This window comes from Delphinapterus leucas, chromosome 6 (genome assembly GCF_059928025.1).
Source record: "Delphinapterus leucas isolate spDelLeu-1000000601 "Yukka" chromosome 6, BTC_Dleu_Yukka2, whole genome shotgun sequence".
Classification (NCBI taxonomy): Eukaryota; Metazoa; Chordata; class Mammalia; order Artiodactyla; family Monodontidae; genus Delphinapterus; species Delphinapterus leucas.
This window is the reverse complement of record NC_143134.1, coordinates 123,326,103-123,460,878: the sequence shown is the minus strand read 5'-3', so window position 1 is coordinate 123,460,878 and position 134,776 is coordinate 123,326,103. Positions and strand designations below refer to the sequence as shown.

At 55.8% G+C, this 134,776-nt stretch overlaps 2 protein-coding genes and 1 long non-coding RNA gene across 10 annotated transcripts; all 3 read left to right on the top strand.

The window, feature by feature from the left end:
* The first annotated feature begins 31,109 nt into the window (after positions 1-31,109).
* UBAC1 (UBA domain containing 1) lies at positions 31,110-54,192 on the top strand. Of its 4 annotated transcripts, XM_089914003.1 has the most exons (11): positions 31,115-31,374; positions 35,484-35,604; positions 36,418-36,491; positions 40,069-40,176; positions 41,137-41,239; positions 41,516-41,624; positions 42,296-42,515; positions 45,435-45,521; positions 46,242-46,380; positions 50,082-50,193; positions 50,678-54,187. In XM_089914003.1, exons 1-11 carry the CDS (start codon positions 31,237-31,239, stop codon positions 50,832-50,834), a joined length of 1,368 nt encoding a protein of 455 aa, XP_089770129.1. In that variant the 5' UTR covers positions 31,115-31,236; the 3' UTR covers positions 50,835-54,187. The 4 variants fall into 4 exon arrangements, with proteins under 4 accessions (XP_089770130.1, XP_089770131.1, XP_089770129.1 ...); XM_089914004.1 differs by lacking the exon at positions 45,435-45,521 and having other exon boundaries at positions 31,110-31,374; positions 50,678-54,192; XM_022578237.2 differs by lacking the exon at positions 50,678-54,187 and having other exon boundaries at positions 31,120-31,374; positions 50,082-50,653.
* LOC149749070 (uncharacterized) lies at positions 36,498-39,982 on the top strand. Its single transcript, XR_016393684.1, has 2 exons — positions 36,498-37,906; positions 38,023-39,982. It is a non-coding gene; the product is annotated as an uncharacterized LOC149749070 (long non-coding RNA).
* An 18,340-nt stretch (positions 54,193-72,532) lies between the features above and the next one.
* Positions 72,533-129,638, top strand: CAMSAP1 (calmodulin regulated spectrin associated protein 1). Of its 5 annotated transcripts, none has more exons than XM_022578172.3 (18): positions 72,637-72,731; positions 72,894-73,053; positions 91,955-92,217; positions 93,036-93,197; positions 102,547-102,627; positions 105,814-105,955; positions 114,232-114,371; positions 114,459-114,555; positions 116,064-116,220; positions 116,678-116,769; positions 117,362-117,446; positions 118,072-120,451; positions 121,354-121,490; positions 121,611-121,819; positions 122,109-122,211; positions 123,649-123,764; positions 124,216-124,334; positions 127,709-129,638. In XM_022578172.3, the coding sequence occupies exons 2-18, from the start codon at positions 72,894-72,896 to the stop codon at positions 128,009-128,011; spliced, it is 4,746 nt and encodes a 1,581-aa protein (XP_022433880.1). In that variant the 5' UTR covers positions 72,637-72,731; the 3' UTR covers positions 128,012-129,638. The 5 variants fall into 5 exon arrangements, with proteins under 5 accessions (XP_089770126.1, XP_022433880.1, XP_030617420.1 ...); XM_030761560.2 differs by having other exon boundaries at positions 123,646-123,764; XM_089914001.1 differs by lacking the exon at positions 102,547-102,627 and having other exon boundaries at positions 123,646-123,764.
* Positions 129,639-134,776: the final 5,138 nt, after the last annotated feature.

The window sequence follows — 134,776 nt, the reverse complement described above, 5'->3', positions numbered from 1 at the left end:
TCCAGTGGGTTATCTTTATGGAATTATCTTGCTGCAAGTAGAAAAAGCCCTATGGCCCATTAACCAACTGAAAACTCAGAGAAAACCTCTGTTTGCCTCTGCCAGCAGTAAACCCTAAACACAGAACTGAGAGCTCAGAGCCATCCTGAGCTTTAACTACTGTTTCCAAATGCTGCTGTATAAATTTGCCGTTACGTCATCCAGCCAGCTCCGGGCGTGTCACCCGCCGGTGGCCGGAGACCATGGGGGGCTCGGTACAAGGTGTTTCTAACCTGGCAAGGGTTTGTGGGTTCTGTTTGTTTGTTGTTTTGTTTATTTGAGAAAAACGGAAAGGAAAATGATGCATCTAACGCATTCAGATTGGACAACCTGCTTGAATTCTGATCAATGCTTCATTGTTAGCGTTTTGCACGTGATTGTAATTTTTATGTCAAAAGAAGCCAAAACTTGCAATACTATTTTTAGCAAAAAAAAAATAAAAGAACTAAATATAAAACGTATAAATATTTTTGACTTGAACATTTGGATGGCACTGGGTGCAAATAGACCATTCAGCCTTTGGACGGAATGTTTGGGAAAAAAGAGACTTTTGAAAAGGAGACGGTTGCTGTAAAGAGTCCATGGAGGGGTTATGTAGTACTGTAACTCACGACTGTTAAAAATAAATCAATAAATCGTCCTGTGCTGTATAAAGGAGGCCTGTTTCACAGTAACACTGAGTTCCATTTCAGCCGCAGAAGAGGCTGGCTTTTTTTGTTTGTTTGTTTTACTTTCTTTTTTCTTTTTTTTTTTTTTTTTTGTTTTTTGAAGAAGAAGGAGGAAACCTCTGTTTGCTCCTCCGGCGCCTCCCTCTCTTCCGTGCTGCTAATTGGCAGAGTCCAGACTGTTGCTTTTTCGCCACGGCTGACACCGTATCGTAACTCAGAAGACAACGTCCGCCAGCGACCAGGAAAGCGAGGGCTTGCAGTGTGCTCAGAGCCGGTTCAGGAGGCGAAATCCGTTACAAACAAACAAAAGGATGTGATCGTTCATTGTAAAGCGCTTTGTAAAATTCACATTTACAGAATAATAAAGTCAGTTCAAACCCAGGTTGCCTGCACTTTGCTCGCCCAGTGGTGTTGGGGGGCGACATTGAGAAGCCAGGGAGGGGGTGGGCTGTTGGAAGCAGGGTGGTCAACCATCCCAGGACACCCTCAAGACCCGGGAGCCCTGGGCGGGGGAAGGGCCATCCCCAGGCTCGCTGCCCACCGTCCACACCTGCCCCACTTACCTCCCCCTCCTCCCAGTATCTTACAAGGGAAGGGGGCTGGTGGGTAGGATGTCCTTCAGGTCCAGTGCCTGGGGGAGGGCCCTGAGCTCCGGGTGAACTGGCGAGGCTCTCCTTTTCTTTTTCTTGTCCGCAAACTGGGGCATCCACCTCACCTGGCTCACCTGCCTGCCACTCCAGGTGTGCGGCTGCCTCCCTCCCCTTCCCTGCCCTGCTCCTAGGCTAGGCCTGCCCCCAGGTGGATGGAGGGGGAATTGCAATGGGCGGAGCAGGTCACCTGGCTCGACTGGGGGCCCCCGGGGCCAGGCCAGGCTACTCCATCCCCTGACCGTCCCTGGAACCGTCCCTCCAGGCCAGCCCAGGGCTGGGGTTCTCTGATTCAGGCCTGGCAGCTCTGTCCCCCCTGCGCTCCTCTGCTGTACCCATAGGACCTTTCTGGGCTCCTCTGGGCCCTGGTGAGCGAGGCCTTGCGTCAGTGTGCCCCACAGACACGGGTCAGGTCTGGGGCCCTCACGCGCGATTCCGACGCTCGGACACCTGGGTGGTGGGCTCCTCATCTGATCTGTGCTGCGAGGTCTTGTCCAGAAGGCTCACCTCTGACCTGCTTCTAGAAGCGTCTCCGGCCTCTGCCGCTTTCTCAGGCTTTGTAGCAGGTGCTGTGCCCAAGCTAGGGGTGGATTTATTTGCTCACTTGTTTACCTTGCCTCCCCCAGGGGCAGGGGTCTGTAGGTCTGCTTCGTGTGACTTTCCCAGAAGGGGGTCCCCTGGAGCCACGGCCAGCGTGGAGCAGACACAGAGTCTAAAACGGGTGGGCGTGGTTTCCCGATGGGCCCCTGCAGCAGTGGGTCTGCTGGTTTGGGGTCGCCCTGATCCGCCCCCTCCTGCAGGGGCCACATCACACACAGGGGCAAGCTTGGGGAGAGCCAGGCACGCCCGCCGACCCCAGGGCCCAGCCCCGATGGCCGAGCACTTCAGGTCCTGTGTTCAGAGCTGTGCCCTGCTGCCCGGAGCCCAGCTCACCCGCCAGCTGGGCCTGTACAAGCCCCTTCCCCTTCCTGCCCGGGACCTCAGAGCTGCTGAATCAGTGGGTTCTGGGTCTCCCACCTGGGCTGGTGGAGACACCCAACCTCGGGGCCACAGGCTGCACCCCTGGAAGGTCCCCAAACGCCATCATAAGCCTCCAAATGCCCCCATTCAGGCGGGCCCCGAGCCCCCGGCGGCGGGAAGAGCTGGGGCCCGGGGTGGGGGTGGGGAGGTGGGTATCTTGAGGAAGGACTCCGCTCTGAACCCAGGGGTCCTGCCGGGTTCTTCTGGCTCCAGCCGCCCAGCCCAGCCCAGCTGCTTTCCCCATGCGAGCCTCCCGGTGTCCTAGGAGGAGGGGATTCGGGCACCTGCCAGCCTGGCTCTGTCCCCTCCAGCCTCCGTCCTTCAGCCAGCCTCCCTGCCCTTGTAGCCTCCACAGAAACTGGCTGAGGCATCAGAACCTTTGCATCCCACCTCTTTGTCCTGCTCTGGGAGGGGGTGCGGAGTCAGCAGGACCCGGAGGCTCTGCCGGGAGCCCTTTGTCCTCAGGAACAAAGGGTCAGAGCCCGGTGGGGGTGGGGTCCTGAGCCCGCAGGGCAGAAGGGATGGTGCCTGCCTCTCTGTGCTGCCCCGGGGCACCCAGCTCTTCTGAGGTACACTTCTCTGAGCCTCAGTTTCCCTGAGGCTCAGTTTCCCTTTCGGCCACCTGGGGCCCCCCACACACAGGTCAGGGCACATGGGAGGTAGGAGATAAGCAGAAGGTGGATTCGGTGACATTGTGTCAACAGGACTCCTGCTGTGACAGAGTGGGGGTTTCAGACCACGAGGCCATCTCCCCCCTTGGACCGGCTGCTTGGGCTTCCCTGGGGTGTCTGTGGCCAGTGGCCAGGCCTGGAGCTGGGAGGGGGCCTGAGGAGTCTGTCCTGGGGTGGTGCTGGGGGTCTCGTCCGGACCCAAAGCCGCCCCCCACCCACCCCCCGCCTTTTGGAAGCGGGCCTCGCTGAGCCGAGAAGCAGTGGAGGGGAAGCTGGTCCCAGCCTCCTGGGACCGTAATTTACTAACAGCTCCAGACAGACAAGTGGGGCTGGGAGATGGATGGCGCATTGTCTCGCGGGGAGGGCCGCGGAGGCCCCAGTTTCCAGGAAAGGCAGCCTGATTCTCCAGGGAGGGCGGTCAGAGGTAGGGAACGGAGAGGCCTTGACCAGGCGGGGGCAGAGCCCACCTGCCCTGGGCTCCGGGCCTCAGTTTCCCCTCCTGCCTGAGGGCGGGGCTGGCCCAGGTATGTGGCTCTGTCTGGGTTCCATCAGGTAAGGACAGGGTGGCCCGGCAAGGAGCCAGCCAGGTTTGCCCCGTGGACTCTCCGCGGTTGGACCGGTTCCAGGTAGCACAGGGCCCCTTGCGCAGGGCGGCTAGGGCGCCACGCCAGCAGGCAGCTCTCCTGGCCCAGGAAGTTCCAGGGTGCCCCGCACCTGTACCCCAGACAGGCCCCGGCTGCTGGTTAAGCCACCTCATCTCTGGCCCTCACTCCACTCAGGCCCTTGGCCTCCCTTCTCCTGGAGCAGGGGCAGGGGCAGGGGCAGATGCGGAGGTCACGGCGCCCAGCTTGGGGGCTGCACTCGGGAAGTGGGGGAGGGGAAGTCACTCCTAACGGCAGGTGTTCAAAGCTGGCCTCCTGGCAGGATTCCCTAGGCAGCCCCCCGGGGACAGCCCCTGAGGCAGGAGTGGGGAACTTGACCTCCAGAGGACCTGTGGTCTGGGTCTCCTTCCTCAGCTGTCTCCGCCCAGCATGCCTCAGGCCTCACAGGGTTGGATGGAGCTTAACCCCGGCTGACCTCTGCCCGCCCACTGCCCATGCAGGGCCTCATTGGAGTCCCACCACAATCCTGTGAAGTGATCCAACCATAGCCCCATTTTTCAGACAGGGAAACTGAGGCTCAGAGAAGTTTATGAAGTCACCTGGACATAGCTGGAAGGGGGAAAAGCCAGCATTTGAACCAGGCCCCTGCCTGGACTGACCTCACTGGGCTGACCCCTGGCTGAGGGGAGGGAGCTTCCCCAGGCTGGCAGGTTGGATGGGCTCAGCCGGGACCAGCAGAGGGTGGTCCGGCTCCTCCACCACCAGGTGCCACCTGTCCATCCGCCGCTCCAGTCAGACTGTGGCGTGCATGGCCTGAGCCTCGTCCCCACCGCAAGGGGGGTCCACTCGGGACACCTGTGGGGGGTGAGGGCCCAGAGCTGAAGCCCCCGCCCTGGGCGCCCGCCCACCTGGGGCTGGTGGAGCAGGGGACGGGCAGGGTCCCCAGCAGTGGTCCCAGACTTTTGCTGCGGGCCACACATCCTTGCCCGCTCCTCTAGGCTGGGCTCCCGGGAGCCCCCGGGGCGGGCGGGGAGGGGCACACCTCTCACCAACACCGGGGCTCGACGGGGGGGGGGGGGGGTTTCAACTTTCGCCATATCAGTTAGGCTGCAAACCACACTCTGCTCGCTCTAAAAATCTCGGGGTGTCGGCCCCGTTCACGTCTGCTGGCCACCGACCGACCCCCGACTTTGGTGAGGTGTCTCCCACCCCTCTGCCAATTTTCTGAAGGGGGGTTACCTTGTCCTTGTGCATCCGAGGAGCCCTCGTGTAAAGGCCTACTGGCCTGCCCCCAGCTGGCTGTGTTCTCTTGGGGGTGGGGGGTGGGTGATGGCCAAACAGAGGCTCTGAACTTTTATATCCACTTGCCTTGCGGTCCTCCCCCACCCAGGACGGCAGAAACGTGCCAGGCGGCTTCCTCCCAGACTCAGATTCCGGCCATCCCAGTCTGCTGAGCTGGGGGCCCTTCAGGTGGGAGGGAGGACCCGGCCTGCCAAGGCCCATCCTCCGGGGAAGGGTCTCCCCACTGGGCTGCCGACTACGGCAGCAGGATTTACTGCAGGGCCGGGGCCCCACCGCCTTACTTACGTGGCTGCACTGGAGCTGGTTCCGTAGACCTGGAGCTGCCTGCCGGAGGCGGGTGGAGGGCTGGCTGGTCCCGGGGAGGGGCTGCCCCAGACCCATCTTAGTGTCACCACAGGCTGATCCACCAGTGGGGGCTTTGCAGGGACCTCGGGAGGCATGAGCCGTCTCCTCCTGCAGGACAGGCCCGACGAGACCACAGGGTCAGGGCCAAGGGCCAGGGAGGGCGTCTGGACCTTGACTCAGAGGGACGTGGTGCCCCTCTGCCCCAGGGTGTGGGGCAGCTCCGTCTCAGCTGGGACCCTGCACAGACGCCTGCACCCATTCTGCTTTCAGTTTCTGGGATCAGAGCTGAAGTCCCGGAAGGGAGGCTGGGGCCTCAGCCGAGGGTCAGCAGGGATGCTTTGAGGGCAACACTGCATCTGTTACAGAGCTCTGACCCTGAGCAATCCCTCTGGTGGGGGCCCTGAGGACTGCCACTCAGCCCCCAGGGCCCCCATCAGTTCCAGGAGGTCCCCAAATCCATGTCACCCCGCTCCTGACAAGGAAACCATCACCTATGCTCACACTCCCCGTTATACCTAGCAGACGAGCCTGAGGCCTGCAGAGGGGCGTGGCCATAGCACACAGCTGGCCAGCTGTGTGGGAAGGAGGCCCATGCCCTTGACCCCTGCCCCGCCCCATGGAAGCCCACAGAGCCCCTGCCGACCATACCAGGCATCCAACCCCGAGGTCTGATAACGGGGGGGCGAGCGAAGGGGCTGCCTCAGGGCACCTATGCCACAAGGCACCCCATCCCTGACGAGGGACACACGGGCCTTGGACTGGCCCACCCCAGCTGGGGAGAGATGAAGCCCCCTGAGGAGCGGGGTGAGGGAGAAGCATGGAGAGGTCGGGGCTGGTAAGGGCCCCTCTGGGCTCAGGGACTGGCTGCGGGGCTCCCGGGAGCTACAGCGGGCCGTGGAGCTCGGTGCTGGGCTCTGTCTCCACCCGGGCCCTGGGCACTCACTCGAGTCAGGACCTCCACCTGCCCCTCCTGCAGACCCAGAGGCAGTCTGAGCTGGAGCTGACTCCGCGCCCGGCTCTGCGGCCTCCCCAGTGCTGGGCCCCAGATGTTCCTCCAAGACCGAGTGGCAGAGCCCCTCTGGAGGGGAAGGGAGTCACGAGCAGTGGGCAGAGCAGAGGGGAGGCTGGCCTCGGCAAGGCGGCCTGGCTGAGGGGCGGGGAAAGTGGATCACTCGGACCCCACCCGGATAGGCCGGGGCGTTGCTGCAGACCCACTCGGAGTGGGAACAGAGAAGTGATTAGGCCTAAAAGCTCGGGCCATTTAGCTTTTATACGATTGGCATCGAGGCCCGCGGTGCCCTCTGCTTTTTGCTATTTGATTATACATCGGTGCTCAAAATACTGTTCCTGGAATGGAAATCAATTTGATTAGAGAGCAGTCAATTACCGTGAGGACGAGGCTGCCATCCAGCTCTGCAAAACATGGGAAACTCTCTGAGGAAATGCCCACGGGGCAGGGGGGGCTCCAGGAGGGAGGGGGCGGGGTGGGGGCAGGGCTGGCCTCCTCGGGGGCACCCCAGCCCCGCCCACACCCCAGGCTGGGAGGGGTGGAGGGGTCCCGAGCTCACTCCCTGCTTGGCCGCGGTAAGCGCTCGGGTTTCTCCTCCATAAAATGGGATCGTGCTGATGCTGCCCCTCAGGGTTCGGGGCCGCAAAGGGCCGCGCTCACAGGGTGCACATTGGTGCCTGGTGCACGGTGTATGTGCAGTGAATGCTGGCCCGGGGGTTCTGTGAGGGCAAAGCAGAAATTCGGCTCCCAGCACACACACACACTCAGAGCCCTGGGGGATTTCAGCTGGTGATTCTGTACCAAGAATCCAGGGAAAGCCAGCCTCCCACAGAGGCTGGGTCTGGGCTATTCTGGGGTCCAGGCCCTCTCGGGCCTGTGTCTGGCCTCCACTTACTCCTGCATCAGAGATGAGCTGTGCCTGTGACAAGGGGTGGCCCGGCAGGGGGTGGCCCGGAGCTTCCCGGGTAGGCCTGGCAAGGTGTGGGCCCCCCCAGGACCTGCCCAGGCCTCCACCAGACCTTGCAGTGCCTCTGTGCTGATCTCCGGGTGCCTGATGGAGGGGACAGAATGGGGACAGGAGACTTGCTCCGTCCATCCCCCCGGCCGGATGTCCTCGTGCAGTGAACACCCTGATGTTCGGCCCTGCGCTCAGGAGCCAGACGGGCCTGTGACAGGCTCCCAGCTCCATCCTCTGGCTGGGGACTTTCTAAGTCACTTGTGTGAGGTTTTGTGAAATAGAACAGTTTCTATCTTGCTGCGGTGTCATGGAAATGAGAAATCACCCCTCCACTCAGTATTTATAGAGCATCTACTCGGTGCACCAAACTCACTGGCTGGTGCGTGGCAGTTGCCCTCAGACAGGAGCTCCAGTGTTCACGGTTTCGCTGGCCAAGGGGGACGCAGGGTCCACTGGGGGCACCAGCCCGGCACGTTCAAGAACAGGAGGCTATAGCGCTCTGCAGGCGCACAGGGACTGTGGCCCCCGCGTCAGGGCTCCGTGCGGAGGGCCTTCCACGTGGCGGACATCACCCCCTCCTCACTCTTCCTCACACGCCCGAGAGAGAGAGAGAGGTGATGGTTTCCGTTTAACAGATGGGAAAATTCAAGGCTGCCAGAGCCTGGCTCCAGTCTCATGGCTGGTGACACTGAAGTGGTGCAGCCAAAGCGGAAAACAGCCTGGCAGTTCCTCAAAACGCCAAACATAGAATCACAGTGGGACCCAGGAATTCCACTCCAAGGCTGACACCCCGAAGACTTGAAGACATGTTTAAACAAAATCTCACACCGTTGTTCACTGCAGCGTGTTCACAGTAACCAGAAGTAGAAACAAGCCACCTGTCCGTCAACAGATGAAGGATAAACAAAATGTGGTTCCTCCACACAATGGAATATTATTCAACCATAAAAAAGAACGAAGGGCTGATTCACGCTACCCCGTGGATGAACCTTGAACACGTGATGTTGAGTCAAGGAAACCGGACACAATTGTATGATTCCATTTGTGTGAAATGTCCAGGAGAGGCAAAGCAGATCCGTGGTCGCCAGGGGCCAAGGGAGGGAGGGAAGGACGCGAGTGACTACTTGATGGGTACAGGGTCTCATTCTGGGGGGAAAAGTTCTGAAACTGGATAGTGGTGTTGATTGCACAACATCATAGGGAATGTACTTAATGCCACTGAATTGTTCAGGTTACTATGGTTAAAAATGGTAAATTTTATGTTTTGTGTATTTTATTTAACACAATTAAAAAAAAAAATCCTCACGGCCAGTGAGTGACGGAGCTGAGATGGGAAGCTGAGTCAGGCTGGCCCGGGCATCACCCTCCACCCAACACTCCCCAGAACAGGGGCCCATCTCGCAGGTGGGGTGCCTCACGAGTGCAGGTGGGGGTCCTGTCGACCCCAGGGGACACTGTGACCAGGGGGACAGTGGGTTACTTTGCTTCCCAGGTGGGCAGCCCAGTGGAGGTGGGATGTGCTTCTACACTAATTGAGCTTGTGTCTGATGAGAAGTCAGCTCTGCCGGAGCTTTGGGGTCAAAACAAAGGGCTGGAGGTGACTGGCCCACGCAGGGGACACTGTTATCACGGGAGGAGCCAGGAAGGGGAAGTGTGCTGCAGTCCGGGGCTGGCCCAGGGCGCTCTGATCCCAGGAGGGGCTACCTGACCCCCTTCCAGACCAGGAGTGACCGGGACGCAGTGGGGGGGCTTCCAGGGCAACTTCTAGAAACCTGAGGGGCAGGCCAGGCCACCAAAGTGGAGGCAAGGCGGCCAGGTAGCAGGGGAAGGGGAGGAGGGACTGCAGAGTCCGCAGTGGGTCCACCCCCAAGCCCACGTCCACCCGTGAACCTCAGCCCCCCAGACTGCGAGAGGAAGCTGCTCCCACCCCCCCAAGCCCCTCAGCCCCCCGGGACGTGAGCGTCTTGTCCCCTTTACGGAGGGGTCTAAGCCACATGGATGTTTGGAGGAGAAGCCAAGACCCGACCCAGGGCTCTGAGTCCAGCACCCACGGACACCCATAAGTCCCAGAGACACCCTGGCACCTGTGAGGGAGGGGCAGAGGGTCCGTGGGCGACCTGGACAGTGGCCAGTGGGTCGGGAAAGGCTTCCTGCTGGCAGTGCCCCAGAGCGGCTCCGAAGGAGGTGAGGGCAAAGGCACGGCCTGAACAAAGATGGGGCCCAGATCCAGCCGCTCTGGGTCGGTGGCCGAGGGAGCCTCAGCCCTGGAGAGACGGGACGCGCCTGTGGCCTTGAGTGCTGGGCCTGCGACATCCGTCTCTCCCGTCAGACTCCTCAGCTGGCTCTGGGGCCGTGCCACCCGCGGGCCAGCCTGGGCGGGAGGAGGGGCCACCCCCAGGAGGGGCAGCTGTGCTGTCAACCCCAGCACCGTGGTGCACGTTGCTGTTCTGAGTCACGTGCTCCCTGCGTTTGTACTGAGAATGGAGCAGACACTTTAAATTAAGGATTCCAGAAGCACATTAAATTTAGATTTAATAAGACCGTTATTGTTTGGAAATTAAAGACCCATTGATTATTCTCAGAGTATTGAGGTGCGTCCGTACCACGTCCAATCACCACTTTAATTGCAGGGGCGCTCAGGAGGGCGTGTAGGGGCCGGGGGCGGCTTTCCCATCCTCGGTTTCCGAAGCCCTGTCCCCCGTCCTCACTCCAGAGCTGAGCACAGCTCCCGTGCTTGAGCCCCACGTGCGGCAGTTACCACCCTTGGGCGGGCCTGGCGGACGCCGTGGAATCCTCCAGAAGCAGCTCTCACTTAGTTCGTTTTCCAGGAAAGGAGACCGAGGCTCAGAGAGGGAAAGGGACTCGGTTCAGGCCCCTCTGCGTGGCTGGCTGGCTGCGGGGGGGCGGGGGGTGCAGGGGGCGGGGAGGGACACGCAGTGGCCAGGAGGAGATGGGCCTGGGAGGGGACCTGTGGGAGGTTGGCTAGGTGGACACGGAGCCTGGTGAGCAAAGCTTTGCTGAGCACGGGCCACTGGGGGCGAGCAGGACACCCCCAGCACCTACCTCCCCCGGCTCTCCCTCCCACTCCCACCCCATGGGAGAGGCAGGGGCAATTCCGGGAGTACTCTCCCACCTCAGCCCCCAGAGCCCCCCACTGCCCCTCACACCAGGGGCTGGAAGCCGCTAAGTGCCTGATGAACTCTTGTGGCCGCAATAAATCTGGTCACTTCGTCCCTCCTGAGACAGAGGGGAGGGCGCTCCGGGCTCCACACTGGAGGAAACTAGCTCTCTGACCTCCACCAGGCTAACGCCCCGCACTGCGCTTCCTGTAACTGGCAGCCACGCTGTTAATAATCTCTAATAATCTATCAGTTGGCCCTAAAAGCGAACATTTATCACCTGCTTCAGGAGGACAGGAGCGGCCTCTGTGGGTGGCCCGGAGGGGAGGCTGGGGACGTGGGACCTACCTGAGGCCTGCAGCGGGTCCGCCAGTGCTGGGCGCCGGACACCTGGAGCGGGGCTTCCAGGGACAGAGTTAGGTCCAGCGTTTCCTCTGTGAAAGGGGCTGATTGGCTCAACGCTGGCCTCTCGCCCTTGGTCCCTCCAAGAAAGGACCGTGGGGTGAAGGAACCGGAGAGCCAGGAGGGAGGCAGCTGCCCTTGGTGTCTACCAAGCAGGACCCCTGAGCAGGGGCAAGCTGTGGGCTGGGGGTCTGCCCTGCAGCAAGGTGGGCGCCCCGAGCGTCTGTCTGCCCTGGCTAGGGTGGCCAGATTTATCAAGTGAAAATACATAACACCTTGTTAAAACTAAATTTCACACTCACAGGAAATAATTGTTTTAGTATAAGTATGTCCTATGCAGTTTTGGGATGTACCTATACTTTATACTTTAAAAAATCATTGCTTATTTGAAATTCGGATTTAACTGGGTCTTCTGTATTTTATCTGGCTCCTCCTGGGCAGGAACGCCCGTCTGTGCTGCTAACCCTTCACTCCCTGTGGTCTGGCCTCCCAGCCTCCCCTTCTGTCTTTCTCTCCCTCCTCCTCTGCTCCACACTCCACCCCCCACCCCACATTGGAGTCCCACACCCTCTGGGCTCCCCAGGGAGCTTCAGGGGTCCCCCATCCCCCCAACATTGCCAAGGAGGTTAGTGCTCAGACGGGATCCCAGGCAGTTTGAGGGCAGCAGAGCCACTCCACACCTGGACACACACACACACACACACACACACGCACACAGGGGCTGGAACGCTCAGGGAGACTGAGGCCCCCAGGCGCCCCCCTGCGCAGGGTGGGGGGTCAACGGGCACCCACCGTGCAGTGCCATGGGGGCCTTGGTGGAGAGTGGTGAAGGCTGATCCTGGGACCCAGAAGGCCTGCTCTAATTCCTTCCCAGGACAGGGTGGTCAGCCCACCCCCGCCAGGGAGTCCACCTGGGGGAACCCCGTCACAGGGCTCCAAGGCCCCCAGATCTCTCCCAGGTTCCCACGGTGATGCCCGGCCCCACAGCCCAGGCTGGCCCCGCCCTCTGTCTCTGCCTGCTGGGGATCTGCTGTGGGCACTGCTCCCTTCTTCTGTTTAACCAGCGAGGTTTCAGCTGGGAAACTGTCGTCCGCAGTCTGCAAACAACCCTTCCCGCTCCTCCGTGCCGCCTGCCAAGCGCCACCAGCCGCCAGCTTGGCTCACAGCCGGCTCACGCAAGCTGCCCGGCCTGGCACCGGGCTCCCGCCGGGCTCCCCGGGGAGCTGGCTGGGGCGGGCTGTCCCCACAGCACTCGGGGCCCTGCAGCCTCGTGACGGAGCTCCAGCCCCCCCGTGTCCCCCCAAGGGCCTCTGCCGTCCTTAAGGCCCCACAGGCCCAGGAGGAATCTGGGACCACCCCCTTCGCCGGGAGACACCGTAGGGGGAATTCCAGAGCTCTGGGGAGACGGTAAATCTGGGAAGCGCTGAGGGGCAGGTGTCACCGAGCTTTGGGGACAGGCTGCCTCTTGAGGTCAGCCCTGCGCCAGGGCCCCGGGCCCTCCGGCAGCCCTGGTCTGCTCTCGGGTCCCCTCCAGTGGTCCCTGGTGGCCGATCAGGGTCACAAGCACCTGGGGTTCTCTGGGGTGTCCCTTTCCCTGTGCAGACACTGATACCAAGACTCACTTTGGCCGGAGGAAGGGGTGCAGTCCCGGGACCCTTCTCATCGGGAGCTCAGGCCGACCACTCCTGTGCTGAAGGGGCTTTCCCCATCCTTTTGGGAAAGGTGCAGCCTCCACGCCCCAGTTGGACCCAGGCACTTGCTGGCAGAGCAGCCTCTGGGGGCCCAGAGCCCGGGCCCCACTGGCTCCCCTGGTGCCCAGACCACACCTGGTCCTGCAGACCCCGTCTCCTCAGACCCTCTGCTGGCAGGAGCTTTGGGGACCCACTGGAGCCCCCCCAGCCTCCGAGCTGCTCCCAGGCCCCCAGGAGCCCCGCGGCAGCTCTCAGGCTCAGTCTTCAGAAATGAGTTGCACAATTTAAAATTAATAACCGTGCTGTCTCGTGGCCTCATAATTAAGTGTCTGTTCATCCCGATTATTGTCAGAGAGCGATTTGTTGCTCTCCGGGTAATAAAAATCAACCTGCTTTAGGCAGGAGCCTGGGGCAGCTGGTACCCTCGCCCCCAGCTGCAGCCAGGAGCCCAGAGGAGGGGCCGGTGCCCACCTCTCTGGCCGGGGGACCCTCGGCCTTGGCTCCGAGGTGACATTTGGGGGCTGACAGGCAGAGCGAGGGGCAGGGGCTGGGGAACTGCAGGGTCTCAGGGTTCAACGAGAGAGTGTGGGTGGCTCCAGGTGTGCCCCCGACTGTGCACATGCGTGGGAACAGGTCATATTAGGACGGAAAGTGCAGGGGACTTCCCAGCACTCCAGTGGTTAGGACTGCACGCTTCCACTGCAGGGGGCACGGGTTCAATCCCTGGTCGGGGAGCTAAGATCCTACATGCCGCGCGGCACAAAAAATAATTTAAAAAGTTAAAAAAAAAAAAAGACAGAAGAGTGGCTTTTGGGGCTGGGGGAGGTGCTGCAGGGGAGGTGCAGATGGGGGTCCTGGGCCTGTTAGTCTTGGCTCTTCCATCAGGAGCCCCACTTGGGCCTCAGTTTCTCCACCATCAGAAATGGGGTGACGATCACCCTATCCCGTCTCCTGGGTGGGAGGGACGGAGGGGGTTCTGCCCAATGGCGGGAGGAGCCAGTGATGTGCCCCGCCGCCGCACAGTGGACCTTGTAGCACTTCCAGCCACTGGCCAGGCACTCGGGGCCAGGGCCACCTTGCCTGGTCCTGCAGTCCCTCCCTGAGTGTGTCTGGGCGCCCGCCTCCTGGGGCCCCTGGTTTGTGAGCCAGGTCACTGGGGAGCCACCCCGCAGGGTCCACTGAGGCCCACGCCTCCTGTGTGTCCATCACAGGACGATTGCAGAGCCCCCCGGCTCCCAGCCAGGAGAGGATGTGCCCGTTAGTTTTTGCAGGTGTCGGACAGTGAGGCCCAGAGGAGCTGGACGTGGCGCTCAGGTCCTGGGGGAGACAGGCGGACCCTGCCTGGGCGCCAAAGCCATAGGACGCGGCTGCTGGTCCCGTGACCCAGGGGTCATGCCTCAACATCCTCACGGACTCCACGGGGCCCTGGAAAGGAGGAGGGTCCCTGGGGGCTGACATTAGTCAGTCTGCCCCCGATGCTCTCGCCCGGGCCGAGGCCGGCAGGGGTCTGAGCCCACGGCCCGTCCCATACCCGCAGATCCAGACCCAGACCCAGGGCTTGGCTGTTTTCCTTTGAGCATTTAAAAAATTAGGCCAAAACGCACGTACAGAGATTTTTGCGAAGGAGGGGAAAGTGTGAAATAATGAGCTAGCAAAAGAAATTTGGTCCAACATCATCTTCTAACGAGAATTGACTTTAAAGCGATGGTTATTAGCCATATCTCCTTTCAGGAGCAGTTAAAGATGCCTCGGAAGGTGAGGCAATTAATTTTTAAGTTTATGCTGAACATTATAGCACAGCGAGCCATTAACGAGGTGGAGGCATTAACCTCCCTGTACTTGGCAAAGAGCCGCGGACACTCTCCAGACGGGCCCAGCACCGGACTCCACCCGGCGCCTGGCCTGGCCGGCGGGTCCCCGAGCCCCGGGAGGCAGAGGACGGGGTTGGGTGGGCTGCCCAGACCTTCCTGTCACTGCGTGTCCGGCAGCTCGATAGACACAGGCGAGGGTCCAGTGGGATGCAGGGCTCAGTCTGGGGAGGGGTCAGAGGTCAGGTCGGAGGTCAGAGGCGGGCTGGCGGGCCCCTGCCAGGGTCCTGTCGCTGACCTGTTGCCCGGAGCCGCAGTGCCCTGGCCCGCTGGGACACCGCCCGGCTCCAGGCCCCGGGACCCACACAGCTAGCGTCCTGGCGCGGGAGGGAGGGGGGAGCCTCCTCCCATCTTGGAATGCCTCCTCCCATCGCCCCGCCTTCCCCGTGCTGTGCTGGGCTCAAGGTCACGCGGCAGGGCCAGCACTCCTGCCTATCTCTGGGCCTTGGTCCCCCCCCACCTGGGGGTCCTCTCCCACCTTTACCTGCTGCTGTCATCGGCCGAGGCAGGGACGCTACTCCCACTACAGCTCAGGGGGCCCCGGGGGCCAAGGTGGGGGCCGCATGGGACCTTCCCTAGCCTCGCTGCCCCTCAGGTACACCCGATGCTCCCTCCGCAGGCTCTGTGCCCGGCTTTCCCTCGGAGGGGCCGGGGTGCCGGGAAAAGGGGTGTGAGTGAGCGTCTCGTGGCCGCATGGGTGATGGTGTCTCAGAGCCTCTGGTGCCTGAGCAGCTGACGGCCTCGACTTGAGATCAGACACAGTTTAACCACGAGGGCAGCCTGGGTATCGTGGTCTGGGCTGGGGGACAGGCCTGCTCCTGCCCGGGTTTACTTGGCCTTTGGACAAGTTGTCTGGGCCTAGGTGGGAGGGACGCCCACCACCCGAGGTGTGCACTGCAATCACCCTCACGCGGTTCTTATCTGGCATCGTCGGGTTAGAGGCGCCAGCATTAGGGGTTAGTGCGTTTCCTGAAACTTGGCCCCTTTAAATACTAGACCCTGTGAAACTGTTTTTGTTGGAAGCCCTTCTAAAAGCCGCCTCCTGGTGCCCTGCCTGCGCAGGAGGGCCCACTGAGCACCATGGACAGGTCACCATGGGGCAGGCCCAAGTTCCAGCCCCTCGGTCCCTCCGTCTGTGTCCTGCAGCCCCCTCTGTTCCTCAGCCATGGGTGGGCGCCCAAGCCAGAGACCCAACTCAGCCTGAGAAAGCCTCTCGGGTGTGGGCCGGCCCCTCGCCTCACATCTCTGGCACTTCCCGTCCGGAGCCCTGAGGCAAGCTCCCCCGTCCAGGCCCTGCTTCCCGAAGCAGCACCCAGGCCCCTCCTCCCCACTAGGGTGGCTTCGGGTGAGGCTGTGCACACCCAGGACCTGCTTCGGCCCCTCCTCCCTCCCAGGGCAGGTGGTACGAGTGGAGAGGGGCTCCCGGGGGCCCCCAGGATTTGCCATGGGCTTCTCCCAACGAGACTCAGATGGATCTGAGGTGAGCCTGCAAAGTCTCATGCCTATAACTTTAAATTAAAAAAGCCATGTGCTGTTTATGTGTTCTCCCAGCAGCTCAGCGAGGCGGCCGCATAAAGATCATATTATAGTAGAAGCCATTAGGCACCGAGTTGACTATATATACTTTTCTAAATGGTTCGGCAAACAGCAGCCTACTTATGGGCAGGGAAGGAGAACTGGTTCATTTGGGGAAACAAATGATCCTTGATTTGATTTTAAATGCAATGACAGCCAAATTTATTTCTTATGTAATCACTTCCCCTGTGCCGTTGAGAGCAGGGTGATATTAAACTCTACAACGCGGAGCAGACTCTAGAATCGGCCGAAAGAGGCAGGCGAATACGGTATATGGTTATAGGGCAGAGGGAGGCTGTGCAGCGGAGCGTATGACCAGAACGGGTGTTTTTGTCATGTATACAGTAGCTTATATCATCAACTCTCCCTGCTTCCAAGTTTGCAGTAACAAGAATATAGGCAATGTGATTCTCTTTGCATTACAGATAAACCATCTTGATTCTTTATTAAATATTTTTATTAATCTGAAGGACTGCAAAGCATTCTTGCCGATAAATCAGGCATGGAGCAGTCCTCTCCCCTCTGCTGGCTCTGAGACGCAGCCTCGTTTAAGAGCCCGCAACCCCAAGGAAGCAGGTTTCCATATTCATGGCCCAGTGGCCCCCCTGTCCCCGTTTATGGCCATGTGCACCCGGCAGAAGTGCCGCTAACAGGGTATTTGTCCTTCAATATCCAGTCAGTTTGGGTAATCGATCCACAGTCCTCAGTTTTGTGCCTATTTAACTGGGAATTACTACTCCGGTGTCACTTGCAGGCGTCAGCCGGGGCAGGAGGGCCCTTTCGGCCCATGCTGAGGGCTGACAGGAAGCTGCGGCGCGGGGGGGTGGGGGTGGGGTGGGTCTCGGGGGCTCCGGGAGAGGCGTCGGCCTGGGCAGCTCCCAGCAGGTGTTTGGGGCCCAAGAGACCACGGAGGCCACCTGGGTGTGAGGTGGAAGACAGGCCAAGGGTCAGCTGCAGCGGGGGACCCTGGTCCCAGGGCTGGGGACAGCCAGGGTGGGGCCCCTCCACCTCCGGCCCAATCCCCCTTCCTGGTTGGCCTGTCCTCCCACCGTGGTGAGGGGCCTGGGTGAGAGTGGACTGGCTGGGGTCACCCGCACAGGCAATTTCTCGCTGGAAAGTTTTATTCCAGCCTCTGCTGTGGACCCAGCCGGAGCCGGGAGGGTCACCTTGCTGGGAAGCTGTAGGAGGCGGTGGTCCCTCGGCCCCGACCCGCGTGTCCTCCGTCCACCCCCCAAGCCTTGCTCGCTCCCCGGGGGATGGTCAGCTGTGCTTCTGGCGGCTCAGGCTTTGACAAGAGCACAAGGGTAGGGACCCTTCCTAGGGGGCCTGCGGGCTGTCTGCTCTTGGATGGGGTGCAGATCTTGGTCTGTCCCAGCTCAGGGTGGCGTCTGTGAGGGGTGGTGGCTGGGCCAGGGCCTGAGGGGACTCCAAGGGTCTCCCAGACTGGAAGGGGTTCAAATGGCTCTGGGGACGTCGTGAGGTGGCTGCTCAACGGCCCGGGCGGACATGCCAAGTGGACTCGTGCCGAGACCGCAATGCCGCCTGCCGCTTGCGGGCCATGACGGAGCCGTAGCCGTTCTCCCCAACGCCTGGGCCCTTCCTGTCCAGCCACCGCACCCTCACCTCCCAGCCCACCCCAAGTATGAGGAGGCCTGGCGGCCCTCGCCTGCGGGTCCCCTGGCTGGCTGCAGCTGGGGGCCCTCCAGTGTCCGGCCCCTGAATCCTCCCTACAGAGGTCAGGCCGACTGACCCCACATTCAGGGCCTGAGTAAGGCTTGGGTCAGGTCCCAATTCTGCCAGCCAGGGTCTGGTGACCTCAGACGAGCGCACACCACAGCCTCCACACCCACCTTCTGTCCTGGCAGTGCTGCTGCGGGTCATGGTGAGTACAGGTAGGGTGAGCCTCTGGGAGGCAGCCCTGTCCCCTAAGCCCTGGAAGGACAAGCCAGGTCCACCTCGGCCAGGTGATGCTGGAGGAGCAATCTGGGGAGGCGTCATGGAGGAGGTGCTGTGGAGAAGGCCCTGTGCCCAGCACGAGCCAGGGCCGGGGAAGGAACAAGCCTGCAGGGGGGATGCAAGGACTGGGGTGGTTGGGAGCAAGATGGAGAGGAGCCCTGGGAGGGGCAGATGGAAGAGGCCTCGGCACGCGGGGTTGTGCTGGGCCCGCAGCTGCCTGAGGGGCCCCGTGCGGGAGGAACAACCCCGCAGCGCTTACCAAGCACAGCCTGGGGATGGTTACATGCGGGTGCCCAGCACTGGACATTCAAAATGACCAGTGTCCCCGCGAGAACCTGAGACGTGCAGAAGGGGGCAGAGCCAGCACCAAACCGGGGTCAGCCCTGAGACCCGAGCTGGCCAGACCCAGAGGAAGGAGGGTTGACCTGGAACCACCGCCCAGTGCAGCCCAGGCGGGTCGGTGGGCTCCTGGCACCCCGCTGTCCAGGGCAGGTGGGACCCACCTCCATCACCTCCTTGGCTTACAGGCAGGCCGGGCGTCCTCGGGGCCTGCGCGGTGGACAGTGTGTGTCTGGAGGTGGGCAGTGCCCGAGAACTTGGCAGCTGCTGCAGCAAGGGCCCTCCCGGGGGGTGCGGAGAGGGAGGGCAGGCGGACTGCCTGGCCGGGCACCAAGGGAACGCCGTGTTCCCAGCGCCTCCTCAGCGGGGACCCTTCTAAATGCAGCGCGTGTGGTCCGCAGTGGCCGGACTCCAGTGATGCCGGGGCGGGGGAGGGGACGGAGAATGGGGTTGGCTGTGGGCTCGTCCCGAGGGGCAGGGGTGCCCCTCATGGCAGAATCATCTGACTGAGGTGGGGCCTCTCAGAAACCCGCCCCTCCCTGAAAATTCTGGTGTTGCTGGAGGAACCGGGGGCGAGTAGGGGTGGGAGGTTAGCCAGTTCATCTTAAGGAGCCCGCCTCTCTGTGCTTCAGTTTCCCCTCCTCTCAGTGGCCTGGCCCCCGAGGCAGGAGTGGTGCCGCGTGAGTGGCAGGGATTTGCGGGTGCAGCTGCACGTGTGGGACCGAGGTCACGAGGTCACGGCACTCTGCCCGCCCTGCCCCCAGTTTCCAGCTCACTGCCCACCCGGACAGACGTGGCAGGGGGGCGCCCTGGTCTTGAACAGACTTGCTCCACTCTCGCACCCCACGTCACAGGGGGCTCCCGCATGCAGGGACGGCCTCACTTCAAGCCCCACCCAGCCTGAGTGCCGGCTCACCCCAAAGGCTCTGGTGCGGGACAAGGGCTGGTGGCCTGGGCCTTCGCTCAGTTTTGATTTCACGTTGTGAGACGTTCTGCCCTTTACAAGGCGTACCCGCATCCTTCTCCTGGGATCCGCCCCCACCCACAGCCTGCCGGGGAGGCGGGGCCAGGCTCATCTCTAGTTAAAAGGTGGGGAGACAAAAGTCTGGGCGGAGAGAAGCATCTGGGGCTTGGCCCCTGCAGCCTCCGGTCCAGGCGCCTCTGTCAGAGGTGAGCCCTCTGTAGAGGGCAGACCCCTGGAGGGCCACCCTGAGTGTGCGTTGGCCCCGGGGGGTGGGGAGAGGGGACAACCAGCACGAGGACTGTGCTCAAGTCCCTTACCTGGTGACCGAGAGCCCCTGGGGACGCCCAGCTTGGCCTGAGGCCGCCTGTGTGTCAGCCGAGGTGGCAGAGGCAGAATGCTGGCTCTTCTTGGTCACCCTCAGCGTGTCCTCGGGCCAGACCTTCAAGCCTGAGTTTCTCCCAAGGGGTGCGTGGCGATGACGCTGCAGAGCCGGGCTGGGGTCTCTGAGGTCTCAGCCGCGGAGGCGGGGGGCGACGCCGGGCACCTCTCGGGCAGGCGAGCCCCTGTGGGGAGACGCCTCTGGAAGAGGTCGTTCATTCCCAGAAAGAAATTAATTTTGTTTCGTTCAAATCATGCCTGCCGGCGGTGTATCTGCATGGTGCCTCTCAGGGGCTCTCAACGGCTCTGGTTTGTGGGATGTTACAATAGGGGTTTGGAAACTTTCCAGACACTCTAAGGCACCATGGGGGCTAGGGGCTGCTCCGGGGGGTCCCCGGAGCCTGAGAGCTGGGGCCTGACCACTACCACCCGCCCTGACAGCCCTGGATGACGGTGCAGGAGTCTCCTCAGTGGCCCCCATCCCCAGGCCCAGCCCCCCTCAGCGACACCTGTGCTGAGCTGATGACAGCTGTGTGTGGAAGCAGGTCAGCCAAGGCTCTCCTGGGGGATCAGAGGGTCCGGGACAGCCCCCTCCGCCTGCATCTCGGGCTTGCCCCCCTCCCCCAAGGGTAGGGTGCCTTCCTGGGAAATGACAGATCCTGTGGTGGTCAGTGAGGGCGCAGACAAACAATTCCACATTAGAAGGGAGGGAATCCTGACGCCGTAGAGCATGGATGGACCTGGAGGATGTCGTGCTGAGTGAAGTGGGCCCAACACACCAGGACAGGTCCTGTAGGATCCGCTCACAGGAAGCCCTAGAGGAGTCACATCCACAGAGACAGAAAGTAGATGGCGGGGCCGGGGCTGGGGTCGGGCGGTGATGGGGAGTGAGTGTCTAGTGGGGACAGAGTGAGTTTTGGAAGATGAGAAAGTTCCGGAGACGGATGTGGTGATGACTGCACAACAGTGAGAAATGTGCTTAATGCAAGAGAACTGGACCCTTAAAAATGGTTAAAATGGTAAATCTTGATATGTGTATTTTACCACAATTTTTAAATATATATTTAAAAAATTCCCAGGGGAAAGAAAAGGACCCACGTTGGTGGAGTATGGTAAAGGACACAGGAGCCCTGAAAGCCACACCCTGCCCCCCGGGGCCAAAGCTGGGACAGTAAAGCGAAAAGTAATGCAGTGTGTACTCCAAAGTGCAAAACCGGCATCCGCATGAGCACACGGCCATAGAGAAATGGCTGAATAGACACAGAAAGGGGAGACCAGGGGCAGCCCTCCGTGCAGAGCCCCAGGTAATACGTGCAGACACGCTGGGGGGCAGGATACCCCCCCAGGAGTGGGCTGTGCGCAGACTCCTTCCAGAGGATAAAACATGCAGGGGGAGGGAAGGAGCGACGTACGGGGAGAAACCTGACTACAGCTCAGCCGGTGACCAGGGTCACCTCGGCAGTGACAGGGCATGGTGATGGCCTGCACCCCTGGTTCCATGGCGTGAGAAGGGCACCTCACCTCCGAGGTCTCCCCAGTCACCACCACCCCAGTCCGGTCAAAACATCAGACAAAGCCTGACGGAGAGACAATCTACGGGATCTCTGTCCAGTCCTCCGCGAGTCAAGGTTATCAAACGCCGGTGAAGCCTGAGAAACTGTCACAGCCCAGAGGAGCCCCAGGAGACATGAGGACCGACTGCCACGTGGGTCCTGGGACAGGAAAGGGACTTAGGGGAAAACTGAGGAAACCTGATAGAGGATGGACTTCAGTTCATTTAAAAAAATGTATTCCTGGGGAGTGCCAGAGAGCTCTCGGGTAAGATGTGACCTTGGGCGAGTTGTGGCCTCAAAGGCTGGACGCCTGGACCAGGGCCTGAGCAGGTCCCTCCAGCCCCAGACCCCAGGACACTGCGCAGGTGGGGGGCAGGGCAGCCTCCCCACCCACCATCCTCCCCGTGGCCCGTGGCCGTCACGCACGCCTCCATCTGCGTGTCTGAGGCTCTGTGGCGTGCAGGACCGTGAACGAGTGGGTGGCGTCCATCACGGTGGAGGGCAACCTCGTTTAGGACACGTGGCGTTTTCGGGTCTTCAGGGAGAAGAGTCAGGCAGACGGAGGGCTGAGTGGGCTGGCGCTCAGAAGGGCGTCCGGAGAGAGAGTGACCGGAATAACCACATTTTAACCCATCAACCTGTGGACAGTTTTGTTATGAAAAACACCAGAAAGCCATTAATATAAATCATGAAATATTCAGCAAGGAAGTCGCTTAAATGTCTCGTGTTCCCAGAAACGGTGCCGGATGCTTCCTGCATCAGGGGCGCCCAAGCATCAGCTCTTCTGTGTGTCTTCGGAGGCTATTATCTCAGGACTGGGAAGTGTTAGATCATCGCCTAGTGTGGGGTGGACGCCGGGAGAGGGAAATGAGGCGCTCCCGGGGCAGCGGCCACGGCCCCCTCCATGTAGCCGCGTGCTCTCTGGCTCCCGGGCCTCCCACCAGCCGCCCCCGTGATCCGGGCTCACATGGAGGGACCAACCCCTGGGCCCCCGTGTCTGTCTTCAGAGGACACGGGTGGCTGGTAGAGCCTTGAGCACTGCTGGTCCTGATGGCCTGGCCACCCCACGCCTTCCTGGCTCCCGGCCACCTGTGCGAGCCGCCCAGTACTAACGCCGACAGCAGAGAAGCCCCCACGCTCTCACACTTGCACTTTGCTGGGCTTCTTACAGGCGACAACCTCTCGTGTCACCCTGGCCGCCCTCTCAGACCCCGTAGCTGCTGAGCATCGAGGTGAGGATTTGGATCCAGGTCTTTCTGGCTCCAAAACTGTGCTCTCAGCCATCTTCCTGCCTGCGTCTGAGCAGTTCCTGCTGCAAAAACACAAGACGAAGCAAAACAGAAAACACCAGGTGGGGGAGAAGATGAGGATGTGCCCGTTGGGATGGCTTCTGTCAAACAGACAGAAAACAGATGTGGAGAAGCTGGCAACCTCGTGCGCTGCCGCTGGGAATGGAAAAGGGTGCAGCCGCTGTGGCAAACAGTATGGAAGGTCCTCAAAAAATTGCACAAAGGGGGCTTCCCTGGTGGCGCAGTGGTTGAGAGCCCGCCTGCCGATGCAGGGGACGCGGGTTCGTGCCCCGGCCCGGGAAGATCCCACATGTCGCCGAGCGGCTGGGCCCGTGAGCCACGGCCGCTGAGCCTGCGCATCCAGAGCCTGTGCTCCACAACGGGAGAGGCCGCAACAGTGAGAGGCCCGCGTACCGAGGAAAAAAAAAAAAAAATCTCACAAAGAGTTACCATATGACCCAGCAATCCCACCTCTGGGTAGGTACCCAAGAGACTTGAAAGCAGGGCTTGGAGAGATATTTGTACACTGATGTCCAGAGCAGCGTTATTCACCATAGCCAAAAGTGGAAACACCCAAGTGTCCACTGGAGGAGGAATAGATAAGCAAAATATGGTCCATCCGTACAAAGGAAATTATTCAACCTTGAAAAGGAAGGAAAGCCTAACACAGGCTACAACATGGATGAACCTTGAGGACGTTATGCTCAGTGAAATGAGCTCAACACAGAAGGACGAATACTGTGTGATTCCACTCATGTGAGGGCCCTAAAGGAGTCAAACCCATAGAGACAGAACGTAGATGATGGGGCCCAGGGGCCGGGTGAGGGGAGGGAGGGTGAGTGTTTAATGAAGACACAGTGTCAGTCTGGGGAGACGAGGAAGTCCTGGAGGTGGACGGTGAGCGAACTTAATGCCACTTAACTGTGCGCTAGAAAATGGTTACGACGGTAAATTTTACGTTATGTGTATTTTACCACAATTTAAAAAATAAATGAGAAGAAGATAAAGATGGTGAAGAGTGTGGCTGAAGAGGCTGCGCGTGTCCAAGGAGTGGCGGTGAGACAGGCAGCCTGTGGTCTAAGGGACAACGGCGGCCAGGAGGGCGGCCGGCGCCATGGGAGTGTTTCAGCACCTCGGAGAGAGACCCCGCACCTGGACTGCCAGGAGGGAACCTCTGGACTGGGTCCAGGAGCAGAAGGTGCTGGGCCCTTTCTGAGGGCAGCCTGCTCCTTGCTCTGGTGGAAACAGGCAGATAGGCAGATGCTTCATGAGACGCCTCTGGCTCCACAGGGCTCCCCTGGGAAGGGGTGGGGAGGTGTCTCTTCCTGAGGCTGCGCTCGGGAGGGCGGCTCCAACTCCTCGTGGGGAAAGGGGTGCTGTAGAAGCCCTCAGGGGGCCGGGTTCCATCGCTCAGCGCCAACCGCAGTGACCTTGGGAAGCCTCCCGCCCCCCTCTGCCCCTCCTGACTGACTCCACCCTCGGCCACTGGGGCTTCTTGGAACCAGGGGGTCCGCCCGTGACGAGGGCAGGACAGGGGGGAGGGGAGGTCTGGTCTCTTTTCTTGTGTGCGCCTGGCCAGAGACCTCCTTACACCAACATTCTCACCAGGGATGGTGTGGCCCCCAGGCCCCCTGGGAGCTCACTGCTCTTGTCACAAGGGGACGAGGGGTATGCTACTGACCACATGTGTGAGCCAGCTCTGCCCCCTGAAGGACAGCCCCTCCCCTACAGGGCTGATGGTGCCCGTGTGAAAATTCAGCTGCAAGTCTCACAAATGCCGTTTCAGCAAAGAGCACCCAGCCTTCCGGAAACTGAGCCTCGGGGGCGGGGCGTTGGCGGACTCAGCCACTCAGATCCTCTGTGACGAGATTCCCAGGGACAGTTAAAGACGTCCGGTTACAGTAAAACCCCTCCGGTCCTGATTCAATGGTTTTCACGGGGGCGTCATTGATGCCATATGTGTGCACAGCTGTCCACCCATCGGCTTGTGCTTGCCCACAGCGGACTGTGCTTCGTACAGGGAGGGTGAGGGCACCACCGTCTGAGCCCCTTAGAAGTGTCCAACCCACAGGGTGTTGACCTTATGCGTTAGCCCCGCCCCCGGGCCTGCGTGGCAACACCTTGGTGGCCGGCAGAAGGCACCATGGGTCCCTGGAGGTCAAATCCCACTTCTTTACCCGTTGTCTGTATCACTGTTCTGCATAACGATTGCGACACAATTCTCCATGAGGCCGGCGTTCTGTTAGTGGAGCACACTTTGTAAACCACAGTATTTACCTCTGTCAGGGTGAACCCTCCGATATGAGTTCATTCATTCATTCATTCATTCATTCTTTCATTCAAAACAAACAAACAGAAACTTGGCGAGCACCTACTCTCACAGGAGTACTGATTTAGGGGCTGGGGTCCAGGAAGCAAGATGACCTGTCCTCAGGGGACAGGGGCAGAAGTAAATGTGGGGACACAGGAGACCTGAGCTCTGATCCTAGAGGACATGAGCTGGGGGGACACCCACAGGGCCTGAACCCCAGCCTGGTGGGGGGCCAGCCAGGATGCTGGAGTTGAGTCTTGGGGGCCGGAGAAGCTGGGGAGGGGTCTCTGCGGGGCAGAGGGTGAGAAAGCCCAGGGTGGTGAGGAGATGGGCCTGGGGTGCCGGGCTGGACCTCTTTGGTGGTCAGCCTGGAGGAGGCACCCCTCAATCGGCAGGGTCGGCTGTGGTGGGGGCCTCTGGGGGTCCGTCTGGTGACAGGCCGGGGGCAGGGAGGCTGGCGATGGAGAGGAGCCGGCTCTGAAGAGAGCCTACCCGCCGGCTGTCACCCCATCTCTGAAGAGGCGCTCCTTCTACAGAAAAATTAGGGAAGGGAGTCAGGACATCTGATCTTCCACTTAAACATGTGCTTGGTGAATTGCTACGGTTTATTGGGCGCTTGGAATGGCCTATAATTGCATCAAGCGACAGAAATCGCACTGGGAGGACGCTCCCGGGGAAGCTGCTGGGCGGCACTGCCCCCCGTTCATCTCTGGGGTGTCACTGTCTCTGCTATGTGCAGAGAAGATCCAGACTTCAGACCAGCCCTCCCTGGTCACCGTCTCTCCAGACCTGAGGAGGTAGAGAGGGGCAGGAGAACACAGGCTCTGCCATTAGCCTGGGGCCAAATCCCAGCTCAAGACTCCCATTTCACAGATGAGGAAATTGAGGCCCAGAGAGGTGAAGTAACTCGCCTAAGACCGCACAGCATCAGGATTTGAACTGGCATGTATCTGACTCCGACTCCACAGCTAAGCTTCCCACCCTCTTACCTGGCTCACAGACGGTGACGCACCTGCGGCCCAGCACACGGAGTGGCCGCAGAGACATGGAGCAGAAGGGTGGGCCTGCTTAGAAACTGTGAAGTGCCAAGCAGAGGAGCGGAGGTGCAGCCCATTAACATCATTCAGCGACGGTCCCCTGGGCTGACTGCACATCTGGAGCCACTGGCAGGAAGGCCTGACGCCCCCCTCCCTACCCCTACGGGGCAGGGACCGGCCCCCGGCAACTGTCTGGCTAACCAGAACTGTCACCACCATTTCATTATTTTAGGGCCCAGAAAATTACTATTCATGACAGTAAACTTAAAGATGAAATAATAAGTCTGTCCTTTCAGAAAGCAAATTGCGACGCCAGCATATTCATGAGCTGTGACATCATGGGAGATGGCAGCAGCCGGGGTGATCATTTGGCTAAGTCAGCAGCTGAGGAATTTAGGGAAATGCACTTGCCACTCTGAGGAAATGGGTGATGAATGCTTTCCTGTCTGCGGGGACCCTTAACAGGCGTTTTTTTTCTTTTTTTCGCGGTACGCGGGCCTCTCACTGTTGTGGCCTCTCCCGTTGCGGAGCACAGGCTCCGGACGCGCAGGCTCAGCGGCCATGGCTCAGGGGCCCAGCCGCTCCGCGGCACGTGGGATCTTCCCGGACCGGGGCACGAACCCGTGTCCCCTGCATCGGCAGACGGACTCCCAACCACTGCGCCACCAGGGAAGCCCCACAGGCGCATTTTCAATGTACTAATTAATTAACCTTGGGACCACTCACATTTCCCAGGAGGCTGAGGCCTCCGCGCCTGGAGGGCGGGTGCAGCCAGACAGAACCGACCTCCAGGTGGAGCCAAAGCTGGTGAGGCCGGTGGGCAGCTCTAGGCTAGGGACCTGCCCCCCACTAGTAAATGCCCACAACTTCTCAGTTGGGGGTTGAGTCCCCCCCAAACTCACATCCACCTGGAAGCTCAGAATGACTTTATCTGGAAATCAGGTCTTTGCAGACGTAACCAGTCAAGGATCATCCTGGATTTAGGGTGGATCCTCAGTCCGGGGTTTAGGACTCGTGTCCTCTGAGAAGAGGAGAGACGCAGAGACACAAAGACAAGAGGGAGATTTGGAACGAGGGGCCCCCCGTGCAGGCAGGGGCAGCAACTGGAGGGAGGTGCCTCCCAGCCAAGGAACCACGAGGATTTCTGGCGAGGCCAGAAGCTGGAGAGAGGCCTGGAACGTCCTCCCAAATGGCCTCGGAGGGAACCAGCCCTGCTGGCACCTGGAGCTCGCACTTGTGGCTTCCGGAGCTGGGAGCCGGTAAATTCCTGAATTCCTGTTGTTGTTTGAGACTCCCCTGCCCCCCGACTTGTTAAGGTAGCCCTCTGACCCACCTGCATCCGGTTGGGAGGTGCTGGAGGTGGCCTTTGCAGCTGGTCACTGCAGGGCCCCTCCTCTCTCTGGGCCTGGGGTCTCCTGCTGCAGGGGGCTGGGCCAGAGCTGTGCTTTTCAAACTGGGTTCCCCGTGCACCCACAGGGGCAGTGGGGGCTGTTTCTTCTTGTAGGAGCACCTCAGTTTCCTCCCCCCACCCCTGCTTCCTCCCTTTTGCTGCCTGGAGAGCTTTTAGTCCTCCCTCACGGCCCCGTTCTATAACCCTCCCGGGGCTGGGGGAGAGGATGGTGACCAAGCGGCTGTGTCCTCAGAAGTCACTCCCCCGCCACAGGCTCTCTGCAGGGGCCTTGAGGGGGACCCCCAGGAACCGGCCGTCCACCTGCTCGCGGGACCACGGCTCACCACGCCCTCTAGTGGCCGCCTCGAGGTAGCGCCGGGCAGCCCAGGCGGCAGGTTTGGGCCTCACAAGGGTGGGCGGCCCTGGGGTGAGCAGAACGCCAGGGTGCACGCCCCTCTCGGCCAGACTTGGAGCCCTCTTTGCTGGGAGACCCTCCCCAGGCTTTGTGGCCCAGGCACGCCTGCTTGGTGTCCAGGGGCTGAGTCCAGGCAGGAGTTGGCAGGGGTAGGAAGACCAGGGAGGGACGCGGTCATCCGCTTGGCTGCCACCAGCCAGGGCAGCTCGGGCCACTCCCGGGGACTGTCAGTGCTGGGGCGGGACCCAGGGCCGGGCTGGGACAGCGGGCTGGGCCCTGCCAGCTCAAACCGGGCCCGGCAGCCAGGGCTGGCTCTGCCCCACTCAGGGAAAGCCTTGGCGCTCGCTGACTCCTGGCTGGGCCTGGGCCGGACACGCTCAGACCACTCGGCCTTTCTTGTTTCTGAGAGCGACAGTGATCTTGAGAACCTCCCAGAAGGGGCGAAGGTGTGGGCTCTCTCTCTCTCTCTCTGCCTTACTCCTGCTGCACCCCCAGTCCCTGAAGCGGCACCCAGCACATAGCAGGCGCTAAATAAACACACGCTGGGCAGCCAGGTGAGTGCGCCAGGTGGGGTCTTGGGAAGTAAGGCTGAGTTCAGGTGCACGAGGTGCTTCAGGGACCAGCACCTGTTGGATGGGGCGGGGAGGCTGCAGGGTTAGGCCAGCTCTGGGCCGGGTCCTCCCCTTCACGGAAAGTGTCTGGGTCTTTACACGCCACTTAGACCAGCCACCCAGGGGGCCGTGACCTCACAAGGCCCGGCGTCTGCTGACCACTCCCCGAAGCTGGGCAGCTGGGCCTTCCTTGAAGGGGGCCCTCTCCGTGTACACATGGAAGCCTGATCCTTATGTACTAGAGGAGATGGAGGCTCAGAAGGGGAGGAACCCACCGAGGATGTCCAGGGAGTCCTAGGACATCACCCATCACTGCTCCCAGTGGATGCGGTTGGGGAGTGTGCAGCCTGGGAGGGGAGCCCTGCCCCAGGCCCGCCGCTGCACCCCCAAGGGGAGAATCATCACTGACTGGCCTTTCCTCTGGGGAGGAGGTGCCACTGATGGGAGACCACTTATTTACATCCAGGCTCCTCAGAAATATTTTGTCAACACATCACTAAGGACGTCCAGCCTACAGGGATCTGCTCTGGCAACGGGGTCAGCCATTAGATGGGTGGGCAACTCACAGCATGCTAAGTGGTGCCCCAGAGGAGGTGCAACCGGGGCAGTCTTCCTGAGGGAGGAGGTCCTGCGTTCTAGGGAAAGGGCTGGGTTTGCACAGGCTGCAAGGTCAGGAATCGGTAAGTCGGTGGAGACTCATCGGAGGAAGGGTTCTGGGCACGCAAATCCCGGCCGATTCGGCTGATAAAGGCCCCGTGAGCTGCTGATGGATCCGGGCCGTTTATTACTGACATAGTGAAAGGAAGTGGGCTCCCCAGGCCTTCATCCCACACACGCAAAAAGATGACTTTGGAACAAAAGAGGCCACTGACGCCAACAAGAGCTGGGACACGCCACTGTCGAGGAGCCCGCATAGCCCCAGCAGTCGGAGCTATACCTGGCCCCCAAGACAGTCTCTCTGAGTCCATGGGTGGCATCGCCAGTTCTCCCACAGGCTTTCATTTTCTCCTGGAAATCCCCCCTTTGGACTCCATGGGGCCACAACCAGAGCTTTAAGTTGTCCTTATCCCTCAGTTTTCTCCGCAGGCTACTCTGTGTAAAGTGGAGGCGGGGCGGGGGGACCACAGTCTCAGCCACTGCCATCGAGCTGACAGCTGCCCTTGACTCCAGCCCTGCACACTCAGCGGCCCCTGGCCGCCTCCACCTGGAAGTCCCCCTGTGCACCCGGGTCAGCAGGTGCAAGGCTGCGCTCGACCCCCTTCTCAGCGGTGCCCCCTCCTCCGGGAGGTGGCACGGCTGCACCCTGTCACCCAAGCTGGAAGCATTCCTGTCGTTCTTCACCCTGTTCTTGTTTACAGCTGCCCCCGCCCCGTCAAGGCTCACCTCGCGTCCTCCTACCACTGTCTTCCCTGTGCCGTTCAGACCCCACCCCCACGCCGCATCACTCCTCTGCAAGCACGTGGGAGCTTCCTGACTGCCTCCTGCCTCCAGGCCCCCTCCTGTCCTCCTCCTACCCCACCTCGCTCGGTCACCACCATCCACACTGCAGCTCCCCACAGCCCCACGACCAAGGCCAGATGCTTCCGCAGAGCTTCTGCTGACCCGGCTCCACTTGCCCCCCCCACCCCGCCCCATCCTCCCCTTCCTCCCGTCTCCTCCCCTCAGCCCATTCCCTTCCGTTCCAGCACGCTCCGCGGGCTCTGCCCATCCTATTATTCTCCTCTCCTCCTCAGACCTCACACGCCATTGTGTCCCATAAGCTCCCCTGGTGCTACCCCACCAGGCCCTGCTTGCTCCCATGGTCTCCTGTCTTTTGAGACCGTGTCGGCACCACAGCCAGCACTTGTATCGGCTGCGTGAGAATGCCCATTCCCAGGCTATATCCTGGTCTCTAGCCTTAATCATGACTATGTTTTCGGTGAGCAGCAGAGGGTCTGGCTCTTGGAGGCTAAACTGGACAGAAGGAATTTGGACAGGGTCGCAATGGTCATAGGGGAAATGAGGTGTGACTAAAATGCTGAAGGCGTGAGATTCTGGGACCACCAGCCTCCGAGAACAGGAACTGTGCTGTATCCATCTCTGCTCAGCAAACGTTTTTGAATGAGTGAGATGGGATAGTGCAGGTCAGTCACCTGGTCTAGCTCTGGCCCAAACTGCAGCGTACATATTTGTCACCCCACAGAAATGAGTGTACTGAGTGCACAGGTCAGCTTCCTTCCATGTGGGTGCTCGCGAGCCCGTCTCAGTGTGCCTCTGCAGTTCTGCAGCCTGAGCGCTGGGCAGCACCCTGGAGTCCCTGATAGCGGGAATGGGGTGGGACGGGAGACCCCGCATTTCTAACAAGCTCCCAGGTGCTGCTGGTCTGGGGGCCACACTCAAGAGAGACTCTGCTTTAGGGCAATACAGTCCAAAAGAAACACAACAGCAGCCATAGACAATCTAAAATCTTCTGGTAGCCAGAGCTTTAAAAAGGGAAAAGAAACAGGTGAAATCGATTTCAATGTACTTTATTTAACCCTATACATCCTATTATTTCCACATGTAGCCAATAGATAAACATTGTTGAGGTATTTTTCATGTTCTTTTCCTCCCAACTGTTCAAGATCCGGTATGTATTTTACACTAAGATCCCATCTCAAAACGGACTCGCAAGCTCCCGGCTCCCGCGTGGCTGCCGGCCCGCACCGCAAATCGCTCGCAGGTGCGGGACGAAGGAAGCGTCCCGAGAACTACACCTCCCGGCACACTCCGGGCGCGTCCCGTGACGCACTTCCTGCGCGGCGGCGACGCCGAAGCGGCCGCCGGAAAACCACACTTCCCGGCGTGCTCTGGACGCACCCTGTGACGCACTTCCTGCGCGGCGGCGACAGCGCGCCCCCGGCGGCTAGGCGGCGGGGCGCAGCGACGGCTCGGGTCGCGGCGAGTGGCGGGCGGCCGGCCGACGGGAGCCGGGGCGGGGCGGCGGCGGCGGCCAGCGAGGGAGCGCGCGGGCGGCCTGGCCCCGCCCCCGGCCCGCCCCGGTGACCTTCAGGGTCCGGGCCGCGGGCGCAGGCCCCGGCGGCGGCGACGGCGGCGCGATGTTCGTGCAGGAGGAGAAGATCTTCGCGGGCAAGGTTCTGCGGCTGCACGTCTGCGCGTCCGACGGCGCCGAGTGGCTGGAGGAGGCGACCGAGGACACCTCGGTGGAGAAGCTCAAGGAGCGCTGCCTTAAGCACGTAAGGCCGGCCGCGGCTCCAGGCCTCCCCCTCCCTCCGCCCCTTTTCCCGGCCGCCCCCGACACCCTCTGCACGCGCCTCCGCGAGCCGGGTCTCAGGCTGGACGCTTTAGCCTCTCTCCTCTGGTTTAACTCCGACGACAGCCCGGGCGGCGGGGCGCGTCGGGAGCGCAGGCTGGGAGAGGCGAAGTCGCCGCCGGAGCGAGGCCTCTAGCGTTTCCAGCATCCGCGCTGGCTGCCGCGGTGCGGTTCCCGGAGCTGGGAATTAGTGCCCGAGGAAGTAGGGACCCACGGGAGAGGCGCCTTCTCCTGACCTGCGGAGCCGGCTGCTTGGAGCTGCTTCCCGGGGCTGGCATGGGGGCCGGGGCCTGGCCCTGGCCACTGGTGCCCCGTAGCTGGAGTCACTTAAAACAGTGAGGCCGCGGGACTCGTCCCTGCGCCCCTGCTTCCCGGCGGCCTTTACAGCGATTGCGTGGGTAGGTCCGGGAGAAGGGGCTTCTCGCCGAGAGGTCCACTTTCTAAAGTTTGTTCCCACGAGATATTCCTTGTCCAGTTCCTTAGGTTGCTAGTTTTTGGAACTAGTTCTTGGCTTCACCTCTGTAAGCTTCTCGACTCCGTATGGCAGGCCAAGACATCTATCTAACTGGCTGCCTAAGGAAACTCGATCCTTTGCACCGTCTAGTGTCTCCATGTCGGAATTTAGGACAAAGAGGCCACAGCCTCTTAGTGTACATTCCATGCGAGAAGTGATGTGTCTATTAGTGTGGTCTCCAAGAATAAACGTGCGGTTACTGCTCTAGTGACTGCCTATAAAATACTCTTGGGTCCCTCTTGGGAGTATGGTTCTGTGGAGGTGTTCTGTAACTGTCAGACGACAGGCCAGGGAGCGTTCTGGTTGGCAGTCCCCTTCTGGAACACGCTGGACGTGAATAACCGTCTCAGTCTCACATCATGGGGGAGGGGGATCCAGGCTCACACACTTGGCTGCTTTCTTCTTTCACTTCTGAGCCAGTCAGGTGATTTCACCATCTAGAAAACCACCACGACAGCAGTAAGCTGCAAGGCTGGGAGCCCCATGAGCACGCAGGTTCTTAGAGCCAGGCTCGTTGCTTGTCCAGTACATTTTTTAAAAACCCCCCTGAGACGCTGTGTCTCACCCACTCAGGACGGAAGCCCCTTGAGGGCTGGATTTGTATTCACACACCCAGGGCCAGACTCTTGGTGGGCCCATAACAAACGTGTGGATTAATACCAGCACATTGCTGAGATACTGCGGGTTCAGTTCCAGACCACCACAACAAAGCGACTAGCACAATAAAGCGAATTGCACGAATTTTTTGATTTCCCAGTGCATATAGAAGTTATGTTTACACTGTAGACCATTATGTGTGCAATAGCATTATGTCTGAAAAAGCAACGCACATACCTTAATTAAAAAATAATGCCTTGGGAAAAATGGCACCAGTAGACTTGTTCAACACAAGGTTGCCACAAACCTTTAGTTTGTAGAAAACACAGTGTCTGTGAAGCGAAGTAAAGCAAGGCACGATCAAACGAGGCATGCCTGTAAACGGAAGTAGATTGTCCGTCCAGAAGCGCGTGCCCGTGGCACGTCACTTGCCAAGTCAGGCCAGGAGAAGTGAGTGGGTACATCGGTGTGGCGCCGAGTTAAACTCACTGATGGTAAAGGGTTGGCCTCACTGTCCTGACGTTGATTTATGGAGGGGGACGAAGGGAGAGCTCCGATTCACGGACACTTGCCGAGGGGTTTCAGGAGCACACTCAGGGTTAATGAGACAGCCAGTCTCCACGTGGTGCTAATTATTATGTTCCCGATACTGGTTATTCCCGTTGCTGTTGGGATGTATCATTTGGGATGTTTTCTGGCATTACCCTGCTTTGACCTGAAATTTTATCCACTCTGCAATCTCTCCAGGTACAGAGACCCAAGCAGCAGGGGAGTTTCACAACCAAAGAGCCGACATAAATTATGGGACTCAGAGCCGAGCTGTCAGAAAGTACTCCCACCTCCGTGCCCATCCCATTCTGCGGGCAGCGTTCGCTGCCCCGTGAGCCAATCAGCAGGCTTCAGTTAGGAAAGAGAGTTCTCAAGTTGTGGACTTGAATGTCACCCTGGAAACCAGTCCCTGAGTGGTGTCGCTGCTTCGCTTCTGTCCCTCCTTCCCGGTTTTCCCTTGCTGCCTTGTTTTTTCTTTCCTCCTTCCCCTCTACCTTGAGAGGACACTGTGCGTTTCTTCCCCCGACAGTACTCCTGGGAGTTTTATTATTTTTTATACATTTTTATCATGTATATATTTTTAATTAATAAAGTTGCTTTATTATTGAAGGTTTATTATCATAACTCTTACAGAAATGGATTGTTATTGTAGCCTTTCCCTTCTTGGTATTATATAGATTGGGACCACCATGGTGGTCTCTAGCCCAAGCTTGGAGAAAGGGGCAAAGTAAACCATCTTGTGTAACAGGAGGTTCATGATTTTAAGAGAGTTACATCTGCGATGTGGTAGGTGTTTTTGGTATGGTAAACCTGCATGAAATGGCCAGTATGTAACCTGCTAGTACGGCTGTTAACATTTCTTAGATCCCATGAAGGTGTATCTTCAAATGACCCGTGACGTCGAGGGTAAGAGAAACTAGTCTCCGCTCTTCTGGGGAGGAAGCGCTTCACTGGGTGGGTGTCAGAGCCTCCCCCTCCAGCGATGGGCTCTGCTGGGGCTCCTTTGCTCTCAACAGCCCAGCTTGCTCCCTTGCTTCTGCTGAGAACAAAGAGTGAAGTAATCGTGCATAGTATGGGTGACTCACGCTTATGTTTTGTTCCTGGCGCCTGTCGACGCGCTGCAGACTACAGCTTTTTTCAGGAACCAGCACGAGGATTATTTTGGAAAACTGTGTTTCATAGACTGTATTATGAACTTGGCAAATCAGCTAGCCTGCAAATTTTAGAATTAGAAGCAGCACACCCAGTACTTCTGGGAGCAGAGCCATTGTGAGATTCCAGGGCGGGGGGTGTTCTCTGTCATAAATGGTCAGAGTGTGTCCTACTATTGGCTGGATTCCACTTTTGTCCCTAACCCCCCCCCCCTCCCCGGCCCCAGTTTTGTGTGCATCTGTGACTGCCCTGAAGCCCTTACGATCCGCTTTTCCCGTTTCCAGTGTTAGATTGCTGAAAACTCCAGTTGCTCTTAAAACGCCATTGTTGAGAGGTGAAGTACAGGCTTAGCTCCTCTCTTTGGGTGAGCAGTGACGTGTGCAGGGTACCTTTGGTGACAGAGAGAGGTGCTAAGGCAGCCCCGCTTAACTGAGGAAGGCTGTGAGGACCCTGGCACTGGGACCCTGGGGTGGGCATGTCCCCAGCGTCGCAGCAGCCTCCCTCCAGCATGGACTTCAGCATCACTCCCTCAATGTGTGTTCTGGGGTTTGTGGGCCGCTGATCAGTGGGACACAACCACGTACCAGGTGAGCCCCTTCGGGCTCCCAGGAGGGGCCCCGCCAGCCACATCTGTAGCTTGCTTTAGGGTCTCTGTGGCCGTCGCTTGGTGAGCTGGGGGCCGAGCCGAAGCTAGTCGTGCCTCCTCAGGGTTTTGTGGGTGTCTAAGTGTTCAGGCCCCTATTTCTTGCCCCCGTGGACCGGCCTCCTCTCTCTGCTGTGTGTCTCTCTCAGCTCCCTCTCGTTTACCTTGGAAGGAGGGAAACAAGTGCACAAATCATACTTAAATCTTTAGGTTCTTGGGAAACGACGGCGCTGCTATTTTCACTTTTAAATCACTCTCCAGATATTTCTAGACTAAGGAAGCAATTCGGGTAGCCACTAATGGCCAACAGGGCATTCTGTGTCAGAGCCGTGAGCCTGTTTGCGAGCACTTGGCGGGTCGGTGGCCGAGTGCTGGCCTCGGGGACCAGGTGCTGTGGCGTTTCCTTTGGCTTCCACCGTTGCCAGGGATTCTCTGGTTTCATCTCTGCTTTAATTTCTTAGCTAGTAAGAAAACCAGTAAATTCTTGGTGTGGCTTCGGGTGTCAGGTCCTGTGTTATTACTATCATGATTAATTGATCTGCTGTCTTGAAACAGTGTCTATGTTTTTTTCTTCCAGTGCGCTCATGGGAGCTTAGAAGACCCCAAGAGTGTGACCCATCACAAATTAATACACGCCGCTTCGGAGAGGGTGCTGAGTGACACCAAGACCCTCCTGGAGGAGAACGTCCAGGATGAAGGTAAGGGCGCCTCGCGGGCCGGGAGTGGGCAAGGGTGTGGCACCCTCAGCGAGGACGTCCCGAGTGGGGCTGAGCAGGGAGACGCGTCGGTGACACGGTTTCATTTTCTTTATTGAGACAAGCGTGCGCCCTGGAAGAAAACAGCAGACCCTGAGGCTGCACGAGCAGCGCGCGTCTGAGAAACCAAATTGAACTTTGTTATTAATTCTGTTGCCAAGCAAAACTAAGGTCCCCAGAGCTGCTGCAGGCTTTATTTTGGGGGCTGGAAAGTACAGCTGTGGCAGTCGTTTCAGACATCTAGGAAGATGCTCTAACGTACACACATCCATTTATTCACTCAGAGGTTTGTGTGTGGAGGCAAGCACGATTTTAATTGTGGGATTCCCTTAAGTAATCTGTTCTGGAAATACTGGAATATCGTTTGCAGACCTCCCTAGCGTCTGGTTGGCAAGCCCAGAGCCAGCTGGGCGCTGACCACATTGTGGACTGTGGCCTCACCACACCCCAGGTGCTTAGCTCTGAGGGTGAGACTAGATGCTCCGACCTCACAGACTTTCAAAACAGAAGAGCCCTTAAAACGAGAATGCCGGGCCCCTCTGGTGACCCTCAGCCAGGTTCTTGCCAGGCCTGAGCCTGTAGGTGAGCAGGGCCGGCGGACGTGGGAGCCGAAGGGAGGCTGCGGCTTGTGTGGACGCTCCGTGGAAGAGGGGCCCAGAGGGGACCCCTGCTTTTCGGTCCTTGGGTCACCTGGCACCCTTTATGCCACTTTTATGGATGTGAGATAATAACCAGCACGGCGCACTTTTTTCCCAGATGTCTTATTGCTGATCAAAAAGCGTGCTCCAGCCCCGCTCCCCAAGATGGCTGATGTCTCAGCAGAAGAAAAGGTGAGTTTCAGAGTTGGGAAGTGGATATCGATGTGAGGGGAGGTCTCCCACATTGAAGACGTGAAAAGAAACATCTGTACGCTGGTTGTCTGTGGACCCTGCCGGTCCCGTGGTCACAGGAGGCACGGTCATGGGGTTTTCTGTTGTGGCCGGTTGGCCAGTTGACTGACGCCTTTCCTGGTGGCTGGTCTGATGACCGGCTCTGCTTTGGGGGCTGCAGAGAGGAGATTGCGGCACGTTCTCGGGGTCGGGTTTAATCTTGAGCTCCCGTCCCTCCTCTCCTCAAGCAAGTCCTGACAGAAGAAAGTTAGGAAGTCGCTAAAGACCACCCACAAAGCAAGGAATACAGGTGCAGGGGCGGCAGTGAAGGCTCCTGGGAGCACCGGCCGTCGCGGAGTCAGTCCTTAGAGTTGCCATTCGGCTGAGTCTTCCCTCTGATGCAGGCGGCCTGGGGAGACTGTGCCGCTCGTTACCTGTGTAGTGGCCGCCCTGGAAGCTCGCTCCTCAGAAAGCCTGGTTTAGGAGGCTCATCTGTACGTGGAAGATTTACTCTGTCAACAGGCCTTTTTCTGCTCTGAGGCCAGATACCCGGGACAGAGCAGTGCCGTGCTGGGGGGCAGCCACATGAACGCCCATCTTTCCTTGGCTCCAGGGGTAGAGTTTCTTACTTACGCTTCAAAACGCCCAGGAGCATTCACCCCAGAGAAAGCAGGCCAGACTCTGGGCCGGGCCCCGGGCCTGGTGGCGGAACGAGCTATTTTGGGTCTCCTTTGGGACAGGCAGCCGGGAGGAGGCCCTTCTTATCTGCAGCCACACCTGCCTCGGCATGGCAGGCTGCGGGCACGGCTGCCCACTCCGTCGGGGCCTGCCCCTGAGTCAGCCCTGTTTCCCAGAACTGCTGGGTGGATCCAGTTCTCGGGTTACCATTTTGGTCGTTGGCAACAATGTGAACCTTGGTGACTGTGAACAGCGGGTTCCCATCACCCCCACGGCTCTGGGTAACTTGCAGGGCTGTGGCCCTCACCTTTTTTTCTGTGCGTATTTGTAAAATGTAATATTGTAAAATGTTAATGTCCGTTTTTGTGAATTATTAATTTTTAAAGTCAAAGTAGCACGTGTATTTAGAACGTCAAATAATACTACAGATGTTCTAATAAAAGTCAGTAGCCTCCTATCCGTCCTGAGTCACGCACTCGAAAGGCAACCACTTGTAATTCTTTTCCACTGTGATTCTCTTTCTGATTTCTAAACAACACGTCTTATTGTTATTTCTTGGATTATCAACTTTAGACACTGTTGGCTGCTTCTCGGTGGTCTGGGGAGCCCCTCCCCCAGCCTCCCCCCTAGCTCTTGCCACGAGTGTCAGATCATAACGTTGGTCAAAGATTCAGAGTCCCCGTTGTTGTTACTATTATGTAAGTGTTGCCTTCTGGAGTGAGCAGTTTGCTAAGGTTAGCTGTCCTTTCTTTACGTAGAATTTTGTTTTTCCTGGAGTCAGTAATTGCTTCCTTGTTTTGTTTGTTCTCTGTAGGCTTATCACTGGTATTTCAGATTCTGCACCAAAATTGATAAACCCCTCTGAAAACAGGGTCACAAGTGTGAGGCCATCTGCCGCTCCCACCTCCTGGAAGATGCCCCTCAGATCCTTCCGTCCGTCCACCCGCATGAGTTGTGCAGCCCGGGCTGGCCTGCCTTCCTCTGTGCGGGTCCTCCTGCATCCCCCGTGTCTGCGTGTTCCCTGACCGCAGGCCTGCCAGCTCGGAGCAGCCCCGGGTGGTGCACTGCTCACTGGGTCCATGGTGGGTGGGCTCAGCTGGGCCCTGAGCTTGGGAGTTGCTGTCAGGTCTGCTTCCCTCTCTGGAGGCTCTGTGGAGGCTCTGCTTCCAGCTCTTTCAGGGGTTTGGCGGAATCCAGTTCTTGTGGTTTGGAGGGCTGGGGCCCTGTTTTCCTGCTGGCTGTGAGCCGGCGCCACCCTCGGCTCCTGGAGGGTGTCTTCAGAGCCAGCCGTGGGAGGTCTCACGCGTTGGATCCCTCTTGCTTTGAAACTTGATGGCCAGAGTTAGCCCCGTCCTGATTCAGGGCTCGCCTGATTAGGTCAGGCCCACCGAGGGTCACGTCCTTCAGGTCGCCGTGCTGTGTGATGTGACCTAACTCCAGAGTGAAATCCACCCGCCACAGACCCAGGGTCGTGCGACCGTGATTGCCAGGGGCAGGGCTGTGGGGTGTCTTGGAGCCGTCTCCGCCTCGTGCCTGCCGTGGGGCTGAGCATCTTGCTCTTGACTTATTCTTGGTTCGCTGGGACCAGACCCCCTCCAGCCTCAAGGAAGGGCAGGAGGTCTGGAGACCCTGCGTCCAGCGTTCGGTGGCTGCTGAGCGAGCGCCAGCTGCGTGCGCGATGGAGGTCTTGGCCCTGTCTCCAGGGTGTCTGTGTGGCAGGCGGGAGCCGGTCAGCTCTACTCTTCTTTCCTCTGCATGGTCTGTTTCCTCCTCCCTGATTCCATCTGGAATTTCACGGCTCGCTTTGATGCACGTCTTTCCCCATTTGCTGTGCCTGGCACATGGAAGCTGGAGTTTCTGGAAGTTTTCTGGATTGTTTTGGTCGATTTCCCCCCCGCGTTTTGTCTTTCCTCTTTCTGGATCTCCTGTTGGCTGTCGGACCTGCTTTCTGAGAGATGTTTAAATTTCCCAGCTAGACGCCTGTTCTCAGGTTACCCGTCGCGGCGTCCTGTTGTGCTCCTGGCCCTCCGAGGGCCGTGTTACAGGGCTCTCTCTTTTCAAGCTCCTCTCCTTCCTTCACCCTCTCTTACTTTTCCTGCTTCTGTTTCGGTCTCTGTCGTTCACGTCGCAGCCTTTCCTCACGTCCCCGTCAGAGGCCCTGGGAGGCTGCTCTGTGCCTGGCGGGTCGTGGCCGCCCCTCCTGCCCAGCGTCCCGGGAGCCGAGCGGCGTGGGGCTAGGACAGCGCCCCTGCTCCTTGGCTCCTTGGCTTGGGCTTCTCGGCTCCAGCGGCTCGCTCCCCTCCCTGCCCCGCCCCCTCCGGCGTGGCCCTCGGGCCCCAGGCTTGGCCGGCTGTCCTCCCCGCACTCGGCCTCATCCTTCCAGCTGTCCTTCCAGCTGTTTGCCGTCCTCTGAGAATTCGGTGCTGTCTCTCCCAGTTATATTTCCTTTGTTCTTTTTGTTTCTGCCATCTCTGTTCCTTCGTCGTCGCATGCGGGGCTTCCAGAAGGAGCAAAGGTGAGTGCGTGTTTTCGGCCAGTCTGCGTGGTCCTCTGCAATCACCTGCCCGGCCGTCACTCCCATGTGATGGTCATTCTGTGGCCACAGGAGACACTGTCTGTCTTCCCTGTGTCCCGCACGGCCACGCTCCAGCGCCAGCAGGCCGCGATTGTGTCCCCTGTGTGTCCCTGAGGCCGTGCACAGAACTCTCCAGAAGCCTCCCTGCTCATCAAGGGGTATATGGCTCCAGCTCCCAAGGACACTCGTGTTTTCCCTGGTTAGAGCTCTTTACTCAGCAAACATGATCTGGTCTTTTGCTGCTCTTTACTCATTTCCGACTTTCCAATTACTTTTCTGTGTTAGAAAAAACAAGAGCAGAAAGCCCCGGATAGAGATGCTATCTTCCGAGCCACCGCCAACCTGCCCTCCTACGACATGGACCGGGCCGTGGTGCAGACCAACGTGAGAGACGTGAGTGCCCGCAGGGCCTGCGGCCACCGCCTGGGAGCCTTTGCCGCCGCGTGGGGCTGCGGGAGTTCCCGGAAGCCCCTGGGGAGCTGGGCGAAGGGGACACAGGAGCTCTGTGCACTGTTTTGGAGCTTCTTGTAAACAAGTTAATTCAAAATAAAAAGTTTGAAAAGACGTTGAAAGGCAGGACTGGAAGGATAGATACTATGGGAAAAATGTTAGTTTTGTCCTGAGTTTGGTAAAAAGCTTCCAGAGGGAAATCTGACTCTTGTTTATCTTGGGTCGGAAAGTTCTGCGTTAGCAAGGCTGGGTGTTTCCAGTGCTCCGGAGGGAGGGCCGGGCAGGAGCGGGGCGGCCGCCCCCGGGACCGAGGGCCAGTCGGACGTCTCTGCCTCACGCTGGTTCGCTTCAGGAACACGCCTCTCCGGGGTCTCTTCCAGAGAGCTCCTCGTTGATCAGGGCATTGGAACCCGGGCACACCTGTCTCTTCCCAGCCTGTGTGTGTGTGTGTCTCGCGATGGCCGACACTTACGGGGGTTGGGGGAGGGAGCTGGCGGGGGGCGGTTCTGACGCCAGTCCCAGCAGCCCCGCGTTTTGAGAAGATGAATCGGCCGCAGGTGAAAATTAGAGACCTGTGTCTGTGGAGCCCGTGGAATCAGTCACTTTTCTTCGGTGAAGCCAAAGGAGGGCTCTCAGCTCACCTAGTGACCAGTGGGCCAGACGCCTTCCTCGTGGGCTGGAGGGCTGAGTGACATCACCAGGTGTTGGTGTGTCTGTGTCACCGGCGGGAGGCCGTGTCACTGTACCAGCCGGAGCCTCTCCTTCGCGCCCTCCTGAGACACTCCACTCCTGTTGTCCTCAGTTATCTGGACATCGTGTGACTCACAGGTCTGGAATTTTAGGACAGGGCACGTCATCTCAGATCCAAGTAGCTGTGTTGGGCATCTTTTCCTCTCTCTGCAGTTCCAGACGGAGCTCCGGAAGATCTTGGTGTCTCTCATCGAGGTGGCACAGAAGTTGCTGGCGCTGAACCCGGACGCGGTGGAATTATTTAAGAAAGCAAACGGTAGGAGCGAGCCCCAGGGTGGACGCTCACCCTCGGCCGTTCCCTGCACCTGGAAAGGGCCAGTGGGTGGAGGCTTGGTGAAGCGCTCTCCCCGCCGTCCCGTGTTGACACAGGCGACAGCCGATGGTCCCCTTGCGGCTTTTCTGAGCTGTGAGAGACTTGCCGCAAACGCCTGGTGCTCAGACACTGTGGCGGTCCCCCAAGGGGCTCGGGCGAGCACCCCTCGCGCGGCCGGGCGCTGCCTGAGGCCCTCACAGTGCCGTGTCTTGCCCGCAGCCATGCTGGACGAGGACGAGGACGGCCGTGTGGACGAGGCGGCCCTGCGGCAGCTGACAGAGATGGGCTTTCCCGAGAGCAGAGCCGTGAAGGCCCTGCGGCTAAACCAGTACGTGCTCCCTCGCCACACACGGCAGGCTTGGTCTTGTGGGGTCCCCCGTGGGACCCAAACCCTTTGATTGAATTGTTTCCAGTACATGTGAGTGTTTAAAGAGGACCTGAAATGCATGTCCCGGAAGTAACGTGACTGGGCATCTCCAGGTGTTCCAGGGCGTTGGAAATCGACTCACGTACTGGGAACGCAATGTATGATGATGGTTCTGTGCATTTCACTGGGCTGTTGTTTTATGGGAACTCCCATCGAATCCTGCTCACAGCAGGGCCGTGGTCAACTGCAGAAGTTTATGTGGTGGTGTCCACAACAGTCCCCTGTAGTCCTGTTTCTAGTTACTTGCCCTTCGTTTATGTTCACATCTGAAATAAAGCATCTGTAACTGACGGGTGGTCAGTGGGCTGTGTTCTTCTTTGCTTTGGACCCAAACTCTCGGGTGTACCTCCCGGGTTTGGTTTCCTTTACTTTGCCCGTGGGTTTCCGTGTTCTGGCCGGGGCCTCAGGGCAGTTTGGGGCAGGGCCAGAGCTCCAGACATGCCAGATCCTCATTACAGGGGTCGGCAGCTCGTGGTAGGGAAGCCATGAAGTCCGAGAGGCTTTTCTTGGGGAAACAAAGGCCCTGGTTCCCTGGCCTGGGGGTGCTGCACAGAGCCCGTCTTACCTTGCAGCATGTCGGTGCCCCAGGCCATGGAGTGGCTAATCGAGCACGCGGAAGACCCCACCATAGACACGCCGCTTCCAGGCCCGGCCTTGCAGGGAGAGGCGGGCGCCGAGGCCGCCCCTGCCGCTGCCGCCGGGACCAGTGCGGAGGGTGAGGGGGACAGAGACGAGCTGACGGAGATCTTCAAGAAGATCCGGAGGAAAAGGGAGTTCCGCGCAGACGCCCGGGTACGTGTTGACGGGCCTGGGTCGGGCAGGTAGAGGTGCTGGTCAGGCTCCCGAGGCCGCGTCGTGCAGAGGAAGCTGCCGCCACGTTGGCGACCTCAGGCTGAGCCGCCGGCCCTGTAGGAAGCGAGGCGGGGGGAGGAGTCTGCAGACAGGCCTGGGGCCCCTTGAGTCCCCGGGTTCAGCTTGAAGTTTTCCTCACTGGCATCCAGGTGGCTGTGTTTTCCTCCGAACAGTTAGTCCACACACCTGGCATCTTGTGAAAAACTCGCGATTGGGTCCTGTCCGTATTATAAGTGTCCTCGTGCCGAGGGGTTGGTCCGGGGTGCTGCCCAGAGACTGGAGGGTCACCCGCCCACCTCGGGGACCGTCTTGTGAGCGGGGAGGCTGGTCAGGCTGCCGGCCACCAGGTAACCCGGCGTCTGTGGGGTTCAGGGTCCCAGGGTCCCGGTGCCTCTGGCTGTACGTGGCCAGCTGCCCTTATGTGCATCTGTACGGCCTCCTCTTCACCGTCACTTCGTGTTTGATGCTTTCGCGTCGCCCTGTTCTTTGTCACTGTCTCTTCTGTCATTAGGTGTAATTTTAATTGAACCTTCTTGGCTGTTTCTCATATTTCGAGGATGTTCTGTTTTTTTCAGATCATAGCTCTGTCTGCTCCAGGCGTTAGGGCTCCGATACTTCGTGTCCTCCTGATTCTGCCTGTGGCCTGGTTTTCTCAGGGTGTGATGCCTCATCGTGGGCTCACCTGTGGGCTTGTGTTTCCGTGGGACTCCCCAGTGGCCGGGCCGTGGGGTGCCCTCTGTGGTTGATTCAGAGTTTGCTTCTGCGGGGTTGAGCGGGACCCCGAGCCAGGGGCCAGCTTTCGTGCTAACCATCCGGCAGGGCTCCTGGGCCACGCGGAGTGTGACCCACGGCGCTGGGGTGTGGGTCTTCCCCTGCCCCTCTCTCTGGGGATGCAGACCCTGCTCAGGGTCCTGGTTTGAAGCTCCAGCCCCCTGCCTTGCATGGACCCGAGGTCGGTGTCCTGTGTGTGATGTTAGGCCCCAGCCCTGCACCGATGAGACCTGTGCCCACCATCCCCCCAGGGCACACCCTCTGGGAGGCTAGTTTCTTGTTCCTTTGTTTCTGGTTCTTCGGGATTTTCCCTTTTTGAGTTCTGCTATGTGTTCAGAAGTACCTGTGTGACTTTAGTCCCGAGTTTCCCGGTCCTGAAGGAAGTGTATCTCGTTGGCTTAGTCTTTTGGGGAACCCAGCCCAGGTCTGGCACTTGGGCCCCTGTTCGGGAAGGGCAGCCTCTCCGTGGATGGGTCCTTGTGCTGTCGGGCTCCACGCTTTCTCCCGTGGAGGTCCTGCGTGGGCCTCATCAGGGCTGCTGCCGGGTAGTTCACGGTCTTGGTCACCGACTTAAAGGCCTTTCCTCCTCCGGGTGTCGTTCTTGACCGTCTTAACATGCTCATTTTCCCAAAAGGGTGTCGAGGCTTGAGGGACTATAGGGCCTTTGATCCTGTACCAGTCAGGGGGATGGGCCGGTAAGGATCCAGACGTTAGTTTAGATCCTGGGGAGACTGGATCGGACAGCAGGGCTTGGACTTGAGACCCAAACAGACGTTTTGCTGCCTTGCACCCCCTGCTCCTAACAGCCCCCCCAGCACCCCCCCAGCTGTAGGCAGGACAGTGACCGTGCAGGGCCTGTGGGCGCAGGTTCCCTCTCCCAGTGCTGGGAAGACAGGCGGGCGGAGCATCTGGAATCACCCCCAGATGTCCTGGGGCATCATTTCCTGGGCTGAGACAGAAGTCTGGAGAGAGGATGGTTTTTATTGAAACCAGTGGCAAAGGCTGTCCTATCCTTGGGTTTCAGAGTAGATTCTGGGCGATTTTATGTGACCTTGATATCCAAATGCTACCGCGTGGTGGGCCCTGCGCCCAGCGATTGCTCACGGGGCCCTGGAGACAGGAAGTGGCCCCGGCAGGCAGAGGAAGTGGATCCTAAGCAGAAAGCACTGACTGTGAAGAGCTCACTGCACGCCGCTTGCTCCAGCTGAGCGCCCCTCCTGACCAGCCCGCTGCTGCTGCTTCTGCTGGGCTCTCTTTGAAACAGTGCAGACTGACTGCACAGTGCACGGGGTGGTGTCCACGAGGCCAGAGAGTGCCGGGGCCGCGCGAGCATCCACATGGTGGATGGGGCCGGCGGCGTGAGGCCAGCCGACATCCGTGCGACAGCTGGGGGAAGATGACGTCAGGACCTTAAAGGGCACGGTCCGACCTTCCGGGAATTAAGAGAATCCTTTGAAACTTTGATGGAGGCTTTACCTTTTTGGGCAGAGTTGAGCCTTTCAAAGGTTGTAGAATAAGTCAAGGATAAAGTGAAGGCATGTGTCGTTATGTGACTTTTGTCCGAAAGGTGTTCCCTCCAAAAGGCAGCATGTGTTGAACTTGCAGCTTAAATTTTGCTAAACACGTTCAGAATTAATTTTAGTTTCATTTTTTTTTTTTAAAGATAAAGTGTGTCACAAATCACTGACATTCTTGTCTCCGCTCAAATGGGCACTGCTGATGTGAGCTTTCTCTGACACGCTCGTCCTGGATGACGAGCCCTCTGGAATAGGGTGCGTGAGGTTGTGAGGACAGGTCTACCCAGACAGTCACGGGGACACACCTAGAAGGACCTGGGGTGGGAAGGCGAGCCTCTGGCCAAGAGCAGGTGCGCCTTCCACCTCCCGGCTCCGTCCCTCTGTCGTTCAGAAAACCAAGAAGTGTTTCAGCAGAGCTGTAGGGAAACAGCGTCTTGAGAGAGAAAACCCCACGGTGTTGCTTTAAGACATCCCCTGCCAAGGTGCTGCTCGTGAGACGTGGCTCAACCCCACAGCCTTGCTGCCGGGGCCCCCGTGAGCACGGCACTGAGGCCTGCGGCTTCTCCTCTAGGCCGTCGTTTCCCTGATGGAGATGGGATTCGATGAAAAGGAAGTGATAGACGCCCTCAGAGTGAGCAACAACCAGCAGAGCGCCGCCGTGAGTACAGGCCGCGCCCGGGGCTCCGCGTGTGTCCTGAGCGCTGTGTGTTGGGTCACCTTCCCGTGCAGTCCGTTACTTTGCTTTTGAAGTGAAACAATGGGTAGATGGTTCAAACAGTATGCAAGTTTTTAAATATTGAGAAAATTCTGGGCTTTGCCTTTCAGAAAAACGTACATGTCCTGTGGGTGACTGTGTTACACCCTGTGCACACGCGCCCGCAGCCGATGGAGAGCTGCCTGGGGAGGGGCTGGGGGCGACAACTTGGTGCACTTGAGGGAATAGAGCCAGTCTGGCCCACAGGAACCAGGGAGGCGAGGTGGGCCTGTGCTTTAGCCGTTCCTCACTCACTGATGAGCCGAGGGGTGCTCGCTCACGCCCAGGGCCGCTTCCCGCGACAGAGCCCAGGTGTGCGGTGCATGTCTTAACCTCTTCTCCCAACGCTCGGGCGGGTGAAGCTGGCGCCCGGTTCAGGGCCTGGAGAAGCTGCAGCCGTTACGTTGCGCTGCGGTGCCAGGATCTGCCAGCAAAGCCAGGCTGGTGCTTCCTGTGTGCGGCCCGTCCTGACGTGTGTAGCAGCTGAGTCTGGGCTGGGCTGGCTTTTCTGTCAAGGCCCCTGCCGGTCAGGGCAGCCCTGGGAGCTGACCAGGAGCCCTGGCTGCAGTGTTTGGGTTGATGGGGTCTGGAGGGCGCTAACAGCTGTTGCTCTTGTGTTCGCAGTGCGAGTGGCTGCTGGGAGACCGCAGGCCCTCTCCTGAGGAGCTGGACAAGGGCATCGACCCCGACAGCCCTCTGTTTCAGGCCATCCTGGATAACCCCGTGGTGCAGCTGGGCCTGACCAACCCTAAAACCTTACTAGGTGTGTGCCTTCTTTCTGCTTGTGCAGGGGCGGGACCTGCCTGCCACACAGATGTCGCCGGACGATACCACAGCCGCCACGCCCCAGCAGCTGCCCCTGCAGGGTCCCGGGCAGCTGCAGCCTGAGTCACTGTAGGGCCCGGAAATCAGGTCGTGCTCGTGGCGTGACAGCCTCTTGTGCGGTGACTCCATTCAAGGTGTGAAGAACCAGTTAAAGTGGGTTATCTAGTCTGGGAGAGTGTAGCCAGCACCCAGCAGCTTAGGGCCGTGTGTGAGGGGCTGCTGGTTGATTGTAGCTCTTACTCTTTGTAAGGGTTTCTTTGGCATTTGTTTTGACTGTGAGATATAATACACATTCAAAAGCGTACATAATTTTTGTAACTTTGAAGAGTAATAATAAAACTAATAACCGTGTTCCTGCCACTCAACTTTAGCCTAGGGTCCCTGGGGCGCCCCCCGCCCCCTGCTGCGGTGACCACGCGAGCGTTTGCCACTCCTTTGCTTCCTTGGCCGCGTTGCCGCGGGTGTCTGTGCGCTCAGACCATTCAGTTGCCGCCTTTTGTGTTCTGGGCCAGCTGCTGGGACCGACCTTCCGCAGGGCCGTAAAGTGCTTCATTGCGTGGGTGGCGTCAGTACCGTGGCTGACTGCGCTGCACTGCTGCCCGGCGGTGCCTGCGTGGCTTCCTGGCCGGCGGGCTGCTCTGCGCGCTGCCGTGGCCGCTCCCGTTGCAGGACGGTTTCCGCAGGCCTTGTGCCCCGGGCCGGGCTGGCGGGGCCCAGGCGTGTGTGTGTGTGTGTGTGTGTTGAGCCTGCTGTCCAGAAAGGGCACCCACCCCCTCCCCACCCCACCCCCGTCCCCGTCCACAGCAGCTCAGCCCTGCCGCCGGCCCTCCCAGAGCAGCCGCCCAGGAGGCACAGGTGCTTCTGCGTGCTTGGCTATTTCCCTGGTCTCTAAGGCCCAGCCCCTTCCAGAAGTTCCAGCCTCTTCTAGGGCCTCCGCTGGGAAAGGCCTTCTGCCTGACGTGCGGCTGCTTTCCCTGTTGGGTCGTCTTCTTATCACTCAGAAACTTCTTCATGCCTGCCACGCACTGATCCTTTAACAGACGTTTAGATCTCAAAGATCATTCGTCGGTTTCTGGCTTCTTTATTTATCACTTTGATGAACAGATATCCTGTATTTTAATGCAGCTGAACATGTCGGTTTCATTGATGATGTCAATGTTTAAAGAAAGCCCCCTGATCCCAAGGTCAGGAAGACCTTCACCTTTATCTTTTTCTAGTAGTTTTAAAGTTTCTTATTGAAGTCTGTGATCTACCTGGAGGTGTGTGTGGCATAAAGTAGGGAATTTTTCTCTTTGTACCCAAATTCTGTACTTCAGTGATGTGTCTTATCGTGAGTTTATTTTCGTTCTTGGTACCAGGCGCACGGCAGTCCTTTCCACACCGAGAGCGTATCTTCCCGCCCTCCGGCTCCTCGGCCACCTCGGGAGATTCACATATGCTGCCTGGGGTCTGTCCAAAGCCTTTTCTAAAGCGATTCTTTTAGTACCTGACCACTGAGTGTGTGATTTGCTGTAGGCTTTTTTTTTTAATTTCTGAAGATATAATTGGTCAGATTAAGGAAGTTCCCCTTTCCCTCCAGTTTAGACGCTAAGAGTTCTTAATCATGGAGAGGTGGTCAGTTTTCACTGGATGCTTTTTCTGTATCTATTGAGATGACCGTGTGGTTTTACATCTGCTAAATTGAGTGTTTCTCCCATTTCTAAAACAAACCACACGGAGTGAGTGCCACCCAGTCTGCAGGCTCTGAGTCGGTGACCTGGACAGGACACACACTGGCCCAGGGTCCTGCCCCCTCAGGCCCCAGGTCCCAGGCCTCCTGCAGCCGCCAAGTCCTGGCCTGGAGAGAATGACCTGCCTGTGAGGTCACCGGCCTGTGGGCACCCCTGCAGCTACACACTTCTCTCAAGACATTTCCGGTAGGATTTTTAATGACCTTTATCTCTTTAGATGAAGTACAATAGTCATTATAGAACATTTGGAGAAGCACAGAAAAGCGTGAAGAAGTGGAAGTCACCTCTCCCTCATCGGCGGGTTTCCTCCTGGTGGTCCCGCGGGCTCTGGAACAGATGCAGCCACGCTGCGGGGCAACTTTATTGTGCTTATTTTCTCATCCCATTTGATGCCTTTTCTCTTGGTGCACTTTTTACTCCTTTAAAAATGAGATTTTAGCGGTACAGGTGTTTCAGTCTATAGATCTGCCACGTTATTTAACAAATACTATTCCCCTGTTTCTGGTCGTTTAGATTGTTTCTCGTTTTGTTGCTTTTGAACCTACTCCACCTACTCTTTGGGTGCAGCTCCCGTTCCCTAAGGACAGGTAGCTCTAAGTCAGATGACCCGGTCAAAGAATACAGACGTTTAAGCTCTTGGTGACGTCTTGACAGCTGACGGGGCCTGTGTCTGGCTGAGGTGCCGCGCTCACCCCCACCCCTCGCACAGGGACCCAGAGGCTCCGTCTATTCCTTTGTTTTTCCTCCAGCCGTTGGTGTTCGTTCACTTGTCCCCTCTGCACCGTCCATCCGTCCTGTTTCAGCTGCCTTGTTGACCTTAGGGCTTTGTTTACGGCTCTTTATACATTAGGAGCATCCTTGGTCGCATGCCGCACTTTTCATTTTTAATGCACGAGACGTGCAGGAGAAAGTCCTTCCTCAGATACATCTTCATCTCTGGATTTTCATACTTAATGCTTTTTTCATCGTTTTGTGCAGCTCTCTCCTCCTTCTGGAATTACTTTTGCTAAACCCGCTATATTTCGTTCTCTCAGATGTCACGTCATCTTTCTGGATTCTCTTTCTGATATTTTTAACTGGTTTGCAGAGGATTTTAATCAGGAGGGCTTGGTGGTGGTGGGGGCGTCAGGTCGTAAACGTAATGAAATCAGACTTTCATGCTGAGCCCTGCGGTGAGGCCCTGTGGCCCTGAGCAGCTGTGAGCGCCTTGAATAAATGCTTCCCGTGAAGCCCATAAACTTGGGACCACTTTCACTGACATGGTTCGACGTGGGCCGACGTGACAAGGTCTGGCATAGAGCCGTGCTTCCCAGACGTGAGGGCGACCGTCCGCCCTGCGGTTGCTGGTGAGTCTCCACCAAGTCGGCCGGCGTGTGTCTGGGCTGTAGAGCTGTTTGCTGGGGGCACCTCTGTTTGTGGGCGGACATTTTATGGAAGTGTTTAGAAATTCAAAGTTTTCATTACAAAGAACTGCTCATTTTTAATGTGCTAGTTGTTGTTTTTAAGTCATTCCTTAACATTGAACATTCTGATTTTTCCAATCAAGTATTATTAAATTGGCAACAGTATCCTTATGTAAGTCTTTTCTGCATTTGACTGTTTTGTCAGGGTAGGACTGGAAGTGGAGTTACTGAGTCACAGGCTGTCACTATTTTAAGATTCCCGGTAGCTGGTGCCAAACTGCTTTCCAGAATCGCTGTGCCCGTGAGCGCGCGGGCACGCTGCCCTGCCCTGCCAGCAGCAGTGCCCTGTGTCACCTCTCTTGATCAGCAGACTAGACACTGTCGGATGGTGGCTAGAAGGGGTTTCTGGGCCCCTGGCTATAGAGGACGTCCCTTTTAGTTCCTGCAGCCCCATGTCTGGGTCTGTGGGGTGCGGTCCCTCAGGCAGCCCCGTCGTGTCCCCGCAGCATTTGAAGACATGCTGGAGAGCCCGCTGAACAGCACCCAGTGGATGAACGACCCCGAGACGGGCCCAGTCATGCTGCAGATCTCCCGCATCTTCCAGACCCTGAACCGCACGTAGGCCGCGTGCTCCAGCCGCCGGGCCCAGGAGGGCGGCCTCTTACTTCCCAGCCGAGGGCTGGGAAGAGCGGGCAGACCCCGGGGTGCCCCTGGGCTGGGGAGGGGAGAAGGGCGGGGCGGAGGGGGCCCCACCCTGGGCGTTGGGCACCCAGGCCACACTCGTGCTTGGATCTTCCTGCTGAAAAACTTCTGTGGCGGCAGCGCGCTCGGCCGTGCCTCTAACCTCTGACAGTGTTTACAGACAAGGTCGTCACCCCGGGAAGGGGTCACCTCCCTCCAGTGTCCCTCTGGGCTCTTGAAACGCTACTTGAATTGACCTGTAGGCGCTGCTTGTAGAGTCCACTTGTTATTTGAAAGATGGCATGTTTCAATCCAAAGTGTTAACGTCAAGGGTACTAACTTAAGTAGAAGAGCTCGCAGACGACTTTTCTTTAATAAATAAATTCCCCTTTTCCAATTTTCTGTCTCGGTCTTATTTCAGTGCCAGAGAGGAAGCTGCGTGCGTCCTGGTGACGTTCGCACTCGCGACACAGAGCACGCACACCTCCTCACCCGGGATGCTTGCTGCCGCCCCGCTGACGCTTTCTTGGCAGACTTGCATGTCTTACTTGGAGTCGAGGGACCGTGCCGTCACCTAGCCGGCCTGCGTTCCTGAGTCTCCGACGGTGGAAGCTGAGTGCCACAGGGACTTGCCCTGCCTGTCTCTGGCCGCCGTTTTTTTTAAACATTATCTGTGTTTTTAAATGAGAAACCAGCCGCGCCATCCGGGGGGCTGGCCTGGTGCGCGCCAGTGCGGACACGTGTGGGTGCGGATGGGCCTCAGACTCACCGAGGGCAGATTCTTTCCTGGCAGATGTTTCAGGGGGTCCCTTGGTTAGAGAAGATCAGTGCACAGGTCAGATCCCCCTTCTCAGACGCCCGTGCACTGGCCACTCATTTTGGTCAAAGAAATCCTGTCCCTTTGACTCCCCTGGACGGCCAGCCTCCTGCAGACACAGTTCCACATTGCTTCTTCCAGGTTGGAGGGAGGGGACCGTGGTAGCTAGGCGTCTCCCAGGCGGCTGGCAGCCCGCCTGGGCTCTTCCTTCTGTGACGTTTCCTTCCCCGTGTGGGGCCCCTCGCTGCGGCCGCCCTGGGCCCACCGCACCCGCCTGCAGGGGGACACCTGTGATGAGCCAGCCCCATGGCCCTGCGGTCCGATGCCCTTCACCATGGTTCCTGGAGGACCTTTTCTTCCTGTGCGCCTCACGCGGGTCTCAGGCGGCCCCTGGCGGTGTGGGAAAGATGCCCAAGGGGAGGCCTCTGCAACCGAGGCCTGCATGCAGTCCAGGGAGCCTGGGGTTGGAGGCTTGTGTCCTGGTTGGGGGATGGGGTACTGCCCACGGGTGGCCAGGGGCGGGCGGGAGCCTGGGGGCGTGGTGATGGTGGGGCAACCGGGCTTTGCAGCCCTTAGGACTCACACTCCCTTTATAACAAATACCCTTGAATGCCTCCTTTACTGTCTGTGGTGAAATTCCCAGAAACTATAACCTAATTACATGCCTAGTTTAAAAAGTCACTTTAATGCCATAACAGGAACCTGAGATCCTCAGGTACAGCTGTTGCAGAAGGAGAAGATGAAGTTGTCCATTCCTTATAGAGCAGTCCCTCTGCTCTTGGTGGTTAACACATTCAGGCCACGACAAACGTGGAATTCTGACTCAAATACTGGGGAGGATTTGCCACTGGTGACTGACTCAGGAGGGGCCTCGGGGCTTGACAAAGTCACCAACGCTGCAAAGTAAATTCTCCCCGTGATTTACACAGCAGTGGCATTCCTAGAAAATTCCTAGAATTAAAGAGTGTGTGTGACTGACGAGATGGTCACACGTTGAGGTGTGGGGAGGTCATTTTGGCTCATATGTGATTTGGCTTGAACTTACGGCCTCTCAAACACGCGCTTCTGCTTTAACCATTGAAGAAAAGGATGCATTTGACAATCAAAATGGAGTCACTGTGGTTCAGGCTTCGAGGATGGAGCTGGGGGCCGTTGTGGATGTGGTTTCAGACGGTTCCTGCTTCACTGAGAACTTGAGTTTTCTTTTTCTTTTCTAAAAAATATTTACTTATTCATTTGGCTGTGTTGGGTCTTGTTGCGGCACGCAGGATCTTCATTGTGGCGTGCAGGCTCAGTAGTTGCGGCACGTGGGCTTCTGTCTAGTTGTAGCGCACAGGCTCTAGAGCGCGTGGGCTCAGTAGTTGCAGTGTTGCAGGCTTAGTTGCCCTGCGGCATGTGGGATCTTAGTTCCCCAATCAGGGATGCTACCCGAGGCTCCTGCATTGGAAGGAGGATTCTCAACCACTGGACCACCAGGGAAGTCTCGAGAACTTGAATTTTCTTTCTTTCATTTTTTAAAAAAATATGTATGTATTTATTCATTTATTTGGTTGCACCAGGTCTTAGTTGCGGCAGGCAGGCTCCTTAGTCGCGGCATGCGAACTCTTAGTTGTGGCATGCATGTGGGATCTAGTTCCCTGACCAGGGATCGAACCTGGGCCCCCTGCATTGGGAGCGTGGAGTCTTAACCACTGTGCCACCAGGGAAGCCCCGAGAACTTGAATTTTCTGACCTGTATGAGACCCAAGGCCATCACCAGCTGTCCTCAAAACTGTTTGCTAGTCGCCGCCACCTGCACCCTCACGGTCTCAAGGTTTCCCCTGGTAACTGTGCATTCTGAAGCCCAGCCGACCCGAGCACCCTTCCTTCTTGCCCGCTCCAGTCCTAACTCTTGACAAACACCTGATGCGATTTTGCGGGGTTTCCCTTTACAGGCCTCCCCCCTCTTATAGTCCGGAGGACACAATTCGTGTGCTTCTTGAATCTGTCTCCCAGGCTATGGTCCTCAGTTCGACTTGAGTAAAACTCCTTTCCATTCCTGTTACAGATTGTCTATTGATTATTTCCGTCCACACAAACAATGCTGAGTTTGAAGCAGAATTAGTTTCTAGGCCCAGATGACGTCATGCGAGGCCTCAGCTGCGTGGTGCCCGGTGGCCCAAGGAAAAAGCCACGCAGGTCAAGGAAGCTGCTCAGGGTTTGGGACCCGAGGGCAGGGCCAGGTGTGTGGAGGATCCAGTGCTAGAAGAAACAGGAGCGGACGAGGGTAGTGGGTTCACCTTCAACGTCCTGCACACCTAACGCACCTCCCGAAGGGTCCCTTCCGTTCGCCCCCACGCTGCACAGCCTTGCCAGGCGGAGGTGGCTGTGACTGCTCTGTGGGGACGTCAGGTGGATGCTCCAGTTTTCCAGGTCATGAAGCTTGACACTTATTAGTGACACGCTCCCCTGAAGGTTCCTTAGAGCATCAGGCTTACATCAACCCGATGGGAGTGCTTTTACGGCCGTGTGGCCGACGTGGGGACCCAGTGTCGTTCCCAATCCAAACGTTGGGTGCTTGGTGTTAGGAGCAGGGAGAAGGCAAGGCGGCTCGTGGAGAACCTCCCCAGTGGTCAGCCTGCAGACGCCGTCCTGTGCAGCGCCGCTCAGAGCGCACAACCGCGGCCCCACCCGGCCTGAGGCCACCTGCCGCTCCAGGACCTGGGACCAGGGCACGGGGCCTGCCGCCCGCCCCCTCTCGGGCTGTGGGTGGGCCGAGGACTTTCTCTGTGGAGGGCTGAGTCAGGGAACCGTCCGGGCTCCGGACAGGTGAGTCCTTGGAGAGCGTTCCTGCGGGGACTGCTCCCCGTGCCCAGGCGCCGGCTGGCGCTGTCTGCTGCTGTCCCTGTGACCTGGATGCCCCGAGCTTGTTGAGCGGCTGAACACTCCCACCGTGCTTTGGTGACGTGGGAAGCTCAGCGCACTTGCTGGCCCTTCGTTGGAGAAAATGAGTTTGCCACTCCCAGTGGGCTCTTCCTCCGTAGGCCTGCGTTCTGCCGCGCCCCTCCTGGCCACGCCCATCAAGGCCTCGCCCCCTGCGGACCACACCCCAGGCCACACCCCTCCTCGCTCGCCAGGCTCCCCCCCCCCCCGCCCCCCAGGCCTGTCCTCGCGAGGTAGGTCCGGTTTTCACCTGCATGGTTTTAACGGGGCTGGGGAGTCGTGGGAGGAGCCGCAGCGGGGAATAAACGGCTTCTGCTCTGCAAGGGCTGTCCAGCGCCCTGTCGGTCCCCAGACTCAACCCTCCACAGAGAAAGTCCTCCTCCAACTCAGAGCCCGAGAGGGGGCAGGCGGCAGGCCCCGTGCCGCAGTTCTGCTCCTGCACGCGCCCCTCAGGGGCACTCGAGCCTGTCCTGTGGCATGTGGAGAGGTGGCCCGGCCCCTGCAGCACGGCTCGTGGCCACAGGAGTCTGAGGGCAGAAGGGGCCCGGCTCACCCTCAGCAAGTGCGTGGGGAGTGTTCACCAGGGCTGGCCTCTCGTGTCCCCATTCTAGGACTAGCGGGCCCTGGTGGCACTCAGGAAACGTTTGATGGGACATCTGGCCAGGCAGCCCGTGGAGGCCGTGCGTAGACTGGGGGAGCCCTGGAGTTGGCCTGTTGCCGGGCTGCAGTCCAGCCCGGTGGGTGTGGAGGCCGGTGGGCCTTAGGCCCCAGCTGTGGGCTCTGCTCCTGGACCCTGCGTCGTGCGCCGCCCTGTGCTGGCTGCTCCGTCTCCCCGCCACATCGCGCGGCCCCCTGACAAGCTGCGCATGCGTCAGTGTGTCTTCTCGGGCAGGGCCTGGACTGGGGGAAGGACTCGTAGCTTCGTGGCCCCAGCAGCCGGTGTCTGGGAGGTTGCAGGTTTGAAAGAAACCGTGTTTGCAAGCAGGACCCCCGCAGGTGATCCTGAGCGGTCCAGGCCTCCTCACTATTCAGAGGGTGCCTCCCAGGCTGTGGGGTGACCGGGATGCCCCACCCATCCCAGGCTTTCCTGGGATCGGGGGCTGGGTTCGGTGTGGCGGCCGCTTGCACCTGGGGGGAGGTAGGATGGCGCTGGGCTCAGCGCACCCACCGATGGCTCTCCCGCTGAGAACTGGAATCCAGCATCTTCCTGCTTCACCCAGGGACCCTGGGCAGCACAACCCAGGCCCCGTCGCCTGGCCGCATCCCGTCTCTCGCCACATGTAGGCAAGCAGGTGCTCCCGCAGGTGAGGGCGGGCGGAGAGGCGTCCGGCCCGGCTGCTGTACTGGGACCGCAGCTCTACCGGCTGGGTGACGTGGTGTCGCCTCTATGACCTCTGCTTCCTCACCCGCACTGCACAGTGACTGCCCTGTCCCACTGGCGAGTCCAGCCTGCGGCCGGTCTCAGAATCGAGAGCAGCGTGCTGGGCAGGAGCCTGTGTGCTCAGCCCCGCCCGCTGCCGGCTGCCGCGCCCCAGCCCGGGCACCCCCTTCCCGATGACGACGCTTGACAAAACCGACCTGTCCAGAGCATGGCTCTATGTCACCAGAAGCTTCTTTCTCTCTAGTCTGGCCGAAGTGAGCTCCGAAGTGGACTCGCCCAGGCCATGTGCACATATGTGTGTGTGTGCTGTCCAGGGGGAGCGTCAGGGCTGAGTGCCAGGCATGTTCCCAACCTGTGGGCTCCCCCACGCCCCACCCCAGCCCCGCGGTGATCCAGGGCCTCTGAGCAGCTCTGGACCCTAGGTGTGGGCGGTGCCAGCCCTGCTGAGGTCACACGTGCGACCAGGGGCCCTGGGCCGGGGATTTGGTGTCTCTGGGAAGGAAGCTGGGGGCTGAGACGGGGCAGGCCAAGTGGGCAGAGCCCCTGGTGAGTGGACAGGAAGCTGGGCATCGGATGCCCCCTAGACAGGCCAGGACAGAGCTGCTTTTCTCCGCTTGGTCTCCTTCCAGAGAAGAGCCCTGTGGGGTCTCTGTTTCAGGGTCTCAGAAAGCCCATGAGGCACTTCAGGGCGGGTCCCACTCCCTGGGCTGCCTCGGGGACGCTGGAGCCAGCAAGGGCAGGCTGGGCCAGGAAGAGTGGGGGTCCCGGCCAGCTCTGCTCCCAGGCTCTGAGGCCTGGAGTCAGCCCCTCCTCCCTTCAAACTGTGACTCCGACCCTCCGGATCCTGGGGGACCCATGGCCACAGATTTGTGGGACCGCCTCCTGTGGAGCAGGGTCTCTGACACCCACCTGAGGCTCATGTGTGAGGTGTGGGGTCAGCAAGGTGACCGCCGGCCCCCCAGGCCGGTCACAGGGGCCACCCTCTTGCCAGGACTTGCTCTTGTCCTGAGGGCCACGGAAGGAGCCCCACTGCCCCGCGGAAGGCAGGCCGTGAGAATGCCCAGGCCACACGCAGGGACCATGCGGGGCACTTGGGGGGCGGCCAGAGTCCCCCACCACGCTGGGCGTGATTCCGGCCCCAGCTTCTGCACCCCAGCTGCTCTTCCCGCCAGGACCCCGGCTCTGGAGCAGGGCCGGCCTGTCCTGACCCCTGGCGGCCAGCACGCTGAGAGGCTGAGAGCTGCACCCGGAGGCTGTTTGCGGGGCAGTCACTGCAGCCCAGCGCGCACTCGCCGGCCTTCAGGACGGAACTTTGGGCCTGGCCTTGAGGATGGCCTGCCATCTGCTGCCCCGGGAGCCCGGGATGGGGGCTGGGGACCTGGAGACGCCCGCACTGCTGGCTGCGCCCTGGGGGCAGGGCTGGGGTGAGCATGGGCCCCGCCGGCTTCCCTCCCACCCTCGCCCACCCGGACCCACAAGGCTGCCCAAGGAGAGGGGCCTGCGGTCCTTGCTTGTGAGAGCCCGTCCCGCCTCCTGTGGAGGAGAGAAGGAGGTGCCCTCCCTTCCGCCTCCAGCTCTGAGCCTTCTGAGCTGCTCCCAGCAGCACTCACACCCCGCGTGGTGACGCCACTGCATCTCGTTCTCCAGGTGGCAGCTCTTGCACCGAGGCTCCTCAGATTGGTCCAAGCATGGAAACGGCAGCTTTCAGAGAAGGCCGGGGCCCCGCGTTGTCGCTGGGGCTCCCCACGGGAGAGGCTGATTCTGCAAGCCACCCCCCAACCCGCGTGTCCCTCAGGCTGCTCTCTGCCCAGGCAGCCCTCCCGCCCTGCGGATGGGCTCAGAGGCCTAGCCAGCAGACACAGGGTGGCGTGGGTGCTCAGCCCCTGTTTACAGCCCAGAGAGGGGCAGCAGCCAGCCCGGACCAGCAGGTCTGGGCAGGGCCTGAGGGCTCCAGGGCAGGCGCAGTGAGACTGGGGACTGGACAGGTTGGAGGGCGGAGCAGAGACGCCTCAACACGTGAAATCGTAGGCTGGGACTCTCCGAAATCTTCAGCTTCTTCCAAAGAGCACAGAAACCTGTCAGAGGCTGTTACTTGGTGATGGGGGGCAAGGCACTGACCCCACAGTGCCCACTTGGGCTGGCGTCCTGCCCACATGTCTCTGCGTAGACCCAGCCCCTCAGGGATGCTCAGCCAAACCAAACCTGGGGCCCCCGGCTCTTGGCCCCATTCCGATGCCCAGTGATCCTGTCTCGAGACCCTCAGTCACATCTGCAAAGACGCTTTTTCCAAATGAGGTCACGAGCACATGTTCTGGGTAGACGTGAATGTCTGGGTCACGCAGCAACTTCTCTGCAGGGGACCCCTGTAACCACAGGGACAGGCGCTTCCGTCCACCCCCTTGCTGCGGGGTGAGGCTGGGGGCTCTGTCCTCCTGCCCTGGGCTGTTGAAAGCCAGGCTGGGCTTTCTCCCCCCAGGTGGGCCTTCCAGCCAAGAAGGTGGCGGGCTGGACGTGCCTGCAGAGGCCCCGGGGGCGGCTGTTCTCGGCAGCATCCTCTTCCTGGAGAGCGACCCCCTTCAGCCCCGAGACCCCAGGAAAGGGCCCTGGCACCCCAGCCCCGACCAGCAGCGCTGCCCGTCGTTGCTGACGGCAGACGCCCTCTCTCTGGGGTCCAGGCACCCTGCTTGCTCTATCTCTTCTCCTTCTGCACATCTTGCCACCGCCGAGTACAGGTGTAGGTGCCCAGCCAGCCTTCAGGAGAACAGCCCCCGGGGGATGCCTGACACACGGTCAACTCGCGTGTTTGATGCGAAACCCTTACCTCCTCCAGGAGGTATTCACGCGCTCATCGCGGCTCCCGGTGCCCCTGTGAGAGCCCCTCCCCCCTCCAGGCAGGGCCCCCACCCCCCAGCTGCATCCTGTCACGCGGGCGGGCGCAGCAAGGTGCGGGCTGCCTGCCCAGAATCCGAGAATCGGCTGCTCTCAGCGTGATTATTTCAAGATGTGTCTACAGGGCCTCCGCGCCGAGAGTTCACGCCCGTGGTCGCCGGGCTGGGATCTGCTCATCCTTTCTCCGCGCGCCTGGTGGGGGCAGCGCTGGAAGCCCAGCAGCTTCCGAACCCCGACCTATGGCTTCTGCGGGTTGTCAGGGATGCGGCGGCCTCTGGAAGTGACCCAAGGGGCAGCCTCTGTGCCGGCACTGTGTCTGGGGAGCGGGGGCCCTGTTCTGGGCGGCGATGTCCAGTGCCCGGGCTGCTGTGTTGACCCTGCCAGGCTGCAGGGGACGCCTCGAGTGTGACCCACTGGCCACCCTTGGGGCAGGGGAAACCGTGGTCCCGCAGCTCCCAAGGCCCACGGTTTCTCCGGACGGGCTGCAGGCGGATGGACCTTGGATGGCAGATGGAAGAAGCCAGGTACAAAGGGCCGCACAGCCTGTGAGTCCACTTACACGAAACGTCCAGAACAGGCAGATCCACAGCTGGCAAGTGGGTCAGTGGTTTTCGGGGGCTGGGGAGGGGGTGGGGGTGACCGCTGACGGGAGGGGTCTCCTTGGGGGGCGACGCAGATGTGCTGGCCCTAGAGAGAGATGGTGGCTGCCGGAGCCGTGAGTGGGATGCCGCTGAACCGCGCGCCTGAAAGCGGTTCATTTTATGTATGTGAATTTCATCCCCAAATTAAAAAAAAGACAAAAAAAAGCCTAGATTGCTTCCAACTTTCTTTCCAGTTACAACTTTGATGATTTTTAAGCCCATTCCACCTGTATTTTTTACCTCCTTTACTGACTAATCAGTGTCATCAAGCTAATAAATCCCATTTCTCAGGAAGTTCATGAACAAATGACAAAGGGGAAAAAGTCCAGAGCGGAGCCCAGGGAGGGGCTGTGGGTGCAGCGTCCGGGAGCGTCTCCTTGGGGACAGCCGGCAGCGGCCATGTCTGCAGCAGAGGCTCGGGGAGCAGTGAGGACGCCCAGGCGGTCAGGGCCGGGTGCTGCCCCTGAAAGGACGCGGGACAGGCTCACAGTGAGGAGGCCGGACCCCAAGCTGCCTCTTCCAACCGCGGTGGGAAACGGCAGAGCAGAAAGTCTGGAAAGAAGGCACCCGGCGCGCCGGAGTCTCCCGAGGGCGAGCCGTGGGCTACCCTCGCTCTTTCTTCGTATTTGTCTGTGGTTTTCCAATTTCCCCCCGGGCCCGTAATGCTGTTATAATCAGAATGGTTTATTAAACCCAATCTGCATGTTTCCTCCTAGAAGAATAGTTTCTAGCCGGTGATACGTTTCTAAGAGCGATGTTTTAATACCGTCAGGCAGGCGTGTCGTGGTTTTGTCTCTGCACGTTTAGACGTGGAAGTCACGAGGCTGAGGGGCGTTTGTCGTGGGTAGAATAAAGAGCCTGGGCCAGAAGGGGCTTCTGGGGTGTGGGAGCTCACCCCCGACCCCGGGGACCCCACCTCAGCTCCTGGGACCTGCCTCAGGGCTATGCGGGAATCAGCGTGCAGCATCTACGTGGAGGAGGGGGCTCGGGTGACCAGCCCTCTGTCCCCAGGGCACCTGCAGGATGTGACACCAGACCCAGGGTTCCTCAGCAAGCCAGGCCTTTGGGACCCACTTCCCCCAGTTGGCCTGGGGGTGGGGGTGGGGGCGCCTGCTGAGTGATAAATGTGTTCAATCTCTGACGACCTAATGCGGTTATTTAAAAAGCTCACCTCAGAGCAAAAACGCACCCGCCAAATACTGTTAGAACCTTATTATTAGAAAAAATGGTGACGTGTTGAAATTACCTTCTTGTGATGAGGTGGCCAAGCTTTGGCCTTCCTCTCTAAAGGGCCTGGTCCTTCCCGCTCGGCCATCCCGGAGTCATGGAGGAGGACAGCCACAGGGACACAGGCTGGACCAGGGTCCCCTGGGGCTCCGTCCTGACGGAGGCCGGCAGCGTCCTCACTGCCCACCCCCGTCCACGCCCGCAGGCATCCTGCAGGGCTCAGGTGGGGCACCCAGGGGCTCCAGGGCCGGACAGACAGGTGAACGGGCGCTTCCATCCGGGCTGCGCTGCGGAGCGGGACGTGGGCCCAGGACATGGATAGAGCTGCGGGGACAGGAGGCTGAGGGAAAGGGTATCTGCAGGAACTGGGTTGCTGGGGTCCGTGGACGAAGGAGGGAGGGAGGGGGTGGGGAACAGGGGCGTCCGGCAGACTGCAGGCCCTTTCACCTGGAGCTGGAAGGAGAGAGGGAGGACCGCCAACCTCACCAGCGCAAGGAGGGGCAGGGCCCAGTGGGGGAGCAAGTGTGTCCACCCGGAGCGGGCTGGACGAATCATCGCCCACCTACAGGGACCCTGTGTGGGCAGCCGGCTGTCTGTGGGCAAAGGGCCCAGGCCTGCCTCTGCCCCGCCCACCCTGGCGTTTATAAGCTCCCACTCCTGGCCCATCTGCGGGGGTGGGCCTGGGACCCAAGCGAGCCTTAAAAAGGAAGGAAATCCCAACACAGGCTGCAACGTGGGTGGACCTTGAGGACATTATGCTGAGTGAAGCCGGCCAGTCACAAAAGGACAAATCCTGAAGGATCCACGTATATGAGGTCCCTAGAGGAGTCACATCCATAGACACAGAAAGTAGATGGTGGGGTTCAGGGGCAGGGGGAGGGGAAAGGGAGTGAGTGTCTAGTGGGGACAGAGTTTGGGAAGATGAGAAAGTCCTGGAGACGGAGGTGCTGATGGTTGCACAGCAACCAGGCCCTGTGCTTGATGCCCCTGAGCTGTGCACTTAAACATGGTTACGATGGTGAATTTTATGTGATGTGCATTTTACCACCATAAAAGGGGGTGCTGCTGTCTGTACCCCGAAACCTCTTGAGGGAGGGGCGGAGGGGATCGGTGCCCTGTCCTCTTGGTGATGCTTGGCAGAGAGAAGGGGCAATGGCTGGGGAAGGGGACTCACGGGGTCGGTGCCCCCAGGGAAGCCTCAGTCACACGGCTGACGCCTGGGTGGGGGGAGGCCCACCTGCCGCTGGCCTGTCCCTCTTTCTGTGTCTGGCGCCCAGGACCCGGCACCCACAGCTGACGCCCCGCCCTCACTCCCCCAGGCGAGGCTGTCTGCCGAGTGGCCTGCCCTGTGCTGCGTCCGGCCTCCTGCCAGCTCCGTTTGGAGGTCCCAGGCTCGCCCCAGGGCAGGGGAAGGGCCCCTGAAGTGCGCCTCTCTCCCAGGTGTCTGAAAGATGCCGACGGTGACAGTGACACCGCCCTCCTCTCTTTGTCCCGGGGAGTGTGCGATGGCCTCAGACACTCCAGGCTTCTTCCTGGGGCAGCCGGGCTGGGAGGAGCCACCGCTCCAAAACCCCGGCCCCCTCAGTGCCCCCCGGACAGGGCGAGGCTCCTTCTCTGGCAGGTGTCTCCTCGCACCACACAGAGAGGGGACCACTGCCCTGCAGATGTCCCCGGAGGGAACCCATGTCTCTGGTTGGTGGAGGGCCCGCTGGGAGCTGCCCTGGCGAGGAGGTGTGTGCTACCCGCGCTGGGCAGAAGCCGGGTAGCCCCCAGCAGAGGCTGCGCCCCAGACTTTCTACCCTTTGCCCGGACCAGGAACTCGGGGCTGCCCGTTGCCGCCCTGCTCAGAGCCAGGTCTGCTTCCCGTGGCCTCCTCGATGCCACCTGCCATCCTCCCCCAGTGGCAGCAAGAGAGGGGGGCTTGGGGCCCAGTGGCTGTCAGACTGTCCCCTAGAGTGGCCCTCCTGCTTATCCTGTCGGGGACTGAGGGGCTAGTTTAGGTCCCACGTGGCCCCTAAGAAGAGGTGAGCGTCCGCTCCGGTCAGCAGGTACCGTCCCCGTGCACCTGGGGAACCATCCGTCTCAGGAGCGTCGTGCCTCCAAAGTTGAGGCGGTCCCACAGGACACGTGGCAGGCAGTTCTGCCCAAGTCTCTTGGTATCAAGAGGGTAGCTGAGTGTGACACACACACACACACACACACACACACCCCGCTTCGGGGGTCGTAGGGAGAGGGCGTGGTCAGAGGTGAGCATTGCAGGAAGTGCTGGCCCTGACTGTGGGCCTCAGGACCGGGGACCCCAGCGTCAGGCTTGGGGTGACAGAGACTTGATCCCCTCCGAGGCGTCCCTGCTGCCCCTTCCCGTCCCGCCACGAGGGCTGGGACACAGGGCCGGCGTGGAGGCTCCGCGGCCCACGATCTGCTGACCGGTGAGGAAGCAGCGTCCACTGGCCTCGTGGCCCAGTTGCCGGCAGCCCGGGGCTGGTGCGGGACGGGAAGGTCTCTGCAGCATGAGGACGTCACAGGCTGTGGGCGGCCCGTGGTGGCCTCAGAGGAGCTCGGGGCACCGTGTGGAGACTGCGCTGTGTCCTGGGCTCACCTGTCCCCGGGAGCCAGAGGCGGACAAGGAGAGAGCAGAGAGCAGAGTCGGGGTGGACGGGCTGATCCCGGGGGTGTCCTGGAGGACAAGCGAGCGGATGGCTTCTCCCGTGGGAGGAGGGGGGGCAACACGTTGCCGTGGTTTGTGGTCCTTCACAGCCCGGCCCTCCCGACAGACTCTCCCTGCCTCTCTCGCAAGGGGACAATTAAATTTTCATTAATTAATTTAATTACTTAAGTTTCAATTGAATTAGCGCTTCTCCCTGGGGGAGTGGTGATGAAACAAGTGTTGGGAGGCTGGGCGTCTCAGGCCGAGTGCTGGGGCGTGTGGGGTTTGCTGGATGACCGGGTCCGGGTTAGGACCGGTTGGCCCCTTTGCACCCATTTGGAGCCACATGTGTCATTGGAGTGTCCCCAGGATTCTCCCAGTGCTTGGTTAGGTGGGGAATCCTCGGGTCCGGCAACCACGGGGATGGGAGCCGCATTGCCGGGCCTCCCCACGCCGGGTCTGCGCCCACTCTCCTGCTGCCGTCGGGGGTCCCCCTGCATGCTGGTTTGTGCCCAGCTGCCCACTAGCCAAGGTGAGCAGGCCGTCCTGCCAGGCCTGCCCAGAGGTTCTCACAAGCGCTAGACGGAAGGTCCGGAAGTAAAGCACTGGGGCAGGTGGTCGTGGGGACCTCGGCCGTCGGCTGGGGCGAGAGGAATGCACGGAAGGGTGTCCAGGCAGGGAACAGCGTGCTCCAGGCCAGCAGAAGGGAGGACAGGACTGAGTCCCTGGGGTTGGGGGAGTGGGGAGTGGATACAGCTGGCTTGGCAGGGCCAGGCCTCGGGGGTCCTCCAGCCTGGGGGGTTCTCTTGGGAGTGGTGGAGCCCCTGAAGGCTTGGCCAGGGCTGGGGGCTGGTCTTGAAGCTGGGGCTGCATAGCTGGGCCCCGGTTTTGCTTTGTTCTTTTAGTTAATAGATTTTCATTTTTAGAGTAGTTTCGGGTTTACAGAACATTGAGGACAGAGGACACAGAGTCCTCCCCTCAACCAGTTTGCCCTCTTACTAACACCTGGCTGCCGCAGTGCGGTGCGTGTGTTCCAGTTGAACCCCTGCGACACACGATTATCAACTAAAGCCCACGGATTACGTTAGGGTTCACGCTCAGCGGTGCACGTCCTCTGGGTTTGGACACCTGTGTGATGGCGTGTACCCGCCATTATAATACCATACGGAACGCGTTCGTTGCTCTAAACATCCTCTGAGCTGCACCTGTTCATCCCCCGCCCCTCCCCGTCCCTGGCAACCACTGATGTTTTTACTGTCTCTGTAGTTCAGCCTTTTCCAGAATGTCATTTGGTTGGAAATCACACGGCGCGTAGCCTCTTCAGACTGGCTTCTTAGTAACCTGCATTTAAGGTTCCCGCGTGTCTTTTCATGGCTTGATGGCTCATTTCTTTTCAGTGCTGAATAATATTCCACCGTCTGGATGGCCCACCGTTTACCCATTCACCTACTGAAGGGCGTCTTGGTTGCTTCCAGGTCTTGTCCATTATGAATAAAACTGCCGTGAACATCCATGTGCGCGTTTTGCGTGGACAGAAGTCCTCAGCTCCTTCGGGAAAATAGCCCGGAGCGTGATTACTGGATCTGTCCCATTTTCATTAACCGGGGTGGGGATGGCGGGGGGTAGGGGGGTTTTTTGGGCGTTGATGGTGAGGCAGGGGCGGGCCGCCTCCAAGCTACCCTGCCCTCAGCGTCCTGGTTTGGGAGCTCCGGGGGGTCTCTGCCCCCCCAGGCTCTGGCCCCCTTCCCAGCTGATGCCCGGTCTCCTCTCCCTGGAGCACTGCTGGGGCCACATCCAGGCTCGGGACCCTGTCCTCACTGTATCCGTGTGATGCGGGGTGTGTGTCAGTTCTCATGGGGTCTCCTGAGATTCAGGGGAACCCAATCTCGTAGGGAGGACCCCGTCCTCTCCTCCCGACCTCTCCTGGCACCTCTGGCCCCTGGCCACCCAGGAAGCCGTGAACACTGTCCACACACACACCCGGCACCACCCGCAGAGCCCTCTGGTCCAGGGAGGAGGCGTTGGGGGGCTCAGGTCTCTCTGTCAGAGGGGCCCCGGTGCAGGTGGTGTCTCTCATATGGGCCAACAGGGGGTTCCCCCTGGGAGGCCCCTCTGTGTCCAGCTGAGGATGACCCAGATGCATCCTGCCTGCACCGGCCAGACCTCCTCGCACCTGTCACCACACCTCGGCATCGGAGTGGGAATGTGGTTTCGATATTTGATTACATCTGACATTCGTCCACAGATGGCCGGAGGGGCCGCTGATGGCCCTGGCTGCCCCTGCGACAGCGCCCGGCTCAGGGGGCAGCACTTCCTCAGGCCCGAGTGTCCCAGCCGGCTGTGAGGACCACCTGCAGCTGGACGTGTGACTTGGTGTTCAGTTTTCCTCCCTGTCAGTCAGCTCTCATTGCACCGAAATCACGTTTAGACGATAGGACCAGGCACACTGGCTGCCGCTGCCCCGGAGGGTTCTAGGCGGATGGGCTAGACGAGATGCCTGGTGAGACAGGATGTCCTCGACAGCAGCTCTGAAGTCCAAATTCTGCCACTTTGGAACCAGCAGCCTGAACACCAGCCTGGACCAGCCCTGCGCTCCATGGCCCAGTCCACTGCTGCCCTTCACACAGGGCTCCCCGGCCGCCCCGCAGACCATCTGGGCTCTAGGCGTCGTTAATTTTCTCATTTTTGTTTCATGTTTCAGGTTTGTGCCGAGAATATCAATGAAGGATATTTAAATTTAACAATGAAGGATATTTAAAATTCCGTTCCTTTTTTTCCCCTCTTATTGAAGTAAAACTTACACTCAGAAGTGGCACGTGCACCGTGCTGACGGATGGCACGCTGCTTTTGCCCAGATCGTTCAAGGGCTGGGCAGGCAGCAGGGCCAAGTGGGTCGGACCTGCCCCCAACTGCGAGCATGCCCCCCCGCCCCCCCCCAAGAAAAAGACAGTGAAGCAGCAACAATGAGAGAAGTTTGTGTCACCACGAAGAAAGTCCAAGTGCCCGGGAATGAACTTGGGGGTCCACCCTGGTTTTGGGGGTCAGGAAACAAGCAAAACTGCACCTTTTTTTTGGCTGCACTGCACGGCTTGTGGGACCTTAGTTCCCCGACCAGGGATCGAACCCATGCCCCTGCAATGGAAGCACTGAGCCTTAACCACTGGACCGCCAGGGAAGCCCCAACAAAACTGCACCTTTGACCTCAAGTATGTTAAAATGAAGACAGAACTCAGTTCTGTGATGGCATTTTTGCTTTTTAATTTTTTAACTGAAATACTAACCTCCACGCAGACAAGCTTCTAACCATACATCTGCAGCTTGGTGGCTACCCCAGAGTGAATGCAGCCGGGCGCCCGCCATCCAGGCCAAGGCACGGGACACAGGGGCCCCTGGAAGGCCCTCTAGCGCCCCCAGCCACCTCCCCTCCCCGACTGGCACCGGGGTCAGTTTTGCCTGTTTTCAAACAATTTTTCTACTGAGATCTAATTCCCACATCATAAAAGTCACTCTTTCAAAGTGTACAGTTCAGTGGTTTTTAGCTCATCACAGAGCTGTGTGACCATCACCGTTACCTATTTCCAGGATCAGCCTCAAAATAAACACCACTTGTTCACACTCGCTCCCCTCCCCCCAGCCCCTACCTTCTGCATTCTGTCTCCGTGTTTGCCTGATCCAGACGTTTCACATTAATGGAACTGTGCACTGGTGCTGATTTGAATCTCAGAGACAGAGTTTGGGGTGAAGTAGAAAAGAAGAGCTGTATTGCTTTGCCAGGCGAAGGGGGACACAGTCGGCTCATGCCTCTCAAAACTGTGTGTCCCAACCCGGGGGGGATTTGGTGAGGCGTTTTAGAGCAGTGGTTCAAGGGCGGGGTTGCGGAAGCATCGGGTGTGTGCAGGGCCTCAGGGGGTCTCCTAATGAGCTTCTGTGGGTCTCGAGGTTCTCAAACTGTGACCTTCTCTCTGGAATGAGGAATGCTTCCTCAACTAGTTAGCATCTTCCATTTGTTGGGGGTTTTAGTTCTGCAGAAGAGCTCAGAGATACTGTTATGTGTGTCCCTTGAGGTGGAACCAGGACCTGCCCCGAGGCTGCACTGTTGTTTCTTGACTGTTCCTCCCTTGTCTCTGCATCCCCTCCCTTCCCTGATTAGCAAGTGTTTGAATCTGCCCTTTGGAACTCAGGGAAGGTCGCGGAGGCTGAAGCCTATTCCCTACAAACAAGAAACAGGGGCCATAGAAAGGCTTCCATGCCCAGGAGCCCCACAGGGTCCTGCTCGGTTTCAGAATCACACACTCTGTGGCCTTTTTTGTCTGGCTTCTCTCACTCAGCATCATGTTTTTAAGGTTCATCCATGTTGTAGCGTCTGTCAGGGCTTCCTTTTATGGCTGAATAACATTCCATTGTGCAGATGCACCGCATTTTTTCTATCCACCCACCTGCTGAGGGGCATCTAAGCCATTTCTGCCTTTTGGCTACTGTGAACACAGCTACTCTGAGCAGGTGTGTGCACGGCGTGTGACACCCTGGGGCTCTGAGGCTGGGACGCCTCCCCAGGACCCCTGTCCCCCTCCGGCTGCAGGTGACCCACCGCTAAGCTTTTCTGTACCAGGCACCCGGTGGGTAATCTGGTGAAGCCCACGGACCCCTTCTCAGCTAACCCCTTCTAGCACATACCATGAGATGAAAATGGAAATCAACTGTCTTGAAACATTACTATTAAAATATTTTAAAAATTGTGGTAGTCATACACATGCTTCTTTACTGATGCCTTAAATGAGCAGCTCTAGCCTGGGTCTGACAGCTGTTGTCACTGGATTAGTGATGAGCAGGACGCTGGCCGGTGGCATCCATGGCTCTCTTCTCCATGTGTTGGCACTGATGTCCGGCCTTATTTGGGCAGGGCTGACCTGCCCATCCTTTGGGGACAGCACTGCCAGGCCACGGAAGCACTGTCTTCCCTGCAATGAGTGTGAACTCAGTAGATGGCTGTCAGAATCCTACACACTCCACACATCGCTTGATTTCAAGGAGACTTCTTGTCTGTGTACATTGTGGGAAAACCGAAATCCGTTAGATTTTATGGAATTGAAACTAAAGCCAGAAAGATGTCATTATTTTATTTCTGTAAAGAAGAGGCAGCTGCCAAGTCAATAAAAGGGTTAAATTTGCCTTTTCTTCAAACTGAGTTTTCAGGGACTCAGCATAACGTGGTCACTACCTTCACCTGGCCATCGCGTCTTAGGCCCTAGCTCTAGAATCAGGCTGCTGGTCCGCTTCCTACCCTGCACTCCACATTCCCTGAATATAGCTGACATTCCACTAAGTGTGTGCATGGGGGCAACTTGGAGGGCACCTGGGGAATCAGTGTAAATAAAGAAAAGTGAGGGGAGCTTGGGGCTTGTGAGGGCCTTGGGGGAAAAGTAGGCAAAAAAACAGAAATCAGAAGGTGTAACCCCCAAGGATGGTCATTTTTGTTTCTGTGGGGGTGGAAGGGCCTTTGGGTCAGCTGGAGTGGAGGAGGGAGGAGCCACAGAAGCAGAGTTTGGGAGAAGGTGGGTCAGGGCAGCCAGCCCGAGGGCCCTGGTGCTGGAGGGAGTTTCCATCTTTCTCTCTGGGGTGGATTCTGAGGGACCCAGGGGTGGCCCCATGCCCTCACGCTCTGAGCTGGTGGGTCAATGGTTAGAGCAGAAATAAGTGAAATTAGAGACTAGAAAACAATAGGAAAAAATCACCAAAGCTAGGAGTTGGTTTTTTGAAAATAAACAAAATTGACAAGACTTTTGCTAGACTAACCAAGAAAAAAAGAGGACTCAAATCAACAAAAGCGTAAGTGAAAGAAGAGGGCTTCCCTGGCGGCACAGTGGTTGAGAGTCCGCCTGCTGATGCAGGGGGCACGGGTTCGTGCCCCGGTCCGGGAAGATCCCACATGCCGCGGAGCAGCTGGGCCCATGATCCATGGCCGCTGAGCCTGCGCGTCCGGAGCCTGTGCTCCGCGGCGGGAGAGGCCACAACAGTGAGAGGCCCGCGTACCACAAAAAAAAAAAAAAAAAAGAAGAGACATTACAACAGATACCAGAGAAATACACCGCAATTATGCTCCAACAAACTGGATAGCCTAGAAGGAATAAATTCCTAGAAACATACAGCATACCAAGACTGAATCATGAAGAAACAGAAAATCGAAATAAACCAATAATGACTAGAGATTGAATAAGTCATCAAACATCTCCCAACAGAGAAAAGCCCAGGACCAGATGGTTTCATCAATGGATGCTACCAAACGTTTAAAGAAGAATCAATGCCAATCCTTTTCAAATTCCTCCAAAAATTTTTAGAGGGGTGAATACTCCTAAACTCATTTTACAAGGCCAGCATTACCTTGATAACAAAGCCAAATAAGGACATTACAAGAAAAGAAAACTACAGGCCAATATCCTTGAAGAGTATAGATGTAAAAAATCTCAACAAAAGACTGACAATAGCACATTAAAGGATCATACACCATCATCAAGTGGGATTCATCCCTGGGATACAAGGATGGTTCAATATACATAAATCAATAAATGTATGAATGGAATAAAAGATAAAACTTATATGAGTATCTCAATAGATGCAAAAAAAGCGCATTTGATGAAATTCAACAGACTTTCATGTTAAGATCTCCACAAATTGGGTATAGAAGGAATTTAAGTCAACATAATAAACGGCACATATGACAATCACAGCTAGCATCATACTCAGTGGTGAAAGGTTGAAAGCTTTCCTTTTAAGACCAGAAACAAGACAAAGTTACCCACTCTCACCAGTCCTATTCAGCCTAGTACTGGAAGTCCTAGCCAGAACCATTTGGCAAGAAATAGAAATAAAGGACATACAAATTGGAAAGGAAGAAGTAACATTGTCTGTTTCCAGATGACATGACCTTATATATAGAAAACCCCAACGATTCCACCAAAAAACTGTTGGAACTAACAAACAAATTCGGTAAAGTTGCAGGACACAAAATTAACATTCAAAAAGTAGTTGCATTTCTGTACACTAACAACAAACTATCCGAAAAAGAAAAGAGGAAATCGATCCCTTTTACAATAGCATCAAAAACAATAAAATACTTAGGAATAAATTTAAGGCAGTTAACAATCTGTACACTGAAAACTATAAGACACTGATGACAGAAACTGAAGACACAAATAAATGTAAAGACATCTTGTGTTCATGGATCAGAAGAATTCATACTGTTAAAATGTCCACCCAACTCAAAGCCATCTGTAGATTCAATGTGATCCCTATCAAAATTCCAATGACATTTTTCTCAGAAGGAGAAAAAAACAATCCTAAAATTCATATGGAACCATAAAAAATTCCCATACACAAAGGTAACTAGGTGAGGTGATGGATGTGTTAACTAAACTTATTGTGGTAATCATTTCACAGTACACACCTACACCTAGAGCAAATGATCACATTGCACACCTTAAACTTCCACAATATTATATGTCATTTATTTAATCTCAGTAAAGTTCCAAAAAATGATTTGCCAAACTTGAAAAAAAATTATATGCTATGACCAAGAGGATTTATCCCATGAATTCAAGGCTGGTTCAATATCTGAAAATCATTAATGTAATATACTACATTAATAGAATGAGTAAAAGTAGCACACATGATCATCTCAATAGTCACACACACGAGAAGCATTTGCTGAAATCCAACACCCTTTCATGATAAAAACACTCAACAAAATAGGAATAGATGGGAACGTCCTCAACCTGATAAATACAAACCCCCCAGAGTTAACATCATACATACTCCGTGGTGAAAGACTGGATGCTTTTCTAACAGCAGAAACAAGACAAAGATGTCTACTCTGCTACTTCTATTTAACGTTGTGGTGGAGGTTCTCCCAGGGAATTAGATGAGAAGAATAAAAGATTCAGCTGAAAAGGAAGAGGTACAACTATCTCTAGACACGATCTCATATGTAGATAATCCTGATTGATCCTCCCCCAAATTGTTACAACTAATAAGGTTGCGGGAAACAAAGTCAAGATCAATAAAAACCCCTGGAGTTGCCCTCCACCCCTTCTTTCTAGGAACTCCGTACCCCACCTGTCAGGGGATGGTCTTCCTTCCTCGTCCTTCCTACCACCTATTCTTCACCCAGGAAACAGAATGATCCCTCTAAAGGGTCAGTCACATCCTTCCTCCCCGTGTTCAGAGTTCCTCCGTGGCTTCCCATCTCACTCAGAGAACAGGTCAAGGGTCTTACTGTGCAGGATGCGCCACTGCCTCTCCGCCCCTGCGCCCCTTTCCTACCAGTGTCTCTGGATCCTAGGTTCCGGATTCAGTGCCTCCCTGCACTCTCGTCTCAGAGTCCCTGTGCCTGCTGTACCCCCTGCCCAGACCGCAGCTGCCCCGGGTACACGCTCCTGCTTGCCCCTCACTTCCTGCAGGTCTTTGCTCAAGTGCCCCCTTACGGTTTTCCTTGCCTGCCTGCCCCCCAGACCCGTTACCCTTTCACCACCTCATGTCCTACACACGCAGTCACATTCTCCGCTAGACCTCAGCTCCCTGGGGCGGGGGGGGGGGGTGGCGGTGGGGCGGGCCGGGATTTGTGTTTTGTTCTCTGCTGTGAGCCAGAGTGAGGCTCATGCCTGCACAGGAATAAGTGTTCGTGGATGACAGGCTGAGTCCTCGGAGCTTACGTCGCTTGATAACCTGATTTAGGATGCTGGGTGAAGTGGAAGTTGGTAGCACCTTAAAAACCGCTGGAGGCTGGGAGCAGCTGTGACCTTCACTCCCAGGGCCCCTTACTCATGGGAAACCATTTCTTCCTGCTGTCCTCCAGGCCTTGGGTCCCTGGACCCTGGCGTATGGCACAGGAGTGAGTCGCCCTGTCTTAGTTTGGCTGTGAGGTCTTCAGAAGCCTCACTTACACAGGAGGTTTCACGGTGTTATTATAATTATTAGCCCGATACAGTTCCCGTGGTGGTGACTTTGTCAGGACGAAGCCAGCCCCTTTTGGAGGATGTGCCAGAGGCCCGTCCCCATGGCTACTCTCAGGGGTGAGGACGCTGCAGTTTGTCTCGGGTGTCCAGACGCCCACCTTCCCTGGACCAGGCCCTGGAGACCATGGTTAGTGCCCACTCGGGGCGCGCCCGGGCACAGGTGATCCCGGCAGACTCTACACGCTGCAGGTGGAGGGGGTCTCCTTGGCCTCCAGTGCTGCGTGGGGAGGGGTATTCCGGAGGCGGCTCTCCGGGTGGGGTCCCCGGGCTCCCAGTCCCTATGGTAGGAGGCGCCCCAGGCTCTCTGGGTTACTTGTGTGTGTGGGTCTCTAGGCACCGAGGGCCGCTATGGGGTGAGGCGCCCCCGGCCTCCCAGCGCTGCGCTCCGGGAGGGGGAACCCCCGGGGCTGTTGTGGGGTGGAGGGTCGCGGTCGGCCTGCACAGGCGCTCGGCCCGTCGGGCGGCGGCTGGGGGCCAGTGGTCCGGACAACCCAACGCCGGGGAGGGGGAGGCGCGGCCCAGACAAAGAGATGCTGCGGGAGCCGCCGGGGCCTGTCCGCCCGCGCCGCCCGCGCGCGGCCCCGCGCCCGCGCCCGCGGAAAGGGGACGGGCCTCGGGCGGCACCCACTGCGCCTGCGGAAGGGGGCGGGGCGAGCGCGGGCCGGCGCCCACTGCGCCTGCGGAAGGGGGCGGGACGGGCGCGGGCTGGAGCCGCACCCACTGCGCCTGCGCCGGCTTCGGCGGCGCGCGCGCTCCCGCCGGTTGGCCACCTCCTTAGCCGCCGCCGCCGCCGCCTACGGCTCCGCGCACGCGCCCCCAGCCCCGGCCCGAGGCCTCGGCCCGCGCCCCCTGGCTCGCCGCCCCCCGGCCCCGCGGGCCCCGGCTCGGCCGCGCAGCATGCAGCAGCAACACCCGCGGCGGCGGCGACGGCGGCGGCTCTGAGGTGAGGCGGCGGGGACGCGAGCCGGGCGGCGGCGGGGCGCGGGGGGCGCGGGCGGTCGGTGCCCCGCGGCCCCACGCGGGTCCCGGGCGCGGCGAGGGGCGCGGCGCCTTTGTCCCGCCCGGTCCGGCGCGGCCGGCGCTGCAGCGGCCCTTTTGTGTGCAGATGGTGGACGCGGGCGGCTGCCCGATCGGGGAGGGCTGGAGGAGGATGGAGGCCGCGCCCGACGGCGCCGTGGACATCGTGCCGCTGGACCGCTACGACCCGGCGCGGGCCAAGATCGCCGCCAACCTGCAGTGGATCTGCGCCAAGGCCTATGGCCGAGGTGGGCCGGGGGCGCGGGGGAGGGGCCGGGCCTTTGTGCAGTGTCCCCGGCGTGCGGGGCGCGGAGGCGCGGGCTGGCCCGGTGCGCTCTGCGCTCGCGTCGGGGGGCGCGCGGGTCCTGCAGGTGCGGCCAGGGATCGGCGCTCCCCTGCGCTCGCGGGCGGAACCTCTCCTGTTCGGGCGGGTCGGGCGGGAGTCCAGGGCAGAAACCCTTGGCCCCGGCCTTTCCCGATTCTTACCAAATGTCAGGTGTGGAATTCCCTAACGAGCATTCCTTTTAAATGGGTAGGGTTTCATCCGAATCATTACCTTCGGTTGATTCCTGTTTCGAAGAACTAGATAACCTTGTTATGGTCAGGCCCTAATATGTTTAGTGGATTAAGACGCTCCGATTTCCGGCTCTTGGAATCTTACAGACCAAGTGATTCTCGTGATTGCTTGGCTCCGAAGGCTGTCTTTGATTAATTTCAGGTGCTTCGTTTCCGGTACAAAATTGAGTGCCGTGGAATCTTTAAATTTGAAGCATTTGTTTAAAAATTGCCTCTATTCTGGTGAAAACGCTCCTGTTTGTAGAGTGAGACCGAAGTGGAGAGAGAGCCGTTTCAGAAGAGAATCTGGTTGACTGGTTTTGAAAACTTGCTGAGCGGGCGTTTCCCGGTGACAGGATCTCACCGGTTGGAGTGGCCTGTGCTGTGGATGGACTCGTCATGAGGATAAACACGCCCTGCAAGTCCTAGGGATTGAATGCAGCGCCTCATTTGAAGTTGGTTTTATAGCGTGCAAGGAGAGTTTCCCCCTTTATTTTGTAGATTTCAGTGTTACAGTTCTTTTTTATACTTCCACCGAGCTTTATCCAGTTCCACGTAGTGTGATGGGGAAACAGTGATTTTTGGGAAAATACAGAATTGATGAAAAGCACGTATGAAGTTTTAGAGTTAGGGACAGTGAACGAGTCATCCCGGAGCGGCCGCTCAAGTATGGAGCGGCCAGTTTAAGGAAAAGGCTGTGACGGTTGAGCTTCGCAGGGCAGTGTGCGGCTGTCCCAACTCCGTGGCCTCCCCTTACACCCACCTCATGTCTCGTGTTGGCTGTCGGTTTGCTTTCCTTTATATTTCAGCACATTTGTTTACATCGCTAAACTCTTGCGGTTTCGTTTTACGTGTTTTTGCACCTGTCATGGCGACCGCTTTATTCTCATCAGGTTCTTGGATTCTTCCTAGCTTCCTTCCATCTTCCCCGTCTTGCTTTTCCAGTGCTGTGTAGTATTTCACAGGAAGCCTGTTCACCGTTTCTGGGCGCTGGCTGGGTTCCAGTTCTCTGCTCTTAAGCACAGTGCGTTCTTGGGCATGGCTCTTGGGGCACATGTGCAAAGTTTCACTCCTGTGTGTATTTTTAAGATTTTTGCATATGGAGGTGGCTAAGGTTCTGGTACTGAATGCTATATAGACACAGATGCTTTTAAAAAGCCCTCTCGTTGTTTGCTTTCCAATTTCTTAAGCTCAGTGAATGCATTTTTATCTTGTTGCATTTAGCTTTGGCATTCAGCATGGGACTTGTCAGCTCTCTGGCAATAAATATGCATCTCTTTCAGTGTCACTGTTGGATTAGTCGGGTTTTATTTCCAGTACCAAGTCACTCTTTAATACTTGTTGACTCTTCAGATAACTAATTCAAAAGCTGATATTAAAATTGGCTTTAAAGTTTTGAAATGACTGAAGGTGTGTATTTATAGAACAGAACGTGGGCAGGAGCTGCAGGAGACGAGAGGCTGTCTGAGGCTCTAAGGCTGGGCTGCACGTTGCCCATCCCTTGGCTGGGTTGTGCTCATCAAACTGACCTCAGGAGGTCTGCTCTCCAGTCAGTTTTGCAAAATGAGGATGCTTTTCCATTCTGTACCTTGCTTCAGGAAGGGGAGCCGGTGTAATTTTTTTTCTAACTGAGAGCTGCTCTTTAAATTTACAAATTTGGGTGATCCCATTTCAGATGACGGAGAAGACTCGCCTGGGCTCAGCTGAAGTGATTTATTCTATTTAGTGGGCGCGGGGCGTCACAGCCTGGGTGGGAGGTTCCCTGCTACCCAGCGTGGGGTGCTGTCTTTCAGGAGACAGGTTGGGGAGGGGGTTTTGTTAGGATAGCGTGGATCTTTGCCCCCAGAGCTCTTCCTAACCCAGGGGCCTGGTCTTTGTTTCGTCTTCTGGACGTCTCCACGTGCGTCTCCAGCTTAGCTTTCAGTTAACTAGACGTGGCAGTTTCAGTCTGCATGCTTTAATTGTAAATCAGCTTTTGGTGGGCATGATGGTGGAAGTGGCTTAAATCTTTACTTGTTACACGGTTGTTCATCAGGTAGCTAAATGAAACCCAGCCCTGTTTGTATAGGAACTGAAAGCATGCGGACGCTCTAGGGCTAGGTGCTCTGAGGCTGCCTTGTTTTGCGTTTGCCTTTTGGGACTCTCTCTGTGTCCCCAAGGCCACCGTCTGCCATTTGGAGTAAGTGGGGGGGCTCAGGAGCTCACCCTTGGCCAGGCCTGGAGGAGGCATATGGTTGTACAGAAACGTTTCCTCCAGTTTTCTGCATCTGGTGCCACAGCCAAGAACTGTGGGCCAGCTTGTGCTTTTATTTTTAGATTCTTCTCCTCTTTTTTGGGTTAACTCTTGTTTCGTGGACAGTGTTTTAATTATTTCTTCAGAAATAATATATTGGATATGTGGAAAGTTGTTCACTTAAAAGTGTCAGTAAGAAGTAGTAGAACCTGCTTAGCTGGAATATTTTTGTGACGTCCTTTTGGGTGAAAGTTGTAGTTAATTGGTAAAGTTTACAGGTGTGACTTGGAAGTTTATTTTACAGAATGGAGTGCTGGACTGGAGCTACTGCATTCCTGGCCTTTGATTTTAGTCCATGACCTCAGGAAACCTAAAGGTATTTGGGCCTTGGTTTCAGGGACAGTGGGGGAGTAATAGCTTTTGTTATCTCCCAAGGACAATGTTGAAAAAGTGACCCAGGGAAAGTACTAGAAGGCACTCGGCTCCTCGCAAGTGTGTTGCTGTGTAGCTCAGTGGTGGTCATTTCGCCCTCTGAGGAGCCCTGGAAACCAAGTTGCAACTCACCACGAGCTGAGCTGCCCTGCCCTGAACCACGCCAGACTGGACCGTAGGGGCCACCAGGGTTACCCTTCCCTTTTTACCAGCAGTCAGCTGGGATTGAGAGGGGCCACAGGGCTGTCCGGAGCCCACTGCTAGTGAGGGGTGGACACTCTTGTCCTTCCACAATCTTGTTAATTAAACCACTGATTTGGAAACCGCGTTGTGGGAGGGGAAATCTGTGCAGCCATGGGCGGGGTATTTGTAACCAAGCCACCGCCGGCTGTCTCATTACTTAGACCACAAGGACAGCTCGGGCTCTCTGTTTGCTTAATTGATATTAGGAGCAAAATCCCTTCGTTGTCAACTCCAGGGGGTCACCACCTTCCTTTGTTGTCTGATGTTTGGCTAAAAGGGAGCACGTGCTCAGCACTCCTCTCCCGGCCCAGAACTGGTAATGAAATCGGCCACTGCTCTCGCCCCTGGACTAGCGGGGGACCAGTGGCTGCTCGAGTCTTGGTGGGGAGGCCCTCGTTCGTAAGCACGTTGGCAAGTTTCTTTGATGTGATGATTTGCTCAGATTATTGGTTATTGAGTTAGATTTTATATTTTAATAGTCTTTTGTTTTTAGCACGGGATTTTTTTCTTTTTTTTGTGGTACGCGGGCCTCTCACTGCTGTGGCCTCTCCCGTTGCGGAGCACAGGCTCCGGACACGCAGGCTCAGTGGCCATGGCTCACGGGCCCAGCCGCTCCGCGGCGTGTGGGATCCTCCCGGACCGGGGCACGAACCCGTGTCCCCTGCATCGGCAGGCGGACTCTAAACCACTGCGCCACCAGGGAAGCCCCTTAGCATGGGATTTGAGTGCTGCTTAGTTGGGAGCTTACAGAGCAGCCTGGGTGCATCTGCTCAGTGGTACTAGGTACTGTGGGGGTCAGATCGCTGGCTGGCATTGTAGCCTGACCTTCCGCTCTGCTTGGGTGTGCTGAGAACTGCCTGGTGTCTGTGAGGTCAGGGGTTAGGGTTATCCCATTTAGTGCCATGTCTGCAGGACAGAGTCAGTGCTCACATACTTGTCAGATTGGTGATAGAGTTGGAAATGTCTTTGAAACAGGTGGAATAGAAAGATTTCTGTCCTGGTGGCCGTACATGGATCAATTTTCATTTCTAAAGCTATGGCAGTTTGTACAAGTTCCGTTTCCTGTCCTGATGCCACAAATTGAATATTAGCCAAGGAATGTAAATCTGTCTTTAAGTTCAGACTTTGAATCTGAGCGACCCTCAAAAGGGTCGGCCACTGTTGTGCTTCAGGATGTTAAATTTGTGGAAGTATTCTTACAAAAAGCCCTTAATATTTTCTCTGTATTACGTTTATCCTCCTGATAGCTTATAGGCTTCTGCTATTGGTTTTTTGGCGGCTGTATCACCATTGTATGTACCAATCTCCTGTTCTACTTCCTACTTCAACTGTTGAAAAACTCAGATTGCTGTCATTTTTCATCTAATCACATGGTGACCAGGATGGAGCCAATATTACGTTCATGCAGCCAGTCATAGCTGTCATGTGCATATGAAGTTGTATGATGTTATCTCTTTAGTTGCTTAAAAGTCACATGAATTATTGACACATACAAAGGAAAATGAAATAATGCAAGGACTGAAAAATGGCGGCATGGCATTAGTCCACGGGCTGTCTTGAGGTAGAATATGGAACTGTCAGGTGGGCACACAGGGGCCAGGGCTGCAGGCAGGGGGCAGTGGTCGCTGTGGGAGGGCTGCCTGGGGAGGCTCCGTGGGGAGACGGGCTTTGAAGGGTGCCTGATATTTGGAACACCACCCCCAAGAGTAGAGCAGAGCGCATCTGGCAGGTTCCGTGCAGAGGAAGGAGAGTTCTTGGGCCCTGAGTCGATTAACCTTGTTGTGACAGAGGATTTGTGGACCGAAATAGTAGGTGATTAGTTTGGAAAATAGTGAGGGCCAGATTGTTCACGGTGTTGCAGGCTGGCTAGCGAGTTCTTTCACGATGTATGCCTCGGGAGGTTTTCGCGTAGGGTGGTGATGGGATGAGAGACAGCCTGGCAAGGTTCTTCTAGCAGGTTAGAGTGGGAAGAGGCTGTAGTCAGTGGAGTATCCAGGAGCTCGTCTTAGCCCGTTGAGGCCGCTGTAACAAGATATCAGAGACTGGGTGGCTTAAGAACAACAGACATTTTTCTCATGATTTTGGAGGGTGGAAGTTCAAGGTCAGGGTGCCGGTAGATTCGGTGTCTGGTGAGAGCCTGCTTCCTGATTTGTAGACGGCCGTCTTCTCACTGCGCCCTCATGGCAGAAAGGGTGAGAGAGCTTCATTACATGGGCTCAGATCCCATTCATGAGGGCTCCACCCTCATGACCTAATCGCCTTCCCAAAGCCCCATCTCCTAATACTTTCTTCACCTTGGGGGTTAGGTTTCATTACATGAATTTTGGGGGACACACCCGTTAAGTCCATTGCAGAGCTGATGTCGCTTTGGCTTGAAGAACCAAGGTCTTGGCCAGCTTGTCGGCAGTGGGAATTAGGAAGGTGGGTTGAGCCAACAGATACTAGGAAAGCGGAGTCGTCGAGACTGGGCTGATGACGAGGTGGGCTGGCAAGTGGGCGTGCACGCGGAAGGGTCAGCTGGGAGGCCACCTGGAGCCTGTGGCGCCCTTGACGGGAATATTTATAGTCTTTATTCCCTGGAGCTTTCCTACTTTCATGGCTTTGTTGTCACATAGAGAGAGGTGATCTTTGAGTTTTATTTCTGTTTCTGATTTCTTTCGTGTTCCCTCGCCTAGCCCTCTCTTTCTTATTGTCCACGCTAACTAGTTCACTTAAATATCCCTCAGTCACTGTCCTCCAGTTATTTCAAACTCAGGCAAAAGTAAACTTGAATCAGTTCAGCTGAACAGTATGTTGTGGCCTGTGGGGTCCTCAGCTTCTCAGGGCTCACGGGGTGCTGGCCGTGGCCTTGCAAACGTAGACCTGTGATGCAAGGCCAAGGAGACTAGTGCCTGAGAGAGGAGCAAGTGCTCTGGCAGAGCAGGTAAGGGAGGGTGAGAAACTCCCCTGAGGGAATCTGGAATGTTCCATTCAAGAAGGTAAAGCTGAGTGTGCGGAACCGAGTGAAGGTGAGGGAACAGAGAACCGGGACAAGGAAGGCGGGGAGAGTGCTGCGTCCTCCAGGCTAAGGGAGAGCGTAGCTAAGGGAGAGCATAGCGCTAAGGGAGAGCATAGCGTAAGGGAGAGCGTAGCTAAGGGAGAGCATAGCGCTAAGGGAGAGCATAGCGCTAAGGGAGAGCATAGCGCTAAGGGAGAGTATAGCTAAGGGAGAGCATAGCTAAGGGAGAGCGTAGCTAAGGGAGAGCATAGCGCTAAGGGAGAGCATAGCTAAGGGAGAGCATAGCGCTAAGGGAGAGCATAGCTAAGGGAGAGCGTAGCTAAGGGAGAGCATAGCGCTAAGGGAGAGCATAGCGCTAAGGGAGAGCATAGCTAAGGGAGAGCATAGCTAAGGGAGAGCATAGCGCTAAGGGAGAGCATAGCGCTAAGGGAGAGCATAGCGCTAAGGGAGAGCATAGCTAAGGGAGAGCATAGCTAAGGGAGAGCATAGCGCTAAGGGAGAGCATAGCGCTAAGGGAGAGCGTAGCTAAGGGAGAGCGTAGCTAAGGGAGAGCATAGCGCTAAGGGAGAGCATGGCTAAGGAAGAGCATGGCTAAGGGAGAGCATAGCTAAGGGAGAGCATAGCTAAGGGAGAGCATAGCTAAGGGAGAGCATGGCTAAGGGAGAGCATGGCTAAGGGAGAGCATAGCTAAGGGAGAGCATAGCTAAGGGAGAGCATAGTGCTAAGGGAGAGCATAGCTAAGGGAGAGCATAGCTAAGGGAGAGCATAGCGCTAAGGGAGAGCATAGCTAAGGGAGAGCATAGCGCTAAGGGAGAGCATAGCTAAGGGAGAGCATAGCGCTAAGGGAGAGCATAGCTAAGGGAGAGCATAGCTAAGGGAGAGCATAGCGCTAAGGGAGAGCATAGCTAAGGGAGAGCATAGCGCTAAGGGAGAGCATAGCTAAGGGAGAGCATAGCGCTAAGGGAGAGCATAGTGCTAAGGGAGAGCATAGCTAAGGAAGAGCATGGCTAAGGGAGAGCATAGCGCTAAGGGAGAGCATAGCTAAGGGAGAGCATAGCGCTAAGGGAGAGCATAGCTAAGGGAGAGCATAGCTAAGGGAGAGCATAGCGCTAAGGGAGAGCATAGCGCTAAGGGAGAGCATAGCGCTAAGGGAGAGCATAGCTAAGGGAGAGCATAGCGCTAAGGGAGAGCATAGTGCTAAGGGAGAGCATAGCTAAGGAAGAGCATGGCTAAGGGAGAGCATAGCGCTAAGGGAGAGCATAGCTAAGGGAGAGCATAGCGCTAAGGGAGAGCATAGCTAAGGGAGAGCATAGCGCTAAGGGAGAGCATAGCTAAGGGAGAGCATAGCGCTAAGGGAGAGCATAGCTAAGGAAGAGCATAGCTAAGGGAGAGCATAGCGCTAAGGGAGAGCATAGCTAAGGGAGAGCATAGCGCTAAGGGAGAGCATAGCTAAGGGAGAGCATAGCTAAGGGAGAGCATAGCGCTAAGGGAGAGCATAGCTAAGGGAGAGCATAGCGCTAAGGGAGAGCATAGCTAAGGGAGAGCATAGCGCTAAGGGAGAGCATAGTGCTAAGGGAGAGCATAGCTAAGGAAGAGCATGGCTAAGGGAGAGCATAGCTAAGGGAGAGCATGGCGCTAAGGGAGAGCATGGCGCTAAGGGAGAGCATAGCTAAGGGAGAGCATAGCTAAGGGAGAGCATAGCGCTAAGGGAGAGCATAGTGCTAAGGGAGAGCATAGCTAAGGAAGAGCATGGCTAAGGGAGAGCATAGCTAAGGGAGAGCATGGCGCTCTAGTTGGGGTGGAATGTGGACTTAGCTGCTGCAGAGTTGAGATGAATGTGAGATGAATGTAGATTGGACAGAACGCCTAGGGCCAGATCTTGGAATGCCTTGAATGGCTGATAATTTGGGGTTTTTTGTTGTATGTGGATTGGGGAGCCATTGAAGATTTCTCAGGAGGGAAGAGATGTATTAAACCTTGGCTTTTTAGAGAAGTCTCTGTAGGATGGGTTAATGCCCGTTGTTGGGTATACAGTGAAGAATTTTATTTTGCACCTTTGAGGAAACGAACTTCATTGAGATGTACTTTACATACAATAAAATGCACACTTTTTTTTTTTTTTGCGGTACGCGGGCCTCTCGCTGTTGTGGCCTCTCGCGTTGCGGAGCACAGGCCCCGGACGCGCAGCCTCAGCGACCATGGCTCACGGGCCCAGCCGCTCCGCGGCATGGGGGATCTTCCCGGACCGGGGCACGAACCGGTGTCCCCTGCATCGGCAGGCGGACTCTCGACCACTGCGCCACCAGGGAAGCCCAATGCACACGTTTTTAAGAGTGTAGTTTGATGAGTTTAAACAAATGCATACACCCCTGTGCACAGGGCCACAATCAAGGTAAGACCTTTTCATCACCTCCGAGGGTTTCCTTGAGCCCCCTGCAGTCAGTCCCCGCCCATAGCCTCACTGAGGTGCTCCTGTCACTGTAGATTAGGTTGGTTAGTATCACATGCCTGTAGTCACACATCAGGTATTCTTGGTCTAGCTTCCTTTACTTATTAGTATTTTAGAGACCCATCCACGTGTCTAGACCTTTTCGCTTAGGGCTGGTAATAGTCTTCATTGTTTGGCTCCCCACGTTTTACTTACTTTTTAAAAAAAATTTATTTATTCATTTATTTTGGCTGCGTTGGGTCTTAGTTGTGGCACACGGGACCTTCTTTGTGGCACGCGGGATCTTTTTCAGTTGCGGCAGGCAGACTTCTTAGTAGCGTTTTTAAACATATTTATTTATTTAACACTTACTCAGTTGTTGATGGACACTCGGATCGCTTCCAGTTTTGTCTACTGTGAGTAAAGCTGCTGTGAATATTCAAGGCTGTGTGGGCATGTGTTTTCGTTTGTCTTGGGTAAATACCTGGCCATGGAGCTACTGGGTCATATAAGTGTGTTTAGGCGCTCGGTTGTTCCCACAGTGGCTGTGTCATTTTTTATGCCCACCAGCAAAGTGTGGCGTGAGAGTTGCAGTTGCTCTGCACCCTTGCCAACACATGGCATTGTCAGTGTTTTAAACAGTAGCCATTCAAGTGGGTGGGCTGTGATAGCTCATTGTGATTTCGATACGCATTTCCCTGCTGACTAAGGATAATGAGCTTTTTTTCTTTTAATAAATTTATTTATTTGTGTTTTGGCTGCATTTGGTCTTCGTTGCTGCACATGGGCTTTCTCTAGTTGCGGCGAGCAGGGGCTACTCTTCGTTGCGGTGCAGGGGCTTCTCATTGCGGTGGCTTCTCTTGTTTCAGAGCACGGGCTCTAGGCGCGCGGGCTTCAGTAGTTGTGGCACACGGGCTCTAGAGCGCAGGCTCAGTAGTTGTGGCGCACGGGCTTAGTTGCTCCCTGGCACGGGGTATCTTCCCGGACCAGGGATCGAACTCGTGTCCCCTGTATTGGCAGGCGGATTCTTAACCACTGTGCCACCAGGGAAGTCCCGGGGCTTGGATTATTGATTGGAGATCTATCCTCTTTTCTAGTGTAAGCATTTAGTGCTATAAATTTTCCACACGGTACTGCCTTAGCCACATCCCACATATGTTGGTATGTTGTATTTTCGTTCAGTTCTATGTATCTCTCTTTATTTCCTTTGATACTTCCTATTTGATTCATGAATTATTTAAAAGTGTGATTTCCAGTTGTTGAGATTTTCCTGTCTGTGTTTTAGGTATTATTTCTAGTCTGGTTCCATTATGGTAGGATAGCATACTCTGTGTGATTTCTGTTCTTTTAAACTTGTTAAGGTTTGTTTTATGGCCCAGGCTAAGGTCTGTTTTGGTGAATGTTCTGTGGGCACTTGAAGAAAGGTGTTTTCTATTGCTGGGTGGAGTGTTCTACACAGGTCAGTTAGATTCTGTTTATTGGTTGTGTTGTTCAGATCTTTCTCCTTGTTGATTTTATGTCTGAATTCTGTCAGTTCTGATAGGTGATGTTTAAGTCCCTCACTATGCTTATAGTGTCTATTTCTCTTTACAGCGCTGTCCTTTTTTTTTTTTTCAAATGAGTTCTGAGGCTCTGTACTTTGGTGTGTACACATTAAGGGTTGTAAAGTCTTCTTGGTGGATTGACCCCTTTACTATTATGTAATGTCCCGCTTTGTCTCTAGTAATTTTCTTTCTACTTTATCAGATATTAATATAGCTATTCCTGTTTTTTTTTTTTAAACAATGTTTGCCTGGTATAGCCTTCTCTATCCCTTTACTTTCGGTCTGCATACATCGTTGAATTTGAAGTAAGCTGCTTATAAACCACATATACTTGTGTTGTGCTTTTTAATCTGCTCTGCCGATCTCTGTCTTTTACTCGGTGTATTTAGAGTATTTACATTTAATGTAATTGTTACTGCTTAAGTCTGACATTATTTATTCCGTTTGTTTTCTGTTGTTCCTGGTTTTGTTTTGTTTCTTGGGGCCTTCTTGTGGATTACTTGACTATTTTTTAGGATTCCATCTTGATTTATTTATCTCATTTTGGGGTATATCTGTATAGCTATCTTAGTGATTGCTCTGGGTATTACAGTATACGTATGTGACTTCCAACAGTTGACAGGTATTGTTTTATCATTTTGAGTGAGGTGTGGAAACCTTTTTTCCATTTAGGTTCCTTTGCTCTCCCCACTTTTTTTTTTTTTTTTTTTTTTGCGGTACGCGTGCCTCTCACTGCTGCGGCCTCTCCCGTTGTGGAGCACAGGCTCCAGACGCGCAGGCTTAGCGGCCATGGCTCACGGGCCCAGCTGCTCCGCGGCATGTGGGATCCTCCCGGACCGGGGCACAAACCCGTGTCCCCCGCATCGGCAGGCGGACTCTCAACCACTGCGCCACCAGGGAAGCCCCCGCTCTCCCCACTTTTAAATACTACCATTGTCTTGAGTACCTGAAGGTGTTGTAGATTTGTTTGTCATCAGATATAATTTAGAAAACTCAGGAGAAGGGTAGTCTATTGTATTTACACTTATTACCCATTTCTTTACATTATTTTTTCTTCCTGGTTCTCCAAGATTCCTTTTTTTTTTTTAATCATTTTCACAGTTCCCTTTTAAAAAAAATTTATTTATTTATTTTTTGCTGTGTTGGGTTTTCGTTGCTGTGTGTGGGCTTTCTTTAGTTGCAGCGAGCGGGGGCTACTCTTCGTCGTGGTGCACAGGCTTCTCATTGTGGTGGCTTCTCTTGTGGAGCATGGGCTCTAGGTGCGCGGGATTCAGTAGTTGTGGCACGCAGGCTCAGTAGTTGTGGCTCACAGGCTCTAGAGCACAGACTCAGTAGTTGTGGTGCATGGGCTTAGTTGCTCCGTGGCATGTGGGATCTTCCTGGACCAGGGCTTGAACCCGTGTCTCCTGCATTGGCAGGCGGATTCTTAACCGCTCTGCTACCAGGGAAGACCTTTGTTTTTTTTTAAATCATTTTCTTTCTATTTGGAGAATTTCCTTTAGCCTCTTTTTTTTTTTTTTTTGCGGTACGCGGGCCTCTCACTGTTGTGGCCTCTCCCGTTGCGGAGCACAGGCTCCGGATGCGCAGGCTTAGCGGCCATGGCTCACGGGCCCAGCCGCTCCGCGGCATGTGGGATCTTCCCGGACCGGGGCACAAACCTGCGTCCCCTGCATCGGCAGGCGGACTCTCAACCACTGCGCCACCGGGAAAGCCCCCTCCTTTAGCCTCTTTTAAGGTTTTCTAGAGACAATTTTCTTTTTTCCTAAGTTTTCTTTTGTCTGTGAATGTCTTTATTTCTCCTTCATTCCTTGAGGATAGTTTTGCCAGATATGGAATCTGGTTGACAGTTCTTTTCCTCAAGCACTTGTAATGTGTGCCACTTCCCCCTGGCCTCTGTGGCTCAGAGGAGAAACCCACTGTCAGTTGAGTTGGTGTTCCCTTTTCCTTCACGTGTTCTTTCTTTACAGCTGCTCCAAAATACTTTCTTTGTCTTTAGTTTTCATAAGTTCAATTATGCTGTGTCTTGGCATGGAGTTTTTGGGTTTATCCTATTTGGGTTTCACTCAGTTTCTTGAAATCAGTGGGTTTATATGTTTTGCCGTGTTTGGGAAGTTTTCAGCCATTATTTCCTTAAATATTGTTTCAGCCCTACTCACTTTCTTTCCTGGGACTCCAGTGATACGAATATTGGATCTTTTGTTATTCTCCCACAGGTCCCTGAGGCTCTGTCCATTTTATTTTTTTCAGTATATTTTCTCTGTTGTTCAGATTGGGTAGATTCTGTTCATCTGTCTGCAAGTTCGCTGATTCTGTCCTCTGTCCTCTCTACTTTACTGTTGAGACTCGTGAGTATTAAAATCTGTTACTCTGTTTTTCAGTTCTATATTTGATTCCTTTTATAACTCCTTTGCTGAATTTTTTTTCCCAATTTTCGTTTATTTCAGGAGACTTTGTGATTGCCTGTGGAGTCATGTTTTTGATACTTGTTTTAAAGCCCCTTGTAGGATAATTCCAACGTCTTGGTGTCAGTTGATTCTCTTTTCTCATTGAAGTCATGATTTTCTTGGTTCTGGTTATGATAGGTGATCTTTGCTTGCTCCCTGGTCATTGTGGCTCTTATGTTAGGTGAGTCTGGGTGCTACTTAAGTTTCTTTATCATAGTCAGCAGTCTCCCTGCTTAGGTCCTGCATGCAGGTCCTGGCCCCCTCTGGACTGTGGTTCCAGCGGCAGTGTAACGTTCAGAGCCTTGTGGTGCCATTTTGTTGTACTTGGTATGTCTGGTACCTCTGGGCTTCCCACAGTCCCTGCGGGCACTGCTTTAGGAGGCGGAAGGAGTGCCTCTGGGTGGGGTGGCAGGAGCGCCTCTGGGTGGGGTGGGATTCTCTGTGGCGGCCGCCCCTGCTTCTGGGGGATGCAGAGTGTTTCCTGGGCTGCTCGTCATGCTGAGGTCGCACTGCTGCTGCCCGGTGATGAGAGGGGGTGTCTCTGGCCTGATGGGGAAGGAGAGCGCTTCCAGGTTGGGTGCCCTGTGGAGGTGGGTGTGGGGCTTCCTGTCGATCCCTCGCTGCTTCTGCCAGGCTGGCCTGGTGTAGTAGGTGGGACTCCCCTTCCACCTGGAGCAGGAATGAGCCCGCTTGGCTTGCCTTCTGTTTCCAGGCTGGGGGTCAGGAAGTACCAGGCCTGGGTCACCTTTTGTTGGGGGGGGCGTTGTAAGACGCCCTGTTGCTGTGCTTGGCCAGTCCTGGGTTCCCAGCCAGCTTGCCTTCCTCGTCCACCTTTCAGAGTTCTCTGCTGGGTAGCCTTTGCGTTACTTCCAGGGTTTATAGTTTGTGCCTAGCAGAAAGGGGCAGGGAAAGGCTAATCTGTGCCATCTCGTCCTGACTAGAAGCTCCTTCTGGCCGCTTCGCAAGCTCTTCCTTTGTCTTTGGATTTTAGCAGTATCACTGTGATGTTCTTTGGTGTGTGGATTTCTCCCTCCCTCCCTTCCTCCCTTCCTTCTGCTGGGAAGCATGAATTTTACAAGTATTGGAAAATGCTTGTCCATTATCTGTCGAAATACTGTTTCTGCCCCATATTTTCTCTCCTTCCTTTCTGGGTCTCCAGTCCCACTCCTGCGACACTGAGCGGTGTTTGTCGTTTACCTTCTGTGCTGTGTTTTCTCTCCTCTGTGTGTAATACGCTATTCAGCAATCCAGTGTGTAAATTCAGTTTAGTGACTGTATTTTTCTGCTCTGGAATTCCTACTTGGTTCTTTTTCAAATCTGCCAAGTTCTTTTGTCTCTTTTTTAAAAAATAATTTCCACTTTTCTGCCAGAATCCTTAGTCTTATCTCTTTTCGTTTCATTGTTTTAAGCATAGTCATTGAAAGTCTGGCTGATACCTCCGGTTAGGGGTCCCGAGGGCCCGTTATTCCATCCTTGGTTTTCAGCCATTTGATTATGAAGTGTGCGGACCTGGTTTCCTTCAAGTTGGTTCCTAAGCCTGTAAATTGGTTTCTTACCAAATATGGGGAGATTCTAGGCATTATTTATTCAAATGCTTTTTCTGTACCCATCTCCCTTCTGCAGTAACGTAATTACTAAATCTTTCGATGTTGTCCCACAGCTCCCTTAGGCTCTGCCTTTCATTCTGTCGATTTTCCCTCTGCTCTTCAGGTAGATTACTTCTGTTGATCTGTCTTCAAGTTCACTGACTCTTTCCTCTGTTGTTTTGTTTGCCTTTTTTTTTTTTTTAATTTAACTTAATTTTTGTTTCTTTATACAATTTTTAAAGGTTACTTTCCATTTACAATTATTACAAAGTATCAGCTAGATTCCCTGTGTTGCACAACACATCCTCGAGCCTTTGTCACACCCAATTGTTTGTACCCTCCTCTCCCCCACCACTGGTAACCACTAGTTTGTTCTATCTGTGAGTCCGCTTCTGTTTTGTTCATCTTTTGAATCTGTCATTGAATTTCTTGTTGATAACGGTATTTTGCAGTTCTGAAGGTTTGGTTGTTTTTTTTTTTAATAGTTTTTATTTCTCTGTTAATAACTTATATCTTTCCGTTTGTTTCAAGAGGGCCTCGTGGGGCCTTGTTTTAAAGTCTTCAGTAATTCTAACATCTGGGTCATCTCAGGGTTGGCGTCTGTTGACTGTCTTTTCCCCTGAGAATTGGTCACGTTTTCCTGTCTTTATGTGTTGAGTACTTATGGATTGTGTCCTGGACATTTTTTTAAAAAAATTAATTATTTTTGGCTGCATTGGGTCTTGGTTGATGCGCGCGGGCTCTCTCTAGTTGTGGCGAGCGGGGGCTACTCTTTGTTGCGGTGCACATGCTTCTCACTGCGGTGGCTTCTTTTGTTTCAGAGCACAGGCTCTAGGCGCGCGGGCTTCAGTAGTTGTGGTGTGCGGGCTCAGTAGTTGTGGCTTGCGGGCCCTAGAGCGCAGGCTCAGTAGTTGTGGTGCAAGGGCTTAGTTGCTCCGCGGCATGTGGGATCTTCCCGCATCAGGGCTTGAACCCGTGTCCCCTGCATTGGCAGGCGGATTCTTTTTTTTTTCTTTTCTTTTTTTTTTTTTTGCGGTACGTGGGCCTCTCACTGTTGCGGCCTCTCCTGTCGCGGAGCACAGGCTCCAGACGCGCAGGCTCAGCGGCCATGGCTCACGGGCCCAGCTGCTCCGCGGCATGTGGGATCTTCCCAGACCGGGGCCCGAACCCGTGTCCCCTGCATCGGCAGGCGGACTCCCAACCACTGCGCCACCAGGGAGGCCCCTGTCCTGGACACTTAGAATCTTATGCTGTGAGTCTGTTTCTGCTAAAATCTTTTGGATGATGCTTGTGTTTTCTGGTGGTTTGTTAGCAGCTGGGTTGCAGTAAACCCCGTTAAGTTCAGACCAGAAGTCTGTTTGGCCATGTGTGGGCAGTGGTTCCAAGGTCAGTTCGGTTCTTTGGGTCTGTCACACATGGGCCACTTGGGGTCACCAGGACAGTGTACACGGGTTCAGGATTCCTTATCCACCCCCTCTTCTCTGTGGTCCTCCACCCCCTCTCCGGGGGTTCCCAGGGGTCTCTCTTCCTGGCTTGTTGCCTAGAAGCCAAGCCTGTGTGTTTCCCACAACCGAGCCTGCCTCAGCAAAGGGGGAGAAAAGCACCCGTGGCACCCACCTATCCCGCCACTGCTGGGATATGGTTTTGTTCTGGAGCTCGCCTGGTGTAGGGGAGGAGACTCACTGGGCTGTACCCAGTGGGGCCAGCTGCTGGCTGTTTTCTTTCCCTTCTGTCTGGCATCTCCAGTGAAGGGTGGGGTGCAGGCAGGGCTCCAGAATTAGAAGCCCTCTGTGAGTGCCTGTTTCCACAACCAGAGTGTGTAAGTAAGGGACTTCTCGATGGAGCCTGTCAGCCACCTCTGCAGCCTGTCTAGTGGGTTCTCAGGGGTACAGATGTTTCTGCCTGTGAGCCCACAGGACATTCTGGCTTAGGTGGTCTGGGATGGGGCTGGACACTGCCGTGGTTTTGAAGCTCTCAGGTGGTGAGGCTCACTGCCCTGCTGTGTCGTGGAGGCTTGCCGTCGTGGTTTTCCTCAGACTGGGTTGGAACCCGTCTCGGGCTTCAGGTTGGGGTTGGCACCTACCTGGGGGTCCTTGCCCACCCCCCCATGTGCTGCCACGTCTCCGTTGCCCCCCCCCCCCGGTGAGTGATGTGGCCTTGGTAGATAGGATGGGACAAAGTGTGACAGACAGCAACAGGAAGAGTGCTTCATTGGCGATCTTTTTAGCCTGATTGATAATAAAATTGATAACTAATACTTGCGTGAGTTTTGTTGAGCTCCAGGCTCCGCTCGTAGCGTGGTGACTTACACGTACGTTTTGATTCAGTCCTCTCCCAACCCCGGAGACAGGCCTTCGTAGTGTCCATGGTTTGCACTTGAGGCCGGGATTCTGACCGGCCAGGTGAGAGGCGCACCCGGTCAAGGCCAGGCTGACGTGCTCGGGTCCTGTTCTCAGCGCACATGCTGTCCTCTAGCTCCCATCCTCTGTTCACCTGACCAGCTGGCGCCCTGTTCCTTCTTCTGCGTGGAGCGCCGACCCTGTTTTAACTGTAGTCTTGTCCGCATCCTCTAGCCCTTCTCGCGGCCTTTCCAGCAGGCCCGCTTCAGAGTCCTGAGCCTCGATGGCTGCGGCCACAGCTGCAGGACCGCGCTTGCTTTGTCTCCTGATGTTTCTGCTGAATGACAGTGGCCCTCAGACAGCCGCGCCCCACACCTGTGTCCCCAAGTCAGCGTCCTCAGGCCGCTGTCCCACCAGCTCGGTCCGGCTCAGCGCTTGGCGGTGACGCCCACATGGGTCCTTGCGCCGTCGCGGCTGCTGACCGAGGGCCCCTGGGCAGTGGGATGGGCGTGCCCCCGCCCGTGTCGGGAGACAGGAGGGCGAGCGAGCCGTAGGGCGAGCGGGGAGGGCGGGTCCCGGTGCTGCCCCTGGAGGTGACCCTGCCTCCCTCCCAGGCTCACTTTCCAGCCAGCTGCGTCCGGGTCCTGCCCTGACTCCCGGCGTGGGTCCTCCCTGCTTCCCGCTGGCGGAGAAGGTGGCCCCCTGTGCTGAGCGAGCGCCGTCCCACGCTCCTGGGTGGGGTCACCTCGAGATGTGGCCTGAGCGTGGGTGCCGCAGGGGTGGCCGGGGTGGGGGTGGGACGGAGTGAGAGAGCAGAGACCCGGGCTCAGCCCCAGGCCGCATGGGAGGTCTGGTTTCCCGGTGCATCTGAACCTGACGTTTACACTGGACTGTAGTCTATCAGGTGTGCAGCAGCGTTATGTCTAAAAGACATGCACGGCTTCGTTAAAAACACTCTGTTGGGGACTTCCCTCGTGGCGCCGTGGTTAAGAATCCGCCTGCCAATGCAGGGGACACGGGTTCGAGCCCTGGTCCGGGAAGATCCCACATGCTGGGGAGCAACTTAGCCCGTGCGCCACAACTACTGAACCTGCGCTCTAGAGCCTGCAAGCTACAACTACGGAGCCTGCGTGCCACAGCTACTGAAGCCTGTGCGCCTAGAGCCTGTGCTCCACAAGAGAAGCCACTGCAATGAGAAGCCCACGCACCGCAACGAAGAGTAGCCCCCGCTCGCCGCAACTAGAGAAAGCCTGCGTGCAGCAACGAAAACCCAACTCAGCCAAAAAAAAGAAAAAAAAACCCAAAACACTCTTGCTACAAAATTCCATTTACAATAGACTGCAGAACACCTTAACAAATATAATAGTAATGACAAAGTTTGAAAACTGCAAGAGTTACTAAAATGGCACACAGACACAAAGTGAGCAAATGCTGTTGGAAAAATGGAGCTCAGAGACTGGCTAGATGCAGGCTTCCCCCAGACCTTCAACCTGGAGAAAACACAGTGTCCGCAGAGCGCAGCAAAGTGAGGTGCAGCTGGACTGGACTGCAGAGTCCCCCCTTTGGGGGACAGTGGTTGACAGCTTGCAGAGCAAGCGTGAAGGACAGCGGGTGGGGAGACTGTTGCAGCCGCCGGGAAAGCTTTGCACACACGGCGGGTGTGTATGGGAAGCGGTGTAGATGCCGTGGACCACGCTGGGTTCATAGTTGGTTTCTGACTCTCGTGGCCTCGGGCACGTTGCTGACTTTCTCTGTGCCTCGGTTTCCTCATTTGTGACGTAGGGACAGAAGTCTTGATTTGATGGGATCGAGGGGATGCTTGGTAACATGGCTCATATCGTTTTGTGCCGCCCGGTCCAAAGATGCGCAGAGGCTCACGGCTGCGGTTCCGGCCTGATTGTCGTAGCAGTGGCAGGCCTGGCTCTTTCCTCTAAAGACCTGGCGTCTGGCCTTGTAGTCACGGGATTTGACAGCAGACGGGGATGCACCTGGCTCCCTCCCCAGGGCTGGTGCCGGGTGCTCGGTGTGGCCTGGCTGTGCGCGGTCCTGGCCTCCCTTCGGCCCATGAGCCCCCTCCGGCTCCCACACCTGCTCCTTGCTCTCCTGCGTCGGGAGAGATGCTCGCGGGGGTCGGGCGGCGGCGTTGCCCATTGCTGTGCATGGCTTGCTCGCCTCTGCTGGTGGAGGAGGGCAGTGCTTGCCGAGTAGCCGGGGTCTCCCACGTGGTTAGTTGCCTGTCGTTGTTCACAGCCCCTCTGTCCATCGTCTGTGTGCCGTCGGCCCTGAGCCGTGTGTGGAGAGAGTGGGGGTGCCGTCGTGCTCACGCGGCGGTCTCTCCCTCGTGCAGATGACATCCCGGAGGACCTCAGGGACCCCTTCTACATCGACCAGTACGAGCAGGAGCACGTCAAGCCCCCGGTCATCAAGCTGCTGCTGTCCAGTGAGCTGTACTGCCGCGTCTGCGGCCTCATCCTCAGAGGGGACCAGGTGGCCGCTCTGCAGGGACACCAGGCTGTCATCCAGGCCCTGTCCCGGAAAGGGATTTACGTGATGGAGAGTGACGACAGCCCCGTGACGGAGCCCGATCTCAGCCACGCGCCCATAAAGATGGTGAGTGGCCTGGGCGGCGGGGCGGGGGCGGCTGGTGGGCTGCCGCTGTCCCCCTGCAGCGCAGCAGAGTCACCCCAAAAGTTCAGGGCTCGAGACCACCTTCTCTCTGCGGGCCAGTGGCTGATTTGGAAAAGGGGGAGGGAACAGCTTCCTGTCGGCTTTTTCTCATGGGGAGCAAACTTTTTGCACGTGTTGTGCTGTAGAATTGTCGAGCCCACCCTCTTAGGTTGTTTCATGTGTATCTTCTAAGTATTTTTGTGCCAAAATAAAGAAGGAAATACACCTTTCCTCCCCGAGCGTCTCCCCGCATCTTTCCCGGAAAGCCATCCCACCAGTGTGACTTTCCCAGGCTGCTCCAGGTCTACGCCACTGTGGCACCTCCCACGTGGCTTTAAGCTTCGGCCATTCCCAGGCGTTCTGCGTTCTGTGGCTTTTCACTCTTGGCCTTTGTGGATGTGTGTTGTGGATCGAGGGGATGTTACTGGTTCTGGGAAGAAAGGGCTTGAAGGCCTGGCGTGAGCTCAGTGTGCCGGGCCCCTGAGCGGCCCCAGGGGCCTGTGGTGGTCATGGGGCCTCAGGCACGTCTCTTGGCCCCTTGTACCTTGGTCCACAGCTGAGCAGTAGGGAAGCCCCGGGCTCTCACAGGGTCGTCAGAGATGAGGAAGTGGGGGTCACGTACAAGTAGAGATCTGAGTGCCTCCTTAGATGCAGAGGAAGACAGACAACGGAGGCGTTCAGCTGTGGGTCTAGGGAGGTCTCTGCGTTGACCCGGGGCGGAAAGGCAAGGTTGGGTGACTGACTGCTGCCTCTGCCCCCAGAGCGCCCACATGGCGATGGTGGACGCACTCATGATGGCCTACACCGTGGAGATGATCAGCATTGAGAAGGTGGTGGCCAGCGTCAAGCGCTTCTCCACGTTCAGTGCCTCGAAAGAGCTTCCCTACGACCTTGAGGACGCCATGGTCTTCTGGGTCAACAAGGTGAGCGCTGGGGCCCTGCCCGGAATGGGGGCAAGCAGCATGAGTGGCCGGGGTGCTCCTTGGCTGTGGGTCCTCTTCCCCCTGAGAGCAGCGCCCTCCTGTGTGTCCTGCTGTGACCCTGGCCCAGCAGCGGCCTCGGACGTGTGTCCTCTGTGGTTCAGACAGAGGGGAGCAGCACGGGCCTGTAGAAAGCACAGGTGTGCTGGTGGTGCAAGCTAATAAATTCGTTTTATTTTTATCTCAAGCACTTACGTGCATTCATGGAGATCTCAATTTAGAAGGCATTTTGATTAAGAGAAAAATGGCACCTTCCTAAATGCTGTAATTTTCCTTTTATGTTTCGAAGCTTACACTGTGCCTCTCTATACAGTCTTCATAAAGAATGTTCATTTTTCATGGTGTGTGATTAGAGGGTTACCTTACCAAAGCCTTTTGGTTATTAAGCCTTCTCATTTGCCGGAAGGTATTCCATTAGGGACACTTTATTAAGCAGAGGAAATGGAAGATGGAGCAGCTCCTTGCAGAGTTGTATCACGTGCAGGAAATTTGGAGTTATTTCGTTACACAGTTTGCACATGTATTCCCTGCCACGTGAGGGCTTTATCAGAGGTGAGGCGAAAGTCCGTGGCCGTGGGATTAGTTGAAGAACGCAGCAGAGCCTGGCAGAGTCCGCGTGCTGCTCCCTTGGACGGCCGCCTCATCGCGGTGATGCCGCCCTGCTCTCTACTTGGTTTCCTCCCTCGGGTGGGTCCGGGGCATCGAGTGGATGAGCAGACTGCCTTCACCCTCTGACCCCGCAGTGAGGTGGAGGGCTTTTCTAGAACTGCTGTGGAGCCTCTGGTCCTGGTGGGACTCGGGAGCTGGCCGGTGGCCACGAGGTCGCGTCCCGGTGGCGGCACCTCCTCGTCCTCGTGCCCTGGCTTCACATGGTAGTACATGCGGGAAGCGTCCCACGGGGATTTGGTTAAAAAAAGGATGTTCTGAAGTGATATTTCCACGGGAGCCCGGGCCTCCGGGGGATGCTTCTGTGATCCGAGCCCGAGCTCCCTTCGTGTGGCCACAGGTTCAGATTTTCTTTTCCTTTTCCTTTAACAACTTGTATTGATTTTTTTCCCCCTTATCAAAGGAATGGCATGGTTATGATAGACATTTAGAAAACACGGATGAGCAAACAGAAGAAAGCGAAAATTCCCCATGACCCTGCCACCTGTACACGTAGTGTTTTGCAGTAAAGTGTACTAAATTCTCATAGTTTTTATTTATCTGGGTGTAACCTCCAGACTTAAAGGCACAGTTGGGGTCTTCCAGGCACTTGACCGTAGTAGGCTGAGGTTTGCGTTTGGTGAGATGTGGTGAGTATGGCTCGGGCCATTCTGAGGCCGCCCGCCCACCTGCCGTGGTCTCGACGCGTCGGGGCCGAGCTGTCCCCTCCCGCAATAAGCAGCCGTCTCCCTGAGCATCTCGGTGACTTCCGCCCACATGTTCCTGGTGGGTAGTGGTTGAGATTAAGCTGAGGCTCGTTTTTAAAGGCTTTTGATTAGTTTTAGCCAAATTCTGACCTTAAAGACTGTACCGTTTTTCTCGTACTGTTTCGTCTGTGTAAGTGTTTTCTCCCCCGGTGTCTTCTCATATACTGGATATTATTAAAAAATACCTGCCGGGCCTCCCTGGTGGCGCAGTGGTTGAGAGTCCGCCTGCCGATGCAGGGGACGCGTTCGTGCCCCGGTCCGGGAAGATCCCACGTGCCGCGGAGCGGCTGGGTCCGTGAGCCATGGCCGCTGAGCCTGCGCGTCCGGAGCCTGTGCTCTGCGGCGGGAGAGGCCACAACAGTGAGAGGCCCGCGTACCGCAAAAAAAAACACACAAAAAAACAAACCTGCCGAGTTGAGAGGTGAAACATAGCACCTTTTACTGTTATGCTTCGCTCGCTGATACGGTTGAAGTTTAAGGAAGAGAGTGTATGTCTGGCTCTCTTTCTCCCGTTTGGGTAATTCATTTTGGCCAGGGTTCTTTGGGTAGGGGTGGGAGAGCGTGCCTTCCCCTTCCTGCCCAGGACCGTCCCGTTTCCAGGGTGTTTGCCGTGTGTTCATCGGCGCTTCCCGGGTGCTCGTGGCCCTTTTGCCTGGGACTTGGTGGCGGCCCGGCAGCACCGCTGTGTTTTCTGCCCCCATGTGGTGTCCCCGCCGTGTGGACACCGCCTCCTGACTTGCTGCTGTGACAGGTGTCCCTACCGCTCGGCGTGGTCACGTGGCCGCCTTGGCCAGGTCCGCAGTCGCACCTGACGCTGTGCTGACAGTGTGTGGGTTTGTCACAGCTCACGCCCCTTCTCGTGCCGCGCTCCATACTCCCAGGAGTTAATGCTGGCTTCAGCTTTTCGTGATCCTTTTTCGCTTGCCCAGCATTTATGTTTTTATTCCACGTGCTCCAGGGTTCGCTGTTTCCTTAGCATCCGTGTGAGTTTCAGTTTCTCACTTAGGAGGCTTTTCCTTCAGGTGGGTGCTCTGACCTCCGCACCTGCTGCTGTCCTGCAGGGTCTCCCCAGTGTCCCATCAAGGGGGGGATCCCCGCAGTCGCTCCTTCCTGGGGCTCCTCTCGGGGGAGGATCCTCTGGTGCAGGGTGAGACGTGCTCCCGCCTCTGTGCCTTCGGAGGGTCTCTGCTCATGTGCCTTCCCTGAGCTGTGATGGGACCTTAGCTCCCCGCGGCCTCTCCACTGTGGACGCTGTTGCCTGACAGGCTTCCAGCCGGGCCTGGAGACCTTCCCTCCATCCTCACGCTGATGTGTTTTCTCTCCACAGAAAATTGCTGCACGTTTAATGAGTTTGGGCTCTGGGGAGGTTTGACATTGGTGAGTTTTCTCTTCAGAGTCAATCTTCGATGTCTGACAAGATCTGAAGTCTCTTGGAAACTCTGTCCCTAGGTTCCGTGTTCCCAGGATTGCGGCTGTGTGCGCACACCTGAGGCAGGTGTGAGCCCCCCTCACACCCGCCCCGGCCTGCCTTTCTCCTGTGGGGTCTTTCCAGGGGGTCGCTTCTCACATTGGGCTCCGCGTGCGGGCGCCCTCATCCCCGTCAGCATCTCTGGATTCGCAGGGCAGGCCTGTCAGGTGGCCTCTGAGTTTCTCTTGCTGTGTGGCATCGATCTGGGGGCCCGTCCTGCTGCAGACTGGATGGCACGCCTGCCAGCTGAGACGCTTAGAGACCCCTCTGCTTGGCACTGGGCCAGCCCAGCTGCTGCCCCGTTCTGCGCGTCGTGTGGGGAGCACGTCCTTGCAGTGCACCCCGGGCCCTGCCCAGAAAGGCCGCAGCTTACCCTTCCCACACCACGCCCTCTGAACCAGCCCCTCCCTCCTCGGGTGATCAGTCACCCCGGGGGCCCAAATCGCTCCCTGGGGTTGGGGGCGCCACCGAGCCATCCGCCGGCGTCCTCGTCCTGTGTGAGTGTGGCTGGGTCATCTCCTCTGTGTTCCGGGAGTTTTCCCACGAACCATCTTGCTGTGGCTCTTTATTTTTTGTTGACGCCCAGCCAGCAGCTTGAGTCTTTTACTAAAAAAACTCCCCAGCTTTGCCCAAACATGTTTTATATACGATAAATGGACCCAGTTCCTTGAGTGTTGACAAGTGACTACATATGTTTAGCATTCGCAATCAAGGTAACGTTTCCGTCATCCAAAAACAGTTCCTCTGTGCTCGTTTGCAGTTAGATGGAGTCACGTGGTATGTACTTTTTTTGTGTCTTTCACTGCCTACCGTGTTTTTGAAGTTGATCCCTGTCATTGTGTCCATCAGTAGTTTGGTGCTTTTGAAACTCGGTAGGGTTCCACTGCACGAATGCACTACAGTTTGTTTATCCGTTCACCTGCTGATGGGCACTCAGGTTGTCTCTGGTTTTGTCTGTTACGCATAGAGCTTCTGGGAACATTTGTGCACAAGTCTTGATGTGTGGATTACATTTTCATTTCTTTGAGTAAATACTTAGGAGTGAGTTGCTGGGTCCCATGACGATCAGTTTACCTTTAGAAGAAACTGTCCAGGTGTTCTCTGAAGTGACTGTGCCATCTTAGACTCCCACCAGCAAGACAGGAGAATTCCAGTGTTCCACGTTCCGCTGACACTTGGCATCGTCAGTCTTTTGGTTTCAGCCATTTGGGTGGATGTGTAGAGGCGTGTCATGGCTTTAATTTGCATTTCTTTAATGACTAAAGATGTTTCTGTGTATCTTGTTAGGTGTCTGTTCACGTATTTTACCCAGTTTTTAATGGGGTTGTTTGTCTTAATGAGTTTCAAGAATATTTTATGTGTATAAAGATTTAGGGATCCAGTGCTTTCCAAGGTATATATCCTTGTCATGTGTTTATTGTTTGGGTGTCAGGATAATGCGGGTGTCAAAAAAAGAGCTGGGAAGTATTCCCTCCTTCATTTTGTGAAACACTTTTTGTATTATTAGTATTACTAGTATTATTTTGTCCTTAAATCTTTGTTGGAGTCACTGGTGAAGCCATCTGGGCCTGGAGTTTTCTTGGAAGGTTTTAATTATGAATTCAGTTTCTTTAGTGTACTTATAAGGTGTTTAGGATTTCTGTTTAATTTTGTGACTTTTAAGGAATTTGTCAATTTTATTTAAATTTTTGACTCTATTGGCCTATTCATGTTTCTTTATCATCCTTTTAGTGTATTATGATCTGTAGTGATGTCCCTTCTCGTTTCCTGCTCTGTAATTTCTTTATTTCTTCCCTTTGTTGGTCTGGTTTATCAACTTTATTAATCTTCTAAAAAACCTGCTTTCGGTTTTTGTTGATTTCTCCAATTTTCTATTTAATTCCTCCTCTTGCTTTTATTCTTTTTCTTTCTGTTTATTTTGAATTTCTTTTTCTCTCCTTTCTAGTTTGTTAGAGTAGAAGGTTCTTTTACACCTTTCTACATTTCAATATAAACATTTAAAGTTGATAATTCCTCTTTAAGTAGTGCTTTAGCGGCACTGTACACATTTTTAGATGTTGTGGTTTTCTTCATTCTCTAAAATATTTTGTTTTAGTTGCCAATTCTCGTTTTAGCAATGGATTATCTAGAAGTTTGTAGTTCAGTTTTCATATGTGTGGAGGTGGGGTGGTTCTAGGTACCTTAGTGTTTTGGTTTCAAATTCTGTTGTGGTCAGAGAGCGTAGTCTGTGTGGTTTCATTTCAGTCCTTCTGGACTTATTGAGACTTGTGGTCCACTGCGTGGTCTTGCAGAGTGTTCCGTGTGCACTTGAAAAGAACCCGTGTGTTCTGCTGTTGTCGGGGAGTACTTTGTGAGTGTCAGTTCAGGTTGGTTTGGGTGTGTTTGCATCGCTGGAGTCTCAGTCACTCACCCAGGGAGGAGAGTTCATCTCCAGCAGTGATTTTGTCTGTTTTACCTTTTGGTTGTGTCAGTTTTTTGCTTTGTGTATTTTTAGTCTGTTGTGACATTTATACGTGTTTAGGATTTTTCTGTCCTTTTGTGGTCGTGAAATGTCTCTTTATCACAGGTGACAATCCTTGCCTCCGGCCTTGGCATGGCCAGTGTGTGCACGACTTGTCTTTCTATTTAAAGCGAGTTTCTTATGGGGACCCTGTAGTCCACCTGGGCCTTACCATTGGAGTGTTCAACTTAATTGCATTTCATGTGATTATGGAGACGTCTGGGTTTTACATCTTGTCTCCCTTCTATATCTTTTCTTTGTCTTCCTTCTTTTCTGGCGTATTTTGGATTCGGCGTTTTTACTACTCCATTTCATCTCCAGTATTTTTTGGGGGGGCTGCTTTAGGGTTTACAAATTTCATCTTCAGGTTTTCATAGTCTGCCTCCAAATAAAGTGATAGCATTTCACAAATAAGATCAGAAATGTCTTTTCCCCTTTTGGCCTTTGTGCCACTGTTGTCATTCATTTCATTACAGCCCCAGATAAGTTACTTTCACCCTCAACAGCCAGTTATCTTTGAAAGTAATTAAAAATGGTTAGCAATATTTATCCACATATTTCCCATTTTTATTGCTCTTCATTCCCTTGTATAGATGAAGAGTTCTCAAACGTTTTGGTCTCAGAACCCCTTTACACTCTTAAATACCGTGGCCCTCAAAGAATTTTTAGAAAATCTCTCAATATTTACTGTATTAGAAATTAAAAACAGGAACATTTAAAAATATTTATTAATTCACTTAAAAGTAACAGCTCATTCCACGTTAATGTAAGCGATGTGTTTGTAATGAAAAATAACTGTATTCTCAAGAATGGAACAGGTGGTGGTATTGTACAGTTTTGTAAGTTTCTTTAATGTCTGGCTTACCAGAAGACAGCTGGATTCTTACCTGCCTTTGCATTTCATCTGCTACAATGTGTTGTTTTTATTGATGTAAAGGAAGAAAGTCTGGTTTCATGTGGATACGTAGTTGAAGAGGGGACAGTGCTTTCATAATCTTTTCAGTTAGTTATGCACATCTATTTTTGATTCTATACCAAAACTTGACAAGTGGTATTTTCTTGAAGGTTAACTGAAATATGGAATTTGAAACTGTTACCAATTAACTTTTTTTTTTTTTCTGCGGTACGCGGGCCTCTCACTGCTGTGGCCTCTCCCGCCGCAGAGCACAGGCTCCGGACACGCAGGCCCAGCGGCCATGGCTCACGGGCCCAGCCGCTCCGCGGCACGTGGGATCCTCCCGGACCGGGGCACGAACCCGCGTCCCCTGCATCGGCAGGCGGACTCTCAACCACTGCGCCACCAGGGAAGCCCACCAATTAACTTTTTAAAAAAGTTGAGATATAATTCACGTGCTGTAAAATTCACTGTTTTAAAGTGTGCGGTTCAGCGGATTTTAAGATACTCACCAGGTTGCGCAGGTGTCACCGCCAGTTGCACACATTTTTATCGTACCCAGAAAGAGACGCGGGTGCCATCCGCAGTCCTTCCCCGTCAGCCCCTGGTGGCCACTCCTCTGCCTTCTGTCTCTCTGGATTTGGCCGTTCTGAACATTTCATTTAAATGAAATCTACAGTACGTGGCCTGTTGTCTCTGACTTTATTCAAGTAGCATATTTTCACGTCTCATGCGTGTTGTAGCACTTATCAGTACCACATTCCTTTTATGGTTGAGTAATGCTCAATCGTATAGATATGCTGAGTTTTGTTGAGCCATTCCTCAGCTGGTGGGCATGTGTGTTTTCCACTTTTTGGCTATCGTGACTCCTGCTGTGAACATTCAAGTACGAGTGTTTGTGTGGCTGTGTTTTCACTTCTCTTGGGTTTATATCTAGGGGTGGAATTGCTGGGTCGTACAGGAACTTTGTGTTTAACTCTGTGAAGAGCTGGCAGACTGTCTCCACGGCTGCTGCACCGTCTATATTCCCCCAGCAACACCAGAGGTTTCCAGTTTTCCACGTCCTTGCTAACACTCATTTTCTGGTTTTTTGATTCGAGCCATTCTGGAGGGTGTGAGATGGTATCTCATTGTGGTTTAGATTCACACTTCCCTGATAGTAATGAAGGGAAACCTTTTTCCATGTGTTTATTGGCTATTTGTAGATCTTTTTTGGAGAAATGTCTGTTCACATCCTTTGCCCATTTTAAAATTGGATTATTCCTCTTTTTATTGTTGCAACGATTCTTTTATATAATCTAGATACTAGCCCAGTGAACTTTTCTTTTTTTTTTTTTTGGCTGCATTTGGTCTTTGTTGCCGCACGGGAGCTTTCTCTAGTTGTGATGAGCAGGGGCTACTCTTCCTTGCATTGCGCGGGCTTCTCATTGCGGTGGCTTCTCTTGTTGCGGAGCACAGGCTCTAGGCGCGCGGGCTTCAGTAGTTGTGGCACGTGGGCTCAGTAGTTGTGGCTCACGGGCTCTAGAGCACAGGCTCAGTAGTTGTGGTACACGGGCTTAGTTGCTCTGCGGCACGTGGGATCTTCCTGGTCCAGGGATCGAACCTGTGTCCCATGCACTGGCAGGTGGATTCTTAACCACTGAGCCACCAGGGAAGCCCCCAGTGAACTTTTTGTACTCTGTTGTATTAAAATCTTTCTTATATTTTTCCTGGTCCTGTTACTCACGATTTTGTAAGGCCATGCCTTGTCATTGGGAAAATTGTTTTGCTGAGTTGTATGGATCTTCCCAATGTGACATTTCATGATATAATATCAAAAATTACATTCATTAATAGCATCACCAATCCAATCAGAAAATCCTTTCCATGTTAGGAAGGTATCTAGTTTATGGCAGAAACAAATTTTCTAAAATTTTTAACTTCTAGTATTTTATTGTGAAAAATTTTAAACATGCAGAAAAGTTGACAGAATTATACAGAGAACACCCTGTATCCACCACCTAGATTTTACAGTGAACATTTTTTACAATACTTGCTTTATCACTTATCCATCCATCCATCTATTCTAATTCATTTATTTTATCTATTTACTTTCTGGCTGCGTTGGGTCTTTGTTGCTGCACATGGGCTTTCTTGAGTTGTGGCGAGCGGGAGCTACTCTTCTTTGCAGTGCGCGGGCTTCTCTTGTTATGGAGTACGGATGGGGTCTTCCCGGTCCAGGGATCGAACCTGTGTCCCGTGCATTGGCAGGTGGATTCTTAACCACTGTGCCACCAGGGAAGCCGTAATTCATTTATTTTAAAACTTATCAACATTGATTTTTCTTTTGTCTTTCTCTTTTAAAAAACAAATTTTCTACATTCTTGATTTGATGTGCATGATTTCACTTATCTTTATTCTTGTTTAATGAGAAGACATTCAGTTCTGTGGCATTTCATCTGATTATAGCTTTGACCATGTCCCTGTTAACATTGATGAGTGTTTTTCTCCACGCTATTATTTTATAATTGCAATTTTGATTATTTCCGAGCAGTTGTATTAATTGCTCACGAGTGTCTCATGACAGTTCTTAGCGCTATTTTGGTGGTCAGGGAGTGTGCGAGCACCTGGCGGTCAGGGAGTGTGCGAGCACCTGGCGGTCAGGGAGTGTGCGAGCACCTGTTAGGCTTCGGGGGCTTTCAGCCAGACTGTGTTATCAGCGGCATTCACTGATAGTGGCGGCGAACTTGGGCTGCCCGTGCGCCGGGGACACTCAGCGCTGAGGCTGTCGATCCTGTCGCGAGGTGGAAAGCATCACGCGGGTGCTGTGGGGCGTGAGGGCCTTCCTTGCTCTCTGTGTCGAATCACAGGTCACAGGGAATCCATGTATCTCTGCATGCGCGTCATGGGTCTAAATATTACCTGCATCTAAGAGCCTGAGTTCAAACAAGTAAGGTGGGTGCTGGAAGGATGTACACACCACTGTTGGAAATCAATTTCAGTTGCCTTTTTAATGCATTTAATTTCTTCTACTTTAGGTAAATCTTAAAATGAGAGAGATAACAGAGAAAGAAGTTAAGTTAAAACAGCAGTTATTGGAAAGTCCAGCTCATCAAAAGGTAAAGGGTAAATTTCACTTCTCTGGAACGCACCAAGTTAGCGTTGCTCCCGTTTTAAAGAACTGTGTCTGTGTGTGCTCTGTGCTTGTTCGTTGTTCTCACCAAGCAGGGAGCGAGTGCCCTGGGCCCGGCCCCGGTGGCGAGGGCGCGGTGGCCACTGCCCTTTCTCCCAGGCAGGGGCAGCCTAGTGTTGAACTTGGGAGGGTGGGGGAGAGGTGGGAGGTGTCGGAAGCTCCAGAGGAAGGGACGTAGGGTCATCCGGGGTGAAGTCAGCCTGGCGGGTGGGGGGATTGCCCGCAGCCAGAGGTCCCCTTGGAGCCCTCACGGACTGTGAGCCCAGTGTGGGATTCAGGCGGGTAAATGTCACGTGTCCAGTGAAATGACCCACTAACGTCCTGTGTGACCTGATTATTATTATATTTTTTGGCCGAGCACGTGTGTGACTGAATCCATGTTCTTCAAACGCGTGTACGATGTGGCCTGGCCTGGGCTGCGGGCCCCTGGGCTGCGGGGTGAGCGACTGTCCCCTTGCTCCCCTCTCTTACCTGGACCCCGGGGATGCTGTCCGTGGGCACCTCACCCCGGCCACGCTTCCGTGAGCCACCCCCCTTCCTCAGATGGGCGTGGACAGCTCGCTGAGCCCCTCCCCGAATGGCGGTTGGCTCCTGTCCTTTTTGGTGCCCGGCCCGTGCGGAGTTTCCAGAGTAGTCTTTGCTCCCTCAGAGGCCAGTGTCGTAGAGGTGCCTGGGAGCTTCCCCTGCGGTCACCTGCTAGCGCAGAGGGATGCCCCGCCTCTCGTGTGAACGTGGTGTGCAGGTGTGTGTCTCGTCTGTCCACGCGTGCGCCTGCCGCGCTGACCTCCTCTCCTGCCTTCCTTCCCTCGCCTCCCGAGCAGTCTCCCTCCAAGTGGTACTGGAAGCTAGTGCCCGTAAGTGAGCTCCGCGCGTGCGCCCAGCTGCCGTCCAGACGGCCGTCCCGCCGCAACCACTTGCTTCCATTACAGACTGCTCGTGACTGTTTGTCTGAATGTCCTCCTTGGTGGTGTTGTTGCATTTCCCGCGGGGCAGTGATGGCCCGGTTCTGGGCAGAGTAGACCTTAACAAGGCCCTCTGGAGCCCTAAGGTGCATTTTGTAGCCAACACCCAGAGTGTGGTTTTGCCCAGTTTCTTAGGTAGACTTGCAGACAGTTTCTTCTTCGGACACATAGTTAACTTCTTTATATGACGAACTTCAGGGTCAATGACAGGCTGTATTCTCCTTTCTGATAGGTACCAGCAGGAATGACAAATCATCCAATTTGCCAAGTTTCCCTTTGGATTTGTCCTTCCTGACGTTATGGTCCATGGTGATTTGGTCTGCAGCTCTGGCTGTGCTCCACCTGGTGACCTGTTCTGGAAGCAGAACCAGTTCGTTATACTGTTCCCCACGGAAAAATACCTGGTGCTCCAAGTGGTGCATTTTAAAATGAAGTTTTGGAGAACAAATCTTTTTTTTTTTTTTTTTTGAGAACAAATCTTTTTGAAGACTCCTTTATTTGCCTGATCCTTTAGTTTAATTATTTGGATCAAATTATCCTTAGAATTCCATCATAAAGGAGATACTGTGGATATAAAACTGTCAGTGGGATCCGCGTGAGCAGTGATATAGTCTGCTTTGTAGCTGATGGATAATTTTGCTTCTCTTTGAAATATATTAATAACAAAGAGGGGGTAAGCATTTTTATGCATATTTACGTATCTCTTAACTTCTCGAAAACTGAAGGCCAAAGAGAGAACTGTTAAAAGCAGTTATGAGCTGTAGTGAGGACACAGTCAGAGATGCAGGTGTCCTCCAGGAAGTGGGGTTTCAGATGAGACTCGTGTAAAAACTGGAGAATGTGGCCGAGAGCAGAGCGCCTGTAGGTTTCCTCCTAGCAGTTGGTCACCGTGGCTGCCTGAGCGCATGTCTGGCTCATCGGTAGCGGGGTGACTGTTAGGCTGCTGGGGGTTTGGAGCAGGGTCCCCTCGAGGGGTGGCACCGGCTCCCCCGACCCAGGGCTTCAGCACTTTCCCTGATGCAAACGCACACCATCCATCGTCAGCCGCGAAACCACCTGCTTCCCTGCATGCCGTGCTCGGCCCGCGTGCTGTCTGTGTGTGTGGAGACCTGGCCCGGCGTGTGCCTCGGGCTCTGCATGCGGGAGCCCCAAGGCTGGCCCCTGGGCACGGCGGCCCGAGAAACAAGTTAAAGTCCATGTCGAGGCCAGTGTTAGTGGCGTGCGTTGCACATGCACGGGTGAGGCGTGTTCTGTGCAGATGCCGGCGCTGTGCGCACACTGCGTTCTTGCCGGGGCGCCTTCCTTTGGGTTGACTCTCCTGCACGGCTCGCGGAGATCCATAGCGGGCAGCACGGGTGGCGGGTTTTCTCCCTCGAGCTGGCACTGTGTTCTCCTCCCCTGGAGAAAGCGCGGCTGCAGGAAATGCCAGGCTCACCTGTGCCACAGGACGTGGTCCCCTGGCGGCCTGTGTGTCTGTGCTCGTGAGCGAGGCCCAGCTCCAGGGGCAGCGCCCAGGGGCGCGGGGAGGCTCAGAGCACCGTGCACGTGGCTTCCTGTAAAGGCAGAAGCACAGAAACCTTGAAGAATGCCTATTTTTTACAGCACTCAGGTTCCTGACGCTTCCGTGCACGTACGGAGGGGCTGGCTGACGGATTAGACGACATTCCGTCTGACCTGGTTTTGGGTATTTTCTCAAACTCTGTTAGTGCTGCTTCGTGTTCTTCACAATGGCCAAGGTTAATGCTGCTAATCTGAGAAAAGTAACAGTAACGTGGGTCTTCCCAGCGTCGGCTGTTCGCCGTTTAACTTGTTTCTCATCCGCTGATGGTGCGCGGCCTCTGGCAGTGTAGACGTGTGTGCTGCTTCCTTGCCCTGGGTGTGCCCGGCCCTTTAGAGTGAGACGGCCGGTGTCATTAGCAGCTAACTGCTGTCACCCAGTGTGGCCACGAAGCCCAGTTCCCTGGATCTTGACATACGTTCCAGGCGGACTATGCAATCCAGACATTTGGGGCTTTCCCCCGTGATTGCCGTTGTTCTAAACATCGTCCCGCAGGACGCCTGTTAACTCTAGATTTGACGGCCTGCCTGTGACGTAGGCGGCAGTGACGGCACCTCGTGCGTAGTGACCCTTTCCCTTTTCTCCACCGCAGGTGCGCTACCGCCGAGAGCACCTGTCTACGAGGCAGCCGCCCTACTTCCCGTTGTTGGAGGACCTGATGCGGGACGGCAGCCATGGGGCTGCTCTCCTGGCCGTGGTCCACTACTATTGCCCGGAGCAGATGAAGCTGGACGGTGAGTGGAGCGCGTGCCTCTGGAATGGACCCGGGGCTCGGGAGGCTGTTAGGATGCTCTGATCCAGACAGTCAGAACCCCGGGGAGTCGCCCTGAGTCCTTAGTGCCAACCGGGGAAGCGCAGAGGCGGGCAGCTCTGACAGTGGCGTGTTTTGTCTTTAGCCTCCACCAGTTTTCTCCGGTGTGAAATGGGACTTTGAAATATTTGGGTAACGTGTTAAATATTGGTGACTGTACTTCAGTCTCAGAACGGTCGAGAGCTCGTCAGCCCTACTCTAGTTGATTTAAAACATCTAGAATGTGGTTTAGGAAAATGAGTGCAGACCCATCTGTTGCCAAGCCGTGAGTGACTCATGTGGGCTTGGTGGTGTTGGTATCACCGTGTCGTGTGTCTCTGAGGGGCTCACGCCTGGCCGCGGGGAGAGGTGCGGGTGATGCCGTGAGCAGCGTGGCGCCGGACACCTGTCCAGGGCCGTGCGGACAGGAGCTCTGATGTAGGTTTTGCTGAGTCCTCTTCTTTCTGGGGGAGGGAGGTGTGAGGCCCACGGATGCCCCGACCGCTGGCCGCACGTAGAGCGTCCGTCAGACTCACTGCCGGCGCTGAGCAGACGTCGGTCCTGCTTCTGATCCAAGTGCGGAAGTGCTGGGCTTTGTAGTTTCTAAAGCACACAGCTGACCTTGAAAGAAAGGGGGGCTCAGGTTCCAGGAGGGGGTCTCCATCTGTGATTGAAAACCCCCAAATTGGCACGTGCTGGCCCCGGGCCCATTAGGCCTCTGTCCCCGTGCGGCCTGGGCCGTGTGCCGCTGAGACCTGTAACCGGGGCCCTGGAAAGGACTGGGGAGGCTCCCCCGCGGCCAGGGAAGACCCAGGAGGCTCGTCTCGGGGCGGAGGCGGAGGTCTTTCCTGAGGAAGTGAGCTGCCGGGCTGCGTCCCAGGCGAGTTCGTTCGGGTCCAGGACTCGTTTGGCGGGAGTCAGAGCAGAGTGTTGCCGTGTGGGAGCGCGGCCACCGCCAGGGTCCGCCAGACCCGCAGAGAAGGGGCCCTGCCACCACCAGGCCGGCAGGCGCCGCGGACAGACCTGGGTGAGGAAGAACCCTGAATGCGAGCGCAGGGTGTTTAAAATGCCGACGTGCGGGGCGCTCGAGCGCGCGGGGCTCCCTCCCCTCGGCCCTCCGCCCGCTGCGTGTGTGGGTAGGCAGTCCTGCCTCGGGCTTTGTCCAGCCTGTCTCTAACCTGTCCTCCGGGGTCTCGAGACAAAAACAGCTACGAGGGACAGAGAGCCTGTGCTACCGAGGAAGGGAGAACCCACGGCAGGATGTGAGTGTCGAAGCTCATTGCGCCTAATAGCGGAACGTCAAAACGGGGCTTTGAAAACGACAGAACCACAGGGTGGAGTGACCGGAGCCAGGCTCACGCCTTGCCTTGCGGGACCAGGCTGAGGAAGCAGGTGAGGGCAGAGTGAGGCCAGAGGGGCCTTGAACACACGGACGCAGGCTGGGCCCAGTGCACCAGCTCGTAGGGGTCGTGCTCCTTTAAAACGAGGAAGCCTGGAGGCCTTTACAAAAGTGGGCTTGATTCAGGCCACGGGAGAAACCTCGACGGATTGCAGAGAATTGATAGTTCCTCGCAACACAGTAAAACGAGAAGCCAGTAACAAAAACGTGCAGCGTATTTCTCCAAACCTTTAAAATTGTTAGTGCTTAGAAGCCAAAGAAGATACTTCAGAATAGTTCATGGATCAAAGTAGAAATTACAGTGGAATTTTCTAGTGGGAGCTCTGTAACGGCAGGCGTTTTTATCTGTTTGTTCACTGATACATCCCAACCGTCTAAAATAGCGTCTGGGACAAATTTGATCAGGTATTTGTTGAATTAAATGGATGAACGACGTACATGCCAGAACCCACAGGACGCAGCTCAGAGTGACGGGTGAAGGGAAACGTCGCCTCAGTGCATAGTCTGGACAGTAAGGAATTTAAGAATTAATGAACCAGGTTGATCTCAGCGCATTCGAAAAGAACATAGAAGTAAACCCAAAAAAGCTGAAGGAAGAAAAATAAAGAGTAGTCTTTCCCCTCTGGTCAGAAATCACCCCAACACATGGAGGAGACAGGCTGAATTGCAGGTTCCGTCCTGAAGAGGACGGCCCGCCTGGGCTCTGGACAAGCCGCCTGGTGAAGGAGCGGAGTAGAGGGGTGCAGAGGAGGCCAAGCCGAGCGTCCCGGGAGGGCTCCAGAGCAGACGTGCAGGTCGTATTTGCCGGGGTTATTCCGGCACGAGGAGCAGAGCATGGGAGGAAGGGCATAGGCTCTCTTTCCTTCTTAACATGGGTTGAAAATCCTGTGTAAAGTTCTAGAAAACAAGAATTGAATGGCTGAGCGTGTTCTCCTGTTCATCTCAGGAGGCACAGACCAAGGTCTGTTAGAAGCCACTGCCCGTTTGTGACGGATGCCCTTGGCCTGCCGCTGACGTGCTCTGACCCCACAGAGGTTCTCGACCCCGGACTGCTGCAGTCAGGGGGACGGGAGGGGGTGCCGTAGCCCCAGCCCTGGCAGGGTGGCTCTGTCCACCTGCCCCGCGCACGGTGCCAGCTCCTGGTGAGTGTTGGGACCCACAGAAGACCTGTCTGTAGTGCTGGGGAGTAAACTCAACAAAAAGATGTGGGACCGTGGGAAAAATCGTGAATTCTGCTGTCGGGTGGGATTTAAACTATATTCTTAGATGCCAAGGAGCAGTATAAAAATTGTGATGTCTCCTGATTGTTCATGCAGTTGTTGCAAGTCCTTTTTACAGAAATTGACAAGGGAATGTAAACATTCATGTGGAAGACTGGAGGCCAAAGGGACAAAATGGTTGTTTTGGAGACTTTATTTTTATTTTCGGCTGCGTTGGGTCTTCGTTGCTGTGCGCGGGCTTTCTCTAGTCGTGGCGAGCGGGCGCTACTCTTCGTTGCGGTGCGTGGGCTTCTCGTTGTGGTGGCTTCTCTTGTTGCGGAGCACGGGCTCTAGGCGCGCGGGCTTCAGTAGTTGTGGCTCGCAGGCTTAGTGGCTCCGCAGCCTGTGGGATCTTCCCAGACCAGTGCTCCAACCCGTGTCCCTTGCATTGACAGGTGGATTCTTAACCACTGTGCCGCCAGCGAAGTCCTGGAGACTTTATTTCGATGTGAGTTTACTTTTACAGAGAAGGTGCAGGAATTGGTGCATACTTGTCCCCAGACTTTCCAGCCGTTACATCTTGTCACGTTTGTGCTCTTTCTCCCTGAGCTAGTTGGGAATAACTGGAGAACAAACACATTCTTTTTTTTTTTTTTTTTAAACTTCAACAACCTTTTATTACCAAACTCACCCAGGGTTAACCCTTTAACCCACCTAACAGCAAAACAGCATCTCCAACAGGATCTAAGATGGAGGTGCACACCTAATAAAGATTGTTAAAAAAATATATATATACACACACTTGAATAAGTATTTTTTAAAAAAGCAAAATTCGGGCTTCCCTGGTGGCGCAGCGGTTGAGAGTCCGCCTGCCGATGCAGGGGACACGGGTTCGTGCCCCGGTCCGGGAGGATCCCACGTGCCGCAGAGTGGCTGGGCCCGTGAGCCATGGCCGCTGAGCCTGCGCGTCCGGAGACTGTGCTCCGCAACGGGAGAGGCCACAACGGTCAGAGGCCCGCGTACCGCAAAAAAAAAAAAAAAAAGCAAAATTCACCAGTCTTGTAAAAAAAAAATTCCCCAAGTGATTTCAATCCAAAAAAACCAAACTCCAGCATTGGCAGTCAGTGCTGGCTCAGAAACCTCAATGCGGGATGCACCTAGGAGAAAAGCATTTCCTCTTAAAAAAAATCCACCTGTCTCCTTCTTCCTGTTCAACTTGCACAGCTTATCCCTAGAAATACCCGATAACTGCACAAACAGGACCCAGTCACGTTCCCCGGCCTCTGCCTGTTGGTGGAGGTTCCCACCAAGGACTGTTCCTTAGCGATTTTCACCTCGACTACAGTCAGGAAATTGACCCCTAATTTCTGAGAACTTGCAAAATGTCCTCAGGCTTCCTGGGGGCTCCGTGAAAGATCGCGGGTCAATGTACCTGACCGAGATGGGAATGCAGGCTGGGCGAAGGGGGCCTTTTCCAAATGAAGACACCCGACACCTTCAAACCTGCAGTTTAACCTACCAGGTGAAAACTAGTAGCAGCTGGCCCTGCCCAAAGAGTGCTGGTCTCCCTGCTTTACCCATAAAAGTAGTAACGAAGAGGAGGAGAGTCCAGCGTGTTTGACCTCATCTCCCTGCCAGGAACTTGGAGCCATGGGCGGCGTCCTCCAGGCTGAGGTCTCAGGGGAGCTTTGCCACTTCTGGCCGCTCCTGGCAGCCTGACTCATGGCTGCTCCGTGGACACTGTGTTCCCTTGTGCAGGGTGCTTAAGAATTACCAGGGAGGGGACTTCCCTGGTGGCACAGTGGTTAAGACTCCACGCTGCCAGTGCAGGGGGCCCGGGTTTGATCCCTGGTCAGGGAACTAGATCCCACACGCATAGCTCAACTAAGAGTTTGCATGCCACAACTAAAGAGCTGGCGAGCCGCAACTAAGGAACACACGTGCCGCAACTAAGGAGCTCGCCTGCTGCAACTAAGACCCAGCACAACCAAATAAATAAATAAATAGATAGAATAAGTATTAAAAAGAATTCCCAGGGAAATTACGTTTTCAATCTGACTTTGTCACTGATGGATACTTGGATAGCAACTTCTAGAAAACTGCTCAGAGGACCTCTCCCGGGGTCACGGTCACAGATCCTTCCAGTTGACGGGCCCTTCGCTGGCCTTGGGCAGCAGCGCATTGATTTTAGAGAAATGTCTGCACCCAAGGAGCCCTCTGTGCACCGACAGCGGGGAGGGATGCGCGGTCTGTGGCACTGCCTTTCTCCTGAACGTAGGAGCCCCAGAGCCAGAGACAAGGCCTCTCGCAGTTGGATTGAGCCAGGATGCAACGGTGCCGGTGAGGTGCTCCCAGCCTGTGTGAGAACTGGCCTGATGTGCTGGGCGGTGAGGGCAGCAGTGAGCTGGAGAGCACCTCGCTGGCCCATCTAGGTAAACCTCCGTGACCAGGATGAACAAAACCGTCGTGTCTGCAGACAGCTCTTTATAAGTGTTTCCCTCCACGCCGTGGATCTTGTCCCAGGGTGGCGGCCTTCACATGTCTCAGGTCGCAGGTTTGGGTCCGTGTGAAGACTTGGTGTGGGGCTTGCTGTGGTCTTCTTTCTTTCTTTGTTTTTTATATTTATTTATTATCATTTATTTATTTATTTGGTTGTGCCGGCTCTTAGTTGCGGCAGGTGGGCTCCTTAGTTGTGGCCTGTGAATTCTTAGTTGCGGCATGCGTGTGGGATCTAGTTCCCTGACCAGGGATTGAACCTGGGCCCCTGCATTGGGAGCGTGGAGTCCTAACCACTGCACCACCAGGGAAGCCCCTAGGGTTGTTTTCTTCTGTCCAATCCAGGCTCTGGCCCAGCATCACCACCCTGTTGAGGGTCCCATCTCTGCTTCCCTGTACCTGGAGCTGAGTCCCAGCCTTTCTCAGCCCTTCTTGCCCTTGACGTTTTCCAGGCATGCAGGTCGCTTAGTTGGTTGACTGTCCCCTGTTTGGCTTTGCCCGGCGTTCCCTCCTGGTGGCCTTCAGGGCCTGGGTTTCCAGCAGGAATGATGCCGCAGGGATGGTCCCTGGGTTCAGGTGGTGTGCGTTGGCTTCCTCCTCTGAGATCACCGCTCTTTGCTTTATGACCGACTAGTGATAGGGGAGTGGCTTTGGTCTCTCGTCGCGCTTTCACCCCAGCATTGGCATCTGTCGGGAGTTTCTAGCTCTGCTGCTTGTTCTCTGGTGGGTCAGCACTCCTGTGCAGAGGTCTGCTGTGCTCTCCTCTCCTCTGTCGTTATTTATCCGCGCGGTGATTTGTATCAAGATGGCCTCGTGGATTCTTACTTTACTCAACGGATTATGATCCATGACATTCATTGTTCTCTTGCTTTGTCCCAGATTTCAGACAAGTTGTGATTTTGAAGAAGAGGAATATGGGGTACTTGCTCTGCAAAGACCAAGTTTTGTTTAACTTTACATCCGCTAAGTGCAGGGGAGCCATGCAGAGAGGTCCGAACAGTGACTCTCTGTGGGACCCCAGTGCCTGGCGTGGCCCACAGCTTGTAGGGCAAGGGGGACTGGCCAGCGCAGAATGTGGGGCAAAGCGCCATCTGTGGGGGGGAGATGCAGTGAGACTCCACCCCACATGAGCCAAACACTCTTCCTTGGATGAAAGACATAAACCGGAAAAGCAGAATTTAAAAACTTCGAAAAGAAAATATTTTTATGACCTTGGTGTTGGGATGGATTATTTAACTTACAAAATAGCCAAGTAATAGAAAAGATTCCTGTATTTAACCATATTAAGATTCACTGTGGTGACAGAGGAACATCATAGACAAAACTAAGTGGTAAAAGCTATACCCATGAAAAAGTGTTTGCAACAAATATAAATGGACAAAGGATTGTCACACAATTGTTTTGTAACCATAATACAAAAAGAATTCCTACAAATCAGTAGGAAAAAGATGAACAGCCCAGAGGCAAAACAAGAACAGCTTTTTCCCAGAGGAGGAGGTCAGGGCGAGCCCGCGGCAGTGGGGGGGTGCACCACTGCAGGAAGGCAGAGCGGGCCCAGCGGGGTGGCCCGGCTGAGAGGCCCGGGGGCGCGGCGGGGTGGGACGTGGCCAGGCGATGTCAGGTGTGGGCAGTGCAGCTTGCAGCCCCTTCTGGGAGCGTCGCCAGCGCAGACGGCGTGCAAGTTTGGTTTTTCTGACATTTTACGTACTAGTGAAAATTGTGGAATCCTAGATCGCTGTTAAAATGAGTGACTGAAATCTGCCCACAGCAGCGGAGGACAATTTGGAAACGTAGTTCCGGGTTGGGGGAGATAACAGGCTGCAACGTGATAGGCGGTTTGTTGTCATGAATGTAGATTGAAGACAGCCAGGTCAGCAGCGCACTGTTGATATGATTTATGGGCAGAGGCCATACGTGGTAAAGGCACCCACACGAGACAGGTCACGGGGCTTGAGGAGAGTGGTTGCCTTGGGGGGAGGTGGGCTTCACCTCCTGTGATGCTTTGTTACTGAAAGAAAGTAAGGTCTGGATCGGAGAAGGTGTGATGTTAATGTTCGTCCCATCTGGGTTGAGAGTACACGGGAGTCTGTTCTTTACATTTGTAATGTTTCATAATCTGAATTTTAAAAAAGAAACATTTCTTAGCAATATAAATGTGCACAGTTACTCAGCTTATAGAAGTTTTCTCTTGAGAATTCATAGTGCTGGGGCATCGCCACATAGGACAGAATTCATACGTAGATCCCGGATGCTGTGAATCCCGTGTGCGCGTGAGATTTCTAAATCGCTGAAAATGATTTCTTCTTGGGAGTAAAGTTATTTTAAAATAAGTGATGTTTCTCAGTCCTGTTTATTTATTTACAGGCAAAGCTAAGTCATCAGTATAGCTACCTCCAGTTTAGTCTGGAGCGGTATCTAGGTGTTCTGCTGGTTCCTGTCTGAGGGCGGGCCCACCTACCCCCACGGAGCCTGCTCAGCGCCCAGTGCGGGTGTCTGTGCTGGAATTCTCTGGGTGAGGGGCTGGCATCCTGCAGAGCGGCGTAAAATGGGCAGTTGTCCTGCTACAGGTGCAGACGGGCAGCAGAGGAGGACTTGTGCCCTGCACAGGTCCTGAGTCCTGTGATTAGCAGTGTTCCTGTGCTTCCCTGTGGATAAGCCTGACACTTCCTGTTTTATGCTCCCTTCCCCCAACCACGGAGATAACCTCCCTCGAGGGATGGGGGAAAGGAGCTTGGTTAGATGTTAAGTGGCCTGATGCCTCTAGGTCCTTTATAAACTGAAAGGGGATTGTTACTATTCCTATTGGAAGCCCAGTCTTAAAAGTTCAGGTAATTATTGTATACTTTTTAGATGTTAACAATTAAATTCAGGTCCTGGCGATTTCTCCTGTCTTTTTCTCGAGTGTTTTCTTTCTATGTTTAACATTATTTATAATACTTGTTGTGATGTTTAAATCTGTTAATGTTATTACCTTTTTAAATATCACCTCTACCTTTATTTAAATTGTTTTTCAGTTGAAAATTGTATGTATGTGTACACACACACACACCAATGTATGTGCGCACACACACACTTATGAAGCAGAATGTCTTTCTAATAAATTGCAGTTTTCTTTTTATCTGTTAGATATATGCTTGAAAGAGGTAACGTCGATGGCGGACAGTCTGTATAATATTCGGCTTCTGAGAGAATTCTCAAATGAGTATCTGAACAAGTGCTTTTATCTCACTCTAGAAGATATGCTGTATGCTCCCTTAGTGTTGAAGGTAATAATGACTTATTAAAAACACATTTTTAAAGCCCTGTGTGAATAAGCTCCTCACTGTGTCCTTGATTTCTCATTTTCCTTTTAGCCAAACGTTATGGTTTTTATTGCCGAGCTCTTCTGGTGGTTTGAGAATGTCAAACCAGACTTTGTTCAGCCCAGGGATGTTCAGGAACTGAAAGATGGTGAGTGACAAACTTTCCGTAAGTGACAGCTGTTTCCTCTAAGGGAGTCGTGGCACAGCACTCAGAAGGTGCGCTTAACTGGTTCCTGGTTTTTGTACGACAGTGGTGTTTAAGTGGTTTCTTTTGGGAGGACAGAGCACTGTCACCGTCTGGGCCCCTGTCTGGTGCGCCGTGGTGGTCACGCACAGAGCTCCTCCAGACTGTGAGCTGGGGGTCCGTCCTGGCCCTGCGGCGTCAGGATCCAAGGGCGAGCAGGAGACGTTGGAGAGAAGGTTCCAGGTGATTCTGACGGACCTCGGGCAGGAAGTGCTCTAGTCCGTGATGCCAATCCTCACCCTCCACAGCTTTGACTTTTTTGCCCCTAAAACAAGGCAGAAAAAGATCTGTTTTAGCATAGAGTAAAACGATCTGCCAGCCTTGAGAATCTCCGAAACTTTAAGAAGATGATACGGGAGAATGTTTTCATGCCTTGTGATTTCTTACAAAGAATATAAAAATCTTAGCCACAGAGGCAAAGATTGATCATTGGCCACATTAAAATGTAGACCTTTTTTTCATTAAAAGATGATGAAAAGAGTTAAAAAAAAAAAAAAAAGGAAATCAAGTAGCTACCAGGGGTAGAAGATCCTTGTCGTATACCTACAGCAGACACACAGTGTCCAGAACATACCAAAAGAAGAAAAAGACAAACCAATAAAAAGAGCAAAAGACTTGAGCAGGTGCTTCGTGAAAGCAGGACTCCGGGTGCCTAATAACGTTATGAAAGGATGCTCAGCCTCGTCAGGGATTGAAACAGAAAGTGACACGGACACACCCCCGCCACGTCGGCAGAGCAGACGCCCAGACGGCCAGGGCTCGGGGCAGTGGCCAAGGCGTGCTCCCCTGCCCCTGAGAACCTCGGCGGCTCCCCTCACGTAAGACCCCTGGGCAGTGAGCGGTCTGGCCCTGGAGTCTGGTTCCTGCTGCCGGGACTGTCCCTGGCACTGTCTTGGGCCGGCGTTCTGGGGAGCAGCCTCAGAGGTGGGGTCCCTGTTCAGACTGGAGCTTCGGGCTGGGCCTGATCTCCTCACCTGACCCCACGGGGGCCTGAGCTGAAGTGGCCACTGAGGTGCTCAGTCACAGGCTGGGCTCAGGAGACCAGGTCTTTCTGCAGCTGAGGCAGCTGCCACCTTGAGGGTTTGGCCGGCAAGGCGTCCCGGCGGCTGCACCCCCAGGGCCCCGGCGCCGAGGCCGCTTGTCAGTTGTCCAGACGCAGCCTCCAGTCCCGGTGCTTGCTCTTCTACTCTGTGTTGGTCTTTTGATCTTAGTACTCATTTTGGTATAATATCTGTCGTATTCATTACAGAATACACTTGTTGACCTTGAACCCATTTTATTTTTTTGGAGAAGTTTTGGTTTCCGGTAAAAAAGTTGGGTCTTTAGTGCTTATAAAAACGGATTTTTTTTTTAGAGTCTTCTTGCTAGTGTTGTAACTGTTAATAACTATTTCTATAAAATTGTTTCTGCAGCTAAATCAGTATCGCACCCCAGAAGCACTCGGCCTCCTGTTCCCATCTCAAACGCCACCAAGCGCAGCTTCCTGGGCAGCCCCGCGGCGGCGAGCCCAGCCGATCCGCAGCCCCCCACCCAGCTGCACCACCTGCACCTCGAAGAGCCTGAGCTCCTGTAAGTCTGTCTGTTCTCGGGACAGAGCCGCCACCCGGCCTCCCTCTTCCTGCTGGTTTACAGTTCCCGTGGGGATTACCTCTTCTCAGGGGTGATGGCAGGCCTGTGCGGAGTAGGTAGTGAGAGGGCCTCCTGTGGCCCCTGCTCCCCCGGAGGCGAGCAGGGTAGCCTTAAAGCGAGCTTGAATTTACTGTGAAAGCTTGAAACCTGTTGTATTACGGGCTGTAACCAGAGGTCAGTACGTCCCCTAGCTGCAGTTTGGATGTTTATCCCAAGTTTGAAGTTCTTGGCACATTTTTGGTTCATTTTTATAATAGTTAATTTTCCCAAGGAACCTGTGAACTTCTTACAGGTTGGCGTGAATTCGTGACGGTCTCCATAGCTTCTCACGCCTTTGTTTTTGAACTTGAAGATTGGTGAGGTAGTGATTTTTCTCTCCCGTCCTTTCTCTGTTTAGGGGGAAAGGGGCCTCTGCCTTTAGCCCATCGCATCCGTTGTTGCCACTGAGACAGAAACAGCAAAAGACAGTGCAGGGAGAGGACCCCGCTGGTAAGAAGTGCCGTCTCCCCTTTGCCGACTGTTTCCCATCCCTCTCGCTGGAGTTCCTTAATATCATGGCTCTCAAAATAAATAGACTCATCATGACGTAGTAATGTTAGCTGAGAAGAGACTGTGGCAGAATTTGTTTTGATCTTTATTGACGTACCTTAGAATTCATAGTCGTTACGGTGAAAATGTTACTGAGCCATAATGAATCACACGGAGCACACAGAAAGTCGTTACGGTGAAAATGTTACTGAGACATAATGAATCACACGGAGCACACAGAAAATTGCTGTTGTCTTTGCGGCAAGAGCTTATACGCTGGTTATCTCAATGGGCGTTGATGTCATTTAATTGATATCGACGTGTAATTAACACTCTGATTATTTTCATGACCGTGATCACGGTTGAATTACACACTGCCTGTTATCGAAACTACGAAAAAGTTTTGTATTGTGGTTACTTGCTTTCCTTAGCAGTTTTGGGGTACTGAGTTATGGTGCATTTCCTTGAGAAATGGTTATTATAGTGACAGAATTTCAAATGATATAAAATCAGTTACTTAATGCTGAACATAAACTGTTTCCTCCAACTGCAGACCAGCGACACCGATCTAATTCCTTAACCCGAGTCGACGGTCAGCCCCGAGGGGCATCAGTAGCGTGGACAGAAAAAAAAAACAGGTGACCTACCCGTGTTTCAAATACATTTCTACTTGACATGTTCGTTAGTCTGACAGAGCAGTGCCCCAGATGTGGTGCAAGGACCCCTGGGGCCCACGGAGTCCCTTGGAGGTCAGAATTATATCCGTAACAACGCCGGGATGTCACTACTTTTCCCATTCTCAGGGCCTCGCCAGGTGTGGGATCACAGCAGGTTGAATCAGATCAGACACAAGCATGCAGCCAGATGTCAGGTCTGCAAGAATGTGAATGATCCCACTGCTTACACTCTGCACTGGTCTGTTTTAGAAAATATGGCCACTGCTCATGTGATAGATTTCTCACGGGAATTTTTAATCATTTTAAAAGGATCTCAGCTTGAATTTCTGAAGTGACAAATATTGATGAATCAATAAAACCTCCTTGGGATCCTCAGCATCTTTAAGGGGAGCTGGGCCAGAGTGTCTGAGAATTGCTGGACTGAAAGGCTCTCTGGCTTTCTTTTGCCCGGGAGAGGGTTTCTTTAAGTCTCCCGTGTGTAAGATTTGGATTCTCTCTTCTTAACTCACGTTCTCGTCACTCACGAGCTTGCGTAGCCTCTCGTGGGGACGTGGCGTGTGCAATGGCTTCTTTCCCCATGTTGCAGGCCTGTGTCTCAGCCAGCGCCCTTTGCTCTCCATCACGCTGCGAGCTGTGACGTGGACCCGGGCTCTGGCGACAGCGTCAGCCTGGCCCGCTCCATCAGCAAGGACAGCTTGGCATCCAGTGTCATTCATCTGACCCCGCAGAACCAGCCCCAGCCCGCAGCCCTCAGGACCGATGGAAGAAGCCTCCTGAACAATGTCAGTATTGAGGACGAGGGTGAGGAGCTCCTGGCCATCGTTAGGACGGATGCAGCTCACCAGGGCGCCGAGCCTGGCCTGATGGCAGGTGCCAGGTCTCCCCAGAGGCTGGCGGATGCCTTAGAAAGTCAGCCTGACAGTTTCTTCCTGGAGCCACTGATGCCGGCTGTGCTCAGGCCAGCCAAGGAGAAGCAGGCGGTCACCAAGGAGGATGAGTGCGGAGAGGGGCGGCCGAGGGGCTTCACGTCCAGGAGATCCGGCGAGGGCCACCAGCCTCCTGGGCGGAAGAAGGCGCCTGGCAGTCACGTCAGTCGAGACTTGAATAGGACTTTCACCCCCATCTCCTGTTCAGAGCTTCCCACGGGCTTCGGCCCCGTGCCCACTGAGGCGGGGCCGCAGGCAGCGGGGGACGCCTGTGGCGGGCCTCCGGCCGGCGGCGTTTCCAGCCTGCCATCTTGGGGACTGCCAGCCGACGGCTTCTTCCTTCACCTGGGCAGGGCCGATGAGGACGTGGAGGGCAGGCTGTCCGCGAGCTGTGCGCAGAGCCCCTGCGCCCTTGGCCCGGAGGCCTGGGCCATCCTGAGGCAGGACTCCGACTCGGACATCACAGACCTGGAGGGGGCCGAGCAGGCCTTCGCCGGTGAGGACTGCCCCGTGCTGGGGGCCGGGTACGCTGGGGAGGAGGAATCGGCGAAGCTGCAGGAGGACCTGAAAGTGAAGGAGCACGAGGGCAAGGACGACGCCAGCGGCCGCTCCAGCCCGTGTCTGAGCCAGCTCAGCAGCGGCTCCGTGGCCGGCGGGAGCGTGAAGATGACCAGTTTTGCCGAGAAGAAGCTTCACAGGCTCAACAGCTGCGAGACCAAGTCGAGCACGAGCAGCTCCCAGAAGACCACGCCCGACGCCTCGGAGAGCTGCCCGGCCCCGCTGACCACGTGGAAGCAGAGGGGCGAGCAGAGCCCGGGCTGGCAGGGCGGGGACCAGGCCAACCTGCTGGCCTCCGAGCTGGCGCGGCTGCACATGCAGCTGGAGGAGAAGCGCCGGGCCATCGAGGCGCAGAAGAAGAAGGTGGAGGCGCTGTCGGCGCGGCAGCGCCTGAAGCTGGGCAAGGCAGCCTTCCTGCACGTGGTCAGGAGGGGCCGGGCCGACGCCACCCCTCGGCCACCGAGAGCGGGGGCCTCGGCGGGAGGGCACCCTCAGCACAACGGGGACGACCTCGATGGCGTGTCCCGGGTGGGAGACCTGCTTGGCAAGGAGGAGGGCAGGGGAGACCTCCTGGGGCCCCCCGACCTGGACGGAGAGGACCTGGCTCTGGTCCAGCAGCATCAGCGCAAGGACCCCGCCGCCCTCCCCGAGCTGGAGCGGAGCAAGGCGCTGTCAGCGGTGCTCCTGGAGGCCGTCGAGGGCGTGGACGTGGGCGTGGACCTGGGCGAGTGCGACCTGTCCGTTGAGAAGCTGAACGAGGCCATCAGCACGCTGCAGCAGGCCATCCTCAGGGTCTCCCGGCAGCAGGAGCAGCTGCTGCTCGCGTCCCCCACACTGCCCGCGCCGGGCCCCGGGAACAGCTCCCAGGACCCCAAGGTCAAGGGGGCCGTACACTTTGGCGAGCCGCTCTCTCCGACGGCACTGGCCGGCCACCGCAAGGCCCCTCGGCTCGGTCCGGGTCGGAATTCCCGTTCGGGAAGACCGGCCGAGCTGAAGGTGCCGAAGGAGCGAGCGCAGGGTTCCTCCCGAAGCAAGGCCCTCACGCCTGGTGTCGAGGCCACCCCTCGCTTACGGTCCTTCTCCCCCCGGACGCCCTCTGACCCGGGCTGGGATGGGGTCGCCGACCCTGGGAGTGACCCCCACGAGGAGTGCTGCTTCGCCGGTTACAGGCTCCACGATGAGAACAACCAGCGGACATTTGTCTCGGCCTCCCCCAGGGATGCCAGCGTCACCTCGGAACAGATGGGCTTCAGGGAGGCTCTGGAAGACGGCGTGAGGGGGGCGGGGCTCGCCGCCCTCAGCGGGCCGGGAAAGGGGGTCGCGGCCCTGGACGGGCCCCCGAGGAGCAAGGCTAACCTCATCGAGGTGGACCTCTCCGACCTGAAGGCCCCCGACGATGACGGGGGGACGGAAGGCCGCCACAGCTCCGCGGACCTCGCCAGCGAGGGCGACCAGAAGCCGGGGGTCGGCTTCTTCTTCAAGGTAAAGCGCTGGTGGCGTCTGTGTCACGTGGTGGGCGGGCACGTCACCCTGGCCTAGTCGTGAGGGCGTCACAGAGAACCTAACCTCTTCTGTGGAGGCTGAGGAGAGACGCATGCGGCTTCGTGGCCACGTGGTCTCCGCAAGGACCCGACTCGCCCTAAGCCGCTGGGAGCGCCTGCTTGCGGGAGCCTGGCTGTGCGCCAGCAGAGCTTGACCTTGGGCCCTGAAATGGGAGTTCTGACTCGTTCTCGTGTGTCACGAAATGTTTTTCTTTTGATGGTTTTCCAACCGTTTAAGAGTGAAAAAACATTCTTAGCTCGCAGTCTCTGCAGAACAGGTCACGGGCTGCACTTGGCCTTTGGGCCAAGGTTCGCTTCACCCCGTTAGAGTCCCGGCGGGCGTAGAAACTTTAGGAAGCGTTTTTGTTTCTCTCAGTGCCTTTCTTGTAGCGTTTCCTTCAGGAGAGGGTAGTGAGTTGTGAGATTCCCTTCTGTCTTGATAGCGCCTCCTTTCGCCCTGGCACTTAGGAGGTGGCTGACGCACCACGGAGCTCTGAGGGCCGTCTTCTCAGGAGACGCGCACGGCCTTTGCCTGATGTTTGTGCTCTTAAATTGGAAACAGACAAATGACCCGTCTGGGTTTTGGCTCCTGTTGTGGAGATACAAGCGCAGTTTTTAAGGCGAACGGAGTTCAGTGCCAGCAGACTAAATGCTTCTCTAAGGGCGCGGTTTGACTCCCATTTGTATTTTAGCGTGTGTGTAGGGAGACGCTCGCTCACCCATCAGTTAGGAGGAGTAGGAAGCGTTTCATGTTCCTGGGGTGCGTGGAGGGCCGGGGGCGGCAGTGCTGGGGACCCGCGGGGGTCGTGCCCGGCCGCGCTGTAGGTGGCGTCTGCCCTGCAGGACGAACAGAAGGCGGATGACGAGCTCGCCAGGAAGCGGGCAGCCTTCCTTCTGAAGCAGCAGCGCAAAGCCGAGGAGGCCCGCATGCGGAGGCAGCAGCTGGAGGTGGAGGTCGAGCTCAGGAGAGACGAGGCACGGTAGGTGGCCCGGGTGCCTGGCGGGCACCGCACGCGGTCGGCGTGGCCGCCGTGTCTGTTGTCCCCTCCCGCGGCGCGGCGCTGGCATGACCAGGGCGTCCTGGCCGCTCCTTCCCGCAGGCGTAAAGCGGAGGAAGATCGGATCCGCAAGGAGGAGGAGAAGGCGCGGCGGGAGCTCATCAAGCAGGAGTACCTGCGGCGGAAGCAGCAGCAGATTCTGGAGGAGCAGGGCCTGGGGAAACCCAAGTCCAGGCCCAGGAAGCCGCGGCCCAAGTCCGTGCATCGGGAGGAGCCCAGCAGCGATTCGGGACCCAAGAGCACCCCCCCACGTGAGCGCGCGGCGCGGGGCCCTCCCCCTTCGCGGCCCTGAGCCACTGGAGTTCTCCCGAAGCCGCGAGGCTGGGCTGCAGGGGGCTCTCCCGTTTCACAGAAGGGAAGGTTGGGACTGAGCGCTGGGTCCTCAGGTGGTGGGAGCCGTGCGCGCGGGGAGGGTCCCAGCCTGGGGCCCCGCGTCCCGCTGGCTTCGGGCCCCCGGCTCTTTCTCCTGCTGCACAGGTCAGGTGGCTGGTGGGCCAAACACGCGTGTCATGAAAGCTTGTCTTGTCTTGTCTCTGGCAGCGGATGACCTGAGCCGGGCCCAGTCGGGCTCCAGCCTGTCCTTGGCCTCCGCAACGACCACAGAGCCCGAGAGCGTGCATTCGGGGGGCACGCCTTCCCAGCGGTAAGGGGCCGGGTGCCGTGCAGCGGGACACCATGTGGGCAGTGGTTCTGTCGCTGTGATTTTGGTGCAATTTCAGATGTCCAGAGCCATGGCAGTAATGTCACAGGAGCTAACTGCCCTTCACCGAGGTTCACCGATTAGCGAAATGTTTCGACATTTTTGTCCTCTGTCCCCTTGTCCTCCCGGCCCTGCACGCGTTTTCGTTTTTAATCGTTTACGAGTAAGTTGGTGGCATCCTCTTTATCCTTAAACGCTTTGGAGCGCACGTTCTCTGAACAAGGACGTTGGCTTGTGTCACCACAGTCATCAAACCAGCACTGCCATTAGGTCCCCAGTCCATGCCCGCCGTGGCCGATTGGCAGAGTGTCCTTGAGAGCCCAGGCCCGTGCGGGACCACGGTCGCCCTGAGTCACTGTGTCCCTTCTGTCCAGAACGGGCCCTCGCCCTCCTTTGTCCTCCTGGCCCTTGACGCTTCTGCTGAGTACGGGCCAGTTATTTTGTTGCCCGTCCCCCAGTGGGTTTCCCAGGATTAGGTCCAGGCTGTGCATGTTTGGCGGGAACACCCCAGAGAGGAGGACGTGTCTTTCTCAGCACAGCCAGTTGTGTGTGTCACTTTGACTTGGGTTAAGGTGCTGTTTTCCCACGGCTGCTGGAGAATTTCCCTTTGTGATTAAGGAGTAATTTGGGCGGAGGCCTGGGGACCCTGTCGCTGGCACTGAACGTCTGCCCACGGGCCTCAGCAGCCACCCCCACGGGTGGGCTTGGCCTCCTGGTAGGCAGGGTCCCCTCCTGTCCTTCATCATGAGTGTTGTCCTGCCTCTCCACACGTCCGGTGGCTTCTTGTCGCCGGGGCTTTGTGGAGGACACCTCCCGGGGATTCTGGTTGGAATTTTGTCCAGGCGGTCGGTTACCGGGGTTGGATTCGGACTGCGCCCGCACCTGCCTCTCGTGCATGAGCGTCTTGTGTCCCGCTCAGCGGAGAAGGCCCTGCAGGGACGCGGCTCAGGCCTGCCAGGGATTGGAGAGTCGTTTGAGACCTGCCGGGGTTTTGGACTCGGCCCTCTCTGCCTGTCCTTCCTTCCCGGGGTCCCGTCCCTTGTCTGGCAGCGGTGCAGATGGCCCAAACCGGGTCCTCTGGTTCCCACGCCAGCAGGGCTGAGCGTGAGGGCGAACCTTCCCTGATGAGGTCACTCTGGTGCCCGAGGCGGGTGGGGTCTTTGTGTCTTGCCCCGAGTCTGTCATCATATTCTCCAGGGAGCACCGGCTGCGCTCCCCACTGTTGCTGCCAGCCTCCTGCCGCGGCCGATGGCCCTTCATGTGCCCATGGTGCAGCCTGGCTCGTTTCGGGGCGGGATCCTGCCAGCCGGTGCCAGTTGTGGGCGAGAGGAGGCGTGCCCGCCGCCCTCCCAGCCCCGCCCCCGTCCTCTTCCCCAGCAGAGTCGAGTCCCTGGAAGCCTTGCCCATCCTGAGCCGCAACCCCAGCCGGAGCACCGACAGAGACTGGGAGACGGCGTCCGCCGCATCCTCCCTTGCCTCGGTGGCCGAGTACACAGGTGACGGCCTCGCTCTCTGCGGGGCACGGGCACACGGCCGCGGCCTGGGGGGGGGCGGGGCCCGGGCGCAGTGGGTGACGTGCCCTCATGTCTGCACAGCCCACGGCTCACTGTGACGTCCTGGGCACTTTGGAACCTTAGGCTTTTAAAAATGACTGTTTCTTGGTTTCTGTTTTTTTTTTTAATCAAAGAAACCAAAATTGGAAAGGGAATAAATTATTACTTACTTTAGTCTTTTCCTTAGTTTATTTAAAATCTGTAACTTAGAATTCTGTCATAGATTTGAAGTGGCTATTCCCATTTTCAAAAAATTACGAACATCCCTAATTCAGCCTACCTGCTGCTTGGTTCTACAAAATTGTCGCCTTTCGTGTGTGTGTGTGTGTGTGTGTGTGTGTGTGTGTGTGTGCTGTAAATATTAATTTTGCAAATCTTGGCCTGCTTTTCGTAGGTCCCAAGCTGTTTAAGGAGCCTAGCAGCAAATCAAACAAACCAATTATTCACAATGCTATATCCCATTGCTGTCTGGCCGGAAAGGTGAATGAACCTCACAAGAATTCAATATTAGAGGCAAGTATCAAATTTCACCCCCAGTTTTTTATGTAGAATAAGGGTGTTTATAAATGAGGGTTCTTTCTAGAGGAGAGCATCCCGATTGTTGACACGTGAGGCTGCTGTCCTGCACGTGTGTGACTCTTGTGTGAGGACACGCAGGACACTCGTGTCCCAGGCCCTCGCGGTTCGGACGGCTCCGCGGAAGAGCGGGATTCAGACCAGCGAGACGGAGGGGGCTGCACTGGGGTCAGGGCTGGGGGTCCAGGGCAGGCCCTCTGGGGTGGGGCACGGGCAGTGGGTGAGATTTCTTGAGTTAGTTTGGTGTTGAGGGCAGGGTGTCTGCGGTGGGGGGGGGGTCGGAGGTGGTGTCGGGTGGAGACAGGAGGGACCCCAGCTCTGAGCTGGGGCCGCTGGAGAAGTGGGAGTTCGGGGCAAAATGCTGGTCGTTTCTGTCCCGTTGCGTTGACTTGTTTGCTCCCCGGGGGCGGCAGCCCTCGGTCACTAACGGTGAGTGGCGGTGGCCTTAGCAGGTGGAAGATGTGGAAGGAGGGTCCAGGTCAGGACTGCGTGCTGTGACCTGACTGACGCTCCGGGTAGGGGCAGCGTGCGGGGCGCGGGGCTCCTCTCCACTCACGTGTCACCGAGCTGCTCCAGCCTCTGGGCTGGGCCAGGAGCAGACAGACGCAAAGGCCTGGCTGTGGAGCTGACGGTCCCAGGCACGAGGCGGCCCCGCGACAGAGCAGTCGCACGAGAAACTCTGGAGGCCGGCGGGTCTGCCCGTCTGTGCTGCCACAGCGTGACAACAGCCACAGACTGACCAGAGGGCGGCTCGGTCCCCAAAAACCTGTTTACAAAAGCGGGTGGTGCTGATTCTGGCCGCGGTCTGGAAAGAGTGAAAGGGGAGCAGGACGCGGGCCCGAGGGTGGCTGCAGTGGTCAGTAGGCTGGTCGGTCAGTGGGTCTTACTCGAAGGTGTCATTTGAGCAGAGGCCTGGAGCGGGGAGGGTGCCCCGCAGATCTAGGGAGGCGCACGGGCTCCAGGTGGGACTGATCCCCTGGTTGGGGCTGGAGCGGGGAGCTGGGGGTCAGAGGTCACGGGGCAGCTCCAGTCGGGCCTCTGTGGGCCAAAGGGGACATGGCTTTGCCTTGGGTGAGGGGGTGAATGCAGCTGTGGGCAGAGGACGGCCGTGAGCCACGGCCTCCTGAGCGGCTGCCGGCAGGGACGGGCGCGAGAGGGTGGAGGCGGGGCCGTGGTGACCCTGCGGAGGGCAGGGCCCGGGGGCCTGGATGTGTCTTTGCGTCTTTAGTTCTGTTCACGTTTGAACAGTTTTTATGTCGTTGAAATCAGTATTATACTTGCAGCTTTAAATTTTGCTTTTTCTTCTTAATTTTACAAGTATATTTGTTTATTTTAAAAAACAAGCCTGTTAGATTCTGAAAAGAATAGTATCTATTTGTGAAAAACTACAGTTTTCTAAAACAAAAACAGAGTGAGAAGAGTGGCATTGTTTTACATCATACGAATCTTTTTAGCTCCTGGCTAGTAGGAGACAGCTGGGTGTGACCCGCTTCCGAGTCTGTTACAGACCACGTGTCCCGTGGCCGCTGGACAATGGCATTGTACCCTGAGGGCCGGGTGAAGAGGCAGATAACGTAGTAAGCAGAGACCCGGAGAGGGTGTCAGGAACCCTGGCCCATGCTCAGAGAGCTGCAGGGGTAGAAAACGAAACTAGACATTTTCAAGCACGAGGAGAATCTGTTTTAAAATGTTTTTGTGTTAGTGATTTCTTAGAGTTGAGCACACGGTACGGCAGACGCTGTAACAAGTACTGACGGTCGTGCCTGCCTCAGGTTCTTTTGTGGCAGCGTTATTGAGAGATCGCTCACGCAGCGTGAGGTCCCCCCTTCAGTGCTAGTTCAGGGCTACTCAGTCTGTCCCCAGGGGGCGGCCATCACCAGTTAATCCCAGAAGCTGCCCCCGCAGAAGGGTCCTGTACCGAGGCCGCTCCCCGCGCTCGCCCCCCAGCGCCCGGCCCCACAGGTCCGCGGTCCCCTCTGTGTGTTCGCCTCTTCTGGACACGTCCCGTGAAGGGACTCACGCCTGAGGCAGCCTCTTGGAGCGGCTTCTTTCGCTCGGCACGATGTTACCGAGGCTCCTCCGAGTTGTAGCGAGTGTGGTGGTGCTTCATTCCTTTTTGTGACTGAACAGCTTCCCGTTGTACGTCTAGACCATTTTGTTTATCCTTTCACCTGTTGATGGACATTTGGATTGTTTCTACTTTTGGCCGTTACGAATAACGCGGCTGGAAACGTTTGTGCGCAGGTTTTGCGTGCATGCGTGTTTTAACTTCTCTCGGGTGTCTAACTGAGAGAAGAATTGCTGGGTCGCGTGGTAACTCTGTGTGACATTTTGAACCACTGGCCGACTGACTGGCTGACGCAGAGGCTGTGTCGCCTCCCCTCCACCAGCGGAAAATGAGTGCGTGCTTCTTCGCACCAGAACCTGCGCTGACTCTAGCTTAGTGGGCATGAGGTGCTACCCCCTTGTGGCTTTTTTTTTTTTTTTTTTAAATATTTATGTGTTTAGTTGCGGCCTGTGGACTCTTAGGTGCTGCATGCATATGGGATCTAGTTCCCTCCCTGACCAGGGATCGAACCCAGGCCCCTTGCATTGGGAGTGCAGAGTCTTAGCCACTGCACCACCAGGGAAGTACTCCCCCATTGTGGTTTGTTTTTTTTTTAAATGGAACTTTGTCTTTTTTTAAAATTTATTTTATTTACTTACTTATGGCTGCATTGGGTCTTTGTTGCTGCACGCGAGCTTTCTCTAGTTGCGGCGAGCGGGGGATACTCTTCGTTGTGGTGCGCAGGCTTCTCATTGCGGTGGCTTCTCTTTGTTGCGGAGCACGGACTCTAGGCGTGTGGGCTTCAGCAGTTGTGGCTCGTGGGCTCTAGAGCGCAGGCTCAGTAGTTGTGGCGCACGGGCTTGGTCGCTCCAAGGCATGTGGGATCTTCCCGGACCAGGGCTGAAACCCGTGTCCCCTGCATTGGCAGGCGGATTCTTAACCACTGCGCCACCAGGGAAGCCCCTCACTGTGGTTTTGGTTGGCATTTCCCTGATGGCTAATGATGTCGAGTGTCTTTTTCATGTGATTTTTCACTTAATGTTAAAAGCATTTTTTTCCTTGGATACCTGGACTGAAGTAAAATCTCAGCGGTAGATGGTGCTCCCACTGAACGGATAACCCATAGCTTTGTGTCCTAGAAAGCTTGCCCCGGGGTGGGTGGTTAGCTGGCCGCGGGCCTCCTGGTCAGGACGGTGGATGCTGCGGTGTGACTGCGGGAGAGACTCACGTTCCCTGTCTCTTGTCCTTCACTCCCTCCACACAGGAGCTGGAGAAGTGTGACGCGAATCACTACATCATACTGTTTCGTGATGCTGGCTGCCAGTTCAGGGCACTTTATTGCTACTATCCTGACACTGAAGAAATCTACAAACTAACTGGCACGGGGCCAAAGAGCATCACCAAGAAGATGATCGACAAACTGTATAAATACAGCTCAGACCGAAAACAGTTTAACCTGATCCCGGCCAAAACCATGTCCGTCAGCGTGGACGCGCTCACCATTCATAACCACTTGTGGCAGCCCAAGCGGCCCTCGGTGCCAAAGAAGACGCAGACTCGTAAATGACCCTGGTGCGGCAGGAGTCTGAGGACGCGCCGGCCAGGTCGATATTTATTATTTTCATCCTTTTGGGTACGAAGTGTGCAGAATCACAGACCTTTTTCAAAGAGGCTTCTAGACAACACGAGAAAACCCTCCCTTAGGTCCCAGCACACAGGACGGCAGGTGGAGCCGGAGTGAGGACTCAGCTCCGTTTCCAGCGGCTCGCGGCCGCCGTGGTCACCGCTACGTGGAGGCTCCCAGACGAGGGGCGCGTGCCCAGGGGCTCCAGGCAGCGGATTCCTTGTACTTGAAGTTCTCCTTCGGTATAAATTAAAAGTGATTTCCTTGGCTTTCTTGCCTCTCACCTCACCCCCTTTTGCACATGACCTGACAGCCCTCTTGCTGGCCAGCTGTAATCTCGCGAGATGATAGGACTGAGACTCGATCTTGGGTCAGGGTTTTTGAATGTCTGTGGGGAAGGAGCTCGTGTTGGGGAAGTCGTTTTCATTTGAGAAACTGTATATTTATTGATTGTGTCTACTGCCAACGTTTATATCCAATTCTAAGATTTCTGAAAAAAATCCTTGTTCCTTGCTGCTCAGAAAAAGTTCACTGAAAATACCAGTTCACTAAAAGCCCTGAAATCTGCAAAGTCTGTCTTCTGCTAAAATAACGTTTACAAGTACGGAGGGGTTCTCGCCGACACGCGATCATGAGGATGGTGAATGGTACTCTCGCTGGTGCTTGCCTAGTTGAAAATAGGAAAAGCTGAGCCGATTACAGCCCGCGTTCATTACGTTTGGGATGGTGTGCTCCCGATTTGTTCACTTTAATAAAGACAGATTTTGGTAAAGTAGAATCTTTTTCACTCTGAGCATGTTTCTCTTAAAAGGCGATGCACTTACGCGGACGGCTCTTTTAGTGTTTTTATCACGTCATCACTCACCCGTCCTGATTCTTGCTTCTGGAAGAGCAGTAAGCGTGCGGTTCTCGGTTTAGATTGAGCATTTCGTTGTGTCGCCTGCTTAAAGACAATTAAAGGGGTTATCTGCGGCCGTCTCGGAACTCCAAGTCAGCGGAATGCTCTGGGTTCTCTCCACGGCGACCCTGACAGCCACTAGGGCTTCTCCGGACCAGACGTTCCTGCCCGGCCTCCACACGGCACCGGAAGTCTGCCGACACCTGTGCAACTGACCAGCTGACCCGACTGCCGGAAGATTCTGGAGTCACATATGTTAGTTTTGCACATATTTTCTCGGGAGTGTTACTTGAATCTATCTCAAACTGCAGAAAGAATCTGAAGATCAGAGGAGAGAAACAGTTAAGACAAAGTATACTGGTAATTTTAGACGAAAAGGTGAACGGACTGTGTCCATGAGGATGGAGGGAACGTGGTACAGAAACGGCAGGGCCTTGCCCGCTCCCGGTTGGGTTTGTATATATCGGTAGCCAGCAGCTCTGTCTGTAAATAGGTAACGAAGCTGTGCGGTTTCTCCAGTGCTGAGTATTAAACAGTCCTGAGTGAACTTTCCTGTTACCATGCCGTTCACACGTGTGCTTTATTTCTCACTGTATGTTGGATATTATATTATTATATTTATTTTAAGAAAGCACTAAGATGTAATAAAGTAATTACCTAATTTGCTTTCTATGGTCACGTTTGCCTGAGGTTGTCGTGACTTGTTTCTCGGTCAGTGTCCCCAGCTCCTTGCTGTAGAGAAATTTCCTGTGGTTTCTAGTTGACTAACGTCCCTTTTATTAGAGCATCACATCCTTCTAGGGAAGGGACGCTTTCCAACTTCTTCCTTTATGCGGACAAGACGTGTGACAACTTCTCTGTCATTTAATAACAGTCCTGTTGAAGTCAGTGGAATATGACTGTTTTCAGTGAAGATTTAGAGGCACTCCCGGCCCAGTGCTGGGAATCTCGCTCCCGCCGAAGTTCTGGGTGAACGCTGGGTTTTCTGATACAGTCAGTCAACCTGTGGGGCATTGTGAAGGTTGTTCGCATGTGGTGCTCTGTGCCCTTCGTTAAGCCAGTGAGGGGACCAGTGCTCGGGACGCGGGGACGGACGCTCCCCTCGGGCCCCCTGTGCGTCGCAGGAAGTTTCAGACGCAGGATTCCCTTCCGTGGTGGAGATTTTCGGTCCTCTCTGGCTTTGGTGGTGGTAAAGTCGTTAATGGCCTCGTAGGCTCCCTGTAACTGTATCGCCTTCCAGGGCACCTGCATATTCGTGCCGTGTTCTTACGGTGGAGGGTTGTGCGTCTTTCCTTGCTTCTCGGCATTCTGACCAGCCACCTGTCTACCCGTTTAGAATTTAACCTGGTGAAGAAAGTGTTGGCGTGCATGGCTGAGCACGTGATGGGGTTCACGTATGCGTCCTTGGTGGTGAGCTGGGACCCCAGGAGCCCAAATAAAACTGCGGTGAGTCAGCCCCGTATTTTACAGATCTATGTGCAGATGTATTAACTTATCCCCACACACGTGTGCGTGAGTGTGCGTACGTGGCGGGGGGGGGTGTGTGGACGCTCGCACACACCAGAGGCGGACGGACTGTCTTTCCCGTGTGTCCTTTGCCTTTGCACGTCACTGCAGGGCAGTGTCTGATCAGGCTGTTTGGACCCAAACTGTGTTTTTTGCTCTGGCAAATTGCAAAATGGAAGAATTCCGAAGTTATGTCTCGGTTATACTTCGTGTGTGTGTGTTCTCTCCTTTGGCTTATTATTCATTTTTGGCTGCACTGCGCACCTTGTGGGGTCTTAGTTCCCCGACCAGAGATCGAGCACACGCCCCCTGCAGTGGAAGCGTGGAATCCTAACCACTGGACCGCCAGGGAAGCCCCTAGGGTATACTTTTATTTTTTGAAACTGTAGCTCTTACTTGGGGAGGGAAGTACCTGAAATGAAATTTCCTGTTAAGATGAACTTGGACAGCCTTTCCTAATTGATGCTGACCTACTCTGTGAAACGCGGTTTGGCCTTTGAGAAGCGGGAGTGAGCGGCTTTAGGCAGCCCCCTCCCAGTTTGTGGCCCTCGTTTCTGGTGGGGGCTCTGCGTGCGGGGAGGATGGGCTGCGCTTCTGCGTCACGGTCACGGCCAAGTCCGCCAGCGTTGGCGGGGAGCAGAACGCGTCCGGGTGGCATCCCGCCTGGCCGTCTCTTGCAGGGGTTGGGGGCGCCTTGCCGCGGTCTGGAGCCTTCTCCGGGCTGTCCCTGACTGCATCTCCATGCGAAGGCCCGAGCTGTGGGGACCGTTTGAGATCTCGGGGGCAGAACTTGCCCTGGGAAGAAGTGGGGCCCCTCTGTCTCCCTACCCTTCCCTGTGCTCATCTAGGAGGGGGTGATCTCGTTGTTCTCTGTTCTTTAGAAAGAGCGAGTTGCCGTGTCCACGTGATTTCCTCAATAGCAAGGAAAAGCCGCTTACTGTGGGAATGAATAATTAACAAAACGTAGTAAACACTACAGCCTGAGCTCCACGCCGTCAAGCCCGGATGTAATCGGTGAAGGATTTGTTTCACGGGAACCCTTTCTTGGCAATGAGAATTTGGGGTCGCCGCCGGTGCAAAGAAATAGCAACAGCATAAAAACCGACTTTCCCATAAAAGTGAAGTCTAGGCTGGTGCTATTACAAAGGTCAGAAGCTAGCAATCTTGGCCTTGGAGTCACGTCTCCGGGCCTGTGTTTTCATTGGGTGACTGATTGTCTGGAACTGGGAACTCTGAGGTACCGTTACTCTGGGCCTCGGCTGCGCACACGCTCCACGTTTACAGTTTGAAATGCTGTAATGATGTGATTGGTTAAATTGACAAGCCTGCAGCTCCAAGGACCAGGCATTGAGATGGGGGCTCAGATGGCCTTGGACCATGTGTGCTCTTTGCTCATCCAGGTCAGGATCCTGTGATGGGAGTTTCTGAGCATACAGAAGGCGTCAACAGCACCGCCAGGCAGAGGCTGAAGCATCAGGACTTGAATTTAAAGTGTGTGTGTGTGTTTTTTTTTTAAAGCTGTTATTTTCAGTTGAACTGATAAACCTCTCTAGTCTCCATTTGTGCAAGAAACAATTTGGTTTTTTGCCCTTTTAATTCTAGGTGGTGAGTTTTTTGTTGTTTTCATCACAATACAACCCTTGTTCTTTTTTTTCAATTGAAGTAGAACGTACCTACAGGAAAGCAAACGGATCCCAAGTACAGAGCTTGATAAAATTTGACAAAGTGTTTATTCTCATTTTTTAAATGAGTGGTTCTCAGTATTTGTCACGAGTTCTCCCTAGAGTTTTTTGCTTCTAAAGTACATTTATTAATGGTTACTTTGTGCGGTTTTCGTGGTAGGCACGGAACTGCCAGTAGGAGTCGATCAGCTGCAGAAGCATCGCTGCAAAAAGCCGCTGTGTGCGGGGCGGAAAATGCGTTGTCATCCTTGTGTGTATTTCTTCACGTGAGACTCCTGTTCAGCTCGCGAGCGCCCTGTGTGCTATGGGTGCTAAGATCCCTCATCCAAGAAGTGCTTGCTGCGCCAGAGGGGCAGCCCTCCCGGGCGGGATCCACGGGGGCCAGGCGTCAGGTGCCACCTGCTTAGGACGACGTGGCTGCTTTGGGAGGGTCAGGGGGGAGATGACCGGCCAGGTGAGGGCACGTGGGGCGGGCACGGGGCTTCTTGGGGGCAGCGGGGGCGTCTCCCTTTATTTGTTCTCGGCCCTCGGGCCATGTTGCCGGCACCAGCTGGACATTTGGTGAAAGTTGGTTAAACCTGCTGCCGGGTTGGGGCTGGGGGACGCCAAGCCCTTGCTCTTGCACCTGGATGTGGAATGATCTCGCGGGACGTTTGCGTCACAAATCCCGGGGACCCATGGGGTGTAGGGTGGGGCCCAGAGCCCAGTGACGCGGGGGTGTGGAGGCCACTGCCCGGTCACACGTGGACTGGGGAACGGGGCGGGGCCCATCTCACCTGGAGCCCTGCTCACCGTCCGGTGCCAGGTGTGGTCCCATGGGAAGGGCAGGAGTGGGCGGCCACCCTGAAGTCAGGCAGGACCATGTTAGAGACAGACCTACGGGTGATCTGGGTGCCGGGACCGGGGCGTCTGCTCTGGCTTTCTGAGCGCCCAGGCCCTCACGTAAACACTGGCGCTGCAGACCTCGTTCTAGAAGCCCCGGGGAGGTGGCACCTCAGCTGCATAGAACTAGGTACAAGGGGAAGGCCTCGCCCTGGAACTTGGGGCGGGGGAAGGGGGGTTTCACGCAGGGCGGGCAGCCCTCAGTGAGGGCAGCCCCCCCCCACCCCTGCCAGGCCTCCCGCTGCCCGGAACCCACTCTGCCCAAAGGCGCCGCCCTTGAGGAAACACCGGGTAGTGCTCCTTACTTGGAGACGCTTTCCTTGGACTAGAAATGGATCAAATGAACAAAAAAGCCCTGCTTTCCGGACAATTCTGTTTCATGTTACTTCTGTTTATTTATAAAATAACGCACTCCTTGAAAGCATCAAATGCGGTAAACAGTTGAGAATCACACCAGGGGAAGCTGCAGGCTGCCCACCCCCGGTGCCAGTGCCCAGGGGGTCGCCGCTGTCCACGCTTCCAGACCCTCCCGGGCATCCGCAGACTCGGACGTCACACACACGCGGGGCGGGTGGCGTCAGCAAGCGGCCCCTGGGTGCCCTGTCCTCGTGGAGCCTCTCAGACGGGCAACTGGAAGGACCCGTGTCTGCTGGTCTAAGATGTCCTTAATTTTAAGATGTGCCACTATTTTGTGCCACCAAGAAGGGGAAGTGCTGCCATGCAGCCTGTGCTGTGTCGTCGGTCAGGAGACACCCTCGGAGACGTTCAGGTGTGTCTGGGGGCGGGGCAGAGGGCTCTCAGGCGCGAGGAGGCCCAGGTAGGGGTGCTGTGCACGGACACACAGTAGAGCGACGCATACAACTAGGTTTCTCTGCATCAAAACCTGGCCGAAGACACAGGGACCGGAAATCATGCCCCAGTTCCTGCTGGTGAATATAAAATACTAAGATGAACCCAGACTCAGACATTATGCTCAGCAGTGTTTAAATGGGAATAAAGGTTCAGCGTGAGAAAGTGTAATTTACGTTGGGTGTAAGAGGGAAACCACACGTAAAAAGAAGTTGATGACGTTCAATATGTATCATTCACGATGAAAAACGTTGCCGTTAGAAGTCTCGTAATTTGATGATACCCGCCAGAGACCTCCAGCAAGCCCCACACTTAACTGGGGACACTTTCAGTGTCTCACTGTTGAGTCAGGGTGGAGGCCAGTTTGCCTGTGGTCACAGTGAGTAGCCAGGGCTTTCCTGGACGTCTGAGCCGTTGTAATAAGACAGGGAAACAGGAGGTTTAAAGGTAGGAAAAGAAAAGCCTGAACCGTCTTTATTGGCAGAGATATGAAAGTCCTCCTAGAAAAGCACAGGAACAGGTGGTGAGTGTTAGAAGTGCAGCGACCAGCATGCAAACTGAAGCGTTTCCAGACCCGCTCGTGACCAGCACGTGCATCGAGCAGGGCGGTCACGGGAAGTGAAGCCCACTGCTGACCCCCCGAACAGCCGGTTACGGTCACTTAGGGCGTCCCGGAGGTGTGACTAAGCCCGAGGTTCAAAGTCAGCAGGTGCCGACCCCTCGCACCGGGTCTGCAGATGGGCCGCCACCGCACACAAAATCCCCAGAGGACTCCATGGGGTGCCATCTGCTGATTCAGGGTTTGGCTCTGGGGACCCAGGACAAGGAGCCCTGACTCGGGTGCCTGCCGTCTCCCTGTCGTCTGGGCTTGGGAGGGGCTGGGCCCCAGCA

Bases quoted from the DNA above. Each gene is read 5' to 3' on its own strand.
- UBAC1 (XM_089914003.1), top strand. From the start codon at position 31,237: ATGTTCGTGCAGGAGGAGAAGATCTTCGCGGGCAAGGTTCTGCGGCTG. The intron at 40,177-41,136 runs GTGAGTGCCCGC...CTCTCTCTGCAG, and splicing joins TGCAGACCAACGTGAGAGAC to TTCCAGACGGAGCTCCGGAA. The intron at 45,522-46,241 runs GTGAGTACAGGC...TTGTGTTCGCAG, and splicing joins ACAACCAGCAGAGCGCCGCC to TGCGAGTGGCTGCTGGGAGA.
- CAMSAP1 (XM_030761560.2), top strand. From the start codon at position 72,894: ATGGTGGACGCGGGCGGCTGCCCGATCGGGGAGGGCTGGAGGAGGATG. The intron at 105,956-114,231 runs GTGAGTGGAGCG...TTTATCTGTTAG, and splicing joins GGAGCAGATGAAGCTGGACG to ATATATGCTTGAAAGAGGTA. The intron at 114,372-114,458 runs GTAATAATGACT...TTTTCCTTTTAG, and splicing joins ATGCTCCCTTAGTGTTGAAG to CCAAACGTTATGGTTTTTAT.